This window comes from Fulvia fulva, chromosome 8 (genome assembly GCF_020509005.1).
Source record: "Fulvia fulva chromosome 8, complete sequence".
NCBI classification, from domain to species: Eukaryota; Fungi; Ascomycota; class Dothideomycetes; order Mycosphaerellales; family Mycosphaerellaceae; genus Fulvia; species Fulvia fulva.
In genome coordinates, this window is record NC_063019.1 from 4,007,517 (window position 1) to 4,133,130 (window position 125,614).

General features: G+C 49.6%; 28 protein-coding genes across 28 annotated transcripts; 11 read left to right on the plus strand and 17 right to left on the minus strand.

Moving 5' to 3' along the window:
* Nucleotides 1-10,334: 10,334 nt before the first annotated feature.
* Nucleotides 10,335-11,661, minus strand: CLAFUR5_11620 (Cell wall transcription factor ACE2; the record flags this gene model as incomplete). Its single annotated transcript, XM_047910768.1, has 3 exons — nucleotides 10,335-10,407; nucleotides 10,458-10,531; nucleotides 10,588-11,661. 3 exons carry the CDS (start codon nucleotides 11,659-11,661, stop codon nucleotides 10,335-10,337), a joined length of 1,221 nt encoding a protein of 406 aa, XP_047765116.1.
* A 797-nt stretch (nucleotides 11,662-12,458) lies between these two features.
* CLAFUR5_11621 (Calcium channel) lies at nucleotides 12,459-15,399 on the minus strand (the record flags this gene model as incomplete). The annotated part of the gene is made up of 11 exons (XM_047910769.1): nucleotides 12,459-12,878; nucleotides 13,190-13,253; nucleotides 13,314-13,348; nucleotides 13,429-13,533; nucleotides 13,655-13,758; nucleotides 13,811-13,971; nucleotides 14,024-14,216; nucleotides 14,264-14,865; nucleotides 14,962-15,051; nucleotides 15,109-15,243; nucleotides 15,317-15,399. The coding sequence occupies 11 exons, from the start codon at nucleotides 15,397-15,399 to the stop codon at nucleotides 12,459-12,461; spliced, it is 1,992 nt and encodes a 663-aa protein (XP_047765117.1).
* Nucleotides 15,400-16,100: 701 nt separating this feature from the next.
* On the minus strand, nucleotides 16,101-18,644 carry CLAFUR5_11622 (uncharacterized protein; the record flags this gene model as incomplete). The annotated part of the gene is made up of 5 exons (XM_047910770.1): nucleotides 16,101-17,107; nucleotides 17,155-17,426; nucleotides 17,480-18,283; nucleotides 18,348-18,489; nucleotides 18,542-18,644. 5 exons carry the CDS (start codon nucleotides 18,642-18,644, stop codon nucleotides 16,101-16,103), a joined length of 2,328 nt encoding a protein of 775 aa, XP_047765118.1.
* A 1,038-nt stretch (nucleotides 18,645-19,682) lies between these two features.
* Nucleotides 19,683-20,291, minus strand: CLAFUR5_11623 (uncharacterized protein; the record flags this gene model as incomplete). The annotated part of the gene is made up of 1 exon (XM_047910771.1): nucleotides 19,683-20,291. One exon carries the CDS (start codon nucleotides 20,289-20,291, stop codon nucleotides 19,683-19,685), a length of 609 nt encoding a protein of 202 aa, XP_047765119.1.
* Nucleotides 20,292-20,639: 348 nt separating this feature from the next.
* CLAFUR5_11624 (uncharacterized protein) lies at nucleotides 20,640-21,284 on the minus strand (the record flags this gene model as incomplete). Its single annotated transcript, XM_047910772.1, has 3 exons — nucleotides 20,640-20,671; nucleotides 20,719-20,909; nucleotides 20,959-21,284. The coding sequence occupies 3 exons, from the start codon at nucleotides 21,282-21,284 to the stop codon at nucleotides 20,640-20,642; spliced, it is 549 nt and encodes a 182-aa protein (XP_047765120.1).
* A 456-nt stretch (nucleotides 21,285-21,740) lies between these two features.
* On the minus strand, nucleotides 21,741-24,149 carry CLAFUR5_11625 (Transport protein particle subunit trs85-2; the record flags this gene model as incomplete). Its single annotated transcript, XM_047910773.1, has 1 exon — nucleotides 21,741-24,149. The coding sequence occupies one exon, from the start codon at nucleotides 24,147-24,149 to the stop codon at nucleotides 21,741-21,743; it is 2,409 nt and encodes an 802-aa protein (XP_047765121.1).
* A 414-nt stretch (nucleotides 24,150-24,563) lies between these two features.
* Nucleotides 24,564-27,547, plus strand: CLAFUR5_11626 (Nucleotidyltransferase lcsQ; the record flags this gene model as incomplete). The annotated part of the gene is made up of 2 exons (XM_047910774.1): nucleotides 24,564-26,217; nucleotides 26,265-27,547. The coding sequence occupies 2 exons, from the start codon at nucleotides 24,564-24,566 to the stop codon at nucleotides 27,545-27,547; spliced, it is 2,937 nt and encodes a 978-aa protein (XP_047765122.1).
* Nucleotides 27,548-27,621: 74 nt separating this feature from the next.
* CLAFUR5_11627 (uncharacterized protein) lies at nucleotides 27,622-28,736 on the minus strand (the record flags this gene model as incomplete). Its single annotated transcript, XM_047910775.1, has 2 exons — nucleotides 27,622-28,653; nucleotides 28,719-28,736. The coding sequence occupies 2 exons, from the start codon at nucleotides 28,734-28,736 to the stop codon at nucleotides 27,622-27,624; spliced, it is 1,050 nt and encodes a 349-aa protein (XP_047765123.1).
* A 648-nt stretch (nucleotides 28,737-29,384) lies between these two features.
* On the minus strand, nucleotides 29,385-32,374 carry CLAFUR5_11628 (Nitrogen assimilation transcription factor nit-4; the record flags this gene model as incomplete). The annotated part of the gene is made up of 3 exons (XM_047910776.1): nucleotides 29,385-30,495; nucleotides 30,545-31,966; nucleotides 32,136-32,374. 3 exons carry the CDS (start codon nucleotides 32,372-32,374, stop codon nucleotides 29,385-29,387), a joined length of 2,772 nt encoding a protein of 923 aa, XP_047765124.1.
* Nucleotides 32,375-33,462: 1,088 nt separating this feature from the next.
* Nucleotides 33,463-34,461, plus strand: CLAFUR5_11629 (Hydroxylase/desaturase CTB9; the record flags this gene model as incomplete). The annotated part of the gene is made up of 3 exons (XM_047910777.1): nucleotides 33,463-33,761; nucleotides 33,814-33,950; nucleotides 34,007-34,461. The coding sequence occupies 3 exons, from the start codon at nucleotides 33,463-33,465 to the stop codon at nucleotides 34,459-34,461; spliced, it is 891 nt and encodes a 296-aa protein (XP_047765125.1).
* A 45-nt stretch (nucleotides 34,462-34,506) lies between these two features.
* CLAFUR5_11630 (Delta(3,5)-Delta(2,4)-dienoyl-CoA isomerase, mitochondrial) lies at nucleotides 34,507-35,494 on the minus strand (the record flags this gene model as incomplete). The annotated part of the gene is made up of 5 exons (XM_047910778.1): nucleotides 34,507-34,889; nucleotides 34,924-35,004; nucleotides 35,043-35,187; nucleotides 35,246-35,339; nucleotides 35,382-35,494. The coding sequence occupies 5 exons, from the start codon at nucleotides 35,492-35,494 to the stop codon at nucleotides 34,507-34,509; spliced, it is 816 nt and encodes a 271-aa protein (XP_047765533.1).
* A 609-nt stretch (nucleotides 35,495-36,103) lies between these two features.
* CLAFUR5_20337 (uncharacterized protein) lies at nucleotides 36,104-36,298 on the plus strand (the record flags this gene model as incomplete). Its single annotated transcript, XM_059463173.1, has 2 exons — nucleotides 36,104-36,162; nucleotides 36,211-36,298. The coding sequence occupies 2 exons, from the start codon at nucleotides 36,104-36,106 to the stop codon at nucleotides 36,296-36,298; spliced, it is 147 nt and encodes a 48-aa protein (XP_059319095.1).
* Nucleotides 36,299-37,008: 710 nt separating this feature from the next.
* On the minus strand, nucleotides 37,009-38,985 carry CLAFUR5_11631 (Citrate exporter 1; the record flags this gene model as incomplete). The annotated part of the gene is made up of 7 exons (XM_047910779.1): nucleotides 37,009-37,622; nucleotides 37,672-37,839; nucleotides 37,886-38,085; nucleotides 38,132-38,307; nucleotides 38,355-38,604; nucleotides 38,663-38,796; nucleotides 38,848-38,985. 7 exons carry the CDS (start codon nucleotides 38,983-38,985, stop codon nucleotides 37,009-37,011), a joined length of 1,680 nt encoding a protein of 559 aa, XP_047765532.1.
* Nucleotides 38,986-39,958: 973 nt separating this feature from the next.
* CLAFUR5_11632 (Cysteine synthase B) lies at nucleotides 39,959-41,637 on the plus strand (the record flags this gene model as incomplete). Its single annotated transcript, XM_047910780.1, has 3 exons — nucleotides 39,959-40,220; nucleotides 40,271-40,739; nucleotides 40,794-41,637. The coding sequence occupies 3 exons, from the start codon at nucleotides 39,959-39,961 to the stop codon at nucleotides 41,635-41,637; spliced, it is 1,575 nt and encodes a 524-aa protein (XP_047765531.1).
* Nucleotides 41,638-41,857: 220 nt separating this feature from the next.
* Nucleotides 41,858-42,970, minus strand: CLAFUR5_11633 (uncharacterized protein; the record flags this gene model as incomplete). The annotated part of the gene is made up of 1 exon (XM_047910781.1): nucleotides 41,858-42,970. One exon carries the CDS (start codon nucleotides 42,968-42,970, stop codon nucleotides 41,858-41,860), a length of 1,113 nt encoding a protein of 370 aa, XP_047765530.1.
* Nucleotides 42,971-44,280: 1,310 nt separating this feature from the next.
* CLAFUR5_11634 (uncharacterized protein) lies at nucleotides 44,281-44,982 on the minus strand (the record flags this gene model as incomplete). Its single annotated transcript, XM_047910782.1, has 2 exons — nucleotides 44,281-44,766; nucleotides 44,812-44,982. The coding sequence occupies 2 exons, from the start codon at nucleotides 44,980-44,982 to the stop codon at nucleotides 44,281-44,283; spliced, it is 657 nt and encodes a 218-aa protein (XP_047765529.1).
* A 29,917-nt stretch (nucleotides 44,983-74,899) lies between these two features.
* CLAFUR5_11635 (Uridine kinase) lies at nucleotides 74,900-76,670 on the minus strand (the record flags this gene model as incomplete). Its single annotated transcript, XM_047910783.1, has 4 exons — nucleotides 74,900-75,666; nucleotides 75,858-75,971; nucleotides 76,024-76,211; nucleotides 76,264-76,670. The coding sequence occupies 4 exons, from the start codon at nucleotides 76,668-76,670 to the stop codon at nucleotides 74,900-74,902; spliced, it is 1,476 nt and encodes a 491-aa protein (XP_047765528.1).
* Nucleotides 76,671-77,238: 568 nt separating this feature from the next.
* On the plus strand, nucleotides 77,239-78,493 carry CLAFUR5_11636 (uncharacterized protein; the record flags this gene model as incomplete). Its single annotated transcript, XM_047910784.1, has 4 exons — nucleotides 77,239-77,241; nucleotides 77,380-77,459; nucleotides 77,646-77,841; nucleotides 78,035-78,493. 4 exons carry the CDS (start codon nucleotides 77,239-77,241, stop codon nucleotides 78,491-78,493), a joined length of 738 nt encoding a protein of 245 aa, XP_047765527.1.
* Nucleotides 78,494-78,668: 175 nt separating this feature from the next.
* CLAFUR5_11637 (uncharacterized protein) lies at nucleotides 78,669-79,391 on the minus strand (the record flags this gene model as incomplete). The annotated part of the gene is made up of 1 exon (XM_047910785.1): nucleotides 78,669-79,391. One exon carries the CDS (start codon nucleotides 79,389-79,391, stop codon nucleotides 78,669-78,671), a length of 723 nt encoding a protein of 240 aa, XP_047765526.1.
* An 890-nt stretch (nucleotides 79,392-80,281) lies between these two features.
* CLAFUR5_11638 (uncharacterized protein) lies at nucleotides 80,282-81,159 on the plus strand (the record flags this gene model as incomplete). Its single annotated transcript, XM_047910786.1, has 2 exons — nucleotides 80,282-80,690; nucleotides 80,741-81,159. 2 exons carry the CDS (start codon nucleotides 80,282-80,284, stop codon nucleotides 81,157-81,159), a joined length of 828 nt encoding a protein of 275 aa, XP_047765535.1.
* A 602-nt stretch (nucleotides 81,160-81,761) lies between these two features.
* Nucleotides 81,762-82,715, plus strand: CLAFUR5_11639 (uncharacterized protein; the record flags this gene model as incomplete). The annotated part of the gene is made up of 3 exons (XM_047910787.1): nucleotides 81,762-81,863; nucleotides 81,920-82,209; nucleotides 82,280-82,715. 3 exons carry the CDS (start codon nucleotides 81,762-81,764, stop codon nucleotides 82,713-82,715), a joined length of 828 nt encoding a protein of 275 aa, XP_047765534.1.
* Nucleotides 82,716-83,094: 379 nt separating this feature from the next.
* Nucleotides 83,095-83,472, minus strand: CLAFUR5_11640 (uncharacterized protein; the record flags this gene model as incomplete). Its single annotated transcript, XM_047910788.1, has 1 exon — nucleotides 83,095-83,472. The coding sequence occupies one exon, from the start codon at nucleotides 83,470-83,472 to the stop codon at nucleotides 83,095-83,097; it is 378 nt and encodes a 125-aa protein (XP_047765709.1).
* A 2,471-nt stretch (nucleotides 83,473-85,943) lies between these two features.
* On the plus strand, nucleotides 85,944-86,863 carry CLAFUR5_11641 (Mevalonyl-coenzyme A hydratase sidH; the record flags this gene model as incomplete). The annotated part of the gene is made up of 2 exons (XM_047910789.1): nucleotides 85,944-86,368; nucleotides 86,422-86,863. The coding sequence occupies 2 exons, from the start codon at nucleotides 85,944-85,946 to the stop codon at nucleotides 86,861-86,863; spliced, it is 867 nt and encodes a 288-aa protein (XP_047765715.1).
* A 1,459-nt stretch (nucleotides 86,864-88,322) lies between these two features.
* Nucleotides 88,323-89,123, plus strand: CLAFUR5_11642 (uncharacterized protein; the record flags this gene model as incomplete). The annotated part of the gene is made up of 1 exon (XM_047910790.1): nucleotides 88,323-89,123. One exon carries the CDS (start codon nucleotides 88,323-88,325, stop codon nucleotides 89,121-89,123), a length of 801 nt encoding a protein of 266 aa, XP_047765713.1.
* Nucleotides 89,124-90,978: 1,855 nt separating this feature from the next.
* On the plus strand, nucleotides 90,979-91,353 carry CLAFUR5_11643 (uncharacterized protein; the record flags this gene model as incomplete). Its single annotated transcript, XM_047910791.1, has 1 exon — nucleotides 90,979-91,353. One exon carries the CDS (start codon nucleotides 90,979-90,981, stop codon nucleotides 91,351-91,353), a length of 375 nt encoding a protein of 124 aa, XP_047765714.1.
* Nucleotides 91,354-91,565: 212 nt separating this feature from the next.
* CLAFUR5_11644 (uncharacterized protein) lies at nucleotides 91,566-92,633 on the minus strand (the record flags this gene model as incomplete). The annotated part of the gene is made up of 1 exon (XM_047910792.1): nucleotides 91,566-92,633. The coding sequence occupies one exon, from the start codon at nucleotides 92,631-92,633 to the stop codon at nucleotides 91,566-91,568; it is 1,068 nt and encodes a 355-aa protein (XP_047765173.1).
* A 799-nt stretch (nucleotides 92,634-93,432) lies between these two features.
* On the plus strand, nucleotides 93,433-95,391 carry CLAFUR5_11645 (4-methyl-5-nitrocatechol 5-monooxygenase; the record flags this gene model as incomplete). The annotated part of the gene is made up of 1 exon (XM_047910793.1): nucleotides 93,433-95,391. The coding sequence occupies one exon, from the start codon at nucleotides 93,433-93,435 to the stop codon at nucleotides 95,389-95,391; it is 1,959 nt and encodes a 652-aa protein (XP_047765712.1).
* Nucleotides 95,392-95,529: 138 nt separating this feature from the next.
* Nucleotides 95,530-95,955, minus strand: CLAFUR5_11646 (uncharacterized protein; the record flags this gene model as incomplete). The annotated part of the gene is made up of 1 exon (XM_047910794.1): nucleotides 95,530-95,955. The coding sequence occupies one exon, from the start codon at nucleotides 95,953-95,955 to the stop codon at nucleotides 95,530-95,532; it is 426 nt and encodes a 141-aa protein (XP_047765710.1).
* Nucleotides 95,956-125,614: the final 29,659 nt, after the last annotated feature.

Genomic DNA, 125,614 nt, shown 5'->3' on the forward strand with positions numbered 1-125,614 from the left:
AGTTAAATAGTCAGTCTAGAGTTATTAAGGAGATCGTAAGTTGACTCTATAAGGGCTAAGGAGGCTAAGTTAAAGTCTAGTCTTTATAGTAAGCCTACTCTCAAATCAAGGATATAGCCTAGAAATCGGTCAAGTACGCTAGAAACTAGGTACTAGAATTAGAAGCTAGTTAAACTAAGGTTAGAAACTAAAACTACTAAGTGAACTCCTTACGCCTAAGAAAAAGAAATAATAGAGTCCTATCCCTCCTTTGGCCTAAATCCTAGTGAATTTAGCTATCTCCTCTATAGTAAGGTTATAAGGCCGTACCTATAGTCTCGTCGGCTTAGATTCTAGTTCCGGAAGTATAGCAGCCCTATTAATACCTATTAGAAGTATATTGTCATCCTCTTCGCCGTTAGATCCGGACGTAGTAGGTCTGTTCTTGTTTAGAAGATCGCCCTTTTCGACATTCTCGATATCAACCCTATCCTCTAGCGCTATAATGTCTTTAGCGTTAGGAAGATTAAGCTCCGGGTCCGGTCTTAACTATAGGATTAGCTTTAGGTTCTCTCGGGCTTATACACCCTTTAACCTCGTACTATTAAGCTCTTCGAGGACGTATATACTAGTCCCTAAGTACACCTTAGCTACACGATACGGCCTAAGCTAGCGGTACCTAATCTTTCTAGATAGGTCATCCTTATACGGCTTGTCGAACTTGACTATAAGATCTCCGACCTAGAACCCCTAGAAGTTAACACTACGTTTAGTATCGAAGTATTCCTTACTTAGGGTACGAAGCCTTACTCTTCGTAACTATAACTCCTAAAGACTTATATCCCGTACCTATAACTAACGCGCCCGAATAGCTAATAGCTCCTCTGTTAATCTAATAGATCCCTATTTATAGTTCGCCTATATTAGGTATTCTACCTCGATCGGGAGAATAGTACGATAGCTATATAGAACCTCCGCCGGCGTTATACCCGTAATTCTAGATACCGTAGTTCTATTAGCCTAAAGCACCGTAGCAATCTATCGTTCCTAGGACTTATAGGTGTTCTTAGTAAGCTTAGCTAATATAGCTAGAACAGGTCGATATCCTACTTCTATAGTTATATTTAACTACGGATAGTAGGGTAAGATCCGGATATACTTAATGCCTATACTAATAAGCATCCTCTCTACCTCCCCTTCGTTAATACTAGCGTTATTAAGCACAATCTTATAGTAGTATCTATATCGGCTAAACACTATCTCGTATAGGAACTTAGTAATCGCCCGCAAATTTAGAGGCTTCCGTACGACCTTCGCCCTAATCTACCTACTAAGAGCTTCTCGGGCGATAAGTAAGTACCCGTTTCTATATACGTAGACGGGATCGTAGTACTACCTCTCTCCTATAACCTGCTAAGTCGATAAGTACATTTCTCCTACTCTCTAGTTACCTTCGCGAAAGTTGTAAGGAGTATAAGTCCTTACCTAATTCGATACGTCGGAGAAGTAGCCCTCCTAGTAATACCGGCTAGTAATAAGATTATATACTAGTTCTATACTCCGGTGACTATACTTTTCGTAATAGTACATTACGATCTCTTTCTAAGCATTATTATCGTCTACTACTAGCTATATCGGTATACCCCTTCGCCGCTAATAAAACAAGAGCTTGTCTCTTAAGTAGTACCAAGGACTCTTCTTAACGAGGTTTCGATACTTAGCCCGGGTGACCCCTTCCGGTCGTGTTCGATATACTAGAATATAAGCTATAAGCTCAGAATTGTTACTATACTAGGGTTCGAGGAGTCGTTTACGCTCTAGAATGACGGGGGAAGTATTAAGTAGCTCGGCGTAACGGAAGAATTTGTCGTCAATTATCTTATTCATATTATCGTTAGGTTCCGTAAGCTCTTTAGCTATAGGTAGTTTACGAGACAGTACGTCCGGTCCGGAGTGCTTCTTCCTATCGACATGCCTTACTTTAAAGGTAAATAGCCGGATCTAAGTAACCTACCTTACTATTATAGAGTTTAGAATATCGGATACTAGCCGATTTAACTACTATACTAGCGTTTTAGTATCAACTTTAAGGATAAAGTCTACTCCTACGAGGTAGCGCTACACCTTCTTAAGGCCCTTTAGTACTCCGAGGTACTCCCGCTTTCCTATATTATACTTAGCCTCGTTTACGTTCTAGGTGCCGCTCTTATACCTTACCGGGTGTCTTAGTCGAGTGTTATCTAGTGATTCCTACGATATTATATAATCCTACCTAATACTACTCGTATCAATAGAAACGAAGATCCTACTAGCTCCTAGGGCGTAGGAGATAGTTACTAACGCTAGTACTGTTACTAAGAATCTTGCTAGGTTCTCCTTCGAGAACTACTTATTCTTAGTCTAGACAAACTCGACGTCCTTCCTTAAAAGCTTATATATTGGCCGAGCGACGATCACGAACTAGGGGACCTAAATCCGGAAGTAAATATAGATCCTAATATAAACTCGAACGTCCTTTACGTACTTTAGGGTTAGCTAGTTTAAGATCTTAGCCACTACCTTAGGATCTAGATAGCGGCCGCTCGGGCTAGTAATATCGCCTACAATCTTTAGGGTCTTATAAAGCCACTACGACTTCTCCCCTACGACTACCGCTCCGGCCCTCTCTAGGTCCGTAAGAACAAGATTAAGGGACATAATATGTTCTACGACCTATTGTTGAAGGCTAGGCTCTACCTTAGCGTCACTTTAGTCCTTAGTAGGACCTTTTACGCCGATATCGTTAAGAAATAGTTTTGCTCGGTAAGAAATGTAGTCTATTAACACCTTAGTTACTGCCCGTACGAACTAAGTAACTGAGTTCGTCGTACCCTATAGTAACGTTATATACTATATAAGCCTAAGAGGCGTTATAAAGGCCGTTAAGTCTCGGCTGCTTTCGTTAAGCGTGATCTAGTCGTACCCTAAAAACAAGTCTACTAAAGAGGCTACTCTATACCTAGTAAAGTCTTCCGAGAACCCGTCCGTATCTAGGGGAATATTCGTATCCCTTATCGTTACCTCGTTTAAGAGTATAGCGGAGTTAATCAACCTATATAGTATAGCTTTACTATTTAGCTCGACCTTCTTTACTACTAAGAACTAAGTATTTGTATAAGTACCTTAACTATACTTAAGAATTCTGTTCTTAATTCGAGCGCGGATCATCTATTCTATAATCGCTCGTAAGCTTAGGTATAACCGAATGTTCCGCGCCTACTACGGTTTGTACGTAATCGTTATAATCTTCTAAGGAGGCACAACATTATGTCTAATCTACCGTATATAGCTAAAATTCTACGCTAGGACACCTTCTCGGTTAAAGAGCATTTCTTTAAACATTTATCTTTCCTTAGCCGAGAGAGCGATACTAACCTTAATACTAGCGAGCCTTTTAGGTATAATCCTCGAGCCGCGCTCGATACTAGAGAACTTTTTGATAAGATACCTCCTATTAAACGGGCCTTGCCCTACTAGTATTAGAGATTCCTAGTAAAGGGCCTTCCGCTTCTAATCTATATTACTATCTACTTTCGACTAAGGCCTCTCGTAAACGCTCGCGTTAATAGGTATTTTTTTGTTAGCTTTACGCTTATATATAGTAAATATATACGGTATCCTAATACCGGGTCTATATAACCCTACGTCTCGTTTCTAAGCCTACCTATTAATCTAGCCCTGTTTCAGGATCTCCGTACACTAGTCGCCCTATACGGAGTATATATTTGTAATGACCTACTCTTCTAGAGCGTTAGTAGTCATCTTAGCGCTTAAGTATTAGCGGTTCCCTAGTAGTCCTAGTAATTTCTTCGAATACGGGCTAAGGTCGAGGACATTTTCTCTTTATTATAATACGGGGCTGCGGTAATTCTTAAAGTAGTCGAAGACAGTCGTGTCTATAGGCTTAGGTCTTAGCTTCGTTATGCCTTCTTATCGATGTCGACGCGCCGTATTATTAGAACACTCCGCCCCTAATATATTTGCTAAGGTCTCCCCGACTAGACTCAAAAAGCGGACTTGTTTTAAAACCGGACTTCTAATGCTTATAGCGGGTCAACTACCGTAAATCAACCCGCGTTCGTATTTTTCGAGCACTATAGAAGTTCTTAAAGAGTTTTGTACTTGTTAGTACCTATAATAGCCGTGAACATTATACTTTCACCTTTCCTACTAGCGATTGTTCCCTCCTATAATCTATCGTCGTAGTTACGGCCTATTAGTCGTACCTTCCTATACTAAGGGCGGCTAAGGATCGTAGGCGAATCTAGATTAGCGGAGACAAACATATCGATCTAGTAGTACATACTAAATACCTAAGTATTAAGCTTTGAAATTACCCCCTTAAACTTCGCTCTTCTGCCTGCTCCTCGAAAGGACAAGTAGGCGCTAGGTATAATAGGTAAGCTAAACTTATATGCTATCCTCGGGCTAATAATGTTGACTTTAGATCCCTTGTTAAGTAGGGCTCGAGTCTAACCTTTACTAGTCCTAAGCTCGGTAACTACCTAAGGGCTAGGTACTATTACAAAATCGTCTAGTATACTAGAGAGACCGATTTTTCAATGCTTTCGTACAACTCGGCGGTAGGGACAGCATCCTTACTACATAACATCGTTAAGAACACACCTATAAAGCGAGCTTAATAATTATCTCGAAAGACTTCTTTATTAGCGCCTTCTTTATCGTCTTTATAGGTAGCGATATGACTCGTACGGACTTTAGTCCCTTCTTAGCTAGCTAACTTACGGACGGTAGTAAGCTTAGACTACAGATCAGGGGTATTTACTACTCTCCTAAATAAGGTAGTTTTAAACTAGCGACTATACCGAAACTAGTCCCGGGTATTAACGTTTAGAAACGTAGTCTAAAGGATTTGATCAATCTAATAGGTCACTCCCTCCTCCTTAGTGACGGGCCTATCCTATATACCGTACTATCGGACGTAGTTATCAATCCTTATCGTCTTTATATTCTATAACCGTTTGCGCTATACGAATAGGGTATTAATAGGCCCTACCGGCTATTCCGAGGGCGTAGGCCTTAACTTAGCTCGAGGCTTAGGTGTCCTTCTAAGAGTCTCTCCTAACGCTACCGTTAACTAGCTTCTACTAGCCCTAGAACCGGCGTCTCTAATCATCTCTACCTCCTACTAACCGAGTTCTTCCTACCGGATCTCTTCTTCGAGTTCTTGTCGTATAGCTTTAGCGGCCTCGGCTCGTACCCTTAATACCTATATACTAGACCTAGTTCGAGGGTTCGGGTTCTTTATAATTTCTACTAGAGCTTTGCCTCGAGATTTGTTACTCTAGATTAGGTAGGCCTTAACCTTAAACTCGTCGTAGTTTATGATCCTATACCCTTATAGAGCCGGTTGTTCTTCTTCCTTAAACTGGATCTAGTAACTACTAGCGGCCGTTAGTTACTACCTAGATCTAATATCTTAAGGGCCGTATTCTATAAGGTGTCGGTTGTTAGGTAGAGGTTTAGAGTAGTTAGGAAGCTTTACGCTTAAGACACTAGTATAATCTCGACCTATCTATTGTTTCTGAAGCGTAGGGATTTTTATGTCCTTATTAAATAGAATCGGGCTATAGTGTTCCTTAAGCTACGGAAGTATATAAAGAAGCTTAGGTTTGCTATAGTCCCGTCGGAAGTTAAACTTAGGGGGATTTAGATCGGTCTTCTTTCCTAGGTACTACTAGTTGTTCGTCGCTAAAAAGACATACCCTTATAAGATAAGGAATAGTATCGCGGGGCACCTATTAGCCTAATGTTCCGTACTACTATAGTTATAATAGCACCTATTAAGCGCTTTAGACTACTCGCGGTTCTATAACTACGGGCGCTATATTAAGTAAACCTATAGTTTAGGCACGCGGTCGGGGTTTTCTAGTTATATAGACCTTTGATTTTCACTAGGGTTAAAGGATCTAACCTCCGCCGCGCGACCTCGTTAGTAAGCCCGAATACTTATTTCTACTATTTTCTAAATAAGGTCATCGTCAATAGTAGCGGAAATAGCTAGTTTGTTAAGTATATTAATCTTAGGGATTAAGCGCGGTATCTGCTTTATAACTGACCGATAAAGCTGCGGTAAAGCAAGTAGAAAGTCCGTATATACGGCCTTCTTTCCTTCTTTACTATTAGTGATAATTGTCGCCTCGTCTAGTATCTTTTAAAAGCGCCGAAACTTCTTAGGCTACTTCGGATAGAGCCTACATTTCTTATAAACTGCCTTAGTAACTAACTCTAGGAGCCCCTAAAGTAGAAGACGGCTACGGGAGCTGTTATCGAGGTCTTCGGGATTAATTAGGTCACTAGAGGCTACGAAGAGACGGATAAACTCCTTTATATCCTATTCCTTAGGGCTTTTCCCTTACTCGGCCCGGACTATCTCTTCTAGATATTCTCGACTTCCTAATATTGAATAGGCATCGAATCTCGAAAATTTAGCTAAGAAGGACCTCCTAAAGGTGCTCCGCCTCACTTACTACCCCTCTAACCTTATTACTAAACGTCGGATAGTAGTCTCGTAGTTGCGCTCAAAACGACCCTAGAAGTTGTCTTTCTTAATTAATAGCCTTAGTAGATACTAGTCTATAAGATCATTGAACCTCTCCTAGAATTTAGTAGCGTTCCTACTATTAAAGAGGGGGTTTTCCGGACTCCCTAGAGTAGGGAAGCGAGGTCCTACATTTTCTATAGTAACAGTAAGACGGCTAAATAATGCTGCTATCGCATCCGGACTATAGGGCATTCCTAACGTTATAGTGCCCTTATTTAAGTCATCCTCTTCTTAGTCATTTCGTCGTACTCTTTCCTTACCCTTATTAGAGCCTAAAGCCTCCGGGGTGTTATCTTCGTTACTATCTAAGTCTTCTATCCCTTCTAGGATTATAGCCTCCCTATAAGGCCTATAGGCCTTCGTTAGACTTTCTAGTAACTCTTAGCTAGCTCTAATACTAGCAAACGACTCGAACCTCGATAAAGACATAACTAAAACTTATGACCTTATTCGTAACCGTAACCTTGCTTATAACGTTATACTTGCTTTACTTATTACTAAGAGCCTTGACCTTAGGTGCCTTAATACCTTGAGATTTCGACTTCGAGTCGACCTTGACCTTGATTTTGCTAAGATATACTAATAATGCCACCAGGTATATACTTAAAATCCCCCCTTATTAACTACTAAAATATAGACGACTAACCACCCTAGTAAGTAAGGGCGCGCCTAGTGACCTTGGAATAGCTTGCGCGTAGGTGTATATATTTGCCGGTCCGCGGGCCGTGAAATATATACTAAGATCCTAAAAGATAATAAATCTGAAATTCTTAGATTCCCGTGTTTTCACCTTATAGAGATATTTTCGTAAATCCTAGCTTCCTACTAAGGTCGTCTCCTAACTATATATATCTTAGTAGTACCCCTATACACCCCTACTACGTAATTAACCGTTAAAGGTTAACGAGATTCGACGCGCAAATTTCAGGGTCTAAAGGGGCCCTTAGCTCGTTAATACTACTTAGTAGGCTAAGTTACTAGTACTTAGTAAAGGTTCCTAGCGGACGCTCGGTATCGCCCTTAGAACGGTAGCTTTATACGTCTCGCGTAGATCTAGAGCGGCCGCTATAGTAGCTAAAGACAATCGCCGCTAGCCTAGTTTATACGGTATACGGTCTAAAAGCGATAGGCTGCCTTAGAATACCGCCCTTAGGGACCTCTTCGAAGACATCAAAGTCGGAGTCTAACGCGGCTACTAGCTTTAGAACGCCGCTAAACTAGAAGCGGCTATAGCGCGAAGGGAGTATATAAATTATCTTAAAGAATCTAGATCCTCCGTCGATCCTTAGATACTAGCGCGTAATACGGGCTAACTATAGCGCGATCTAATTGTCTAGCTTAATAACGTCGTAAGAGAACTAGACTTTAAACTAGAAGGCGTAGAGCCGAGTCTACTAACCGGCTAACTATCCGGTAGGTATATCCGGAAGGCGCGTCTTAGTACGAACGGGGAGCCGCGGGAAGTTATTAGATACGGCCGAGGTATAGGTAACGGTAAGGGCGTCTATCTAAGCTATTAACTCCTCGCCTTAAGGAGAGCGCGGGATAGGAGCTATAGTAAGCTATAAGGAAGAAAGGAGTCTAAAATACGTTAGTATTACTACGTTAACGCTAATACCGCGGCGCGGCTTATATACCTTAATCTAATTAAGAATAAGTTAGCTAAGGCTAAAGAAGGTTAAGGAAGAAGCTACCGAAGGGCAAAGAGGTTATTAAAGACTTAGTAAGCTTAAAGGTTGATGTTCGTAGTCAGATTGATTTAGAATAAGAGCGTACTTTTATACTTACGTTCTATACGAGCTACCTAATACTACGAGCTTCTAACAATATAGGAAGGCGCGAATACGCGTAAGAAGCTCGCGGCGAGGTTATCTAACGGGGTTAGTAAGCTCGTAGTAAGCTTAGGTAGTAGAGTTAAGCCGTGTAAGGCAGTTATATATACGGAGTGAAGTAAGCTAAAGGGTCGTAGGCTAGGAAGCTACGACGAAGGAAGCTAAAGCTTTAGGATCTCTTTTGTTATCGATTTAAGTATATAGGCGATTAGGCTAGCCGCCTCAGGCTGACACAGGTGTGTCAGGGTCTAGTAGGGGAGGATATGACGTTCTCATCCGAACACACCGCCGGCTTGGCGCTCAGCTTTCTATTTAGAGTTTTCTCAGGTAGCTTTTCTGTATCTCAGATTCACACTCGCCAAGGTTCTCACAGAAGAACGGATGCCGCAACACATGTTTGGAGTGGGAGCTAGAGAGCCTAGCGCCCGTCGTGACATGTCGAGTATGTCTCGGAAGGGACGCGGCAGCGGCAGTGGCAGTAGTGACACCCTCACCGGTCTGCTGTGGTATATGATATCAGACAACATGCGATATGGCGATGATGTGGAGTTGCCATCACAGGATGTTGGCCGCAACCGATGACCTTCCTCGTCGAGGTCTGGCCTTTGCTTGCGTTGGTTCTTTGCAGTGCGACTCTAGCAAGCATCACACCAGTCCGCGTGTACACCAGATCGACGCCAACCACAGCCAACAATCTACTGAACCTCTCTGTCGGTATCTACTCATTCGCACCCGCCGCGTACAGCTCTACAGCACAGTCACTGGTTGACGTAGAGTAGCTGCATACACGATGCCAATCCTGCGAATCCTGCCCGTCGAGCCTTACAGTACCATACGCACGCGGGTGCGGTGCAGTGCATCATGTGCAATTGTTCCCATGGATCACGCGTTGGCGCCGGAACAGAGGAAGTCTTAAACATGTTGTGCATACGGGCTACTTTGGCCGTGTACCTACATCCAGTAGTATACAGGGTCCATCCAGCTCTTGACCGGTCTGGAAGAGTGGATCCGCATCGAAGCTTTTGGGCAGAGCTCCGGTGGTGGACTAGGACTAGGCGCGGGAGAGGAAGGGATTCGCTTCCGCCCGCGCCCAGCGAGCAGCAATGCATCCCAGAACGAGCATGGCTTGCGAAGACAAGACCGCAGGAAAACAAGAAATGCAGCCAATAGCAAAATCACCTGTGGCAGTTTGAAGGATCCAGCTACTAAATAGTTCCATCTCCACGTTGACTGGCCAGCTCCGCGCCCATACACAGCACAACACGACACGGGACACTTCAGACGCTCGAGCACGCCAGACGTTCAGACTTTCTTCGGCGGCGGCTCTCGCAACCTTGTTCTGAGTTCTTCATCGACACACTACCACAACTTCTGCCTACAAGGCCTCGCAGCATCCGAACAGTATCCCGACACAGTGGTAAATGAGACCTCAGTAGCAGAATTGCCATCGTATAACCCCTCGGTAAGCCGCGACGCGGTGGCTTCTCATACTTCGAAGCTGCATCACACCTTCGGTCAAGTCGGAACAAATGGCAACCGCCTCCGATTTCGTGAACCTTTCGCTGCGTAAATGCAAGCCATGCAAGTTCCTCCCCCCAAAGGAAACGCCCGTGTATGCCTGACAGCAAACAGGAGGCTCTTAGTTGCCTCCTCGCAGTATGATGGTATCGTATGCCCGTAGGCGCCATATTCATGATCATCGCATGCCGCCAACTCCTCGCGAATGCTGGACCCAATCTAGTTCTTTCGACGGTCTCGTTAGTCGAAATTCGTGCCTTCCCTCCCGGTGCCGAAGCTCCCTGTTCAGTTTACTGTCGCCAAGCCGGTCCCCCACTGTCGAGACAGGGCATCGTTGACGCTGATGCTCTGATAAGGAAGGTGATTCGGGCTGCTGCTGTAACCATGCGATCGAATGACTGTCATGCCGCGTTGCGCATTTCCTCCAGACGCCTTCGCATCTCTGGTCGCCTGGGACATCCATCATCGATATGTCTGTCTGCACGTCAGTCGCGATCATGAACAGTCGGCGTAGGAACACGTACCGTCTCAGTGTATCTTTACGTGCAAAGCACCCATAGCACAACGGGCACCGATGCTTGCGCTCCTTGAGATGTACCTACCCACGGGTCAGCGCGCGACAACGAAAGGGGGAGAACAAGGCTTGACACATACACTCTGCTCATGTCTAACCAGATCAGTGCGTCGCACGAACCTCCTGGTGCACTCAGGATATTGGCAAACGTGAGGCTGGTCACGATGTGGATCATGCGTGTCCATGTGCGCCTTCAGATTGTAGCTTCGCTGGAAGAGCTTGCCGCACTGGTCGCAGCAACAGGTGGAGTTATCGGGGGTGGTATAGCCTCGCTTTTCTCGCTGCTCGATGGCGGATGCAGAGGCTTCTTCGCATACTGCTCGCCGCGGCCGACTGCGTCGGGCTCGTGGTGACGAGGGCTGTGGGTGAAGGACGGGCTTGAAGTCTTGCTCTTCGTCGACCTTGACGGGCGCGTCCAAGGCTGGCCACTCTGGCTGGGTACGCGCTGTCAAGGGCGGGCTGCCGTAGATGTCCCCAGGGTCGACGTGTGCTGTCTGCCCATGTGGTGAAGCGCCGGGAAGCGAGTGGAGACGAGGCCGCGAAGCCTCGCCAGTGTCCTCAAGCTTGATGTAAGGTGAGCCCTTTGAAGGGTAAAAGCCATCGGAGTGGGTATATGGAGAGGAGTCGACCAGACTTTGCCTGGAGCTGGTCGTATAATCTGACCTGCACGGTGAATCATATTGTAGGTTTGCAAAAGAGGTTGCAGCGGGTTGTACTGTCTCCCAAGGCGCGATTGTGGCTCCAGCGGTGGCCATCGAGTAGCTGGGCAAGCCTGATCCGGGATGTGTGTACTCAGGATATGAGGAATAGGCAAGAGAGGGATCCATATCCACTGGCCATGAACCATGAACACCAAGTGTCATGGGTCTGGTATCATCAAGATGAAAGGTCGACTGGGTGGGAGTAGGTAGTGGGTCAAAGGCCAGGCTCTGCGAAAGTTGCGATGGCCATGCCATGCGCTGCGAGACTGCATATATGTCTTGCGATGAGGCTCCAGCTAACGTCCAAGGGCTGTCGTCATCGATGTTGGGCTTGTTGTCCTCTGTGCTTGGTGCAGGTAAGTGCATGGCTTGTTCCTGGTTCTGGTAGTAGTGATAGTTCTGCTCCATCGCGATGCGCAACTTCTCAGGATCTGGTATCGGGAAGAGGCTCATGTCGGAAGGATGGACCGGCAGCAGCCACAGATGTATAATACCAGTTGACTCAGATGTTGGTAGTTGAATAGCGTACGACCAGCGTCATGAGGCACTGCATTCTCCTCCACAAATGTTGTTGCCAAAATTGACTAGGAGGCAGTGTTGCTACATGGTAGCGGTTATGCAGGACTGATATGAAGATGAAGAGACAGCGCGATCCAAGCACATCAGGACATATGGAGAGGTGGCGCTGCGGGACCGAGTCTAACATACCCGGTGGAGATGGGACCCTGCACGCAACTGGAGAGACTGAAAGGATTAGTAAAGTTCGCATGCATCATTTAAGCTCCGCCATAGCACAACGAGCGACGAAGGTGGACGCAACTGCATCGATAGCGTCCTCAGCCCAGGCAGGAAAAGGCTATGCAAAGTCGCTACTAGGGTCCGCGCAAGGGAGGGCTCGCGGCATGCTCTGCGATCGTGTCGCTTGGCATCGTCCCGACGCGACGGCTCGAAAACGCTGCGGACCGAATCACACACAGCCATCGCAAGAGCCGTCCTCTGGCCCCGTTGTAGCAAGCGTGCAGGAATCGTGCAGATGACCCTGGTAAACTCCGAAAGACCGCGCTTAATAGCGTTCTACTTGCGCGGCCTGCGGGGCTGGCGTCGGCCGGAGATCTTTCTCGCTTTGCTGCCAATCGCCGCACTCCACAGAGCGTGGAGGTCGCATGTCTGTGGCCGCGTGCGTGAGTTGGCTTTGACTTCATCATCTAGTGGCGCTTCCGTGCGTCTTGCGATCGTCTTCACGCAACGTCTTAGGCAGCTTTCTCCTGCGAAAGCATCTTGGTGAGCACTTCGACTTGTGCGCTGAGATTAGCAACGGCAGCTCCAAGGCCTTCAATGGTTTCAGGTGCCGCTGTAGGAGCCGTGGCAGGCACTTCTGCGGATGATCTGCCTGAACGCGGTTGATCGTCCAATAGAGACGGCCTGCCAGACAAGGTCCTGCGTGTCAGTGGTCTTCGCAGGGTGGCTGCAGAGTTATGCCTGAGCCTGTTGGAACTGCTTGACGAGCCGGCTCTGCGGCGATCTGCCTGCCATAAGCGCCCGCGCTCGTAGGCCAGAATCAGCAACACGAAAGGCCAGTGGGTCGCTTTGAGCAAGATGATGCGAGCACTTCGCAGCTGTTCAGGCGGGAGGACCAACCGCAAGGGGCGAAGTGCCAGAGGCAGCAGATTCTGCAGGAGAAAATCAGTACTCTCTCGCTCGATGCCTCAGTGTCCATGCCACTAGCACTTCTGCTCTGGCGGCACTGGCGTGGAGAACCAACAACTCAACGAGAAGTGGCAGCTATGATTCGTTGCGGGAGCTCTTCTCTGGGTGGCACAATCTGCAAGAATTGGCTTCCCGGCCGCAATCATTCAAAGGCCTTACTGGATGATTGCATGCATCACAAGACCGGCAGTGCATGTGCAGGTCTAGTGCGATAATGAGGTCGCAAACGATGGCGAGATATTGCGTCGTCTGTAATTAGAGAGGGAGAACGTACCAGTGGAGGGAGGAAGAATGTGAGCCTATTGCTCGTGCTGGCTTCGAGGACGAAAACGCTGTAGCTAACACTGCCATCAGTTTGAACTCCACAATGTACTGCCACAACGAGGCTCAGCACTTACACGAACAAGTACTCGTCGCGAGCATGGAGCATGACCTGTGTTGAGGCGTTGTGAGTCGTGGGCCAATCGTTGTGTAACCAGGCGCTTAGCCGCCCAGTTGGTGCAACCCACGTACCTTGTCAAGCTTGTTGCTCAACAACGAGATGAGAGACGTTATCAGTAGGATGTTCGTCATGCATACGAACACAAACATGATCAAGGTTCCAAGTACTGGAGAAATCTGAAGATTGTCAGTTGGTGGCGTTCTTGAAGTGCCGTTTTGGGTCATACTTCTTCTGCAACATCCTGTACCAACATTAGTATGCGGCGCAGAGGCAATAGTTCAGCAGCATAGTACTCACGAATCCCAAATAGCTTGATCCAAAGAAGACTTTGATCAGGATCCAGTTCATTTTCGCGAATGTGTAGTTGCCCCGTGCCAAGAAAGAGAAGCATGTGCTGAAGCCTGGCCAAAGTCAGTCAGCTTCGCGGCGTAGTTGCACACAGAGACATCCTACCAAGGTACAAGATGCCGACAAGGCCGAGGAACTTAACGAAGTCCTTTGTCTGCGCTGTGGTCAGCTTCGTCAGGTCAGGCAGTCGATCCCAACCTACCATCTCTTTCAAAACGGGTATCAGCATGCCAAAGTACGGGTGCAGGCTAAGTAATGAGCAGATCCTGTCGACAGTATCAGTAAAGTTCCTTCAGTTAGGTGAAGAAGTTGACCCACCTTGGCACCAGAAACAGAGCTTCGACAGATAGTATGTCGAATGCAACGTCGGTAACAACATGGTCTTGGCGCACCAGTCCAGCAATGCGGGTGCCGAAGAAAGCAACTCCCACGAAGATGATTCCAAGGTCCCACAGTGACCAGAAGTCTGTCGCATAGAACGTCGTACCAGCGTCCCAGAACTCCACAAGCTCTGTAAGCCGTTAGCGATTGCATCAACGGGCAGCCAACGGTACGCACCGTTGTAAGAGAAAGCAGCCAGCCACACATAAAGAAGGATCTCGGGCACTGTTATTGCGCTCGTGTGTTTCTCCACCAGCACGATGTAATAGAAGGCCAGGAATGCCGCGAAGAAGAACACCTCAAAGGCCTTCAAGTACAAGGGCACTCTCAATCTACAGAAAGGGTCGGACTGACTCTTTCTGTAGACTTTCGCTCGCTTGACAGAACGTTTACTGAGTGTCTCCCAAAAGACGATGTCACCGGTCCAGATCCGCATAATGATTTGCTGCATCGACTTCTGACTCAGGAAAGCCTTTGCGTTAGCGACTGCTGCGATCTCCAGAGCATTCAGGTTGGCGAAGATGGAAGCGAAGTCGGACTCCTCCGCACAGATGCTGTCTCGTTGGACATGCTCATCATAAAAGGACTCATCGAGTCCGAACGCGGGAGTGTCCATAAGAGGCGCGCGCTCGTGGGACGCATCTTCCAGAACTCCGTCGTAGTCGGCATTTTCCAGATCTTCGTTGCCCTGGGCCGGATCTTGTGCTTTTCGAGGAGGCGCCAGATCATAGCAAAGGAAGTCGATAGTTTCTCGCTCTGACAAGTGAGTCACGAAGCGCCTGCAGCCGGTCAGTATGGTAGCCACTGGCACAAAATGCCAACCCGAACGTTGCTAATACGATGCGCTGTGAGATACTGTCAGATCACGGACTCACCAGGCCACCAGCTCGCACGCCAGACCACGCGTCTCATTTATGCCGCGATCATCTCCAGCCTCAAGAGCAGAGAAATGCCACTTCAGCGCCCTACACAAAGTCAGCAACCCACTGCGTATGAGGACTTGTCGAGACGGCGGCGCTTACAGCAAAGCACTAACAACCGCCTCATGCTGCACATCATCCACCAAATACCGCACCAGCGGCCTCAACACCTGCCCATAGACATCTCTCCTGAGCTCATCCCACTCATGCGGTGCCTCAATCGCCTGCACAAAGTACCTGCCGTCCCACACACGTCAGCAATGCAACCCCAGCCACCTCGCATGCTCGCCTCCGCCGCGGCAGGACCTACACGCTCAGCTTCCTCGCAAGCGCGTCGAAGTCCTCGCAGCCATCGACCTTGGGCAGATCCGGTGGTGTGCGGCCACCACGCATAACGAAGCTGATGTGGAATGAGATGATGACGAGATGACAGTCCGTTTTGGCTCGCTCGGCAAGTTTCTCCTCGAGCGGTTGCCACTACTAGGTAGCTTTGCAAAACTGCCGCCGGTGGCGCTTGCCCGCGCGATAGGCTCCCGGTCGCGGCTGTCGCGGCTATTGGTGCGTCCCAGCACCAGGAAACAGGTATGTTTAAGCGTAGCGACCGAGCGCTAGCCACACCGGAGTACGAGCTTGCGAGTACGTAGGTGAGGCGTCAGCGAGGGAGTGAAGCTCTATACCAGCCCTCAACTAGCCTTGGCGCCCGCTCTGATTGGTCAACTTTCAAGTTTTAGGGTCACGTGACCTACCGCACTGTGCCTGTTGGCGAACTCGCAAACATATACTCGTCGCTAACGCCTATGTCGTCGTGTAATAAGCACTGTACGTCGGGTAGCGGTAGCGTGGATCGCACGCTACTTTGCAGTCTAGAAGGGTTGGTAGAGAGCTCCACTCCGCTACGCTTACCTTTGGAGGTTCACAACCGCCAACAGCACATTTTACGGTATTGCACCCGGTCCGAGGTGCTTCTCTCAGTCAGTAAACACACCCATCAATGACACGACAACCCGCTAAGATGGGGCGACAAGATGAAGCCCAAGGTATACAGGCCCAACGTGAGTAAATCGACATGATTCCATGGCTACACAACCCTCCATCTAGAACTCATACTCACTCAAACTCGGCGGCAAATCCTCCGTCCGTCTCCCCCACATACTCTCCTTCCTGCCCAAATACAACACCAACTCCATCCCATGCAGGAAGAAACTGTGATCAATCCAATTCCTCGTCCACGGCACCCCATTCAACGTAGCCCGCTGGATGTAAATCGCCTCATAACTCGGATCGAAGCCTTCATTCCTAATCGTTGCAACCTTACCGCTCACGGGACTTGTGATGTTGACGCTCTCGAAGAAAGGCGGCGTGATTAGGTATACGTCTTGGCCCGGGACTGGGTTCAAACCCATCATGGTGAATGCGAGGAAGGCGCCCATTGTGCCGGAGTCGTCGTTTCCGGGGAGGCCGCCGTTTGTTGGGGAGAAGTAGGCGGGGACGTAGAAGTGAGCGCGCTTTGCGGAGAGGGCGGGGCGGGCGGCATAGTGGTATTGGAAGACGGTGAGGAAGGCGGGCTCGTTGCCGATGTAGGTGATGTTGCGGTCGTGCAGGTAGTCGAGACGACGGACGAAAGTTTCGGGACCGCCGAGGGTGCTGATCAGGAGAGCTTGATCGTGCGGGACGTAGTAGGAGTACTCCCAGATCGAGCTCTCGAAAGTCTCGCCGGCGGTGTTCTGGAGAGAGCATGATCCTCCACTGTCAAGGTTGGAGCAGTAGAGTGGATCCTGGAAGCCCCAGGTCTGGTTGAGGTATTTGGGTTGGAAGAAGCCGACGAAGCCAGTATCTTGCGTGGTGTTGATTAAGTTGGAAGTCTGATCGGCTTTGAAGAGGTTCTGCCAGTTTTCGCTGGACTTTTCATACTTCTCCGCATCACCCAGGTTGCCGCGACCTCGGGCGATCTCTGATATACAGAAGTCGTTGTAGCTGTACTCCAGAGTTCTCGAGACGGATCGTGTCATGGTTCCGAAGCCCTTGTAGTCGAAGTCCTGCACCGGGATGTAGCCAAGACGCTTCCAGCTGTCAAGGCCTCCTCGACCTTGGCAACACCAGTCTGGAAAGACGTTAGCCAAGTACGACGATCGAGCGACTGCCACATACCATAAGGCTCTTCCTCAGCATCCTTGACCACTGCCTCATACACCAAGTCCCAGTCGATCTCGGCGGTCTTGTTCAGCTTGACGTATGCATCTGCCATCACAACGTCGGCGTTGCTGCCACCTTGGGTGTAGCCTTTGTTCAACGACATGTGGCAATCTGGAAGCCAGCCTTGCACCTGGTACAGTGTCAAAAGACCTTGAATCATCTCGACCAGGGCTGGTGTGTCGAAGATCGTGAGGAAGGGCATCTGCGAGCGGAACAGATCCCATATGCTGTCACGGTTTTAGCTTGCTGTCAATCTCTTCGAATGCAACCCGCCACTCACCAATAGTAGCTATCGAAGTAGATCGTATCCGCCGAGACGACCGGATTGACTCCAGTATAGTTCTGTGGGTTTACCATCGTTCTGTAGATGCCGGAGTAAAAGTTCGTAAGAACGCTGTTATCGATGCCATTGGTGGACACATCGATCGGGCTCATCTTACGTCTCCAGATATCTGTCGCGGTAGTCCTTGTTTTCTTAAAGTCGAAGTCTGGGATCTCATCCTCTGCAAGCTGGCATGCTTGCTCGCTGCTGATATAGCTCAAGCCAACTCTTACCAGCACCGGGCTAGAGTCCGTGAAGCGCACGAAACCGCCACCTGGTAGTGGGTACCCATTGATACTCCTTGAGATCTTCAAGTCCTTCACGTCCGCGCTTCCTCGACTGTTCACGTAGATGCCACTTTCCTTGATCGAGCCTTGAAAGTCCGCGCAAAAATATGCCACGTAGTTCCCTTGAGCGAAGGATGGCTGGAATTTTGCGCCGCCAGTCATGCGTCCATTGTCGTCGACAGAGATGCTAGCATTGTCTTGTCTCGAATCCGACAGGTCTGATAGATCCAAGATGATCGCGGGACTGCCGCCCTCAGGGAATGTGAAGCGAAAGAGGGAAGTATGCTGAGCTGCTGTCATCTCGCCTTGAATACCACCTTCAAGCTGCAGGCTGAAGTATCCGGGAGCGGCCTGGACTGAGTCGTTGACAAAGGGTGTAGCGCGAGCGATCTTTGGCAACTTGCAGCCATTGATATTGTCGTTCGCGCAAGATGCGTAGGGGAAGAGAGGGAACAGACCAAGCGAAGGGTTGCCTCTGCGTGCGATTAGCATTCTGCCTGGTCGGCTCTCTCTCTTGGAGCGCCGTATATCCAACGTACCCAGTGCCAGAATCATGCATGCTCGAGAAACCCGTTATGCTCGCTCCATCCGTCGTGAACCCACCCTGATTCGACCCGCTGTTCGTATCAGCAACCGCCTTGGCCAGTCCATATGGCAAAGTCGCGCCTGCGAAGACATTGCCTGACCACTGAATCAGCCCCTACATCGTCCTGCCGCTTCGTCTGCAACATACCTCCATTGGTGGTCCCAATTAGCTGATTAACATATTTCAGCGGATCACCTACCTGCGCGACAGCAGTCCGCGCCAACAGCACAAGAGTAAGAAAGCGACCCATCTTCAAAGATAAGCGACGACAACGAGAGACAAGGCAAGGAAGGGAGGAAGCTGGATTAATACCCACGTAGAGTTACATTAAAGTGCGCGTCTCCATGGATGAGGGTCCGGGATCCATGTCACGCGGGGATGCGTGAACTCTCTGCCTGCGATCTGCCACCAATGAAGACAGATGTAGAAGGTGTGTCCGCATTTTGTGTTTGGAGATCCATGAGGTGGTGTCTTGCTGCGCGCGGCCGCCATGTAGATATGGTCACGACGTTTGGTGCCTCGTTGTACAGTTGTCAAATGCCCTCAGTGCGGCTTTGGAGCTTCAGGTACCCGTACGAGCCGAGCGTACCAGCGCTGCGTCTGAAGCAGATCCGGCGAGTCGAACTATCAAAGCCATGGCCAGTAGGGAGCCTCGAGACCCAGATATAACGGGCGTGCCTCAGCTGACATGACACTTGACACGCGCATCATGTTTCAGACGCGGTGGGTGACCGCAGCTCGAAAAGAGCGGTCATGCTGGCTGCTGTACCATCATGAGAGGCTGTTGAGTTTGATCAATGCTGCAATGAGCCGGTATCACTGTCGTGCGGAGATCAGTGCTGAAGTCATGAGGTTGATGAAGATACACAATCGTGTTGTGGCAGTTGTTTTTGACAGCGTGTCGGATTAAGGTTCATGCGACGGCCGGGATCGGGCCACATGCCGAGGCGGTCGCCTTGGCAGAGTATGAGTACTAGGTCAATCAAGTAAAATACATTGTATAGAGGTTTGAGAATGGTTTATGCTCCTAAAAGAAGCCAGTGCGACTTTCCACCATCTCAGGAGCTGTGTATATATGCCAGCTTCCGGGCCAAGCACCCACCATTGTACTCTGCCGCTTCTCTCATATCAGGACGTCGTCTCTGTGGACGTCCATCGCTCACGATTTGCTTTGGCATCAATGTTCTCGGTCGTACTCTGCCCCGGGAGATGTGTTGGACGATTCTTCGTTGGACCTGTCCCGCGTCAGTGCCGTAAATCACTATTGCTGATGTCGCGATACATGCCTCTAGTCCCTCTTCGCACGCCTGGCCAAGAAGTCCTTCCCAATCTTCTCTGGCTCACTGGTCCAGAATGTCTCGGAGCCCCCGTGATCGTCAGGAAGGGAGAGTCCAGCCTTGATCACGCCTTCCTTGAGCACAACCTGCTTGGCCCTACAGTCCTTGTACGCCTGGTCGAGGTGAATGCTCTGCGTGATGTAGATACCGGTGAGCACGAAACCTTCCACGTTCCAAAGCGCAAGAGACCACATAGGGCTCGAAGTAGCATAACCCACTCGGATGCTCTGGATGAGAGCCCTCTTCTCCTGACCTATGTACTCCAAGAACTTGGGCAAGCGGTTCGTGTAGCCTTTTCCGTGAAGATTGAGTATTTCGAAGGTCACTGTGGAGTAGTAGATGCTGACGGCTTCCGCGTATGCTTGCTTGCATGAGACGAGGAGACCTGGCGCTTCCAGACGGCCCTTAGTGTTTGGCTTGCGACGAGCCGGAATGTCGACCAAGCTGTCCTCGAAGGTGTAGTGGTAGATGCGATTGCGTAGCTCAGCTGGCAAGCCCATCAACGGTGACTTGCGCTGGTCTGCTGGATTTGCGAGTGGTGAGGGCTTGCGGCGAGGCATGATGTTGAGTGTCAATGTGGTGGTTGTGGGTGTGGGTGTGGTTGTGGATGATGCTGATAATGTTGATGGTGTGGTCGGTGTTGGTACTGTTAGTGGAGTCTCGTGTTAATGTGTTGTGTAAAGGGGAAGTTGTCAGTGACTCAGTAGAAGTATCTGCATTATCAAAAGTGGGCTCCTGTGAGCTTCAGCCACCGCACAGCATGTGACTGTGCGGTTGCCCAAAGTGAAGTGAGAATATGAACTCAAACCTTGCCCGCTGCCACCACATGCCTCCCGGAGTGACCTTCAATGTCTTAGACCACGTCAGGCCAACAGATTATGGCCCTTTTGGCTTTCACAAGCCCTGAATCAGCTGGCCGATCCAGCCACCTTCTCCAAACCTATCATAAGTCAGAGATGCCACATCGAATCACAACTGAGAGCATACCTCGCTTAGCCTTCGCCTTCGTTCTCACCTTCCCGTTCCCCTTCCTCTCCCTCGCTCTCAGCTCCCTCATCCTCTCCAACATCTTCTGCCTTCTGCCTTCTCTCTCCCTCTGCCTCTCCTCCTTCTCCTTCTTAGGTCTCGCCAAGTACTCACGATAAGTCTTGACCGGCTCACCAGTATACACTGGCTCCCTAGGTAAGCTGAGCCGAACTTTCATCACACCCTGCCTCAGCGACAAACCCTTCTCCGATACCTCCATCTTCGCCTCCCTCAATATGGTGAGACAACGATCCACGCCCCACGCAGACCGGCCACAGGGACCATGCTCCAAGTGCTGTGATGAGATCCCTCTTCGCCTTACCAATACCGTGCAGGAACTCAGGCAAGCGAGTGGTAGTATTGCCGGACCTACGTGCGAGGCGAGTGGAGGAGTACCAGACTTCGAATGTGCTCATGGAGTAGTAGATGCCAGTCGCCTCGCTGTAGATCTGCTTGCAAGTGAGGAGGAGACCGGGGGCATCAACGCACCGTATGAAGGTGTTCTTGCGGCGGTCGCGGAGCTTCATGATGTTGTCTTCGAAGACATAGTGGTAGATGCGGTTTCAAAGCTCGGCTGGCAGACCGAGGAGCCGAGAGGGTGGTTGATCAGGCGAAACCTCTGGCGTTGGGCGCTTGCGACGAGGTTTGGTCTTCTGGCGGCGTGGCTTGATGCCACTGCGGCCTAGCAGTCTCTTGGATGATGACAGAAGCATTGTGGTGCCGTTGATGTTGATTTGCTTTTCGTCGGCTTTGGTGGTGTTTTGGGGTCTGTTGAAGCAGGTTGTCATTCAGCAACACAATGTGATATATGTGCGATCAGGCGCACCCCTGTCGCCGGTAAAGAAGGTGCTCTACCATCGACTGTGCTGCCGAAGGGAAGTAAGAATGAAGTTGCTCCATATTCGTTGCGCATACATATCATGCAATGCCCCCAAACGCCACACGCCATCGCTAAATACAAACCAAACCAGATCCCCTCCACCTCACTCAAACCCATCATCGCGTCTATCCTTCCGTTCCAGAACAGAACTAAAGCCCGGCGCATCAGCAGCATGCGGACTCGCCGGAACTGCATCACCACTTTCATACGCTGTAGGGAGCGCACCGAGCGGATCGAAAGACTGTACAGGCGGCGGCGCTGATGTACTCAAGCTCTTCCGATGCGCATGGCCGAATCCCGGTGGCAGTTTGGCCAGCTGTTCACTTTCCTCTTGCATTGGCTCGACAATCTCGTCGCCTAGCAGATCGTCACCATCGATATGATGTACACCCCCACGATTTGCCGACACAGCCTCTTGAAGCGTCAACAGAAAGTTGGCCATGCCATAGAATTGCACTTTGTTGTCATGCTCGTTGAAGCCATAAAGCCGAGTGGCTTCCGATAGGCACTTCTCAGCTTGAGAGGCCTTCTCAAGCCGGAGCCACGCATCAGCCGCCAGCATATTCCAGAACGCCGCTTTGCGATGTCGGTCTTCGCCTTCTAGGCCACCGATCTTCCTGCGCTCGTCGAAGCAGCTGCCTATGCGCTCCATCAGTAGCACATGTCCCACAGGGCCGACTAGCTTGTCATCGATGATTCTGCTTGACCATTGCGCTGCTGCTTCTAATGCATTGCCGCCACGCATCCTAAGCAGTTCCACTCCAAGCAGGAGGGTCCGCAGAGCATTGTATGGTGCACCGACTCTTGTCACATAAGAATAGTAGGCAGTTTCCAGATATTGATCGATGCCTTCAATGCGAATCTTGTTGTTCGCTCCCGTAGCCAGAAGGAGAGTGACAGCTGCCATCTCATTCGCGTCCGCGTAGTGGCGCCAAGCTTTATCGTTCTTGAAGTCTTGACAAAGAATCTCGAAGGTACCATGTGCAAGCTTGAAGTCGCGCAGCATGATGGCGTAATCTGCCAGCTTTCGCATTACTGCTTCAGGAGCGTCTGGTCGATAGAAACCCTGCAAGCTATCGTAATTGCTTCCCGGAGCGCCCAGTGACGGTACTGACGAGGTACGGGCGCCAAATCCGGTGGTGAAGCGTTTTGACAGCGACATGAACCTGCCACTCAAGCCACGCCGCCGTGAGGCCACTTGATCGTTCCAGGTAGCAGAAGCGCGCTCCATGGAAGGAATGATCGACTGCGTGACCATTTCTCGCACGAAAGCTCGCACTGCTGTCGCATCCGACTCGAAAATGTAGGGTGTGGGGTCTTCTTCATCGTCGTTCGTCTCGCGGCGCACTATCTCCGACAGCTCCTCGGCAGCAGCAGTCCACTCGCAGTGCTGCAGCTTGACACTATCGTCGTCCGAGGGTACACATTGGGTACTGCGTAATCGCAAAAGATGACAATGTAAGCCAAAATGCCGCTTCATCTGATCGTATAACGCCATTGACTTCGTGATGTCGTCGTAATCCTCATCATGTATCAGAACGTAGTAGCGTAGGTATTCGTTATGCACCCACAGCGGCAGCCGGTGCTCGCCAGTGTTTGAAGAATCGTACAAATTGCGCAGCTCTTCTATCGGCGATGCTGAGCGGGAAGAGATGGCGATGACGGCGGCCACGGGATGTGCAAAAGTCTCAGAAGGCACCATGGGCAGGCCAGACAGCAGTCGTCGCATGTAGAGGTTGTAGAACGGTGAGATGGCATTGGGATCCGCAAGGTCGCCATCTTTGGCTGAGATGTAGTCTGCCACAGGTCCTGAGTGTTCTTCGGCGAATGTAAGATGTCTCTCCACCAGCTCTTCCACTTGTGGCACGTCTCCTCCAGTCCGTAGTCTCGCTGGTTTAAACTCCAGCAGAGATGGCCGCTGCCTGTTCCCCGTCGAGTCTATGCTCCTTCGATCTGCCACTCTAGGACTTTCCAGCCCATCTTTCACACCCGTAAATCGTACCGCAAAGTCCTCATATGACCGACTGACTCCAGTGCTATCGCGGATTGTAACCTTGCCCGATACTCGCTCACCAAAAGGCCGCAGCAAGTCTAGCAAGCCTCCGTTGATTCCTTTGTGCCTGACCAACTCATCCGTATCTTGCGATGCGAGTACCGACACATGTGGGGAGAATGCGCGCAGGATGACATCTCGTGTGTGGTTGTTGGCAAGCGAGCCGGATGGTGCTGGCGATGGCGATCTTACAGCCGCCGTGCCGCCAGGCGAGAAGACGGAGCCATTCCTCGTCACCGCCGTGGGTGTTGTAGTGCCCGATGCGCCTGGTGACCCCGGGCCTGTAGGCAAGGCCGTCGTCGAGGAGAACAAGTTCGAGAGGGAGGCATTGGAGCGACGGTACGGCAGCTGCGATATCGAGGACAGCGGCAACTTGCCAAATCGCCTCTTTTGCACAGATATGGCTGGCTCGGAATCAGACTCGTGCGGCGACTGGGGAGGCTCATCCAGCGGTGGCATTAGCGGAGGAGCCTGCTATTCGGCGGAAGGGCGTCGTCGGTGCTGCTATCGGGGTCATGAGCGGAGTGTGGGCGTGACGCGGTTGTGCGGGCGGAGGACTACTGGTAATGGTTCATGCAATGCACGGCAAAGGAGACGCTGGTGCTGCTGCAGTGCTGCTGTCCTTCGGCGTCGAGTCCGCTGACATGGATGGATAGAAGTAACATCGTGGCAGGCTGGCAGCTCCACCAAAAAGTGCCGAGACTTGTGTCCGGGACATACAAACACTTCCAGCAACGTAACCACAAACACAGCAATAAACAGCGTTCATCGGCACAAGACACATCCTCCTCGCCAGTAATTGATTCATGTGATCGGGACGTCAGTGCTGGACTGAGCAGCCAATTCATGACCAACCACCACATTGCTCAGTGAATGCTACCAACTCATCAAAAGTTGACTCACTTGGCCGGAAGATCCATCAAAAGCGCTTCACTTCTGTGCTTACGACCTCGAGTGGCTGCCACAACACTTCGATGCAGCAACAAATCTTGCATGTCTCCGGCTCGACCAGTCACGACATCACCTGAAGGCACCAAGCGACGCAGACCCAATAGCCCAACGCCGCCAAGAAAGCGAGCATTCTCCAACATGGCGCCTATGCTGATCCAAGAAGTTGAGGACGACACACCTCGCAAGAAGATCGAAATGACTCCCGCAGAGGCCACATTCAGAAGACTGCTTCTCGACACTGCACAGCACATCCAGGAAAATCCTTCGTCGAGCAACGCCGAAAGCCAAGTACCACTTCCGCCTGAGTTGGAGAAGGAGCCACTGGTACTGCGCTTTACTGGAGGATGGGTCCGCGATAAGCTACTGGGTGTGCAGAGTCATGACATCGATGTCGCGATCAATAAGATGACTGGCTTCCAATTCGCCCTGAGGATGAAGGAGTATCTGGAGCTGCCTGGCAATCTTGAAAAGTATGGTCTCGAGTCGATTGCTGCCAACGAAAAGCAGAGCGCAAAGGCTGGTATCACCGACAAGTCCAAGACTGTCGGTGGCCTGCACAAGATCGAGGCCAACCCGGAGAAGTCGAAGCATTTGGAGACTACGACTGTGAAGATTCTTGGCATGGACATCGACTTCGTCAACTTGCGCAAGGAGACCTACTCAGATGATAGTCGGAATCCGCAGATGGAGTTTGGTACGCCCCAAGAAGATGCTTTGCGCCGGGATGCTACTGTGAACGCCATGTTCTACAACATCAACACCGAAGAGATCGAAGATTTCACGGGTCAAGGACACGATGACATGCGGGACAAGATCATCAGAACGCCACTTGAGCCATATCAGACCTTCAAGGACGATCCACTTCGTGTGTTGAGACTCATTCGATTCGCGAGCAGACTTGGGTACACTATCGATGCGAATGCGCTAGGAGCCATGAGAAATGCCGATATCAAGGACGCACTGCGAAGGAAGATCAGCAGAGAGCGTGTCGGTGTCGAGATGGAGAAGTCGTTACAGGGTCCAGATCCGCATGAAGCACTTAGACTGGTATTCGAGCTGGATCTCTACGACACAATCTTCTCCGATCCCGCCGTCGCAAACAACGAGCACTACTCACCAGACACGGATGGATGGAAAGTACTGATCGACACGGTTGAGGACTTCACTTCTGGCGGCGTCATACAGGACAACCTGATGCGCGACAAGGACGAGCAGTATCTTGCTTGGGTACTTGCTGCTCTGGTACCTTACCGAGATGCACCTGAACCACAATCACCAGAGCCTAATCGCAAAGCGCCGCCACCAATCCCGGCCAACGTCGCTCGTGAAGGCATCAAGGCACCCAACAAGATCTGTGACGTGGTTGGCGCTGCTGTCCGGAATCAGAACGAGATCTCAACTCTAGTCGACAGACTGCATGAGAAGAAGCGAAGACCAGACAAGAAGATCGAGGGCGAGGACCCAGCTGCTCGAGATGTGCTTGGTATGGCCATCCGACGATGGGGCGCGAGTTGGCGCAGTCAGCTGGTATATGCACTACTGGCGGACGTCGCGAACAGCCGCGAGCAGGTCGAAGGTATGTCGCATACCTATCAGAGTGCGAACGTTACTGACATTTCCCAGTTATCGAGCGCATATACGCTGCTTTCATTGAGCACATCCGCAGCCTCGAAATCCTTGAAGTCTGCACCTTGAAGCCTCTACTCGATGGCAAGCAGCTCGCAAAAGCCATTGGCACACCACCAGGTCCCTGGATGAAGGATGCTCTCGATGTAGTGATGGCATGGCAACTCCGAAACCCTGGCGTCAGCGACCCGGCGCAAGCCATAGAGGAGGTCAAGACCCACCAAGCGAATGGTGAGCTTACCACCGACCTTATACGGCACTTCCTGAAGCTGACGATCCGTCCTCTGTTCATCAAGGCCAGCCCATCTAGTGTCACCCAACAAGGCCGGAAGGTAGCTGCACCCGCCTTACCGAAGAAGATGACCATGGAGTCGATGGACGATGCCGCAACGAAGCCATGGAAGAGCTCGAGGGATGCTTACGCATTAGATATCCTCGACTGGGCCGTGCGCAGTCTCGACAAGCGAAGTATTGAGGAAATGTGGCCCCTCGTCGTGCCACCAATCCTGACCCTCCTCGACGACTGGGAGACCAAGTATAAGACCATCGGCACGGACCTCCTTCACCGCCTCCTCCATACCACGCCGCCCTCACTTCTCAGCCGCACCGGTCTCGGCGAGGTCTTTGAAGAAGCCCTCATGCCGTGTTTGACATACCTCCCCGACCTCACTCCAGAACCCGAAGCGATCCCCATCCTTGCAGCGACATATCCATGCCTCCTCACCTTAGCCGAAGATCGCTTCCCTCTCGATCCTACGCAGCCTCTAGGAACTAATCACCACAACCGTGTCAAGTTCCTTGATACCGTCATCCGCAGGGGTATCATATACGGATACACCCACTGTTCCAACCATCCCAAGATTGTAACGCTGCTGTTTGAGCATCTCGCAGATTACCTAGATGCGCTCGGAATCGATTGCGTCAAACATATCAAGTACATCCTACCAATGATGACAGAAACACTGGGCCATCGGCTTGGTAGTGTGGATATGAAGATGTTGGGAAGTGCGGTGGGAGCGGTGCAGGCGTTGATTCGAAATGCGTGGCCGAGGATGTTGGTGCATCGCGGTGAAGTGTTGAAGGGGTTGTGTTTCTGCTGGATCTACCTCTCCGATCAGAGTGGAGAGGGAGTGGAAGCCCTGAGAGAGGAGATGAAGAAGACTGTCGAACTCCTAGTCGCTGCGGTCGAGAAAGAGCACGATCTGAAACCTGATCTCGAAACTCTAGTCAACGCCGACGTCAAGCTAAAAGGTCTCTTCGCAGTCTTGTCAACGCAGTAGCTACCTTCATCCCAACAGCAACATGACTTCATCCCCACATGTCCAACAATACATGTACACAACAGAACTACATGTCAGCTTCCCCCCGGCAGCCCCATAGCAAAAACTCTCCCCCCATCACTCCACCGATCCAAAACATCAAACGCCTGCAAATTACTCACATCACAATCCCCCCCATCACCCCTACACCCCAGCTCAGCTTCGAGTACATCCCCCACGTCCGGCCGCATCATGCGGATTGTGTCGGCGACTTCGTGGCAGGATTTGGAATTGCTGGGTGCCGGGATGCAGGAGGAGTGGTTGCGGACGCCGCCGCATGAGCCCGTGCCAATCTGTATGTAGGTGGGGTCTTCGGGGAGTGCGTAGATTGGCCTGGTCTGGGGCTGGATGTTCATAGTGAAGTTCGTGTTCATGTGCGTGTTCAGAGGCTGCTGCTGTTCTCCGAGGAGTTGGGCCATGCCCATGGCGTGGATTCTGCTGCCGTCGGACCAGCGGTTGAGTTCTTCGAAGGCGGGGGGGTCTAGTTGTTCTTCTTGCTGCTGCTGCGGTGGTGTAGGTTTTAGTGATGGCCTTGGTTGGAGAAGCGGTTGTTGGTGGTGTTGTTGTTGCTGGCGTACGATCTGGTTGAGACCAGTGGCGTGGGCGTGGACTCTGCTGCTGCCGTCTGCCCATCGGCTTGAGGCCTCGAAATCCGGTGAGTCTAAGCTGCGCTGTGGCGTGACATCGCTGGATGCCGTCGACCTAGCTTGGATAGCGACATTCGGTGATAACCTCGCCCCCTCAGTACTCGTGCTCGACACAGTCGATGCCGCCCCACCACCACAAGCCCTCCTCGAACTCAACATGCCCTCCAACGTCCTCGCCGCACCAGGATTCTGACTATTCCGATCAACATCCGCATCACTCACCCCCAGCGCCTTCAACATAGCCCGCAATCTCTTATTATCAGCCAGAACCAACTTTGCCGCGGCTTGAATTTCCGCATTGGCCTCGACGCCGACACGCTCGCAGTTTTGGTACTTCGTCTCCAGCTCGCTGAGGTATTCCTTCCGCCGGGCGCGAGAGCGGCGTTGGTTGTCGCGTACGCGGGCGAGGTTGGCATTTTTCTGGGAGGGTGGGGGGGTTAGATTGGGTGTAGTTTGTTGTTTGTGAGATGGGAGGGGGGACGTACTGATGATGTGTCGGACATTGTGGCGAATGAATGCTTCAGTGCGATCTCCTTGCAATCTTCAAAGACGGTGTACAGTATTATCTGCCCAGCCGCGCCCAGAACTGAAGCAACTTCCTTTCAACAAGGATAATGATACAAGACTTCTACGCCAAGCAGACTGTTGGCAAAGCCGCCCGCGAGCGAGGTGAAGTGAAGTCGCGAAGACCCTCGGCGGGATTCTCGGTTCAAAGGCTCCTGCTCCTGCCTCTCGCCACCACGCCAGGTCAGGACCGAGGCGCAGCAAAAGTCTCTCGATTTCGACTTCACTTGCTGTCTTGCACGTATTCATGATTCTCTGCACCGAATCATCCTTGGTCAGTGGCGCTGCGAGAGCCCCCGGATCTACACTGCACGCTGACATCTCCGACGCCCTCGTGGTCGCCCTCTTCGTGGCGTCATGCAGCCGGTAGCTAGCTTTGCGAGCAGTAGAAGCCAATCATGATCATCTCATCAATGATGAGGTCTGTCCACGCAGGTTCATGGTATGAGACTCTGGACATAATTCACATTCGTATGTTCTCGCGCGAGAGATCAGGGTATCTACATCTGCACATTTCCATTTCGTGTCCGCATAATATCCCACCCAGCGCCCAAGATAATTCGTTTCTCGCATCCCTCAGTAAATGATCATCTGTACCATTCATCCTCATTATATGCAGTCGCCGACATGTTATATGCATTCATACTATTCAGCCAATTCGCCATGCCCGTCCCATCGGGAGCAGGGGCGTTGGTGTTCGAAGTGTAGACGCCATTGCTAGTTGGTGGCATGGTCATTGCTCTATTGTGCATCGGCTGTGATATGTTGATACCTGCCACCGGACCTGCAGTGACGGGCATGTGCATCGCAGAACTGCTGGCCACTGGGCTCGTCCATGTGTTGGGGTCCATGTTGATAGAGTCCCAATTCTCGAAGCCAGTGGCGAGTTGTGCTTGATCTCGATAAGCCCAGTCTGAGCTGTCGCGGATGAGCTGCTCCACTCCGCCGAACATGTCGCTTGGACTGCCACCCGCTCGTGTGTGCGAGCTGTCTGCGCTTTGCCAGCGTAGAGAGGCTGCAGGCTTGTTTGTAGCAGACGGGCACTGCTGTGGTTGCATCCCGCTGGCATTTTGCGGCGGAGGTTTGTAGTTCGCGCCGTGGCTGGCTGCTGCAGCACTCGCGTGGTTGGCCGGCAGTGTTGGCTTTGGTATTGTCGCTGTCCCAAAGTAGTGTCCTGCATGCTGGCCACTAGGATATGTTTGCCATGGCTGCGGCTGCATTGATGACGGGCTCATTGGATACGACGGACGCCTCTGAGCTGCTGGAGAGGATACTTCACCAATATATGACCCAAACTTGACATCCGTCCTAGCCAGCACTGAAGAAGCCTCTTCTGGTAGCTCGACTTTCCATTTGTTGGCCAGTACGCTCAGTATCGCGAGAGTCCTACGGGCACACAGCCACCCCTCGGCAATCTCCTCAAGGTGCTTGATACCGTGGACAATGTCACGCTTCGCATTCTTCTCCGGCAGATTCAGCAGGTGTATCGTACATGCTGAGTGAGTGATATAGACAGCAATGTTAGGTATTTGTCGTAGACCGTGAGATCGTTTGTACAGTCGCATTAGCTTCGAGATCATCGCAGCAGCCTGAGTGCAAAGCTTCCTTGGACTGACGTTCGGCGGTAGTGGTGAGGTCGTTTGCGTGTATTTCAAGAACGGCCTGAACAGGTGTATGAAAAGCAACTGAAAGAACATGCTGCTTGCACGTTAGCTCTGAAGCTGTATTTGGGATGTGGACCACATACTGCATGACAAGGACTGCTGCGAGGCCGCCTTCTTTAGGCTCGAACTCCTTCGGCAGGTCACGTCGCCAAGCTTCCAGTCGGGTGTGGATGGCAGAGAGCTTTTTGAGTTCCGCGGCTTTGCCCTTTGTCTTCTCCATATCGGATGGGTTGTAGAAGTACTTCATCAGATCGTTGCTGATCTCGCAAAGTTTCGCAATCTGTAACGCCACAGCGCGAGTCCTTGCTGGCTGCGCGTGCGCAGTCGTGAATCCCGAATCTGTATAGGGCGCCCATTGCGCAGAGTCCTCGTCGGGATAGACGTCGTACTTTGTCGCAGTGACCAGCGAAGAAGGTAGCTGTGGCAGTCGTCCCATGTAATTGGACCAGCACTTGTCAAATAGATAGCAACCCCAGAATGTGATTTTCCTCACGTCATCTTCGTTCTCGTCCCCGCTGACATACTTGTTGGATGTGAGCTGGCTGGAGTCCAAGTTCAGGCCCATGTCGCAAGCCATGCGGAAGGACATGCCGCTATAGACCCAGCCTTTCGCTTCTCTGCCGCAACCTGCTTCGCGCACTGACATCAGTGCCATCGCTTGAACAGTTGTCAGATGGGGTCTCTCGTGCTCATCATTCTCCATGATCAGACGCTTGGCTTCGCGGAAAAAGTGGTCGCCGGCCGTGCTAGAATCGTCAGGGTTGTCCCGTGCGCCAGTGTGGGATGTGAAGTGGCAGCCAAGCGCCAGCATAGCGTTGACTAAAAGAGGAGTGCAGTAGTGAGTCTTCCTTCGAGTATGAGGCGGCGGCCTGCCAAGACTGAAGTCCCGATAGAAGAGGTCTTTCGAAAGTGTGGTAAAGAAGCTGTAGTGCCAGGTGAAGTACATATTGAGAAGATGGAGAACCAGCTCCGGGTCGTTGGTAACGTGGGTCCATGAGGTGATAGGACTTTCTTGTTGAAGATAATCATCTGCGTTCGAGTAGTCGACCTCTTCCTGCTGAGCCAAGTGGATTAGGTTAGAGGTGCCTCCGATGTAACGCACGGAGCCATCGTCCAGGCGCAAGTCTCCCATCTTGCCGTACAGGTTCTTCTCGAACATTGGCATAGGTGCCTCTGGCTCTTCGTATATGGGTGATGGCTCTTCGTCATCGTTGTCTTGGTCTTCCCCATTCTCTTTCGCCATGATCCTATCTGCCACGGCATCAAGGCTTTCACACGTTCTGATCTCCCTGATGAGAGCTGGAACTTCATTCTCTGCGTAGTTCAGGATGGCGTGGATCAAAGTCTGGAGGGTCGAACTGCGCGTCTTGAGACTGTCGAGGGCGTTCTTGTAGACGCCTTTCCGCCGGTGGTCGGAGTTCGGGTCGTAGATGCAGTCGGTACCATAGACTTGGCTGCACGCCGCACAGGCTGGCGTGTTGCCATCGCACTTGCTCTTGCGCTTCCTACGTGCCAAGACATGTTAGCCATTGCGTCGGTAGGAAGTACGTAACACGAAGGCACCCCGGTAGCAGCACGATGCAGTACATGTACAGTGTGCGGGCAATGCGCACGTCGATCGAGATGTGCGTGTGGTGCCAACGGCAGAGGCAGGCGCATTGTGGTGTTGCTTACCGACATGCTACGCACGCAGTGCTCACACACCGCCGCTTGGCATTGTCCTCCTCTTCAGTCAGGTTCTTGCGCCTGCTGCGCTGTTTCGGCTTTCGGGCGGCAGTGGTGGCAGTGGCAGTGGCAGCGTCTGCGGTGGTGCGCGTGGGCGTATGGGAGGAGATGCCGTTAGAGGAGGCCTTCGCAAAATCAAGCTGTTTGACGTCTGCAGGCACTGCGTCCCCGGCCGTGGCAGATTTCATGGCCAAGCGAACGACGCATCAACAAATCCGATTTAGCCCTGCTGCAGTGATCAGGCAATTCTCATAGCATTCTCCCGCCTCTCCTCGGAGATGCTCAATCCTGAGGCTGCCCGCGGCTCAGACCGAATGTGTCCTACGCTCTACAGCTCCAATTCGACGGATCCGCTGTCCCGACAGCTACACCATGCCGCCGATCGCATGCAGGAGACAGAATGAAGTGAATGTGCTGTTGAGAGGGCATATCGTCCATGCCGACCACAAGCAAGTCATGTTCCCAGCTGGAACGGCTGCCCTCTTCAGCCAAGATGCGACAGCGCCCGCAGTGAAAAGGCGAGAGGAGATTGGGTGGAGTTGGCTCCGCCGTACCCATCGATACGCCTGTGATAAGCAAGACGCATCTGATGGGCTCTGTACACATCCACTATCGACAATACTATCGACCATCACTCGGCGACGGGAGATAAGAAGCATCGAAATCAGGGTGGCGACGCCAGCCTGCAAACTTCATCCTCCGACTCATCACCATGCTCAATCTTTGGCCGCAAGGACTTGATGATCGACGGCTTGACTATCCATCCATTGATGCTGACCGAAGAGCTTCATCATCCATGCACTTGCGCTACAAACAACAGGGAGTACCATGGTTGTCTCACAGTCGGCAACACACGTTCCCGAAGCAGATGCAGCGGCCAGCTTATGATTGACCTGCAACGTCCGAGTAAGAGCGTTGACCAGATATGGTACAATGAGCGGGTCTTTGCTCGTATGGGGTCGTCCATCATGCACCACATGTCATGACCAAACATCCTGGGGCCAAAGGTCAGCAAGTGGGAGGTAGGGCAGATCTGGTCCTGATCCGACGGGAGGTCATCCTGGAAGTATGACCAGGAACGACCCGTCCGGCCAAAGGTAAATGATACCGGTACAATGCCACTGCTCCATCGGCTCTTCCTCTGCCAGCGAAGCGTCGCACGTCGTTCGTCGCACAGCGCCCAGAAGGAAGTGCTACAAAAGCTGGCGGATCGTTTCTGACATGTTTACGTTTCTCTCCACACAACTCACAACGAAGCTAAGATCGAACAGACACCATGCCACACTCCACAGATCCTCCCCCCGGCGTCATCAAGGCTGAGGTCAACTATTTCTTGGAACCTCCAGCTGGCGAGCCATATCCGATCATCTATCCAGGACTTGTCGGCAGCAGACGTCGGAAGTGGGATGTTCGTTCTGTAGAGGTCAATGACTTACGTGGGCGTGAAAATGAGTTCGAAGTCGACACGAACGGATTTCAGGTCGTGGCGTTTGCCACTAAGGAGAAGGAGTACGATGATGATGATAGAATCAAGCAGGAAGTCTACCCAGAGGCTGAGGAGCTGATCAAAAAGACGTGAGCTCACCCCGTGAGCCGGCCATGCAACCACAACTGACCTGTTGCACAGAACTGGAGCCACCAGGGTTCACATCGTCAACCACATCTGTCGCCGTTATTCGACCCAAACAGCAATGGACACTATCAAAGACCTCCCAGATGACGCCGAAATCACCCTGCAACATCCCGCAATGGCTGCTCACGTCGGTAAGAACAGCGTCCAAACTCCCAGCTATCGCATCGCTGACCATTGTACCTTCCAGACCAGTCCTACACAGGCGCCCAATGGCTCCTCGACTTTCAGACCGAACAGGGCAACATTACGCACAAGCCCAATACCCGCTGGGGAATAATCAACATCTGGCACCCACTCAAGCCTGTGAAGCGCGAACCACTCGCCGTATGCGATGCACGCAGTGTGGCTGATTCCGACTTGAAACCTGTCAAGATCCGGATGAAGAGACCTAAAGACGGAGTCATGTCAGAGTATGACACGGAGCTGTGGTACCCAGTCTACAAACCCGAGCACAAGTGGTACTGGCCGAAAGGCTTGACGCAGGACGAAGCTTTACTGATCAAATGCTTCGACTCGAAGCAGGATGGACGTGCGAGACGAGCTCCTCATACTGCGATTCAGACGCCAGAGGATGAAGGACCAGCCAGGGAGAGTATCGAGATTCGATGCATGGTCTTTTGGGAGGATGAGGAGGAGAAGTGAGTAAGTAGGCAGCGTGGCTAACTTAGGTTGATGATCGTGCATTGCTCACAGCTTCGCAAACTTCGACTTCGTCTTCTTCGCCCCACTCATCATCGCCCTCGTAAGATCCTCACTCTGCAACATCGCCGCATTCCACACAGCCGTAAACATCAACCCATCCTGCACCGTCCGATCCCTCGAGAAATCAAACAGTGCCTTGCTACTCACCGCAACGGGGCACTTATCAGCAATGAAGCTCGCCAGCTCCAGCCCCTCTGCTACCAACTTCTCCTTACTCTCCGCGACTTTACTCACAAATCCTACCCTCTCCGCCTCCTCCGCCCCAAAGACTCGAGCGGTATACACCCCCTCCTTCGCCCACGAGTAACTCACCCCGATCTTTAGGAGGCGGGTCAATGTTGCGACATCTGCGGCAAGGCCTGCGTCGACTTCTTTGATGCTGAAGCGGGCCGTTGTTGGCGCAGTGCCGGATGTCGGCGGCGAGGGCGAGGGCGAGGTCGATGGCGGCGCCGTAGACTACGCCGTGGCAGAGGATAATTACAGCTGGAGCGAATCAGTGGAGATGTGCTGGAGAAAGATGCAGGATGGCGACTCACGCTTCTCGCACCGCTCGACTGCGTTTATGCCGTTCTGGTAGCTGTGGACGTGGCGGCGGACTTTCCAGGTTTCGTCTGGCTGTGTCGTCGGTTGGGGAGGGATTGGAGAGCGGTCTGGAGGAGGACTCCGCTGTTACCTGAGTCAGTCGTCAGCATGATGATAATACAGTCCTTGTGTCTCGCCATACGTCAAGCCCTGCTGAGAAATGCTCCCCCACACCAGACAGTAGGATACATCTGACATTCTCGTCTGTAGATAGTTGGTCGAAGACTTTTACGAGACTCTGGAAGACGCCGCATTCTTGTCAAAGGAGGGGTGCGTACTCGTCATTGAAGGAGTTGTATTTCCTCGGGCGATTTAGCTCTACATGTGCTACGAAGGGTGCTGGGAATGTGGTTCGAAGACCGAGAAAGTCATATTGTGTCGCATCTGCCATGTTTTGCAAGACTTCTGAAATGTTGCAAGTGTGACAGGTGAGAGACTGAGCTGATCCTGGAGACGGAACATTGTTGAGTGGTAATGGATGTAACTACTAGACACGATGTCGTTGTCGGCTTGAAGTTGTCTTTCATGGACCTCGCATGCCGCTGGTCTGATGGATATGGTATGCCGTAGGTTGGCATCAACACTCTCTTGGTATGCCGTACGGTTCTCATCCCCAGTGTCTACGGGCAGTGCCCTCGGACAGTGCCATCGGCTATCTCTCTCTGCGCCGGATCTTTCTAAGTCTAGAATCTGGACCGTGACCGGAAGTTGAATTTCAACTTTGATTAACAGCTTCAACAATCTAGAAGCACTCTAGATTGCGTACAACACCTCGCGAGGTTAGGGGATAAGGGTTAGGGTTAGGAGGGTAAGGGTTAGGAAGGGTTAGGGTCAAGCAGTCTCTCCTAAAAACGTCGAACCTCCTCGCGTTGATTAAAATTGATAGGCAATTGGTTCGAGTAGCCGAGGGCACTGTCCGATGGCACTACCCCTAGACACTGGGGTTCTCATCTCCAGAGTCCAGAAACGCGTCGCTCATCGACTTCCTTGCCTACCCATCATGTCATCTTCAACGACGAAGCGTCGCCGAGAGGGATGTCCCGGTCTGCGCCACGGAATGTAGTCGCATATAACCCTAATACCCCTAAGCCCTAACCCTAACCCCAGCCGTAAGCACGTGGCACGCCGTCGCGGCCGATGGCCGAGCATTACACAGCATCCCACGCCCTCCCACGCTTCGCAAGGCCTGGTATGAGCTCGCTTGCAGTGGAGAGCACAGTCGGTAAGTAAGATCTGCAAGGGTCACTTCGGATTCTAGTCACTTCGGAAGCGCCGCCAAGCGCGAGCGTACTGTTCCTCACGACACTAGGATGAAATTGCTGGAATAGCGGCGTACAGGTCGACATGCTACCGAGGTGACCAGGATCCGGAGTGACCCTTGCAGATGGCACGAGATATGCGCCATGAGCGCGAAAGAGACAGGGAAAAATGTGCTGTTGGCGGTTGTGAACCTCCAAGGGTAAGCGTAGCGGAGTGGAGCTCTATAGCACCCCTTTCCGGCTTCGTTGAAGGAAGCGCCACGCTACCCGTAATCGTGATCGATTTGTTGCGACAATAGATGTATAAACAACACGAGCATATGTTTCTTGTAAGTTCGCTAATAGGCACAGCACGAACACGTAATACCAAGCTTGATTCACGTGACCTAGCATCTTGATTGTTGACCAATCAGAAGAGCGCCAAGGAATTCTTAGGGCTAGTAATAGAGCTCCACTCTCTCGCTAACGTGTTCGCAAGCTCACACGTCGCTACAGTGTGGCTGCTCGGTCGCTTCCCTTTCAGTCGCTCCTACGCAAACACGTGCCTTCGGCTTTCGGAGAAACCCTTAAGCGAAGCTTGCTGCCGACTTCAACACCAACACACCGAGCGATAGCAGCGGTCTGAAATGGAGACAGCCTTGGTGGACTACTTTTTGGCTTCATCCCGCCACTTTATGCCCTCTTCCTTCAGCTTCTGGTCGTCTGGCCTGTCAAGCTCAACCTGAGGCATGAGGAACCACGCAAGCACGAACGCCAGCGCTGCCAATGCCGCGCCGATGAGGAAGATTATTCGAAAGCCTTTCCTGTAGGCTGGCAAGATTACAGCACGAATCTCGTCAGCCTCTGACGAAGTACGATCTGACAGGTATGCCTGTGGCGACTTCAAGATGTCATCGGCATCATCGCCACTGATGTCGAGTGACTGAACCGCCGACCTGACCAGATTGTTCAGCACTGTTCCGGCCACTGCGAGTCCGATGGTCCCGCCGAAGTTCCTGGCGAAGTTTCGGAAAGATGTGACTACAGCCATATCACGCCGATGCACTCCAGCTTGCACAGCGATCAAGGCTGGTTGCAGCGTGCAGCCGCATCCAACACCAGTCAGGATGGCATAACCCACTTGCTTGCCGAGATCAGAATGCTCATCAAGCGTTGAATATAGCCCCAGCCCGATGGCCCAGCAAGCCCAGCCCAGCAGAATGGCTTCCCGGTAGCGACCAGTCCAATGTACTACCAGGCCAGATAATGTGCTGAAGGCGGCTGGTAAAGTCAGATCCGAGCACTCACGACAAAGACACGAGTGACTTACTCTGTACCAATGTGATCGGCAAAAGCAACGAAGCAGACTTGACCGCCGAGTAATTGTATGCCATCTGGTAAAAAGACAGAATATAGTAGGTCTGGACCAGGAAATTCCACCCATTGATGGCCATGGTAAGACACGCGCCATTGACGATCTTTCTCTTGAAGATGTGCACTAAGTTCATATCAGCATGAGTTCTAGTCGCAATGTGAGAACTTACGAGGCACAAGCGGGTGCTTCGGCCCTTTCCATTGCCACAGCACGAACGCGACTGATACACAGAACCCTACGGCCAAAGAAGCAATCACGGCCGCTGACTTCCATGGATATTGCGCGCCTCCCCATGTCAAACCCATGACGAGCACTATTGTACCGCCGAGAGCGAGCAGGGCACCAAAGAAGTCGACTGCTTCAAGTTTCCTAGCAATGCTTAGCATCATCTTCGGTTCACGATGGGATTACTTACATTTTCCAGTCACCCTCAACTTTCTTCAGCGGCATCATCCAGATTGCGCAACACGTTGTAAGAACGGTCAGCGGGAGATTGAGCCTGAAGATCCACCTCCAGCCATTTGGTGATGAGGATGCTAATGCGCCGCCAATGATTGGGCCTATACCATTGGCGAGAGCAACCACAGAACCCTGCAAAGCTTAGTACACAGTCTGCTCCTTATGGATATCGGACTTACTAGTATGCCCTGATACTTCCCCCGCTCTCTCAGCGGTACAACATCACTGACAATCATCTGAGCTATCGTCATCAGGCCACCACCAGCAACACCGGTCAACGCACGGAAGATGATGAGCTGCATCGAGGTCTGGGCCAGCGACGAGGCAAGAGATCCGAAGAAGAACCATGCCAGACCGATGAGCAGGATTACCTTCCTGGACCAGATGTCCGACAGACGACCGTAGAGCAACTGGCAGCACGTTGAAGTTCTGGAGCACAGCGTCAGCGAAACCTTCCCGTGCTCTCACTCCGAGGAACTCTGCATACACAAAGTATCCGCTCGCTATCCAGGCTTGCTCGTCGCCAGCGTGAAGCGAGTTACTGACAATGGTCAAACTGGCAGCCAAAGTCGTCTGGTCCATCAGGGCAAGCAAATCGACACTCGCACAAGCCAAGAATATCTGACGAGTTCGATTAGCTCGCAAGTTGCGGTCCGTTCTTAGCAAACTTACTGTGATGATTGTGGACTTGGGCACATAATGCGTCTGTTCATTGAACTCATGCTTCGTGGGGCTCGCATCTTCGCTGCTGACTTCCGATGTCTGCGCACTTTTGATCTCCCCTTCTTCGAGTCTGTCGATGTTCGCCATGGCGAAAGCACGACTGATATTGATTATGGGCACTTGCTCGTGGAGGTGAGGCGTCAAGCAGGAAGCATAGCAGGCGGGCTTATGTTACACGAGAAAACATGGTCAAGGCGGCCAAATCCACTCAATGTACGACCCAAAGCTCCGATGGTATGCCAATACGGTGAAGTGCACAGTCTGCGGCTCGTCTCGACAGCTCCCAATGTGGCCACATGCTAGGACAAAGCATATTTGCTCAAGATCGTCGCATCCTTACCACATGTTGTCCTCCAGCCCTACCACAAAATTCTCCGACCGGACGAGGGCCACAACCATAATGCTCCGAACTTCATCAGTCGACAGCTGAGACCCACGCTACAACTGGCTACATGACGCCGTTCCTGCATCTCGTTGAGAAGTTGCATGCGCTATGTAGATCTTTGACGCGATTAGAGAAAAGTTCTTAAACTTGCTCATCAAGGTCAACCAGCCAAGAAAATATGCGAAGCCTTGATGGCCAGCAGTTGGATACACAGTGCATGGCCGCCATGGCGTGCATACAGATGCCGACGCCATGTACGTAAATATTCAATAATACGCAACACTTCACAGACGCATAAGCGGTACCATATCCTCATGTGGCAAGCCAAACACTGATCCCTGTTTGCAGGTACCACTTCACAGCGCATTCAAGGTGCTGAACGAAACCTTGATGACTGTTCGGACTTTGCACAAGGTCCCCTCTGTCGCATGACTGCATGGGCTACTGTCTTACAACAGGAAAGGTCGCCAACCGCCTTGTCCACCACGGTCCGTGGGTAGTGCGTGGGTGCTGTGAGTGGCAGGATGCCGACCAAGGAGCGCCAACCAGATTCTCCCACTCTTCATCCCCCGGGAGGCAACGTCGAAGGTCTTAGCATAGTATAAGACTGTGGTATCGAGGGTTACTGCCGGCCTTGTCACTTTTACTACGTCGAGCTGATCTTACAACTTCGTTATGCCCCACTTCACCACAGCGCCTGAACCCTTGACGCCACCGGCAGTTGATCAGAAGCAGCAACCAGATATGGTCAACAACAACGAAAAGAATGTCTATACCGGACTGGACTCGCTCAAGAAATACTTCGACCCCGATTGTGCTCCGCCTCTGCCACTGATTGAGCTTCCGCTACATTTGAACCCCTACTATGAAGATGGCGTTCGGATATACGCTAAAATGATGTCCTGTCATCCGACGAACAATGTCAAGTGCATGCCCGGTACTTCACCTCTGCCACGCCATATGAACAAGATACTGACCCGTGAATAGCGATGAATTTGCTAGCCAAAGAGGTCAAGCCCGACACAACCGAGACCATCGTTGAGTACAGCTCAGGGTCAACGGTGATATCAATGTCCCTGGCGGCCAGAGTATACCATAATATCGACGACACAAGAGCATACCTCAGCAACAAAACCAGTCAAGCCAAGCTACGGCTGATGCAATTCTTTGGACTCAGATTGACACTCTTCGGCGGTCCTTCACAACCAGAGCCGCTCGACGCTCGAGGCGGCATCCAGAGTGCCAGATCTCAAGCTGAGCAGTCAGAAGCCATCATCAACCCTAACCAATATGAGAATGATGCAAATTGGCAGTCGCACATCAAATGGACAGGACCTCAGATACTGAAGCAGCTACCTGAGATCAATGTCATATGTGCCGGAATGGGAACGTCAGGAACGATGACTGGGCTGGGATTATACTTCAAAGAGGCCAAGCCTTCTGTGTTTCGTCTTGGGTGAGCTTCGCCCAACCACCGTGCAGGCAACTCGTACTGATCTTGATCATATAGTGTCTGCACAGCACCCGGCGACCGTGTACCAGGTCCCCGATCATACGCCCTACTTGCACCAGTCGAGTTCCCATGGCGGGAGGCTGTCGACCACATCGAGCATGTAGGCTCACACGATTCTTTCTCGCTATCGCTGCAACTATGCCGGAACGGACTGCTGTGTGGGCCATCATCTGGCTTCAACCTCAAAGGTTTGCTCAACCTCCTCGACCAGAGGAAGAAGAACAACACGCTATCAGAACTGACGGGAACCGACGGTCTCGCTCACTGTGTTTTTCTCTGCTGCGATCTGCCATACCAATACATGCAAGAATACTTCGACAAGCTCGGCCCAGAAGCCTTCCCGGCCATCACCAACGAGCACCTGACTCAAGTCGATCCATACCGCTACGACGAGGCATGGGAACTGACACCAACACAAGCCCTCGACCGCATCGAGCCAGAGACTCTCGTCATCGACTTCCGTCGCCAGGCTGATTACAGAGAATGGCACTTCCCCGGCGCCTTGAACATTCCTCTAGCCAGCCTGACGGCCGACTCACCGAGTCCATTCTTCACACCAGAACTATTGAGTCAGCAATGGCGTGAGCTGGAGAACCTGTTCGAGCAGTCATTCCTGCAGTCACAGTTCGCTGGCCGGAAGCTGTTGGGCTTGTGCTACGATGGCGACACATCTCGCATCGCCAACAGTGTGTTGAGGGCGAAGGGGTTCGAGAGTGATAGCGCCAAGGGCGGTAGTCGTGCTCTCGTTGCTCTTCAGCCGGATCTGCCAAAGCTTTATGCAGTGCGCTCGAGTTCGCCGGGCTCGAAGGCGGACTCGGTGGTGGACGAGAAGGCTGAGTAAGCTGCGGAGAGTGATACGAAGAGTGCCGAGTCATCTAATGCTAAGGTATAGCGGGCCTGAGTGGAGAACCAAGCGGTCCTGAAGAGAATGATAGAGAAATAACTAAAGAGGGAAAGGGTTGTTTTCATGATCTTTGGGCATTACATGGCGCTTCATAGCATAGCTGAATAGATACCCAGCTTCTATTCAATTTCATCGTCGTTCACTAGGATGGTATTTCTTAGATTGACTTCCGCCTGCTGCGGTGCATGTAATCACTGTCATGTCTCTTCCATGGCGACCAAGGAAGCACGCGCCTGTCCCGGTAGGCTGTAATCTCGAAGCATACCGCGTCGTCATCTCTGCACTGCACATGTGGCGTTCCAACAAGCCAAGGATACAATTGCCTAGCCTCGCGAACACATGGCACACTGGCCTGGTTTTCAATGACGCGCATTACTGTTGAACCCAGGACGTCCGAATCCAAATGAGCCCACAGTGTGCGGACAGGCTCGGGTCCAAGCTGCCCTGCGAAGAAGAGTTGGCTGAAGGTATCAGTGATTTCTGATAAATCAGGCAGTGCTTCGATGACGGACTCGCCGAAGCCAGTATCGCGGAACCTTTTGTTCCACTGTTCCCAACGGCCCCACCCTCTTTGGTGTCCTTGTGGGCTTTCGATGAGATTGACGATGGGTTTGCCGAGGTTCGCGGTGTCCCTGAGGTCCGTGATGCATGATGGGTCGTCACCGCTTGACTGGCCATAGCGGCTTGGGGCACAGTCGGGACAGTCGCAGTAGCCTCGAAGCATTGCCATCTTTTCTTCACGTGTCAATTTCGACGAAAGCGAATCTGACTCCTGCGCTGGTGATTTGGAATCGGAAGTCCCCAGTGACCTTAGTTGGTTGAATGCGGCTCTGGATGATACTTTGCACCAGTGGAATTCTTGATGTGTATCGAGATCAGAGGTGTCCTTCCTGCCTGGCTCTGCGTCCTTATTCGCTAGCTTCGCTTTTATTGGGCTATGGTGTTGGTCCGCTATTCTCTTCTCCTTGCCTGTGGATGGTTGGACACATTTCGTACCACATGAGTTGAGTGCTCCATCCTTTGGGCCTACGAGAGCGGCATCGATGGCTGCGAATATCGCCTCGCGTCTGGCAGTGGCCTTGATGTCGACATTTGAATTTGTGGCCTGTCCAGCGGAAAAGATGCTGCTAGCGATGACGCCCATGTTGGAGATCGCGGTCTTGATATCGTAGATGTGTGGGTCTAGAACTGGACGTGCGGTAGAGGCGTTGTTGGCAGTGAACCCGATGCTCCACGATGTGAAACCAGTCTGTCTCGAGGTATGTGACATCTGAGAGAATGTGCGAAGGAAGAGATAGATATGTCAAGGTTGTTGGGGGATGTCCTCAGATGTTCCCAGAGCATATTTGCGAATCACGCATGGTCTATGGGTGTTTTGTTTCTTCCGTCCTCATGTGTCAGCTTCAACACGCGTATTGAGATTCTATGTTGGTTTCGCACCATGCCACTTTTTGTCCTTCGGTATGAGCACGTCCGTAATGGTCTGCATTCTAAATCTTGGGCACCGGCATTCTTCGATCTTGATATGTCAGCTTTGAACAGTTTCTGCCTCATGTGCACATATTCGCCATCGGTGTACTCCCTCCCGGAGCAGATGTAACCTGATCGTTCGCGGATCTTGTTCATCGCAGCGGGAACATGCCCAATGTCGGCACAACTTGCTGGCGGTGGACTGGTTTGTGGCTGGACGGCATATGTGACTGTCCGCTGTATAAGATTGATCGCCGTTGATTCCTGTTCCTCATCTCGATCTCGTTCTTGTGTACAGTCGCCAATGAAGTCTTGCCGATGTAGATGTGCCGAAGGAGCGCCAGGTGATGGTATATGCGATGTTGCTCGATGGGAGGAATTCGTTATCGAGTTGCCGAGGTCGTCATGCCTCGACTTCGCAGGGTGGTATGGTAGTGGCTCAAAACATCAAGGCATCGGATGATACACTGTAGCCTGGGTATCGGTATGGGTGTCGGCGGTGGCTGTTGCTTTCGTGTACCTGTGGACGATGTTTACACCGGCAGAAGTCGTGAAGATTCAAGCAGCCGAGGTCAAATGCGTGTCCACATGCCTCGCACTGTCAGCGAAGAGGGTGTCATAGCGACACTGCCACAACGCTGGCGCGACTTTTATGCAGACCTCCAGGACATTGCCAGATATGACAGCTGGTGTTGTGGTCCAGAACGCAGTGCCGACTTGCTGCTGATCGGTCGAAGCCGTTCCAGCCGGAGGCCGTGATGAGAAGGGTTGTACCTTGGAAGGCAAGGAGAGTCTGCAACTGACAAAAAGGATAGCAACCTGCCACCAGTGCTCGATCACGGGCAGATGTGATCACCTCATATCATATCATTCCAAGACCAACGACTATGATGGCGCATATATTGACGCGAGTATCAACGTGATCTTACTTGACGGTCTCTGCACGCGGGAACGTGACATGGTGTTGCTCGCCTTCGGGAAGTGCACACGAGCAATGCAATATCCTGAGGATCGTGGCCGTTCGATTCGATTCTTCGTGGTCTCGTCACAGAAGAGCGCTGTCGAATTTACCGGCATGTGTGGTGCCGTTCTGTTGTGGGTATCATTGCATCAATCACGACTCAAGTCCTCCTCTTTGACCTTCGTCTTCACCTCAGCATCGCCCCCAACTTCCTCCTTCCTCACACCTGTCTTCTTGCCATTACTCGACTTTGCATAGTCCTTCTTCTCCTTCTGCCACTGTTCTTTTAGCTGGAGGTACTTTGCATCGCTCGTACAGTTTTTCCACACTTCTTTGAAGACTTCGCTAGCTGCCAGCTTCTCTTTCATGCCTTCATGCCCTGTACTCTTTGGCAGTTCCTTTCTGCTGCCGCCGTCTCGCTCTATCTCTCGTTCGGTACGATCGTACTTGCGGCCGCCTTTGTGGTTTGCATATCTTTTGGCTCTGGTCATGCCCATTTGGATGAACTTGCGAGCCATGTCCGCGCCGACAAAGTCCTCGGCTTTGACATAACAGTCGAAGGCAGATTTGAGTGTTACGGAGGAGTGCTGGGCTATGGGGACGGTCTTGAAGCGCCAGTGTGGGAGGAGGATACCCTTTTGGTATCAACACGAGTACATCCTAGCTTGTGGATGGTCTACCTTATAGGGCTCGAACGTTAGAACGCCCTGCTCTCCACGGGCGATCGCGTAGGACAGGCGTAGTCTAGTATCGGTAAGGGCCGGAGTAGGCCATTGAGTCGGTCCAGGCATATCATGATTCTCTTCAGCCTTGATTCCGGGCTTACGAGGAGGCATGACATCTGTGATCATTCAGAGCATGATACAGTGTTGCGAGAGACGTAAGAAGACAATCATCAAGGTTCCTACAAGCGGTGAGGCCGTGATCGTCTGCGTCATGCCAAGACTTGGGCTGAATATATTTAGAAATTTTCAGATGCCACATCTTAAGCACCAATGGCTCAACCAAAGCCTTCCGGTTTTATGATGTAGTGGTTAGCATTGTAAGTGCGACACGACAGTCATAGCACGATAGACATCGTACTGATCCAGGTGTAGCCGGATTTTGAGTCTTGCCTGCCATAGCAGCGTACAAACATTCCGGCAACGTAAGCACAACCTCCAGCATCTATAGTACACAACGCGTACTAACGCCTGTACAAGCCCGGTTCGAATCCGGGTAAGACCTGAGTTCAAATAGTTGTCGTGCAAGCATAGCTTGTGACATATCTTTTTTTGCTCTCACTCCGGACCTGCACTTGCAGGTGTTGTCGAGATTCTCACGATACTTTTTGCCCAGCAGCATCCTGATATCGGGCTCTCTTCCCAAGTGTAACGTTGCGAGGAGATACCGTATTATCAAACAAATGTACTCATGACTAGCTTCAAGCTCCAAAGCTACCACTGAAATTCAAGTTGACCGTCCTGTACCTACGCTCCGTATCTCTTGAACATTTGCAGGCCGACTTTCGGTCTTCATCATGCCTTCAGACATGTCTTCTTTGCTGTCATCGCTCAGGGCATGCTAAGTACTCAAGGGACGTGAGGACATGCAAAGTCTTGGCACGCTAAGGTTTGAACGTGACGTGAGTGAAACTTTCTTGGAGTACCTGCGCAACACTAATGCAACATCGAATACACAGCATGGTACTTCTGCACCGGTGGAACAATGGCAGATGCCACGAAACCTCGACATTACGTCGTCTCCGATGCTATGGCTTGACATTGTATCTGCCTGGTTGACACACACAGAAGGTCTTTCCCGATAAGCTCAGGTACTCAGCCTGCGTGGTCTCAGCTTCTACGCTATACCGCAAGCGGGCGCGAAGCTGCACGCAGGCTAAGAGCGTAAGTCGCTTTTTAGTAGATAGCCTCGTAGAAAGGGCATAACTTCATAACTAGAGCACTTATAAAAATATTTTTATATATAAGCTAACTTACAACTAGATTAAAAATAATAACGTACTTCACTACCGAGCGGGCTATACTACCGAGCGGGCTACTTTTACTAAGAACTATACCACTTCTATAGATATAGCTATATAACTACTATTATAGCGTATATTGTCTTCAAACGAGGCCAAACTGACCTTAGCTATCTAGGCTACGAAACGCGACGCGACAATTACGAATCGACTTGCTATAAAGGTATACGACGCGTCTCGAACTACACTAGGGTATCGATTGAATAGACGACCTCCTTAGGGTGACTACGAGCCTAATTCGGAGAAGCTTATAGAGCTAGAAGAGAGGGTAATACTTAAGTATATACTCGAGCTAGATCTTAGAGGTTTCCCGCTATTAAAGGCTAGTATACGAGCAATAGCCGATTCATTACTATAAGAGAAGGGTCTCAAGCCCGCTAGTCTCAATTGGACAGACAGGTTTATTAGGCGGTATCGTGAGCTAAAGGTTCGTATAACACGTAGATACGATCGTTAGCGAGCCCTAATAGAAGATCTAGACGTTATCGAGAGGTGGTTTTTACTTATACGTAATATAAAGGAGAAGTATAATATCCTTAACTAGGATACCTATAACTTCGACGAGACAGAGTTTATAATAGGTATTATTACGTCTTAGAGCGTCGTTACGGGTTTAGAAAGGCGTAGTAGAAAGAGGAAGGTTGTTTAATAAGGTAATAGAGAATAGGCAATAGTGATAAAGACTATCTATATAGACGGAATAGCGCTCCTACTCTACGTTATCCTTATAGGCAAACAGTATATTAGTACCTAGTACTAAGACGGTAACTTAGGTCTAGACTAGACAATCGGGCTAATAGAGAACGGCTAGACTAATAATAAGTTCGGTATACGGTAGCTAGAGCATTTCTAGAAGTATACTATAGCTCGTACGACTAGGGTATAGAGACTACTTATTATCGATAGCCACGAGAGCTATAACTCGAAGGCATTCTAGAATCTATATAAGGAATACAAGATCTTAGCCCTATATATACTATTGTACGCCTCGTACTTACTCTAGCTATTAGATATAGGTTACTATTCGCCTTTAAAGAAGGTATATAGTACTTAGCTCTCGGGCTTAGTACGCTAGCGTATTACTTATATCGACAAAGTAGAGTTCCTACGCGCCTTCCGGGCAGCCTATAACGCTATATTTAGACAGGAGAACATCCTATCGAGCTTTAGAGGCGCTAGTTTAGTTCTATTTAATCTATAGGTAGTGATAGACAAGCTTAATATTAAGCTACGTACGCCAACCCCTCTAGCTCCGGACTCTACCCCTTAGGAGTCGAAGACACTACAAACTACAAAAGAATTCGACTCTTAATCGACACTAGTAACGAACAAAATATGTGCCCGGGCAGGTTTATCGCTAAACTCGTTATAGGAAGGGGTGTATTAGCTTATAAAAGGGAGTAGAGAGATAGCGTATTAGATAGCTCTTATACGAAGCGAGATTAGTAAGCTACGCAAGTCTAACGAGGCCCTTATATAGCGAAAAGCACGAAAGCGCAAGTATATTCAGTCTAGGGGGTCTCTAACCTTCAATAAGGCGTCGTAATTAATACCTCTAGAGGATACTAGGAGGTAGGAAGTGAGTAGAGAGTCGCTAGATAGTGTTCGGCTAGTACTAAGGCTACGACGCTATAAGCGATATAGCGAGTCGGGGTATAACGTACGCACCTGTTAAGTAGACTTACTAGATAGCGAAGAATCTAAAGAGGAATTGTCCTCCTAGTAACGATTCTATAGGATGTCGTCGTATTAAGATATCGTCGTAATTAAAGTTTAACGTACTTTACGGTATATAGTAGAATAGTATTTAGTACTAAAGGTGTCTCTACTATTGGTATAGAGACTACGTCTCTTATACCTATATAGAGGGATACTACTCTAGTCCTAGTTCTATTTTACTACGCCTTATCGGTTTTACCTATATCTTATCCTACGATAGTAGTTCCTCTAATAGTCTCGTACTAACTAGCTAAGTAACTTTAGGTCCTCTAAGTCGCTCCTACTATTCGTACGGTGTCTCGGTAGTATTACCGTACTATTGTCTCGACTAGCTTAGTATATACTAAGTTAGTCTTAGTACTGTACGACATACCTACTAACCTATATTCGTAACACCGTAGCTACTTTATAATTTAGTACTACGTTCTTATTTTATATAAGCGATAGGTAGTTAAGTAGTAAGTCGCTCCGGAGAGCTATAAAGGCTTTAGTGTCTCCGTCTACAAACTTCTCGACGGCTAATATCATTACGGCTAGCTTCTAGTCCCTTCCGCGGCTAAGATAGAGTCGCTAGTCGGCTATAATAGCCTACTAGAAGTAGACGCGGATATTCGTATTAGTCGCTCGGAAGTTACGATTGTCTAGTTTAGCTAGTATATCGGGCTTTAGGCCGGCTAGAAACTTGCGTAGGTAAGTAAAGTCATCTAGTAGGGGAGTTATATAGCTCCTAGTTAGCCTAAGCGACCTAATAAAGGTCCTAATACTCCTAGTTTAACGGGTAGTCTCCTACTTACGCTAGATCTGCTCCTAATAGTCTAGGTCGACTATAAAGTTAGAGATCTACGTGATTATGTCGTCGAATTCGCCGTGCCTAAGATAAGGGGGCTTTAGGCGCGTTTCTTCGATAGCTTTAAACTATAACTAGTTAAAGTCGCTACCGACGAAGCTACTAACGAGCTCTAGTTTCTCTAGGTCGGAAAGGCGTCGTTTGACAATCCATTTCTTATTTAGGCTAATCTAGGCTCTAATAGACGATATCTAGTTAAGGCACTTGTCGTTCTAAGCGTTAGATTTTAGAATAGGGGGATCCCCTATCCTAGGCGCCTTATCTCTACTAGCTAGCTCGTTATATAGGCCGAAGTTATCTTCGTCTAGGTAGTCCGCCCTATCTATCTCCGCGTCGCTAACGCGGTTAGGGCGGCGGTACGACCGAGTAGCTAGGGGTATAGCCTAAGTAGCCCTAAAGGTATCGTTTAGGCTAGTAGGCTAAGCCGCGTAGTTATTACCTAGGGCGCGACTATAGGCTAGGCCCTCTCCGACTAGATAAGTAGCGAAACCTTACTAATCCGGTAGGTAATAACCGCCTTGATTAGGGTGTTAGTTAGTGTCGTCTATACTAAAGGTTTAAGTAGCCCGCCCTGTTCGTAGGAGCTAAGATAAGGTTAGTAAGGCTACCTCGCTTAGCTTTAGTACTAAGGTCCGACTAAGGCGTAAGTTAGAGACTTATAGCTTAGGAGATTCACTTATAGGCTAATTTAACCTAATAGAAAGGATGAAAGGAAGGGAAGCTACTAGATATAAGAACCTTAGCGAGTATAAATCTAAGATATAGAAAAGCTACCTAAGAAAACTCTAAATATAAAGCTAAGCGCTAAGCCGGCGGTGTGTTCGGATAGGAACGTTATATCGCTAGAGACAATGTCTAATAATAATGAGTATAATAAAGTAGCTTACTTAACTATAGAAGTCTAAGGCAAGTTCCCCTCGTTAGAGTAGTTACTTAACTCCTATACTTTATCCTATATAACTGACTAAAGCTGCCTCTTTAGATCTATAACTCCCTTAATAAGGAAGAAATAGATTAAAGTAGGAGGTGGGTTTTTATTAGCCACTTATATTAGGAATGTAGAGATGAGTAGGAGAGCTAGTAGAAAAGTTGTTTTAGAAGATGTCCTACTTATACCTAAGCTAGGAGTAAACCTAGTTTTATAGAACTAGTTTAGTAAGTAGTTTAGTGTTCAACCTCTATTATTTTCTCTTGTTTTCCCCTCTAGTAAGACTATTGTCTCGACAAAGCTCCTTAGGGGGGTTCTATTTATTAATAAGATTTCTCCTCTCCTATAAGAACGGGCACATTACTCCTTATATACACCACTAATAGAGAATGCCTTTGTGACTACTTAATTAGAGACCGACCTAAAGTAGTAGGAGCTTTAGTATAGAAGATTTGTACACTTTAGGAAGAATTTGCTCTAGAATCTTTATAAGGTAATAGACTTAAAAGAATATATTCCTATCCCTAAGGATAGCTTTCACTAGTATAGAGTACGTTCAATAGTAAAGATAAAGAAGTATAAAGGCAAAGTTATAGAGAGAAGACCTAAAAGACTTGCCCTTATATCTATTGACATATATAGATAGATAGATTTGTCATTCCCCTGTTCTAGGACCCTATCCGGCCTATGTAGGTATATATCTATTGTTATGTACAAAGGGAAACCCGAATAGGTGAAAACCCTTCCCGCCCCCGACTACTCCTTATCTAGTTTAGCTTTCCCTCTGAACGTACGTAGTCTATGTCACTACCCCGTTAGCCCCCGCTCCTAGCCGGTCTCGTCGCGCTACGTCGTGTCCTCTCTTCCTATACTATTCCTACTAGGCGGTACTGTTCTAGCTAGCCCTTCTCTAGTATCTAGTTCGTAATGCGCCGTAGGTCCTTAGCGTTGTTAAGAAGTGCCCTAATCGTCCGGTTCCTCGCCTTTACTATCTACTCCCCCCTTCCTAGCGACCACCTCGGACAGACGAGGAGTACGTACCGTACGTTCTAGGAGCGATAGCCGTAGGGGCAGCTAGTATTCGTGTATCCTAGAACCTTCCTCTATAATAGGTACCCCTAGAGGCCGATATGTTCGCTTCGTAGTTAGGTTGCTATACTACTCTATGCCCTCGTAAGGCGGTAGTAGATAAGCTTCGGGGGGTGCTTGACCGCGGATTTTGTAGCTAACTATTCCTTAGGTTGTCCCGCTAGCTAAGGGCGTCCACTATGCCCTACAACCTAGTTGTTCCACCTCTCTTTCTATAGTTACTCTACAAACGATTTCTTACCTTCCTATTATGTTACTAGCTATTCGTCCCTTGCCCGGTAGTTCGGCTCGTTTCCGGGTCGAATGCCCCTATACGCTAGTACTAATTCGCGGGCCCTTACGACTATACTAGCGATGACCTTCTATACTAGGTACTATGCCGACTTGCCTAAGTAGGAGGTCCGTAGTCCCTAGATATATAGGTCGATCGGCGGTATAGCGGTCTCGTACTTAAGCATCCTCGTTAGTGTCGACTTATATACCCCGGTGACCTTCCTTAGGTATTGGTTTTAGATCTTCGCTAGCGGCGCGACGAGTCCCTTCGATAGGTAGGCCCTCTCGCCTAAGGACTATACTTAGCTACTATAGGTAAGGACTGGCCGTATAATAGCCGTATATAGAAGTCGTAACTACCGGAAGTCCGCCCCCTATATAGACGTAGTGAGCCTCTGGTATAATGCTATATTCTGTTTAGCTTTCCGTAATATTGCCTATACGTGCTTCCTCTACCGTAGCGCCGGGTCTACCTATAGTCCGAGGATCCTAAGCTAATTTGCCGGGTTAGTCGTATGCCCCTATATCTAGATAGAAGCTTGCATATTGTAGAACCGTGGCCGGCGCGTAAAGTGTATCAGATTGTACTTTTCTAGGGCAAACCGAGCCCCGTGCCTCCTAGCCTAGTCCTCGTAGATCTTGTGCTTCTCTTCTAGTAGCCTACAGTTCTCCTTAGTCGAGGAAGACTACGCTAGGATGTTTATGTCGTCTACGAAGCCGCTCGTAGCGGTGTTCTAGGATTCTAGGGCTAGGAGTAGCGTCGCTATAAAGAAGAGGAATAGAATAGGTACTAGCGTTAAGCCTTACGGGATTCTAGTATAGACTACTTGAAATAGGCTTCTATACTAGCCGACTAGGATCGACGTACTACGGTTTTGGAGGTAGGACCGTACGAAGTTAACAAGCCACTTAGGGAGTCCTTTCGACCTTAGGATGTAGAGTAGCCGCGGGTATAATACGTAGTCGAAGGCTCCCGATATGTCTAGGCTAAGTAAGGAAGCCACCTTGTCCCTATTCTTATACTAGATAGCCTTTACCTAAGAGGTGATAAGTTCTATCGCGGATAGCGTCGATCGCTATAGGCGCGTACCTATCTAGGTGTCCGGGAGTAGGGAGTGTTCCTCTACCGCCTCGGAGAGTCTCGTTATAACTAGCTTCTTAAGCGCCTTCCTAAGAGTGTTAAGGAGCGTAATTAGGCGGTACGACTTCACCTACGTATAGTCTTCCTTCTACGGCTTACGTAGGACCACTATCGTCGATTGTTTAAAAGCTATCGGGTAGTATCCGGTCTATAGGTAGGCGTTAAAGATCGCTATAACTGCTAGGGCTAGTTGATCTCTACACTTCCTTAGTAGCTCGTTTAGGATCCTATCCGGCCCCGGGGCTTTCTTCGCCGGCAACTTCCTTAGTATAGCGGTAACTTCTCCCTCGGACACCTCCTATTAGACCGCGATACTAGGGGCTAGGGGAGTAGAGCTATTTATATCGCTTAGATTAGCCTCGACTAGGGGTAGGAAGAACTTACTAGCTAGTAGACGCGCCTTAGCCTCGGGGTCGCTAACCGGGCCACTAGGCGATTGTAGCGCTAGGATAGAGAAGGAGGGGCCCTATATAGGGTCCTGTCGGGCCCATTTCGCTAGCTTCCACATCCTCTCTAGCTTGCCGGCGATTTCTTCTACTATAGCCCTCTAGCCGACTACTTTCTCCCTCCGTATTATAGCTTTCTTCTATTAGTATGCCTCCCTATATACGTTCTAGGCCTCCTCGCTATAGCTGCTCGTCTATACCCGGCGGGCTCTCCTTGCTTCTCTTACTACCGTAGTACAATCCGGCGTCTAGTATAGTTTAGACTATATCGTTAGTTAGGTAAGCGGAACGTGAAGTAAGGTCGCTTTTCTTATTTCGTCTGTCAACCCCTAGACTGCTTCGTCTATCTCGTCTTTACTATTGTATTGCTACTACGCGATCTAGACTAGCCTCTTAGAGTCATCGAGGTACGCCTAGATATTGGCCTAGTAGGCCTTTCCCTAGTTTAGCTTAGGGGTTCCCGCTAGTATACGTTATATCTATATCGTAATAGAGGTCCTAACTAGTATATAGTCTAACGACGCCTCGAGTTCATATTCGATCCTATAGTAGGTTACCGTATAGTAGTAGCTATCTAAGATCTAGGAGAGGTCGATCGTGCCTTAGAGTCCCCCTCTCTTCTAGGTGCCTAGGTCCTTCGGGGTATTAAGAGCAATTACGTTACTCGCTATTAAGTCGAGTACTTCGTCGGCTATAGGGTGCGGCTATATAAGGCTTTCCTAGGAAGGGTGGTATATGTTAAAGTCTCCTACTACGATATGGCACCCTTGTCTCTTAAGCGTACTGTCTAGGTGTCTATAGACCCCTAGGTCGCGGCTAGACCTCGAGGCTAGCGGTTGTATATATAGGTTGTATATCTAGGTACTACCTACGTAGAGGGAGGTAATATCGCCCCCGCCTTCTTCGTCTACGTAGTATACTACCTCCTAGTCGGATTCTAGTATGTCCTTACTAACATAGAAGCACGTACGGGGTCTGCCGTCGCCTCGTAGGTATGTCGTATAGCCTAGTAACTTATAGGTCGTTAGTCTCTTATAGTACGGGTTAATCTATAGCTCCTAGATTGTAAGGACGTAGTAGACGCGCGGGTCCGCCTCGTATAGGAAATGGTTCTAGACTATATCCTTACTATAGTTAACGTTATACTAGATGATACTAAGCGTATCGAGGCTAGTTATCGGTATCGACAATCATTTCCTCTATATCGTCCTATGTCCTACTACCCTATACGTCCTAGTCTACGCCTATCGGCTATATACTAAAGAGGAGCCGGGCCTAGTTAGATTCCCTCGCCGTAGCTAGTAGAGCACGTGGCCTCCCGTACGCCCTAGGTTACGTATCCTTTATATCGTTCTCGGCCCTAGGGCGCTTATGCCCGACCGCCGCTAGTTAGTTCCGGTATAGGCTAGCCTTACGGTCGCCGTAGAATCTTAGGGCGACGGTTCTACTTATAATTGCCTTGTTTTTCGCTAGTTTCCGCTATAGGCATTCCGCACTATACGATAGGTAGTACCCCGGACAGTTCGCGTACCGTCTCGTAGCCGATATATAGTCCCTAGATATATAGTCTCCTATATAGTTCGAGTAGGCCTGCTTGTTTATATACGTGTAGGTTTGGTGTCTATACTGTTAGCATTTGAAGCATTAGAGGACACGAAAGGATAAGGAGTGCTTTTCTACTATCTTAAGGCTATATTACTAGACTAGGCCTTGTTCTATCGCTAGATCCGCCGCTTTCGCGTCTTATAGCTATACTATTAGCGCCGAGGCCTTCTTGCCTTCTAGCCATTTCCTATAGAGCCAAGTCGCCTTCTAGATTAGAGAGTTAAGAGTGACCGGGTTGTCCTCTTAGAGAGCGCGTAGGTGACCCTAGTTAGTTAGGTCAAACTCCTTAGGTATGTCGTAGACTAGGATCGTGAATTGTTTCGTTAAGACCTTCGCTAATGCCGCAACCTTAGATGCCTACTATAGCTATGCCTCTAGGTGCCTCCTAGTAGTAGTAGAGCTAGTATAGATCTATAGAGTGCCGTTAGACTGTTAGTTCACTACGACCACCCCTAGTTAGTTAATTCGTTAGGCGAGCTCCTTGTTCGATAGCTTCGCAACTTCGGCCTAGTCTTCCTTTACTACAATACGGATCGTAACTATATCGTGCGTTAGGAGGGGGCCTAGTATCGATACCGCGACCGATGCCTAGCTATAGGGGTGTTGATTCCGGGTGGCCTTGCTAATCGCCTAGGACGTCGTCCTTATTTCTTATTACCCTCGGTAATACGACAGTATAAGCGCCGTACGTAGCTAAGTGATCATTACCTATAGAGACCGGTAAGGGAGCTAATCGTTAGTTTCTATACTTTTTGCGTCCTCTATAAGTTGCTACTAGTTGTCTTAGGGGGGCTTCGCCTATAGGGCCGTAGGCGCCGTTAGTACCGTAGCCTAGGCTACTATTGCCTAGGAGTTGCCTAATGTAGCTAGGCACCTCCGCGGCGTTTAGAGCTGAAGAAATAGGGTGAAGAGAGCTTCAAGCTATCCAGATTGAATAAGGTAGAACTCCCTTAGTCCTAGGGGCAGTGGCCTGCTTTATATATCGTTAGAATGGCCTTAATAAGAGCTTTCGAATGTGTCTTGTTTTGGCGTAGAGATCGATGAGCCGACGCGTCGAGTCTAGCGAGGATCTATTGACATATATAGCCTACTACTAATCTTAAGACTAGGTTTAAATACTAGCTTAAGATTGTTAACAACTTCTCTAGGAAGAAGCGGACCTTTCCTCTTAGGAAAAGAGAAGATGCTCTAGTTGCTCTCTAGAACTAGAAGATTAAAGTAGAGAGGAAATCATTAGCGTAGCTAAAAGTAGTAAGGCTTAATAATACAAAAGAACTTATTATATTAGTAAAGCAGTAGGAGAAGGATTTAGGGATTAGGCTCGAGCCGACTAAGGCATATAACTCTCTATAGAATAGACTAGTTAAGAGGTCAATATAAACCTTAGAGGACTCTATAAGGGCAATGCTTAAAGAGGCTAAGATACTAGTTGAATTTTGGCCTAAAGTACTAGAGGCCTAAACTTATATAAGGAACAAACTACTAAATAGCCTAGATTACAATAGGTTCAAGGTTTTACTAGATAAGGCTTTTGATAGTATCAAACCGACTATTAACTATTTGAAAGTTTAGGGATATGCAGCTCTTATCTATATAGATATAAGATCCTAACCTTAATAGGCAAGAAGTGACAAGCTAATAAATAGGGGTAAAGAAGCAGTGTTTATTAGGTATATTAAAAACATAGCTAAAGCCTAGCTCTTTTAGGAACTAGACATAAGAGCTATTAAACAAGACATATATATAGACTTCTTTAAGGACTAGCCTAGAGGTGATATAGGTCTTAATATTCTAACATTGAATCTACTAAGTAGTATACTAGCTAGGAAGCCCTTAGGAAGGCCGAGGAAGAACGTATCCTTAGGACAATCTACCTACTGTTTAGGCGTATATTAAAGCACCCCCGAAATAGATCAGCTAATTAAGAGCTCTAAAGTCGCTTAGCCGAGAAAGCTGTTTATATAACACCCTAACCTCTAGAGATCGTAGGGGAATTTCAGAAAATCGATTAGCTAATTAAGAGAAGCTCCCTAGATCCCTAGGAAATAGATGTTACTATTTTATAAGTAACGGTCCCTAAATCATCCCTTAGAAAGAGAAAGGCTGACTATAATGTTAAGGGCTATGACATGAAATAGAAAGCCCTAAAATCTATAGTCCCTAAGCCCGAACTAACTACTAAAGTAGGAGAAGTAATAGACCTCTTAGAGAACCTTACTACTTTTTACTAAGCTTTCTTTACAGCTATATAATCAGTGGACAGTTCAATACTATAGGATAGCAAATTCCTAGAAGAAGTTAAGGAAGTGGCCTTTATAGTAACTATAGAAGCTATTATATATAAGCAAGAGGTCCTAATTCCAAAATCCTATAAGGATGCTATAAATGACAAGAAATAGGGACATCTTTAGAAGGAAGCAATCCAAAAGGAACTAGATGCTCTATAGAGTAATAATACCTAGGAAAATTCTGTTCTACTAAAAGGAGCAAATCTAGTTATATTAAGATAGGTCTTTGATATTAAGAGAAGTATTAGTAGAGCTATTGAAAAGTTCAAGGCTAGACTAGTTATAAGGGGCTTCTTATAGAAGTTTAGTGTTGACTTTATAGAGACATTTATACCTATAGTAAGACAGGACACCCTTAGGTTGTTTATAGCTATTGTATATAAGAAGGATCTTTATCTTTACTAAGTAGATATAAACAATGCATTTATAGAAAGCACGCTCTATAAAGACATCTTTATATTACTACTACTAGGAGTTGAGCTTCTACTAAACATAGTGTTCAAAATCCTTAAAAGCTTATATAGACTTAAGTAAGTAGCTAGAGATTAGAATCAACTCTATATATTAAAGCTTGGAGAGATTGGATTTATATAGTTAGAAGTGGATCTATACCTACTTATCTATAAGAAGAGGGAGATTATAATCCTTATATATAGATAGATAGATTTGTCATTCCCCTGTTCTAGGACCCTATCCGGCCTATGCAGGTATATATCTATTGTTATGTACAAAGGGAAACCCGAATAGGTGAAAACCCTTCCCGCCCCCGACTACTCCTTGTCTAGATTAGCTTTCCCTCTGAACGTACGTAGTCCATGTCACTACCCCGTTAGCCCCCGCTCCTAGCCGGTCTCGTCGCGCTGCGTCGTGTCCTCTCTTCCTGCACTGCTCCTACTAGGCGGTACTGTTCTAGCCAGCCCTTCTCTAGTATCCAGTTCGTAATGCGCCGTAGGTCTTCAGCGTTGTTAAGAAGTGCCCCAATCGTCCGGTTCCTCGCCTTTGCCATCCACTCCCCCCTTCCTAGCGACCACCTCGGACAGACGAGGAGTGCGTGCCGTACGTTCTGGGAGCGATAGCCGCAGGGGCAGCTAGTATTCGTGTATCCTGGGACCTTCCTCCATGATAGGTACCCCTGGAGGCCGATGTGTTCGCTTCGCAGTTGGGTTGCTATGCTACTCTGTGCCCTCGTAAGGCGGTAGTGGATGAGCTTCGGGGGGTGCTTGACCGCGGATTTTGTAGCTGACCATTCCTTAGGTTGTCCCGCTGGCTGAGGGCGTCCACTATGCCCTACAACCTGGTTGTTCCACCTCTCTTTCCATAGTTGCTCTACAAACGATTTCTCACCTTCCCATTGTGTTGCTAGCTGTTCGTCCCTTGCCCGGTAGTTCGGCTCGTTTCCGGGTCGAATGCCCTTGTGCGCTGGTACTGATTCGCGGGCCCTTGCGACTGCACTGGCGATGACCTTCTGTACTGGGTACTGTGCCGACTTGCCTAAGTAGGAGGTCCGTAGTCCCTGGATGTATAGGTCGATCGGCGGTATAGCGGTCTCGTGCTCAAGCATCCTCGTTGGTGTCGACTTATATGCCCCGGTGACCTTCCTTAGGCATTGGTTTTGGATCTTCGCTAGCGGCGCGACGAGTCCCTTCGATGGGCAGGCCCTCTCGCCTAAGGACCACACTTGGCTGCCATAGGTAAGGACTGGCCGTACAATAGCCGTATATAGAAGTCGTGACTGCCGGAAGTCCGCCCCCCATGTGGACGCAGTGAGCCTCTGGCATGATGCCATATTCTGTTCAGCTTTCCGTAATATTGCCTGTACGTGCTTCCTCCACCGTAGCGCCGGGTCCACCCATAGTCCGAGGATCCTGAGCTGATTTGCCGGGTTAGTCGTGTGCCCCTGTATCTGGATAGAAGCTTGCATATTGTGGAACCGTGGCCGGCGCGTAAAGTGTATCAGATTGTACTTTTCTGGGGCAAACCGAGCCCCGTGCCTCCTAGCCCAGTCCTCGCAGATCTTGTGCTTCTCTTCTAGTAGCCTACAGTTCTCCTCAGTCGAGGAAGACCACGCTAGGATGTTTGTGTCGTCTACGAAGCCGCTCGCAGCGGTGTTCTGGGATTCTAGGGCTGGGAGCAGCGTCGCCATAAAGAAGAGGAACAGAATAGGTGCTAGCGTTGAGCCTTGCGGGATTCCAGTGTGGACTGCTTGAAATGGGCTTCTGTACTGGCCGACCAGGATCGACGTACTGCGGTTTTGGAGGTAGGACCGTACGAAGTTGACAAGCCACTCAGGGAGTCCTTTCGACCTTAGGATGTAGAGAAGCCGCGGGTGTGACACGTAGTCGAAGGCTCCCGATATGTCTAGGCTAAGTAAGGAAGCCACCTTGTCCCTATTCTTATACCAGATGGCCTTTACCTGAGAGGTGATAAGTTCCATCGCGGATAGCGTCGATCGCTGTGGGCGCGCACCCATCTGGGTGTCCGGGAGTAGGGAGTGTTCCTCTGCCGCCTCGGAGAGTCTCGTTGCAACCAGCTTCTCAAGCGCCTTCCCAAGAGTGTTAAGGAGCGCAATTGGGCGGTACGACTTCACCTGCGTATAGTCTTCCTTCTGCGGCTTGCGTAGGACCACTGTCGTCGATTGTTTAAAAGCTATCGGGTGGTATCCGGTCTGTAGGCAGGCGTTGAAGATCGCTGCAACTGCTGGGGCTAGTTGATCTCTACACTTCTTTAGTAGCTCGTTTGGGATCCCATCCGGCCCCGGGGCTTTCTTCGCCGGCAACTTCCTCAGCACAGCGGTAACTTCTCCCTCGGACACCTCCTGTTGGACCGCGATGCTAGGGGCTAGGGGAGTAGAGCTGTTTATGTCGCTTAGATCAGCCTCGACTGGGGGTGGGAAGAACTTGCTAGCCAGTAGACGCGCCTTGGCCTCGGGGTCGCTAACCGGGCCACTAGGCGATTGTAGCGCTGGGATAGAGAAGGAGGGGCCCTGTGTAGGGTCCTGTCGGGCCCATTTCGCTAGCTTCCACATCCTCTCTGGCTTGCCGGCGATTTCTTCCACTGTGGCCCTCCAGCCGACTGCTTTCTCCCTCCGTATTATGGCTTTCTTCTGTTGGCATGCCTCCCTGTATACGTTCCAGGCCTCCTCGCTATGGCTGCTCGTCCACACCCGGCGGGCTCTCCTTGCTTCTCTTACTACCGCAGTGCACTCCGGCGTCCAGTATGGTTTGGACCATGTCGTTGGTTGGGCAAGCGGAACGTGAAGTGAGGTCGCTTTTCTTATTTCGTCTGTCAACCCCTGGACTGCTTCGTCTATCTCGTCTTTACTGTTGTATTGCTGCTGCGCGATCTGGACTAGCCTCTTGGAGTCATCGAGGTACGCCTGGATGTTGGCCCAGTGGGCCTTTCCCCAGTTTGGCTTAGGGGTTCTCGCTGGTGTGCGTTGTATCTGTGTCGCAATAGAGGTCCTGACTGGCATGTGGTCTGACGACGCCTCGAGTTCATGTTCGATCCCACAGTAGGTTACCGTGTGGTAGTGGCTATCTGAGATCCAGGAGAGGTCGATCGTGCCTTGGAGTCCCCCTCTCTTCCAGGTGCCCAGGTCCTTCGGGGTATTGAGGGCAATTGCGTTGCTCGCCATCAAGTCGAGTACTTCGTCGGCTATAGGGTGCGGCTGCATAAGGCTTTCCCAGGAAGGGTGGTGTATGTTGAAGTCTCCTACTACGATGTGGCACCCTTGTCTCTTGAGCGCACTGTCTAGGTGTCTGCAGACCCCTAGGTCGCGGCTAGACCTCGAGGCTGGCGGTTGCATGTATAGGTTGTGTATCCAGGTGCTACCCACGTGGAGGGAGGTAATATCGCCCCCGCCTTCTTCGTCTGCGTAGTACACTACCTCCCAGTCGGCAAGGAAGGAATCGTATTTAGCAAGCTAGCTACGAGATAAGGTGACAAGTCTTAACCGCGCTTTCCCACTCATCTAGCACCACCGTGTAGCCTCGTTTCGAGAGGTTAGCCCGGAGCAAAAGCTTCCCTCTACGCCCTCCCTCCCTGTTTGCTCCTTAAGCCAATATCCACCTCCATAGGCCTAAGCCCTTCAGTGCTCTCTATTGACCGACATGCGCATCCGTCCTCTCGGGCTGTACAGACAGTGTCAGCCGTCGCTGCCAGTGTACACCACGCCCCAGGTTTTGACGCCCTTCGCGTTACCGCAGCCTATCTCTAGAAAGCGGCCGTCCATGCCTCGCAGGTTTGCTCGGGGCACACACCACGCCGGGCAGCGTACTCCTTGCGTTTCCACCTACTAACCAATATGAAGTTCCTTATCACCCTGCCCTCGATCCTCCCCGATCACAGAACTAATCCACTTGCATTGTACGTCTTTTCCCCGTCCTAACAGCCGTCTTTTCCTTGCTTAGGCTATCGTCTTTTCCTCGTCGCAATCTACCATGTCAGACTAGGTGCGTTGTGTAGCGGGACAGGCAGTGCCTCAGGCAAAACCCTCGTTCCCATACCGGGTGTTCAACAGGCCCTTACAGGCTTCGTCGCGTGTCCACCTACCCACCGCATTGCCCGCTGGCAAACACCAGATTGTTTCGTAGTCCGCTCGACGCCGTTGCATAGTCCGCTCAGTTGTTGTTCTGTAGTCCGCTCGTCCAATGTTCGTCGCTTAGCCCGCTCGGTTTGCGGTCTCCGGAGGTGAAAATTCTGCACTCATACCAGAGGTGTCCTGTCGAGCGTATAGGCCACGGTTCCGCGCCCTTCTTACACGTAGAAAGAAGAGGGACTCGCTCCCGACACGAGTACACGCTCGTCGGATGGTTTTCATACCCGTTTTGCTGGTAGTCCTCTGTTCGCCGCGGCTTCGCCTACGCTACGCGCCCGTCGCGCCCACGACGCTCCAGCGTGAGAATACTTGGCTCTCTCGTAGCTAGACGAGAGGTTCGTAGCCGACACCACGTACAGGTGATTCTCGTCGTCGACCAATCCTTATATATATAGATAACATTCTAATTACTATAACGTACTTTACTACCGAGCGGGCTATACTACCGAGCGGGCTACTTTTACTAAGAACTATACTACTTCTACTTTAATTACGACGGTATCTTAATACGACGACATCCTATAGAATCGTTACTAGGAAGACAATTCCTCTTTAGATTCTTCGCTATCTAGTAAGTCTACTTAACAGGTGCGTACGTTATACCCCGACTCGCTATATCGCTTATAGCGTCGTAGCCTTAGTACTAGCCGAACACTATCTAGCGACTCTCTACTCACTTCCTACCTCCTAGTATCCTCTAGAGGTATTAATTACGACGCCTTATTGAAGGTTAGAGACCCCCTAGACTGAATATACTTGCGCTTTCGTGCTTTTCGCTATATAAGGGCCTCGTTAGACTTGCGTAGCTTACTAATCTCGCTTCGTATAAGAGCTATCTAATACGCTATCTCTCTACTCCCTTTTATAAGCTAATACACCCCTTCCTATAACGAGTTTAGCGATAAACCTGCCCGGGCACATATTTTGTTCGTTACTAGTGTCGATTAAGAGTCGAATTCTTTTGTAGTTTGTAGTGTCTTCGACTCCTAAGGGGTAGAGTCCGGAGCTAGAGGGGTTGGCGTACGTAGCTTAATATTAAGCTTGTCTATCACTACCTATAGATTAAATAGAACTAAACTAGCGCCTCTAAAGCTCGATAGGATGTTCTCCTGTCTAAATATAGCGTTATAGGCTGCCCGGAAGGCGCGTAGGAACTCTACTTTGTCGATATAAGTAATACGCTAGCGTACTAAGCCCGAGAGCTAAGTACTATATACCTTCTTTAAAGGCGAATAGTAACCTATATCTAATAGCTAGAGTAAGTACGAGGCGTACAATAGTATATATAGGGCTAAGATCTTGTATTCCTTATATAGATTCTAGAATGCCTTCGAGTTATAGCTCTCGTGGCTATCGATAATAAGTAGTCTCTATACCCTAGTCGTACGAGCTATAGTATACTTCTAGAAATGCTCTAGCTACCGTATACCGAACTTATTGTTAGTCTAGCCGTTCTCTATTAGCCCGATTGTCTAGTCTAGACCTAAGTTACCGTCTTAGTACTAGGTACTAATATACTGTTTGCCTATAAGGATAACGTAGAGTAGGAGCGCTATTCCGTCTATATAGATAGTCTTTATCACTATTGCCTATTCTCTATTACCTTATTAAACAACCTTCCTCTTTCTACTACGCCTTTCTAAACCCGTAACGACGCTCTAAGACGTAATAATACCTATTATAAACTCTGTCTCGTCGAAGTTATAGGTATCCTAGTTAAGGATATTATACTTCTCATTTATATTACGTATAAGTAAAAACCACCTCTCGATAACGTCTAGATCTTCTATTAGGGCTCGCTAACGATCGTATCTACGTGTTATACGAACCTTTAGCTCACGATACCGCCTAATAAACCTGTCTGTCTAATTAAGACTAGCGGGCTTGAGACCCTTCTCTTATAGTAATGAATCGGCTATTGCTCGTATACTAGCCTTTAATAGCGGGAAATCTCTAAGATCTAGCTCGAGTATATACTTAAGTATCACCCTCTCTTCTAGCTCTATAAGCTTCTTCGAATTAGGCTCGTAGTCACCCCGAGGAGGTCGTCTATTCAATCGATACCCTAGTATAGTTCGAGACGCGTTATATACCTTTATAGCAAGTCGATTCGTGATTATCGCGTCGCGTTTCGTGGCCTAGACAGCTAAGGTCAGTTTAGCCCCGTTTAAAGACAATATACGCTATAATAGTAGTTATATAGCTATATCTATAGAAGTGGTATAGTTCTTAGTAAAAGTAGCCCGCTCGGTAGTATAGCCCGCTCGGTAGTAAAGCACGTTACTAAAGTTAATAGATGTTCTCTAGTTCAAAAGAGAACTTGGTAAGATCTTCAAGATTAAAGATCTAGGTGAACCTAAAAAGATCCTTAGTATAAGAGTTATAAGGGATAGGAAGAGAGGAATCCTAGAACTTAACTAAGGACACTTTATTAGGGACAGCCTAGCTAAGATAGGAATGAACTATAAGAAGGTAGCACCTGCACACTTACCTATAGATAGCTATAAGGCCCTTAAACCTTTAAGCTATATAGATAAGAGGTATAACAAGGTAGATTACTAGAGTATTAGTAGTACTTAGATATAGCTAGTAACAATTATAAGGCTAGACATTACTTTTGCTCTAGGAAGGATGAGCTCATTTGTAAGTGACCTATTTACCTACTATATAAAGGCTTTAAAGAAGATCACTAGGTACCTAAGTTTATACCCTAATCTAGGACTTTAGTTCTTAAAGTCTAGAAAAGGACACCTTATTAGATACTATAATTCTGATTATATAATAGACAAAGTAGACAGAGTCTTAATCCTTAGGTATGTCTTCTTCCTCTATAGGGCACCAGTTTCTTAGATAAGTAAGAAGCAAAAGTCTATAGTAACATCTATAATAGAGGCTAAATATATAGCTATAAATATATATACGAAGCAAACGTTAAATAGGAATCATCGATCTCTGCGCCAAAACACGACACATTCGAAAGCTCTTATCAAGGCCATTCTAACGATATAAAAAGTAGGCCACTGCCCCTAGGACTAAGGGAGTTCTACCTTATTCAATCTGGACAGCTTGAAGCTCTCTTTACCCTGTTTCTTTAGCTCCAAACGCCGCGGAGGTACCTAGCTATATTAGGCAACTCCTAGGCAATAGTAGCCTAGGCTACGGTACTAACGGCGCCTACGGCCCTATAGGCGAAGCCCCCCTAAGATAACTGGCAGCAACTTATAGAGGACGCAAAAAGTATAGAAACTAACGATTAGCTCCCTTACCGGTCTCTATAGGTAATGATCACTTAGCTACGTACGGCGCTTATACTGTCGTATTACCGAGGGTAATAAGAAATAAGGACGACGTCCTAGGCGATTAGCAAGGCCACCCGGAATCAACACCCCTATAGCTAGGCATCGGTCGCGGTATCGATACTAGGCCCCCTCCTAACGCACGATATAGTTACGATCCGTATTGTAGTAAAGGAAGACTAGGCCGAAGTTGCGAAGCTATCGAACAAGGAGCTCGCCTAACGAATTAACTAACTAGGGGTGGTCGTAGTGAACTAACAGTCTAACGGCACTCTATAGATCTATACTAGCTCTACTACTACTAGGAGGCACCTAGAGGCATAGCTATAGTAGGCATCTAAGGTTGCGGCATTAGCGAAGGTCTTAACGAAACAATTCACGATCCTAGTCTACGACATACCTAAGGAGTTTGACCTAACTAACTAGGGTCACCTACGCGCTCTCTAAGAGGACAACCCGGTCACTCTTAACTCTCTAATCTAGAAGGCGACTTGGCTCTATAGGAAATGGCTAGAAGGCAAGAAGGCCTCGGCGCTAATAGTATAGCTATAAGACGCGAAAGCGGCGGATCTAGCGATAGAACAAGGCCTAGTCTAGCAATATAGCCTCAAGACAGTAGAAAAGCACTCCTTATCCTTTCGTGTCCTCTAATGCTTTAAATGCTAACAGTATAGACACCAAACCTACACGTACACAAACAAGCAGGCCTACTCGAACTATATAGGAGACTATATATCTAGGGACTATACATCGACTACGAGACGGTACGCGAACTGTCTAGGGTACTACCTATCGTATAGTACGGAATGCCTATAGCGGAAACTAGCGAAAAACAAGGCAATTACAAACAGAACCGTCGCCCTAAGATTCTACGGCGACCGTAAGGCTAGCCTATACCGGAACTAACTAGCGGCGGTCGGGCATAAGCGCCCTAGGGCCGAGAACGATATAAAGGATACGTAGCCTAGGGCGTACGGGAGGCCACGTACTCTACTAGCTACGGCGAGGGAATCTAACTAGGACCGGCTCCCCTTTAGTATATAGCCGATAGGCGTAGACTAGGACGTATAGGGTAGTAGGACATAGGACGATATAGAGGAAATGATTGTCGATGCCGATAACTAGCCTCGACACGCTTAGTATTATCTAGTATAACGTCAACTATAGCAAGGATATAGTCTAGAACCATTTCCTACACGAGGCGGACCCGCACGTCTACTATATCCTTATAATCTAGGAGCTATAGATTAACCCGTACTATAAGAGACTAACGACCTATAAGTCACTAGGCTACACGATATGCCTATAAGGCGACGGTAGACCCCGTACGTACTTCTATATTAGCAAGGACATACTAGAATCCGACTAGGAGGTAGTATACTACGTAGACGAAGAAGGCGGGGGCGATATTACCTCCCTCTACGTAGGTAGTACCTAGATATACAACCTATATATACAACCGCTAGCCTCGAGGTCTAGCCGCGACCTAGGGGTCTATAGACACCTAGACAGTACGCTTAAGAGACAAGGGTGCCATATCGTAGTAGGAGACTTTAACATATACCACCCTTCCTAGGAAAGCCTTATATAGCCGCACCCTATAGCCGACGAAGTACTCGACTTAATAGCGAGTAACGTAATTGCTCTTAATACCCCGAAGGACCTAGGCACCTAGAAGAGAGGGGGACTCTAAGGCACGATCGACCTCTCCTAGATCTTAGATAGCTACTACTATACGGTAACCTACTATAGGATCGAATATGAACTCGAGGCGTCGTTAGACTATATACTAGTTAGGACCTCTATTACGATATAGATATAACGTATACTAGCGAGAACCCCTAAGCTAAACTAGGGAAAGGCCTACTAGGCTAACATCTAGGCGTACCTCGATAACTCTAAGAGGCTAGTCTAGATCGCGTAGTAGTAATACAACAGTAAAGACGAGATAGACGAAGTAGTCTAGGGGTTAATAGACGAAATAAGAAAAGCGACCTTACTTCACGTTCCGCTTGCCTAACTAACGACATAGTCTAAACTATACTAGACGCCGGAGTGTACTACGGTAGTAAGAGAAGCAAGGAGAGCCCGCCGGGTGTGGACGAGCAGCTATAGCGAGGAGGCCTAGAACGTATACAGGGAGGCATACTAATAGAAGAAAGCTATAATACGGAGGGAGAAAGTAGTCGGCTAGAGGGCTATAGTAGAAGAAATCGCCGGCAAGCTAGAGAGGATGTAGAAGCTAGCGAAATGGGCCCGACAGGACCCTACATAGGGCCCCTCCTTCTCTATCCTAGCGCTACAATCGCCTAGTGGCCCGGTTAGCGACCCCGAGGCTAAGGCGCGTCTACTAGCTAGTAAGTTCTTCCTACCCCTAGTCGAGGCTAATCTAAGCGATATAAATAGCTCTACTCCCCTAGCCCCTAGTATCGCGGTCTAATAGGAGGTGTCCGAGGGAGAAGTTACCGCTATACTAAGGAAGTTGCCGGCGAAGAAAGCCCCGGGGCCGGATAGGATCCCAAACGAGCTACTAAGGAAGTGTAGAGATCAACTAGCCCTAGCAGTTATAGCGATCTTTAACGCCTACCTATAGACCGGATACCACCCGATAGCTTTTAAACAATCGACGATAGTGGTCCTACGTAAGCCGTAGAAGGAAGACTATACGTAGGTGAAGTCGTACCGCCTAATTACGCTCCTTAACACTCTTAGGAAGGCGCTTAAGAAGCTAGTTATAACGAGACTCTCCGAGGCGGTAGAGGAACACTCCCTACTCCCGGACACCTAGATAGGTACGCGCCTATAGCGATCGACGCTATCCGCGATAGAACTTATCACCTCTTAGGTAAAGGCTATCTAGTATAAGAATAGGGACAAGGTGGCTTCCTTACTTAGCCTAGACATATCGGGAGCCTTCGACTACGTGTTATACCCGCGGCTTCTCTATATCCTAAGGTCGAAAGGACTCCCTAAGTAGCTTGTCAACTTCGTACGGTCCTACCTCCAAAACCGTAGTACGTCGATCCTAGTCGGCTAGTATAGAAGCCTATTTCAAGTAGTCTATACTAGAATCCCGTAAGGCTTAACGCTAGTACCTATTCTGTTCCTCTTCTTTATAGCGACGCTACTCCCAGCCCTAGAATCCTAGAACACCGCTACGAGCGGCTTCGTAGACGACATAAACATCCTAGCGTAGTCTTCCTCGACTAAGGAGAACTATAGGCTACTAGAAGAGAAGCACAAGATCTACGAGGACTAGGCTAGGAGGTACGGCGCTCGGTTTGCCCTAGGAAAGTACAATCTAATACACTTTACGCGCCGGCCACGGTTCCACAATATACAAGCTTCTATCTAGATATAGGGGCACACGACTAACCCGGTAAATTAGCTTAGGATCCTCGGACTATAGGTAGACCCGGCGCTACGGTAGAGGAAGTACGTATAGGCAATATTACGGAAAGCTAAACAGAATATAGCATCATGCTAGAGGCTCACTACGTCTATATAGGGGGCGGACTTCCGGTAGTTACGACTTCTATATACGGCTATTATACGGCTAGTCCTTACCTATAGTAGCTAAGTGTGGTCCTTAGGTAAGAGGGCCTACCTATCGAAGGGACTCGTCGCGCCGCTAGCGAAGATCTAAAACCAATGCCTAAGGAAGGTTACCGGGGTATATAAGTCGATACTAACGAGGATGCTTAAGTACGAGACCGCTATACCGCCGATCGACCTATACATCTAGGGACTACGGACCTCCTACTTAGGCAAGTCGGCATAGTACCTAGTATAGAAGGTTATCGCTAGTATAGTCGTAAGGGCCCGCGAATCAGTACTAGCGTATAAGGGTATTCGACCCGGAAACGAGCCGAACTACCGGGTAAGGGACGAATAGCTAGTAATATAATAGGAAGGTAAGAAATCGTTTATAGAGCAACTATAGAAAGAGAGGTAGAACAACTAGGTTATAGGGCATAGTAGACGCCCTTAGCTAGCGGGACAACCTAAGGAATAGTTAGCTACAAAATCCGCGGTCAAGCACCCCCCGAAGCTTATCTACTACCGCCTTACGAGGGCATAGAGTAGTATAGCAACCTAACTACGAAGCGAACATATCGGCCTCTAGGGGTACCTATTATAGAGGAAGGTTCTAGGATACACAAATACTAGCTGCCCCTACGGCTATCGCTCCTAGAACGTACGGTACGTACTCCTTGTCTGTCCGAGGTGGTCGCTAGGAAGGGGGGAGTAGATAGTAAAGGCGAGGAACCGGACGATTAGGGCACTTCTTAACAACGCTAAGGACCTACGGCGCATTACGAACTAGATACTAGAGAAGGGCTAGCTAGAATAGTACCGCCTAGTAGGAATAGTGTAGGAAGAGAGGACACGACGTAGCGCGACGAGACCGGCTAGGAGCGGGGGCTAACGGGGTAGTGACATAGACTACGTACGTTTAGAGGGAAAGCTAATCTAGATAAGGAGTAGTCGGGGGCGGGAAGGGTTTTCACCTATTCGGGTTTCCCTTTGTATATAACAATAGATATATACCTATATAGGCCGGATAGGGTCCTAGAACAGGGGAATGACAAATCTATCTATCTATATACGAAGCAGTCATAATTTCTAGCTTTACTACTAAGAGAAATAGATTGTCTAGAGTTGGTAGGAGACTGTTCCTATCAACTAAGAATTACTAGAAACTAGGAGACTGTATCAAATTTAAGACTAGTCTAATTAAGAGGTAATAATTAAGCTACCCTTACCCTAGTAAAAGATGTACATGTTTATAATAAGTCGAAGCACATTGACATTGCCTATAACGCTATTAGGAAACTTTAGTAGAGGAGGCTTATTACTATTAAGTACACCCTAACCTCTAAGATAGTTATAGACGGGTTTATAAAAGTAAAGACTAGTCTATACTTCTAGAGATTTATAATCTAGCTTAACCTATTATAAAAAGGTCTAAGTACTATTAATAGGAAGTGAGCAGACTATAATCTCCTATACGAGATAAGTAGGAGTGTTAAGATGTAGTATCTTAAAGGGAGTTAACAATTAGGAAGTGATCTAGTAGCCTAAGGCATCTACGATAACTTAGCTTATAGGGAGATACCTTCTCTCCCCTTTAGCTTAGATAGACATCTAATATAATCAACATATTAGTTCCTAATATATTGCTATATACTCGTACTATTAGTTAGTTAAAGATTGATCTCTTACTCTACTCCGCTACTATCTACCCGTACCTATTTAATATTAGCTATAGTTCTCTATTCTAACTCCGTAGGTCTACTACTATATTATCGTCCTCGTCGCCCCCGCCCTCGCCCTCGCTATCCTATTACGGGGCCGGCGTCGCTAGCGTAGCTACCGGTAAGGGCGCGCTATCTCCGTAAGGGCGGAATATCGTCGTATTAAGGCGCGTCTATCCGACGCCCTAAGCCCGAGGGTCGGTAAGCGCTAGTCGGCCCGCTCCGTATATTAAGCGTCTATCGCTATTTGGCCGCCTCTTCTTACTTCTATATATAACCGGTTAGAAGCCGTCGGCGTCGACTCTTAGACGGTATAGTACTATCGCTATTCCTCCTCTTTCCTAGCGTATACCTAGGCGCGCTCCTACCGCCTATTCCGCTACCTACCTCTTTACTCTATATCCGCCTATCTACGCCTTATAGTCCCCGCCGTAGTTAGCGTACTTACTTATCTTAGGTTAGGGGTATTTACGGGTATTATATACCTTCGCGTAGTAGCCGTAGTAGGTCTCCTACCGACAATACTTTATAGTGTACCCGAATCCCTAGTACCGGAAGTACTAGGTTACTATATAGGTATAGTTATACTTTTTAACGTAGTAGTACGAGTAGGCTAGGACTAGTCCCTTCTCTATAGCCTAGATCCTCTAACTATTATACTTAAACGCGAGTACGAGCGACGAGTATTTCCGCTCTATTCGTTCCGGCTTCTTTAGCTAGTACGCCCGGGTAATAACGAGGCCTAGGATAGTAGCCTAGTTATCCTTTACGATAGCCTCTCCTATCGCTACCGGGCTAGTATTAGCTAGGAAGGTATTAACTCGGATACCGTATATAAGAGCCTAGTATACTAGTACGACCGGCGCTACGCTCTTCGCGTTTAGTACCTCGACCGCCTAGGCTACGCTCTATAGTAGCGTCGGTCTCCCCGCTATAGTTACGAGCGTATAGCGTACGTCTCTACTCTTTAGCTTCTAGGCTATAATAATGTCTTATTTACTAGCCTAGCGTACCTACTCTACGAGGCGTTAGTACGATAGTACCGCTACCCGTTCTCTTTCTTTAGGGTTGTCTATATATATCGTGACCTCGCGCTAAACTAGCCTAACGCGGTACGTTAGTTACTCTACGGCTACTATAGCCGCTTAGGTATATATCGCCGGCCTAGCTCTTCCTAGCGCCTAGATCTCCCGTAGGAGGTCCGCGTTCGTCACTTCCTTTACTAGCGCTAGCGCCTTCGTCGCCCGTAGTAGCTCCTAGATCGCTTTAGCTAAGCTCTCGAGGAGGCTACGGATCGCGCGTTCGTAGGGTAGATTAGCGCTCGCGAGAGTAGCTATAATTTCGTATATAATCGCGGTATATTCTACCGTGTCTATACCGTGTTTTATATACTAGTTCTTCTAATTAGTAGCTTGTAGTTATTATAGTCGTTATATTAGATAGTCCCCGTATTCCGTTTCTCCCGGGCGCGTCGTCGCTCCGCGCGTCCCCCTTCGTTCGCCGCCCTTCGAGGGCGCTCTTTACTTTAGCGACGCTATCGCCCCTTCGTTTATTATCGTGTTTTCCTCCTAAAGCCTTAAGTATAGATATAGAGCACGGCAATAGTGCTGAATCCTGCCTTATATATAGCGCTAGTAAATATATTACTAGCCTTTATAGCTAACTAGAATACCTCGGTAGTAACTATAATTTCTTTAGAGTATCGGACGCGTCCTACGGTATAAATAACAATAGGACTAGCTTAAATAGCTAGGTCTTTATACTGTTCGGTAGACTAGTAGATTATAAGGCATCTAAACAAATTACTATTACTAAGTCCTTAATAGAGGCTAAGCTACTCGGGCTTTCGTAAGCCGCCTTAGAGCTTATATAGTAGGAACGAGTCTTTACTAAGATATACCTTTAGTTTAATTAGCGTACCTACTTATACTACGACAATACGTAGACTATCCGCCTTGTTAACTAATAAGGGTAAAAGCTTAATACGAAGCTACGCGACGTTAATATCTACTACTACTAGCTCCGATAGCGAGACTAGCGCGGAGACATTAAGATCAAGTATCTTAGTACTAACGACATGCCTATAGACGGGCTAACTAAGCTACTTCTACTATAGAAGCACAAGCACTTCGTTAAGCTACTTAATATAGCTAAGGAAGGCGTAGACCTACGTATCTTAGTACCCTCTATAGCCGTATTAGGAGGTAACGGGCTAATAGACGCCTAAGAAGCCCGTAGTAGCGGCCTTACCTTATCTCGAAACGAACACCGAACGGCTTTATCTTTATAGACACCTCTCTAGAAGCGCTACTAGGCGTAAAACACGGCTACTAGTAGCTACTAATACTATAGACGGTAACGAAGCTAGGGCAAAGTATCTACTATTCACCGGTACGGCCCTAGTACTATTATTAATAGGTGTTTCTTGAACTCCTATTAGCTAATAGCGTAAGGGCAAGAAACACCCCTATTACTAGTAGTAGCGTACGCGCGCGCGATAAAAGTAGCGCGTTTAATTAGAACGCGAGAAACGCCTCTAACCTACTACTAGTAATAATACTACTACCTTATTACTATATTATCCGCTACTTTCGTACCTTATATATAGTATACACTTGCCTAAAACAAAAAGGTATTACTACCCTATAGTACTGACCTTTAAAATTATAGAAAGTAAGGCACCCTAAAGGTATCTTTTTAACTTTCTAATACCGTTGCTCCGGTATTACCTATTAGAGCCCTATTACACCTTATATAGTATAAGCTCTATTGTAGATAGCCTAGTACATTACGCTACTAACTAGTATCTTATACTCCCTAGGGTAGAGCGAGCTCTCTTACTATTCGCCGGAGCGAAATAACTTAGTATAGAGCAATTATTAGACAAATAAATAAGTTAAGCGGACGACAATATATATTCAAGTATACGATAGGACTAATGCTACCCCTAGATTAAACTTAGGACCTCTAATATTTGCCGGTAGGTAAGATAATTATATACTTAAGTGAAAGTCCGTATAACGGGACTATTACCTAAGCTATCTTACCGGTAATAATTATATAATCTATACTTTATTATATAAGTAATAATAGTAGTAGTAAAGTAAGGAATAAGGGAAGGGGTATAAAGCTTACCTTACTTACCTTAGCTTACTTTACTTAAAATAGCTAACTTACCCTTACTATAGTAGTAGTAATACCGAGGGCCTAACGTTACTACTATAGATAGGGGGGTAGTTATAATAGGGTATACGCGATTATATAGAAATTAGCTTATTTACTCTAGCGCACGAGCTAAGGGGGTGTGTCGTAATCTGAGTGTATATATAGACGACATCCTATTATTAAAACTTAAGGCTAGGTACGCTAAGAATTAGGTAACTAATTAGTTACCTATAGCCTCTTTAAGACCAACACTTGTCTATTCTAGATAGACATATATAATATATAACCTACTTTTAAAACACCCTATATAAGCCCGTATAATAACTTCCTACACTTCTAACGTAATATGAAGCACTAGTCGTAGAGACGTTAGTCTTATAGATGCCCTTCTCTTTTCTACTAGCGCTATAGTATAGCTTATAGAGCTAGTATTCGAGCCTATCTTTGTCCTTAATAGGCCAGCCGTAGTTCTAAGTGAATAATAAGTAGTTGCGGTCTTATGAGGTACGGTAATAGGCCTTTAGTCGCGTCTAATCTAGCTAGTTAAGCAAGTCGTGCTTTCTCTTGCCTAGTACCTTAGATATATCGGCTTTATTACTTACGGCGTCGATCTCGATAGTCGGCGCGAACAGATCTTTAGTATCTAGTGGGGTTGAAAGCAAACTGCTAGTTTCAACTTGCTCCGAGTCTATGTTGTGGTGTAGTGAGGTCGTGAAGTTGATGCTTAGAGGTTGAGATAGACGCGTCGGAATTGAGAAGTCGGGAAAACTGAAGCGAGAAAGCACGTGACCGTCGGTACGTGATCCGAGTGGCTTAGAGATAGGTCCGTACTTCCTAGAATTCCACCTTCTTAGATCGACATGACCTTGAATATCATTAACAACACCTTGTAAAACGACACAGACATGCTCACAAGACTTGCAAACGAAGGAGAAAACACCGCTTGATTGTTTGAAAATACTGACTAAGCTATAGGCTTCCAACTTGCTTGCTTGTGACAAGGCTTGATTGCAAACCTTGGAGAATGACTTGCTTGTTGATCAGATTGCCCATCTCCCCATGACTGACTCGCCAGACACACCCAGCAGAACTCATGCCGGCACTTAGAGTACAGCGAATCCCATCGCAGCCCCTGGACTATTGTCGGCAACCTTCCCTCTCCATCGACACATTGCACAGGCAGTCAAGCAGAGGAATCGCTAGGGATGTACACACCCATCACCCTCCTTCTCAACCCTCCTCTCGCAGCCCGTACACAGCTTCGCTGCTGGAACCCCCTCATGGCCTTCTCTGTAGCCTGCTCCGCGCGAATATGGGCACCGTCTTCACACGTCTTGCCCCCACCCCCGTGCTCGGGCCCCTTGCACGCCTCGCAGTGACGTCGGTGTGCGATCGTCCAGGATAAATTGCAGATGGTGCAATGGCGAAGCTTGCAACCATTGCACTCGAAACCGTCGCTGCCGTGGTGCAGCTGCCCGGAGCTGCATTGGGGGGTTGAGGCACTAGTGGAAATCCGGCTCGGTGCCTAGCGCATTCTTCGCTGCGAGGTCCAGATACTTTGCGTAGAGCTGTGCGCTCGCGAACGTTTTGACGTCTTGCTCGGTGAGTGTACCGTCGCAGGATATGCAGCGGATGCGGTCTGGGGAGCTGGACTTCCAGCCAGCCTATACAGAGAATAAAGTTAGCCAGACTCGAGGAGCATGTGCTGCAATGCCAGTGAATTGTGCACGGTGCTGCAGGAAGGGTTTCACTGCAGCGCAATAACATTGTCTAAGCGAGGGCTGACATGCCCATCCAGCAGTCCTTGCACGTCACATTTGGGTGTTCGCAGGTGCTGCGTGCTGAAGTTTTTGGCCATCGGTGAGGGGGTGTCTCTCGATCGCAGCTTTCGCAATAGCGCGGGTGTTCTGGATCGGCCATGTTGCGATGATCCGTCGTAGTGGCGTTGTGTGGAGTGATTGTGCTTGTGCAATGTAGGCAGACAGAAGAGGTGAAGTCTTGATGGTCGACACAAACTTTGTAGTGAGTGCGGACAGGCGAATCGATGGAGCTGTCGTTTCAAAAATGCTGTCATGTGCAAACGCCGTCCTGTTTCAGCAGCCCAGATACCTCTGCTCTACCCACCTCACCTCGATATCACCTTCCACAATCCGGCACACCACCGCCCGAATCCCCGGGAAGACACTCATCAACCTCTGCAACCCATTCCTGCCCGCCGAGTACGTCACAAAGACAATGCTGCTCTCCTCCACTCCATGATCCAACAGCACCCTGACCGCCATCAACGCCGCACCACCACTACTCATCTGCGGGTCCAGCACCAGCACCCGCTTGTGACTCGCCACATCTGGCGCCATCTTGTAGTAATGTAGCTCTGGCTCCGTCGTGCGAGGGTTCGATTGGATGAGCATGCGTCCAATGCGGCAGTCTGGGATGACCCTCTTCAGTCCCGTCTCAAGACATGACCCACCACGAAGCACAACCACTGCACTGACTTCACCATCAAAGGCCAGGCCTTCGTATTTCCTCCCTGGCACAGGTGTCTCTACCTCCCTCTCTTTGTAGCAAAGTCCTGATGTAAAGGCCTGCTCCACGAGCATTACGACTAAGCGATCGAAGTAGAAGATGAACTCCTCGCGGATCAAGGACGGATCCATCAGCATGGTGTTGATACCTCGAACTTGATTGGTTTGCTCCATCTCAACGACGTTGTGGGACAGTGGTGCATCTTCGGCGACTTTGCCTAGGCGTTTCAGCTCGATGCGGTGCATTTGGGACTTGTGGTCGAGGGTCTTGTGGACGCGATCGCAGACCATTGAGATAGCGACTTTGTTCTCGATGCCGCGAGGGACGATGATGTCTAGTCATGACACTGTCAGTACATGAACTCGATCGAAGTTGATGAGTGTTTGGGGTATGATTATGCTATTGTGTCAGACAAGATTGAAAGATGGTACTTGTTTGTCGTCAATGGAGTTCAGGTGAACTATGCTTAAAGGTTTGATCATCACGATAGAGGAGGGTTGAAGATGAAGAGAACTGTGCACGTACCTGCAACGTTCCGCTGTGGCTCGACGAATTTGTGGAAGTTTGGCTTCACGAATGAGAACCACTGCTTTATGCAGCCTTCGATGTCTCGGCCACGTTCGCGCACATCACGAAGCACTGGATGAGAATATTAGTGAAGCGCCTTCATTCTGGATGGAGATGTACTTACGTCTTCTCGACAAGCAAAGGTCGGCATCGGCTTCAGTGAAGATCTTGAGATCTAGCAAGTCCATCACCCTCTCATCATGCAGCGCGAAGATGCCTTCCAGCACCAACACATGTGGCGAGTAGATGGTGTTGGTCTTGTCGAGGCGAGCATGCTTCTCGAATGAGTAAATCGGGATATCTGCCTTCTTCCTGAGGTTCGAGTCAGTATTCGATCGAGTCAATGCTGTGCTTCGCCACATACCCAGTCTTGATGTCCCTCAACTTTTCCACCAGAAAGTCAAAGTCAATCGCTTCTGGTGCATCAAAGTCGTACTCATTCCTGAACGCTTGGCCGCTTTGCTCGGGAGTGAGCGGCTTGTAGAAGCTGTCCATGCTCAGAATGACAACCCATGGCAGACTCAATTCTCGAATAATAGCCAAAGAAAGCGAAGTCTTGCCAGATCCCGAACTTCCAGCAATACCAATGATACTGGTGTTCGCCCAAGGCGGCGAGTAGTGGGCTTTGGGCGCTACACTGCTGCCACGGCTGGAGTCGCTGTCAGGTGCATCTCTGCTGTCACTGACGCGCTCGCTGAAGCCGGCACTTCGCCCTCCGACGTGTAGTTGGTCGTAAGAGCTTGTGGGGAGCTCGAGTTTGGGAAGGCTCATCGTAGTCGCACGGAGAGGACGGAGGCCGTGACTTCGATCGTCCACATGATGGGTGGGCGAGGGAAGACGCGTCGTGATGGAGGTGAGGAAGCGAAGTGAGGTCTGGTGAATGCGACAGAAAATGAGAAGCGGCTCGAGCTCCGGTGGTGAGAGGAGGAGGCGAAAGGTGTGGTACTGCACGGGTGAATCATGGTTTGTTGGGGCAACATTGGAGGTGATCGTTCTGCAGGCAGTTCAAGGGACACATTCGCAAAGAGATGTGCCATGAGGCTCTCTAGATGCTTTGTATCATGTAGTGCATACTGTGGCGTCCATGGATCTCTGGTCGCGTGATCTTGACCTCCATCGTCGGGGCTTTTTTCGATGTACGCATGCTTGGCACGAGTAGCTCCACCGCAGAGCTTCTCTTGCATTTGCAGCTTCTTCTGCAGGAACATCTCACCACATCTCACTTCTTCCCCCCACACACACCCCCCCTTCCCGCAGGCTCCCAGCACCTGCCTAATAACACCAGACTCGAGCTTGTGCTCGCTATGTCTGGCCACTCGCCTGTTGGCTGGAATCAGAAATGGTACGTCCTCCTCGCTATCAGCATGCTATGCCGCCCATGTCCCAGGACGATGCGCAGCGCCCGCCGTCACTCAGACGCCGCAATGCGATTGTCCCGCCGGCCAAGTCCCGCTCACCAGAACTGACGTCGATGATCCAGAGCGCCGCCTTCCCACCATCCACGATGCGGCCAGCACACAACTTCGACCGAAAGGTGGAAGACATGAAGCCCAGCAAGAGGTAAGACAACCCATCGTCTCTCCACGACACGGCCCACGCCTCACATGATGCTTTTTTACACGAGTTGGGAATCTCTCCTAGATCTAATGCGGAGAACAACATAACTTGATTTCTGATATCAGCGTGGGCTGTTTCGTCGTGTTCAAATGTGCTGTCGGTGCCCCTTTACTGACACCGCATTCACAGTGATATCAACTGGGTCATCATGGACTACCTCGTCTCCGAAGGCTACCCTGGCGCCGCTGAAAAGTTCGCCCAGGAGACCAACATCTGCTCGCCCGAGGACGTCGACAGCATCAGAGAGCGCGTCACCATCCGCAACTCGATCCATGCTGGCAGGCTGGACGATGCCATACAGATGATCAACGACGTTGATACAGAGGCAAGTCATCCCTACACCTTACACCGTCCGCCTTTTATGATGATTTGAGTTTCATGCACCACTCTTAGCCACCCTTCGGGGTGTTGCTGATAAACAACCATACTTCAGTCCTCAGTCTGATCCTGATCGAAGCAACTCACTCTATCTCCTCATACACATCTTTGGCGTAAAGCGACTGACAACGTTGCTGCAGATCCTCGACCACAATCGAGCTCTCCACTGGAACTTGCTGCAGCTTCAGCTCATCGAGATCATTCGACCCATCCTGAAGACATACGGCGGCACGAACCCTCCCTCCAGCGAGTGGGTACCCGTACTCCAGTTCGCAACCGAACAACTCGCACCCCAAGCACCAACCCACCAAGACTACCAAACAGCGCTCAACAACACCATGGCCCTGACCATCTTCTCGGAAGACAAGATGCCCGCCGAGACGAAACAGCTGCTGGACCTCAAGCTGAGGGAAACTGTCGCCAACAGGGTCAACAAAGCTATACTAGAAAGCAGAGGACAGCGATCAGAGGCAAAGATCAGACAGCTTGTCCGTGCAAGAGCATGGGCAGAAGCACAAGCACGAGAGGCAAAGGTCGACCTGCCGGCCTTCCCTATACCCATTGGCCTGGAGCCTGCCGGCGAGGCCATGGTCTCGTGAGACACGATGTGATGATAATTGTATGCTGGAATTTTAGCGACGGCGCTGGGGTTGTCCTTTTACATGCAATGCAGTCACGACCGGAACGTTCTAAATGAAATATGTCGTTATGACCTTGATCTTGATCTCCCCATCCTCTCCCAATCTCTCTTCGAACCATGCTGTCTTCTACTTCCTAGGTCGCCGCCGAGCCGAACTGCGCTTCCCATGCCGCTAGCATCTCTGCGCTTGGGTTCTCCACCTGCCGCTTCTTCTGCTCGAGGCCCTTACGTTTCTCGCGGCGAATGGCTTGCTTCTCCCTCTTTGCCTTGGTCTCCGGGGACATTGGCTGGGGACCTGTCGCTTCGCCTGCTGCTTTCTTGCCGCGCTTGCGAGGCAGTTTGCTTGGCTTGGGAATTGAAGTTGCACCACTCTGTGCAGGAGCGCTTTGCTTGGGATCAGCTACATCTCCGACCTTTTGCTGCGGATCAACTTGGTCCTCGTCCTCGGCTTCGCTGTCGACGACTTTCGCCTTGGAGATGGTGGCCTTACGCTTCTTGGCAGAAGACGGAGACGCGTCGCCCTCGCGGACGCTGCTGGCTTTGCGTTTTGTGCTGGAACGTGGACTGCCATCCTCCTCCTCTCCTCGGCGATTCCCCTTCTTCTCCTGCCCAACCCTCTCATCCTCCGTCCCCCTCTGTGAGTGCGCACAGACGTGTTTGGTCCAGCAGAATTTGCAGGTTGTGTTGCAGGGTTTGGTCGGGCAGGTGGTGAATTTGGTGAATTGGTTGGGGAGTTTGTGGTCGAGACAGATGGGGCATTGTTGCTTGCCGGTGTTGTCGTTGTCGGTGTCGTCGCTGGTGGGGTGTGGGTTGTCGTCGGGGGGTGTTGAAGGTGAGGTTGAGGTTGGTGGAGACATGGTGTGGAGTTGGTCTATGGTTGGTGGTGTTGGAGCTGAAGAGGTGAGGTTGTCGGTTTGTGGTGGCGGTCGCAACGTTGCGTGTTGCTGATACATCGTAGAAGAGAGATGACTGAAGAAGTCTATAAAGCTGCGAGGGCCTGGAAGGCATGTGCAGATGTGTCGTTGAGGCCACAAAGTGAACGCCGCGAGTGCCCTTCCGGCTCGTGAATGCTTCGCAGCTCACTCACTGTACCGTCTGTTTGAACCTCACTCGTGGTCGGCACATGCAAATCCCCCTCCGCGACTTCTTGTCGCGCAGCCCCTATCTCCACCTCAACTCAGATCATCACCTACTTCAAAAGCCGAACATCAAGCTTCCAGACCACGCTCAAGCACCACCATTTGTAAGAAAGGCAGCCAAAGAAACAACAGCAGAGGCTGAAGCTCAATACCCAGCTCAAAGGAGCATTGAACTGCCCTATTACTGACGGGGGCATATCTTTCGACGTACTTGTGATTCGACATCAACCCCTGGGCCGTGTCTCGTCTCCATCAACCACTTCTCCAGCACTGAAACGCACCATCTGATCTCTGACAACGCCAAACCTCATCACTTCCGAGAAAGTGCGACGGTCACTAACAACGACGGTCCTTCACTAAAGGTTTCCATTCAGGTAGACAATCACCAGGCGCCAGGTCTCACAGTAGTATACCGGAGGTGAGTCGTATCGTGTCACAGACGGCCAAGGACGCGAGAATCAAGGTGACCAGACCACAAGCCCGCAAGCATACTTGCGTCTCTAGCACGAAACGGAACTCGCCTGAAGATCCCAGCTCAGGCACATTTCGTACCTGTATTACGTGGACCAGACATTGACGAAACATCAACCCTCCAAGCACATTCCCAAATGGAGCATCCGCGACCCAATCTCGGCAGCTCGATCTTCAGCCATGGCTCTATGAACCAGACTTCGGCCACCGTGAACAACGACAGGGACACTGGCGCGCTCTTCGTTACTCCGGCGCCAGAGATCAAGGCCGAAAGTGATGAGAGTGAGGGCAACATGAGCTCGAGGCGTCGTGGAAAGAGACCTGTATTGGTGGACGCCCAAGGTCCAGCGTCGAAAAGGCAACGCCCTGGCGATCCTCCCGGCAGAGGAGCTCGCCACCCAGGACACACTAACCAAGGTCCGAGAGAGATTGTCAACCTCCTGGACGACGACGATGGTGATGATATCCAGCTCGCTACTCCAGCACCAAAAGAGCAGCCGGCAGCTGCAGCTGCAGTCCAGCCCATCGATCTAGAGAACGAGAAAGGTATGGGTGTTGACCTTTACCTGTAGGTTTGTGCCGCTAACAAGTGACAGAACGATATGAGCTCAAAAGCTTCAGCAAATGGGTCGACAAAGACCGAGTCTACGCCATACTCCAAAGACCGTACGCCAAGATCTTCAGAGTCGAGGCGAAAATAGCCTTGCCAGGAAGCGGCTTGATGCAACGCATGGAGGAGATTGCGGAAGCCACGATGAACAACAAGATCGAGTACCTGATCGACAGAGACGAGTCCACCTGGTCGAAGATCCTCAAGAAGCATGAGACCGCGTTGTCTGGCGAGCTCGAGCAGGTGCGGGAGATGCGGGACCAGATCAAGAGAAAGGAGACCCAGACCACCATGAACAAGACGGTCATTAAGGAGGTGAAGCAGCGCTATGCGACCAACCAGGAGCATCTGGAGAAGAGGGAGAAGATTGTTAAGGAGCTGAAGATCTTTGTGAAGATTGATTGAGCCAGGCGGAGGAGGACGAGAGTACTGAACCAGACTGATACCATAAGGGGATTCCATTTCCAGTATTTCGGGCAGAAGGATTTCATATGCTCTGCGGGCATGTTAGCAGATCAAGAGGAGTGTTTTCGGGCAGTATAGCAATAGTGCTGATCAAAAGTTCTGAGTTACCATGATCCTCAAAGTCCGCGTCTTCATAGTGATCGGTATGCTGCCATCTTTCTGTCAAGCACTACGAGGCCAATATGCGAGGACTGCTGTCGAGGTTCGTTGCCGCGGACAGTGCTTCGTCTCTCCGAACACGAGAGCCACAGTTCGGAGCTGACTGGGCGTCGCTGCAATGTCAGGTGCACGAGGGCATGCTTGAAGGCAGCGGGCGGCGATGCTGAGAGTCGACAAGATGAACTTTGCCCACAGTGCTTGATGTTTGTAAGGTGTTACACCTGTTCGCGAAGTGGCACCGGACTTCACGCTAGCCCAATGAAGCAGCACAAGCGAGCCTCATGACACGCATGTGGCAACCACGCCACAGCAACTCTCCTTCTCTCTCACAAACTTCCTACCATCCCTAGCCCTCCATCACCTTCCCACGCAAACCTCCAACCATGGCAGACATGGAGAAACAACCCCTCCTCGAGCAGGACACTGCTACTGCTCACCCCGAACCCTCCCTCGCCGAACTCCAGCAAAACATCCGCACAGCCCAAGTCAGTAGTGGCAAACTCTATTCCCTTCACCAACACCATACTAACACTCCATACAGCAAGCATACTGGCGCAAGTGGTCCTCAACAACATCCGGAAAGTGGCACCGACGCATCATGCTCAGCGTAACAGGTCTCCTCACGGCATTTATTCTCTTCGCCATGACGATTATTGCCCAGGACGACTTCAGCGATAACGATGGCGCGTGGTCAAGAGATGGGAGAGTCCCGCTGGAGGCACACATTATGAGCAAGTGTCCGGACGCGAAGGACTGTCTCCACGATCTGGTCCTTCCGGCGATGCAGCAGGTCGGGCATCAGGTAGATTTCAAGCTATCATACATCGGATCGTAAGCCCATCCACCCCATACCAATACCATGCTCGCTTCACCAACACACGCTGACACATCCCCAACACAGCTCCACCGACCACGACGACGGCGTAAAATGCCTACACGGCCCCTCAGAATGTCTCGGCAACGTCATCGAGCTCTGCGCCGCAAAACTCTACCCAGACCCCAAGATCTACCTAGGCTTCACCATGTGCCTGACGCGCGAATACCAGAAGATCCCCGAGCAAGATCTCATCGATGACTGCGCTCTGGAACACGGGATTGAGACCAACAGACTCAAGAAGTGCACGACCGACGACGACGGGTACCTTGCAGTTGACAATTTGCGTGCCTCCTTCAACCGCACCGCCGCCGCGGGCGTTACGAAGAGCTGTACGATCCGCCTCAATAATGAGGTTCGCTGCATTCGTGATGGGGGGAAGTGGACGGACTGTGAGGGTGGGCATCAGGTGAAGGATTTGGTGCAGGATATCCGGGATCTTTACGATGCAACTTACTATTGATTGAGCACAGAGTAGTACGCTACGCCTGATGAATTCTAGGAGTCCCAGACTGTAAAAATTCATGCTCATGACCCATGTCTCTCGTTCCATTCCATTCATTCATATTCATTCCATGCTATCGCGGATCATGGACTTGCTCTACTCCTTCGGTAGGGCAAAGGTCCCATCGCGCGTTGTGCTCCAAATTTCCCTGCTTTCTCTCTCTCAAACAATGCAAAAGATAAGTCCTTCTCGGACATGCCGCCGAACGCTCAGAGCAATGAAAGAAACCGTTTCCGAAAATGAGTACCCGCCGCGCCATACCTCGCCAAGATGCGCCATCCGTTTCTGTCGCAGTCGCAAGGTACCGTGTCATTTTTGGCAAATGTGACCACATCGCTCACCACGGTCCCCACGTACCTCTGGCCCCTCCACTAGAAGCCAGCACCTCCCAGCGTCCCATACTCGCTGCCGTGCAGAATGGATGCCGTAGAGCGACTCCCAGCACGTACTCGATCCAATCGTGGTTCATGGGAATTTTGCCTTGGGCCAGCTCGGGGTACACGTGGAGCATATTCCTCTCCGTGCTGATGATTCGTGCCAGGAGAGGAACGTCGTATTTCGCTTGAGCCGCGCGAGCGTCGACGGCGTCCCAGATTCTGACGAGGTGGCGTTGATGTGCTTCGTCGTTCCAATTTGAGGGTGCAGGGGGTGCGTCTCGGTAATCTGACAGGACTTGAGTGACGCGAGACAAGACAGTAGTCCGCCCGGGGGCCATGGTGGTGCGGTCGTTGCGCACTGGGACCGCGGTCGTGACGATGGCAGTGGCAGCGCGGAGTAGGTGTGGTTTTGCCAATGGTGTACAGGTAGGTCTATCCTCGCCGGAGACTGGTTGCGCTGGTGGAGTAGCAGTGTCGAGAAAGGTTGATCCTGTGGACACTTCTGTACAGAGCACGCCGGCTACCGTCACACCGCGCCGGATGCTGGGTCGGGCTGCCGGTGATGACAGCGGCCTGTTCTCAAGTCTGTCAGATGCTGGTTGTAATAGGTCTGTGAAGGTATCAGAAGAAGAGGTGTTTGGAAGCAGAAGTCGGGCTCGCTCGCCTTCCGCCGGCGGCGAAGGGCTCTGAGAAGGAGCGTTTGAAGATGCTCCATCTTGGCGAGGAAGGAAGACGTTCGAGATCTGCCTGAGCAGTGGCATTGGGCGTAGCTGCAAGGGCATCCGTGTTCGTGCAGATAGTGTCTGATCTAGGCAAGGATGTCCGTGGAGAAGGTGTGGAGGGGGCAGTCGATAATGGAGTGTTAGGAGGTAGGTCCGATCGAGTCCTGACAAACGTTTGTTGTTGCTGAAAGATGGCGTTGAATGATGGCAGTTGTTGCACAAAGGTCGCGTGATATATGAACAGGCGTGACTTACGAGAAGGACTTATTCACCCATGTCTTCGCGGTCGTGGAATGGAAGCGTGCTCGTGGTTTGGTGTTGTGAGCGGGTGTGTTTCGGAGAGATGCGTGAACGAAGGAAAAGGTGAAGTGGTCGGCTCTGTTTAGCGACAGCTCGGAGCCCTGGAGTGGAGCATGAGGTGTGCGTGCATACAGTCGGCAGCACCCCACTTCCCTTCACACCTATCGCAATTCCACGGGTTTGTGGCTGGTGCGCAATACCCCGATGAGGCTGAAAACGAGACAATGGGAAGATGCGGATGCGTGAAGAGGCGTGAGGTCCTGCTGCAACTTTTATTGGGGACCACTGTTGCAAACAACGCAGAGCTGCATGGATATGAGGGGCAGCGTTGAGTTGGTCTCGACTCGCCAAGCTGCGGCATTTGCAACACCCGTGTCAAGGCGAGATAGCAGGCTTATTCCCTGCGGTTGGCGGGAGGATAGGCAATTGCAACGTACGCATTCAGTGCGAACGGCTGAAAGATATATAATCAGGTCGACATAGCAGCCCAAGCTGATGAAGCCACTGCAAGCTTTGGGTTAGATGCGCCATCATTCGGATAACCGTATGTTACATTGACGATCAACCCGTAGATCAGCGACAAGGATCATGCAGTGCCCGCCCAACGAGCCATGTCTGAGCCAGTAACCAGCGCCGAAATGCTCCTTCCGGACATGGCAGACGCGCAGTCTACTGGGCAGCGGGATACCTAACTCTATAATGAGGAGGGATGTCCAACTACTTCTTCAGCACAGAAGCAGGACAGTAAATGTCCAAGGTCAGTATCGAATGCGACCAGGAACCAGCCAAGACAATAGCCTATATCTTCGAGCACGACGAACGTGACGGCCCACAAGGACGAAATGTTCAATCGTCGCTCTTCCACACCGCCAAGTCACGCTGCTCTTTTATGGTAGCAGCGGCCGATGTCTCACTGTCGCAGAAGCATCGGCGCTCGTCAAGGCTGGCGAAAGAAAGCCCCACGCTTCCAGTGCGATTCTTGCGATTGGGCATGCTCGATCAATCGTGCTCGAGAGGTGGCTACGCAGCTGCCGTGTCCGCACTGTCTCTTGGCTCTCATCGTTCAGCCTCGTGGTGCGGTCGCGTCGGTCTATGAGACTGGTTCGGGATGTGAATGTCGTGTTACCGCGTGGCTGCTGTATGCTAGCGAGAAGCTGTTCGGAGACGACGCATTCGTGCATTGCATGGCACGGGCATCGTTGATGGCGTTACACCACAGTCGAAGCGCCGGTCGTTGCGCTCATGGTGGGCATAATGATGACGAGTGGCGGGATCCCAATGCAACTTTTTGCGATGATGTGAAGAAGATGGTTGGAAGTTGCAGCAGAAATCTGGAGGATCGATGGATCGTCCACAATTACCGATGACTTCCACGTGCGGAGACCGGCCCGCCGCGACGTTCGGGAAGTCGCCTTGACGGCCATCGACACCGAGTACATGTACATGTATCTTTCAGCTACTCCAGTTGTCCCTGAATCAAGCCTGGTGTACACTGCTGACTATTGACAAGCGATGCACGAGTACGGCGTACCATAGCGAATGTCCACGTGCATGATCCGTGCTCTGCTCTCTCCGCTCTTGTCGGGCAAGGATGAACCGAAAACGCCTCCAACCGCGACATACTGAGTCGCATCGCTCGCATCGTAGAATCACACGGCGGCATTCCAAACACTATATCTCCTTCGACGTCTCTTCCAAGCAGGATTCCATCGTCCAATCCTCAGTCCAGACGACTGCCACTGCTTTGACTATTCACACTGCGTCCTCTAGGCCTAAAGCAACACAACATGGCTTCACAACTCGCGACTCAGCCTCCACGGACGCCAACCTTCCTTCTTTCCTACCCCAAGCCACTTGTCCTGCTCATCACCATCAACCGCCCGAAGGCCATGAACAGCTTGGGGTTTGCCTCACACTGGGAGGCGGACAATCTCATCCAATGGTTTGACAGCGAGCCGTCGCTCAATGTGGCTGTCATTACAGGCAGCGGGAATGCTTTCTGCACTGGGCAGGATCTGATTGAGCAGCGTGATCTAGCCAATGCAAGAGAAGCTGCAGCAAGAGGCGAGAAGGTAGATGTACCAGACCAAAGATTACTCCGACATCCAGTCAGCGGATTTTGCGGCATAAGCAGGAGAGATGGCAAGAAGCCTGTCATAGCGGCCGTAAACGGCTGGGCTATGGGTGGTGGCTTTGAGATATGTTTAGGCTCGTGAGTACTCGAGGATCATGAGGAATGTGACCAGCGTACTGACTCGATCGCAGTGACATGATCGTGGCTTCTCCAAACGCGATCTTTGGCCTTCCAGAAGCCATGCGCGGGCTGTATGCCGGCGCTGGTGGACTCTCCCGCCTTGTCCGACTAGCAGGCATCACTGTTGCCAGCGAGATCGCCATGTCTGGTCGCTTCCTATCAGCTGCAGAAGCCGTACAGTACAACATTGCGAACCGCGTTTCCAAGACACACGAGAGTGTGGTGGAGGAAGCAGTCGACTTGGCGGCCAAGGTCGCAAGCCTCAGCCCGGACGCCATCATCGTCACAAGACATGGTCTACGTGCTAGCTGGGAGCATGCCAGCGTTGAAAGAGCGAGCCAAGATACTGAGTTGCGGTATGGCAAGGGCTTGCGCGAAGGAGAGAACCTGGGCATTGGTCTTCGGGCTTTTGCCGAGAAGAAACAACCGAAATGGGTACCGAGCAAATTGTAGGCTTGGATTGAAGGGTGTGGTGGACACGAGACATAATCAACGTCTGTCGGCGTCTGTCGGACTCCTCGTACCAGCGGAGTTCCTGCTTCTCCACCCTGGGCCTTGCAAAGAGTTGCAAGGTACAGATGCTGACAAAGTAAGCTCAACTACACTTCCTCCATATACCGATCGTAGGGAACTCTACTCCGAGGACAATTGTCGTGAGGCATTCTCCGCGAAAGTTTCCTGAAACCAGGCGAGACACTGCCCTACACTGCCCTATTGCGTCCATCACTCTGCACTGAATTGTCAGGATTCACCATCGACAGTAGTCAGACGACGCTGAAAACTTCTCCAATGATATGTGTAGGTTTGTCCAGGCAAGCTTGCTATATTGCGGCGTAATCAATCGAGCTCGATGAACCAGGTAATGGGGGCGGCCGCGTACCATGGGATCACCCCTGGTGAGATGGCTCTAACAGATTGCTTGTATATTGATTCTCTGTTGGATCATGTCATCGCGAACGCCGACCGCGGGCGTGAGTTGCCGATCGACCAGTACATTCGTCTTGTACATACAGTCCATGCCAACATTTGATCCTCCGCGCCAGGTTTGCGGTTGGTAGGAAAAGTCGGGGGCTCGGACGCGGGACGACATGATTCGATCATTTGTGCTATCACTCACTTCTGGGACATCAATGATACGAGGTACGAGGCCCGTGCAAATCTCGTCGGCAATCCAGCGCCGAGGTCTCATGTGGTGGTTTATTAGCAGCGACAACTAACGGCTTTATCCATCGTTTACAGCAGGCTACATCATAGGGTAGTGGTCATAGATTCGCAACAAGATACTTACCACTATCGACGCGGGAGGGTGCACTTCCTTCTCGGCAACAGAGTTCACGCGGCGTTCGGTGCAAGACCTCCTTGGGGAAGTGCTATAGCCACATCTTCCTTGCGACAACATCTCTCTGCTCTCGTCAAAACTGTGCCGCAGCTCTACCGACTCATCATGCAGCGCACCAGAAGGGGCCAGTGCTATGTCCTAATGCGCGCCTTGAATAGATTCAGTAAGTCGAGCGCTGACCACCCGCGCTTCCCCTTGCAAGACCCCAGCGGCCGTGATGTCAAACGTGACAGGGTCGTGTACGACAGGGCTTGCCTATTCGAGGCGCTGCAACGATTTGTACTTCCTACATATGAGCTAGCTCCGAGCCATCCACTATATTCCTTGCCCGTCCTTTATCCCAATCGAGGCATAGCGGGCCAGAAGTCCACAGGGCATGCGACCCGGACGGTACATGCACGCTGTCGCCATCCGCCTTGTTTACATCTCGGCACTTTGGACGCACGTATGTAATGATATGTAATGGGCCTCCCGCGTTCAGCCCGGTCACCCTCCCCTTCCCAATCTCTCCAATACTGTCTCTGCTGTGCCTGCTGACACTTACACTCGTGTAACGACGGATGGGATGCAGCTATGGATAGCATCTTATTCTACGGTGATCGGGACGAGGCTACTCGAAGACAAGTCCGCAGTGCAGCAGCGAGCCATTCACATCGCATAGGTCCACGCAAAGCGAAAGCCAGCAAGAAGCCCAAGGCCGAAGAGCACACTCAGTCGGGAAGGAGGAGGAAGTTGGAGTCATGTTCAGTGACGACGAGCACGTTTGCGATCGACAAGACTGTTCGTAATGCCACTGCTTCTCCGCCGAAAGTGCACAAGGCAACCGATCACAAGATTTCGCGCCATGAGATCCTACCAGGTCGACAGGAACCATCGCCAGCCTCGACAGCTTCAAGTCTGGATAGCGAGGCCCATGGGGGGAGACTTGCTCCAGTCATGTTAGACTTCACGCAGCAATCAACCATTCGTGGACAACCGCTCTCTATCAAGTCTGATCACTCATCGCCAAGCCTGATCACACCGTCGCCGTCCATGGACCAACTCCCACCGAGGAGCAACCCTGACCAACGACACTTCCGCCACGACTCAGCAGCCGATCCTCTAGTGATCACTCGAATTCCTACTCGACTCGATGCGCCTCGCTACGAGCGCTCTTTCGATGGGCGCCTACACCTAGTGGCCTCTTCGACCAACTCCCTGCCCCAGAAGCATATCAGCCCGCCCGCGCTGCGAGTATTGCCTGATCCGAGTTCCTTCGCACGACCAACGAGTAGGTCTTCGGATGTCCTTTCTGGCCAGGGTATGGGAGCACCCCGAAGCAGCTCGGAAGATGTGGTCGAAGACGATAGACTTCGCATGTCATTCGCCGGCTGAACGAGGGTCGCCCGGAGTCCTGGACTCACAATTGTTTATCGACCATGGGACATGCTCAATCTCCATATGCGTACGCTCGGCGCGTTATGCCGTAGTCTCGTAAATTCACGCCGGACTAGGAAGCATCCATGCTCAGTCGATCTGGCCAGCGAAACCCTCGCATTTGATCGATGGCTTGGCGATCCTCCTCTGTCTCAATTGGAAGCCAGCCGTGTCTTATACACCGCTGCAAACATTCGGCTTCGGTCAGCGTATTGGAAGGCTCTCGTCGACGCTCTCGCAGCGGCGCAAGCATCGCTCTGCAGCATCGTCGCATGCGCTTGATGACTTTTTCTACAATCGACAAATCAGGCCAAGTCGGCGACTTCGGGCGTAGACAGGGTTGCCCTAGCTCCAAGGAATCCCTGGCATAAATCCCAGAAGAGGAATACCCGCGCGTCGAGCTAATGCCTTCGCTTCCGAAACGAGCACTACTCCGCCAAGATTGGCCGTCGGTCGGTATAAAACCACTTTCCTTATAAAGTGCATGGGGTGCGCGGACGCGGGTATTGCGCGGATCGCGAGCACGAGGAATATTGCTCTGTGCGAGAGTTTCCGTGGATGAAGTGCTCATTTCTGTGATGGAAGGTCGCATCGCAGGGAGCGGGTCCGATAATCTTCCAGGTCGTGCCATGGCGCTGGCGAAGTCTGGCTGGCGATCAGAGCGGCTGCGCGAAGGATCACGTGGCAGCGATAGGCTATAGCCTTATGTGAGAGTTGCAGGCAGTGCGCTGGTGTGTGACTCCACGGGACCGACTCGACCGACTTTACGAAAGCGACTCGACCTGTCAAATGGTAACTGGCAGGGATGCGCGAATTTGCCGAGATAGATCGACACGGATGTGGTAGCAATGTACCAAAGGTGTAAAAAATGTAACGAACATTTATCCCCGCCGCGAACGAGTCCCATGCTGTCCTCAAGTGCCGGAGTCTAGCGTCGATTTCTGAGTTTTGGGGACGAGGCCCCAGGGCATTCACATTGTGAGGACGAAGCTTGAGAGCTACCAGGGGAAGGGAACATCCACAAGCTACCACGATGCGGTAACCATGTGCTTTATCGGTGAAGGTCTGATACAGCTGACCATCGTTCTGGTAGACTCGGCACAGCTCGCCACTATCCGATCGACGAGACAGTTATTACTGCGTGCTGCCATAGCCAGTAATCAGAATGAATCGAGACCACAGCGTTTCTGGCGTGCAATCCGCCACAGTGCAAGCCACATGACAACTGCCAATTGCACTGCGTCTGGGTGGTTGTTGTTTGTAGTTTGCGATGCATGGCATTACATGAAGACGCCTTACTGGCTGGACATAAGCACCAATGTGGAGGTAAATCAACGACTGCCAAGGCTCCCGAAGTCTTCTTGAGGTGTATTCAGGTAACGTTCGGGATTCATCCACAATGGGAGAGTGCTATGGTGTGTTGACTGCGGCAGGTCCGAACCGCATTGAAGCCGTGGACTCTGCAGCTTGGTCGGGTCAATGGCAGTCAAAGCGATCCTTGGTGTGGACATCTTTTGACCATGGATAGTGGCTTGTTATGGTGACCGTATAGCAATGATGGTCCGGTAGCAGAAGATCAAATCATGCGAATGTCCAACTTTGAAGAAGACTTCCAGGTACGCCGATTCATGTGTGGGTACTGGCCGTGGGACTATTCATATGGCTGCTTGTCTCTGCTTGCGAGTCACATACATGCATTGATCTCCTCTCCATCGCAAACGAACTGTATCCCCTGTTCGCTGGGATAGTATGTCTGAGTACATTACCAACCCAGCACATCTCCCATTAACTGGCAACCATTGGTATAGCGACAATGCTGGGCCTACGCACAATCGCAATCAGCCTCGCTGCCGTCTCATCAGCACTCGCTGTGCCACTGGAAAATGTTCAGCAGCAACACAAATCCGACGCAGTCATACAGCCCACAGACGAGTCAGGCGACTTGTACCGTCGTCAATTTCCCGGACTCAGCGGCGCCGACGTAGAGATCATGAAGGACGCGAGCAAGGCTGGCATTTGGTTCGCAGAGCATTGCGCCCCGGCGATCATTAAGGCAAATTTCACGGGCGGCAAGCCCCAGTATGATGGATGGAAAGAGAAGTTCATGTGCCCCGTGATTGCGAAGACGTTCCGGCATCTATTGCCGTTCGATCTGCCTGGTGACCTGATGGTTCCGGCACCTTTTTAGGCGGGACTCGAGGTTGCAGCTTAGTTGGGGGCTGGATGAGAGAGAGGCTTTTCGTTGAAATGTCAATAGAGTGCGCGCGGGACCAATCATCGGTAGCAGACCGGGACGGTATGCGGATACACTTTGAGTGGAAGCAAGAGAGATTTGCGGGTAGCTGTTTCATTGTAAGACCAATATGTATTTGGTGATAAGCTGTCGACGTATCGATTATCTTATACTCCGACGGCTGGATACTTCGCCACGATCGCATCGTACTGAGCTTGATTGACTGCGTACACTTGGCCATGTTTGATACTGTCTGGGAATCCTTCCAAACTCTGAGCCTGCCAAGCCTGCATGTCGTTCAATGTCCTTGCCGTGGACGGGATGTAAGTCTGCAGAGTGTTCTCATCAATCCAGAGATGATATAGACCCAGGTCAACGTTGTCTCTGAAGATGAGTGGGCCTTCGTTGTTGTTGTATTGCTGAGCGAAAGTGATGCGCTCCGACTCTGGCGCGCCACCGACTCTGCTCCAGTCACCAAGGATGCCATTTTCTGAGCGCTCCTGGTATATTAGGTAGTCGACTTCGCTCTTGACCCAGCGATACCATACATTCTCGCCCTCCTCTGGCATAGGCAAGAATGTTGCGTCGATGACAGGGTAGCCAGGGTAGAAGTACTCTTTTGCTTCCGAGAAGTTCACGAAGTCTGTCGTGGTGACATACATGAGCTTGTTAGGTGGCTGTGGACCTCTTCGATCAACATCGGCAGGATCCCAAAACCTCGAGGCGAATATCATAACGTACGCATTCAAAAGAGGTTCCCACTCGGCCTCTGGTGCCCACACGTTGCCTGCAGTCTCATCGACGATGGATTCCGTCAGACGAGCTGGGCTCCAATTTGCCAGGGTGCTGTCAGATTCCCATACCACAATCGAGCGACTGCCGAAACGAGTTGCCTCATTGAAGTCCTCCTTGAAACTGTTGACGTTGAGGTCGGTGGCGATCAGCCAGAACTTGCTGCCATCTTGAGACGGGATAAGGTGCGAATCTCGTACTCCAGTGGTCCCTACGTCGCTTCGGAGGATCGCACCCCCGGTGGTAGTGCCATTGGTAGAGCGTTGTGTCCAGGAATGCGCATCGTTGCCATTGGACAGGTACATGTATATCGCCTCATCCTCGAGAGGGAACGTTGTCAAGAAATAGCCGACCTTGGTGTCGTCTGATTGCCGTGCAGCCAGCGGCTTTGACCATGCTGTTGCAAGGAGTGCTGCTGAGCAGAGTAAGGTGCGGGTCAGCATGCTTGTCAAGTCGTGGGTAGTGTCTCTACCTTCGTGTGTTGAGGCCCGATTCGGCGTTCATCTTATACATAGCAGGGCTCAGTGTGACTTTCCAGCACGGCCTTGGTATGTCTCATGTCGAGCGATTCGTGCTTGCATTCACTCGGAGCGGAAGATTTGAGACTGCGTTGGCCGGCTTGACCTTGACACCTGCCATATGAGGCGAGGACATGACGTCGCTGCAGTCAAATGAGCAGTCGTGAATCTCATGCCAGCCAAGAGCCAAGAGGTGTTTAGCCTTTGGTGTGGTCATGATCTTCCGTGACCTGCCATACGAAGTAAGAAGTCATGCTTAGGTCGCGATGCACGAACACGCATTGGTGCGAAAATCCGTACACTCATCGATCTCGTACGCCGTAGCAAGTGCATCCGTGCATTTCCCTCACCGAATTCTCCGTGTCTTTTGACATTTGCTCCATGACACAAACCATTGAGACGGGTCTCATGCTTGACATTCTTCAAGTCCTCATTCACTCACACGACGACATGCTCATGATCAGCATGCAGCTCGGTATGCCTGGAGAGGCTCAATATGATCCTCGGCATCCGGTCCGCCGCGTACTGCGTCAACGATGAGCGGAGCAGTCCAATGCTTCCTCCACTAGCCTTGATAGGACATCATGATACTTTATGAGGCTCTGGTTTCTTGGTCCACATGATGGGACACTTCATGACTTCACAACCAAGACAGTAGGTTATGAATAACCTTTTAGTCGGCTTTGCTTGATCTTGTACTACTGATATCCAGAAAACCGCCGTTATGGCCCACATGGCTGGCATACCGATCGTCGAGATGCCAGTCCTGGTCGTCGGGTCTTCCATGGTTGGGATGACCTTGAGCGCACTACTTGCGAAGCATGGTGTACGGGACTGCATCACGATCGAACGACATTCGAGCACCGCGATCCATCCACGAGCGGCTCTCTTCCATCCTCGGACCATGCAGATATACCGAGAGCTAGGAATGTACGATCAGATGTACAACGAGTCCTTGAAGCACTACGACGAACATGCTGGTCTCCACGCTGTCGAGTCGTTGGCTGGGAAGGAGCTTGGAACGTGGATGGCAGATATCAATCAATGGATTGAGAATATCAGTCCTACGAGTAGGCTGTTCTTGACCCAGCAGATGTTTGAGCCGCTGCTGAGGCAGCACGCCATTGACAACGGAGCACTCTTGCGGCTCAGTACAGAACTGCTTGGTTTCCAGCAGGATGAGGAAGGTGTCACCGCTCTGATTCGAGATCTCGATACTGGAAGGAAGGAGTTGGTGAGGGCGAAGTTCATGGTGGCCTGTGATGGCAGCAAAAGTCCGATCAGGGAGAAACTTGGCATCAAGATGAAAGGGCACGGGCTGCTGAGCCACTCCCTGACCATTTACTTCAAGGCGGATCTGGGCGAATACGTGCAGGGAAAATACAATGGCGTGATATACGTCAACAACGACGATACACGAGGTTTCTTCAGACTGGACAAGACTGGCCGTGAAGGCTTTCTTGTGGTGAACACGGCAGGTAAGAAAGGCACCGAGGAGAGCAAGCATCCGTCGATTGGCATCACAAACGAGAAGGCTGGCGAGATGCTGAGGTCCGCCATTGGCGCCGATGTGGACTTCGAGATCACCCTTCTCTCGCCATGGAATGGACTGTGTGATGTGGCAGAACATTTCAACAACGGTCGCGTCATCCTAGCTGGCGATTCAGCGCACGTGGTGACTCCGAATGGTGGGTTTGGCGGCAACACTGGCATTCACGACGCACATAATCTGGCCTGGAAGTTGGCACTTGTTCTTCAGGATAAGGCTGGCGAAGAGCTTGTTACGAGAACGTACCACGATGAGCGCTACCCTATTGCCAAGAAGACCGTGGACCAGGTCTTTGAGCGATATGTAGTACGTACAGCGCCGGATCTGCGAATGGATGACATGGAGCTGGAGGAAGAAGTCCCTGAGCCACATCTTGAACTGGGCTACCGCTACCACTCCCGAGCCTTGACGACGACGAAGCTGAGTTCAGTAACCAGTGATCCGGCGACTGCTAAAGCGACTCCGGGCAGTCTTGCACATCATGTGCTACTCAAAACGAGCGACCAAAAAGCAGCATTCCCGATTGCCGACTTGCTTGGCTCTTGCTATGTTCTGATCGTCGGCCATGAGGGATCAGGTTGGGCTGATGCTACCGATGCGCTGCTGAAGTCAGACCGAAGCATGCCGCGGATTGTAACATATCTGCTCTCGTCAGACAATAAGGCGTTCTACCACAAGTACGAAATCAAGCCCGGAGGCTGCGTCCTCATCAGACCAGATGGAGTTGTGGCATGGTCTGATGCTAATGCACCATCGAAAGGCTTGGCTGCGATGGGACTCCCTGATGCTGAACCAACGATCAGGTGTGTTATGAAGCAGATCTTATGCCTCACGCCGGAACGAAACGAGGTACGGACGGCGAGTATACCTAGTGTGGACAGCGCAGTAGCACTCTCGCAGGACAGTGAGCAGGGCGATCTTTCCGTGGCACTACACGCTCGTGAAACAGCGCTGAAGCAGGAAAAGGAGGAACTTGAGAAGAGGCTGGCTGAGGTTGAGCAAAGCCTACAGGACGTACGGAAGCTTGGTCAACTGCAGAACGACATGGCACTGTTGGCTGTACGACTTGGACTCCCTCCAGTAACTCAGCGCGATCAAAACCTGCCCAGCGACAACAAGTATCCAGCTCTTTGATGAAAATCCATTCTTTGCCCTGGACGTAAAGTTTGTGGTCCCGGCTCAAGCCTGTCGTCCGTTTGCAGTCATTCTGGTTTTGAATCGCCGCTGGTGGTAGAGCGCTGGTCGTGCGCACCGCTATATCTGGGAATCGGTTCAGACATCTGCAACGCATCCTCCATCGAGGTTCCAGGCGAGCAAATTGACAGCCAGACCGATGCAGAGCCAAATAAGGAGCCCGATTCCGAGAACGCTCGGGACACTTTCAATCATCCTGACAAATGTCTTCGCGCCACCGTTGCCATTTCTGCGCCTCTTGGCGGCCCGCCTCCTCTCTTTGCGGACCTGGCATGCCCAATCCCAGCGTGCTTTGCCGGCCGCGACCCGATATGTCAGCGATGCAGATTCTGTGGTGAGCAGCGACATGATCGCAGCATCCCAAGTCGAGGGCTGTAGGACAATCCTATCGCTTCCCACAATCATCTCTAGGCTGTCGAACTGCACACGATCCTCGTCCTCGACGTATATTCGTCGACCTTCCATTGCTACCACTAGCTTGTCAATCGCTTGGTAGTGTGACATTGTTGGCTTGAGCAAGAGAAGACTGTGTTCCTCTGCCAAGACTTTGCCATATTCGATGCAACCAATTCTTTGCGGATCTGCCTTGCCGACCGCATGGTGGATAAGTGTGACTTTCACCGGTCGAGCCTTGAGACCTGTCGTGGCAGGGGCGTGTGCGACTTGCTGGTCAGCCTGATGTCCAGCTCTTCACCACACTCAACATACCTTCATCCTCGTCAGAATCTGATGCAATGCTCGAAGACGACCGACTGGCCGTTGAATTTGACCGGACTCTTCGGTAGCCGCAGAAGGTGTTGCGGGATGGCGGTGGAGTCCTGGAAGGTATTCTCCGATATGCACAGGACCCGCCGTCGGACTCGCAGTCCGCAACCCAGTGAGCTTATTGGTATGGTTGCTAATGGTTAGTGGTGCTAACCGGTGGTTATTGGTTGGTTGTGGTGACCTCGCTGTCGCTGTTGGTGATCTAGTGGTGAGGTACCTCACTGCCCTTGGTAACCAGATCTATATATAGCCTGGAGCCCGTATCTAAGCCGCTCCAGTAGGATGCTGATCCGCAGTTGGTACACGCTAAATTAGCATGATCTTGGAGTCGCGTACCTACGCTTTTTGCGTGTATATTCACCTCTCTTTCTTTCACCTTACTGTCGCTACAATGCCTTTCGCATAGCTATTATTTACCAACAATCGAGCCCTAGCATCTGATATTATAACCCTCTCTTTGAAGAACCTAGACTTCTATCCGGATAAGCACAAGGACTGCTTCAAGCTCTATAGTAAAGAGTATACGCGTAAGAAGGCGATATAGTCGAAAGGGACGCGTAAACGGACCTCTCCGGTATAGTAACATAGCGAGTCGTTAATACGGCACGATAATAGTAGGGAGGTATATTCTTACTAGACCTATAAGCTAGAGGGTAAGCCTTAAGAACTGCCTATAGTTAACGGTAATTAAGGGCCACTTTCTTACCTTACTATCTATAGATTAAATGAGTAGGGTTAGTCTATTACCGTTGTTAAAGAGCCTATTATTAATCCGGCGTAGACGACTTTAATCTAGGCGTTAGTCTCAAGTTTAACAAATTGAAGCAACTACTTATCCGATAGATTATATACTACTATATCGCCTTCCGTATAGTCGAGAACGCCTACTTTCGAGAGCTTATTTATTACCTATCGTAGAATATTAGATAGTATCTACTACGCGCCGGCGCGACTATTCTAAAGTATATACTCTATAAGTACAAGAACTAGAAGGCGAAGTTAATCTAGGAGATATTAAAGGTACTAAGCGATATTTATATCTTATTCGACGTCTAGACCTCTCCTAATTATCGCGCTATTGTCTCGGTTTATACCTATTATATCTCTACTCGAGGCAAGCGTTATACTAAGCTCTTAGCGTTTGAGCGACTACGTAGTAACTATACTAGCGCGAATATTATAGACACTATGAAACAGGTATAGTATATATACGTATAGAAGTTAGGATAGGTAATAGGGAACGAGGAAGGACTAATATAGTATTCGACGGTATATAGTAGAATAGCTTTTAGTTATAAAGGTATCTCTTCCCTAGGATTAGAGATATAGTCTCTTATACCTATATAGGGGGAATCTAGATCTCTAGCCCCTACTCCTTTCCCGCCGCCTAAGCGGTTTTACCTACGCTTTACTATACGACGACGATCTCTATAGTAGTCTCGTACTAACGCTATACTAGTGTCTCGACTAATACGATATACCTACCGACCTATATTCGTAATACTCCTACTTAGGTCGTAAGGTAGAGAACAATTGTTCCTACTATACTAGCTATAGCTATTATATAAAGGTCTAGAACTAGAGACCGGCTAGTAGTTTAGTTAAACTATCTATAACTATCTCCTTAGTATAGTAGTACTCTACTTTAATCTTTCTCTACTACTAGAGGTGCCTAATATAGTTATAGATAACATTAATATACTTAGATCTTTCGTAGATATAGGCGTCCTTAACTAAGGTTAGAGCCGCCTAATTGTTCCCTATAAGACGTACTAGCTATAGTTCGTCGACGGTACTCTTATTAGCTAAGACTATTAGTTAGAAAGAGTAGTCTCCTACTAAGCCTAGGCATTTTATTTCTCGGAGAACGGCCGCTAGGAATTAGGACTACTTTATAGTAGCGTTTATTACTATAAACTCTACCTCTATAGTCGAGGTTACTATAGACTTCTACTTCTTACTTATCTAAGATATAAGGGTACTATATACTAGCTAGAATCGACGGAGCTTTTTTTATCGATCTCTACGCCAAAACAAGACACATTCGAAAGCTCTTATAAAGGCTATTCTAACGATATATAAAGCAGGCCACTGCCCCTAGGACTAAGGGAGTTCTACCTTATTCAATCTAGACAGCTTGAAGCTCTCCTCACCCTGTTTCTTTAGCTCTAAACGCCGCGGAGGTGCCTAGCTATATTAGGCAACTCCTAGGTAATAGTAGCCTAGGCTACGGTACTAACGGCGCCTACGGCCCTATAGGCGAAGCCCCCCTAAGACAACTAGTAGCAACTTATAGAGGACGCAAAAAGTATAGAAACTAACGATCAGCTCCCTTACCGGTCTCTATAGGTAATAATCACTTAGCTACGTACGGCGCTTGTACTATCGTATTACCGAGGGCAATAAGAAATGAGGACGACGTCCTAGGCGATTAGTAAGGCCACCCGGAATCAACACCCCTATAGCTAGGCATCGGTCGCGGTATCGATACTAGGCCCCCGCCTAACGTACGATGTAGTTACGATCCGCATTATAGCAAAGGAAGACTAGGCCGAAGTTACGAAGCTATCGAACAAGGAGCTCGCCTAACGAATTAACTAACTAGGGGTGGTCGTAGTGAACTAACAGTCTAACGGCACTCTACAGATCTATACTAGCTCTACTACTACTAGGAGGCACCTAGAGGTATAGCTATAGTAGGCATCTAAGGTTACGGTATTAGCGAAGGTCTTAACGAAACAATTTACGATCCTAGTCTACGACATGCCTAAGGAGTTTGACCTAACTAACTAGGGTCACCTACGCGCTCTCTAAGAGGACAACCCGGTCACTCTTAACTCTCTAATCTAGAAGGCGACTTGGCTCTATAGGAAATAGCTAGAAGGCAAGAAGGCCTCGGCGCTAATAGTATAGCTATAAGACGCGAAAGCGGCGGATCTAGCGATAGAACAAGGCCTAGTCTAGTAATATAGCCTCAAGATAGTAGAAAAGCACTCCTTATCCTTTCGTGTCCTCTAATGCTTCAAATGCTAACAGTATAGACACCAAACCTACACGTATATAAACAAGTAGGCCTACTCGAACTATATAGGAGACTATATGTCTAGGGACTATATATCGACTACGAGACGGTACGCGAACTGTCCGGGGTACTACCTATCGTATAGTACGGAATGCCTATAGCGGAAACTAGCGAAAAACAAGGCAATTACAAACAGAACCGTCGCCCTAAGATTCTACGGCGACCGTAAGGCTAGCCTATACCGGAACTAACTAGCGGCGGTCGGGCATAAGCGCCCTAGGGCCGAGAACGATATAAAGGATACGTAACCTAGGGCGTACGGGAGGCTACGTGCTCTACTAGCTACGGCGAGGGAATCTAACTAGGCCCGGCTCCCCTTTAGTATATAGCCGATAGGCGTAGACTAGGACGTATAGGGTAGTAGGACATAGGACGATATAGAGGAAATGATTGTCGATGCCGATAACTAGCCTCGACACGCTTAGTATTATCTAGTATAACGTTAACTATAGCAAGGATATAGTCTAGAACTATTTCCTACACGAGGCGGACCCGCGCGTCCACTACGTCCTTATAATCTAGGAGCTATAGATGAACCCGTACTATAAGAGACTAACGACCTATAAGTTACTAGGCTATACGACATGCCTACGAGGCGACGGTAGACCCCGTACGTGCTTCTATATTAGTAAGGACTGTCATGGTCTCCCCACAGAGTGTACAGAAGGTGGGGACAGAAGAGCCTCAGAGTGCTCAGAAGTCGTCAAGAAGTGACAGTCCAGCTTGGTGTGTGAGCGCCAAGAATCACATGCCCCGCAACATTCGCTACGGGACCCAGCCCTCCAAATTCACCCCTCTACCAAACCTTGACAGATTCACTTCGGCTCGTGACTGTGTGACTCACGGCACTCCCGCGAGCACCCGCGACTGCGCTGGACCCTGGAAGAAGCACGTGGAAGACTCGGAACGTAGGGCAGGTTGGAATAAGGTTTTGAGCAAAGCTGCTGAGCGCGGCTTCGCACGGGTTAGCCCTGTTGATGCGGGGACACGCACTCGCGAGGGTCGCGTATAAATATCTGGCCTTCCCCAGGCCTCTCTTGCTTTCTTCGTCTTTTGTTTTGTGTAGCAATCATACCATACCCTTTTGCATCTGCACTTCGCACCTGCATTCTCGCTTTCACCCTTGCATCTTACAGGCCAGGCTCTCGCCCTGACATCACAAAAGACCAACAAACCGTCAACCACTCGAGTCATCCTCATGGGTGACCACGCCACCGATAGAGGTGTCAACCTCGACAACCAAGACACTCCATTCCACTTCAGTGAGTGGACTGACATCCCCTTCTCGAACGCCGCTGCCTTCGGTGCCTGGGCAAACGCCAACCCCGACACCGCCTACGCTCTCATCAACCGCACCGTCTCCTCTTTCCGCGAGACCGCCCAGCAGGTCGAGCAAGCAAACAACCAAGCAACATACCTTCAAGGTATTGTGAACACCTTCCAGAACCTCGCCCCGCACGCCGACGACAACCGCCGCCAGCACTTCTCCAAGAAGGTCAACGACCCAGACGAGTTCGACGGCAACAAGAGCAAGTTTGAGGCATTTGAGACACAGCTCACCATCAAGCTGTTGGCTAATGCCGACCACTTTCCGCAAGAGAAGGACAAAGTCACGTACGTCTTCTCCCTCCTTCGGGGAGACGCCGCGGCTCAGGTACAACACTACATCGACAACGCCACGCAGACTATCGGCTGCCCGGACGTCCTCACCTTGATGCAGGACCTCCGTGCTGCCTTTGGTGATCCAGACCGTAGAGCCACCGCCCAGAACGCCATCCACAACCTCCTCCAGAAGAACAAGAGCTTCGCCGAGTACCTCGCGGCCTTCAACCGCGACATCGGGTTCACCGGCTACAACGAAGAGACCAAGAAGAGCACTCTCCGCCGTGGTTTGTCAGCAGAGCTTCTTCGAGCCCTCGAGGACAAGGACGTCGGTGCTATGAGCTTCCGTGAGCTCGTCGAGACCTGCCAGCGCCTCGACTCCAACATGAAACACACCGCCTCTCTCCTCGCTTCCCGTTCTCAAGGTCGTCAGCCTCGTGGTCCCGGAAGCCACTTCGCTGCTCCACTAGGCGCCGCCGCTCCTACGGCTCTCCCTCCCGTCTCTGTAGGTGACGCTATGGATCTCAGCGCTGGTGCCGCCGTCCCTCGAGTCCAGGGCCTCGTCAACGGTAAGCTCACTCCCGAAGAGAAGCTTCGCCGTCGCCAGGCCGGACTCTGCACCTACTGCGGCGGTCCAGGCCACATCGCAGCCAACTGTCCGCAGCTCGCTGCCCGTAACGCCCGCAACCCGGTTCGCGGCGCTGTCGGCGCTATCGAGCCTGCTCCTGCTGCTCCCGCTGAGCAGGAAAAAGCCTAGGTCTTCCTCATCGACGCGATGAAGACCAAGAACAACGTTTACCGAAAGTGAAGAGAGGAAAGAAGTTGAGGATCAATACAGCACAGCTAGACCTGTACGACGAGACGGGCAAGGACCACGCTTGCAAACCGTTCGTCACGAATGTAAATATCGGCTCAAAGAAACTCTCTTCTTCCAATCTCACTCTCATGGACACTGGCGCACTAGGCGAGTCTTTTATGGACTATAAACTCGCGACCTCTCTCAACCTCGAACCCCAGGAACTGAAGTACCCTCGCACCCTTGAACTCTTTGACGGCACGGAGACTACCACTGGTAAGATTACTCATGTTGTACACACGTCAATCACCCTCGGAGGCAAGCGTATGTCGATCACCAGCTTCCTTACGTCCCTACCGCATCAGAAGTTTATCCTCGGCCTCCCCTGGTTCAGACGACACCGACCTATCATCGACTGGACTTCCCTTACTGTCAGCTTCCCTCCAGAAGTTCCTCCGGCACCTCCGCCTTCTCCGCCGCCTCAGCGCGGTCCTGAGTATACCAAGATCTTCCAGGTGAACGCCGCTGCCTTCACCACTGCTGCTAAGCAGCCCAAAGCTCAAGTCTTCGCCGCCTCTCTCCGCGATATCGACATCGCCCTCGAGAAGCTCGACAAGAAGCGTACACCTACCGACCCTGCTACGAAGGTCCCTCCTTGGGCACACCACATCCTCCACGTATTCGATGCTAAAGCCGCAGACGAGCTGCCTCCTCATCGCCCTCACGACCACAAGATTGAGCTAGAAGAAGGTGCAGAGACACCGTTCGGACCGTTATATTCCATGTCCCGAGAAGAGCTTATCGTCCTCAAGAGATACCTCGAAGAGAACCTAAAGAAGGGGTTCATTCGAGCGAGCCGTTCCAGCGCTGGCAGTCCCGTCATGTTCGTCAAGAAGCCCGGCGGTGGTCTACGCTTCTGCGTAGACTACCGAGGCTTGAACGCTGTTACAAAGAAGAACCGCTACCCAATACCGTTGATTCAGGAGACGCTCGAGCGCCTCTCTAAGGCCAAGTACTTCACCAAGCTCGATGTCATCGCTGCGTTCAACAAGTTACGAATGGCAGAAGGACACGAGTATCTCACAGCCTTCCGTACTCGCTACGGGCTGTTCGAGTCGCTCGTTATGCCCTTCGGCGTTTGTAACGGGCCTAGTACCTTCCAGAACTTCATTAACGACATCCTTCAGGAGTTCCTCGATCAGTTCTGCACTGCCTACATCGACGACATCCTAGTCTATAGCGAGACCAAGGAGGAGCACCGCGAGCACGTCTGTAAGGTCCTTCAGAAGCTCGCAGACGCCGGCTTGCAGCTCGACATCGACAAGTGCGAGTTTGAGAAGACCGAAGTCAAGTTCCTTGGTTTGATCATTACCGCAGACGGCATCAAGATGGACCAAGAGAAGATCGACGCTATCGTCGAATGGGATGCTCCTACGAACGTCAAAGAGGTCCAGGGTTTCCTAGGCTTTGCCAACTTCTACCGCCGCTTCATCCACGCATTTTCGGGCGTGGTACGCCCTTTGACGAAGCTCACGCGCAAGGGTGAGAAGTTCGCCTGGACCGACGAATGCCAGGAGGCTTTTGACTTGCTCAAAGCGAAGTTTGTTAAGAACCCGCTTCTACGGCACTTCGATTTCGAACTGGAGACCCGTGTAGAGACCGACGCATCCGACGGCGTGGTGGGCGGTGTCCTGCTACAACGCCGCTCGCCTGAATCCCCCTGGTTACCTGTCGCCTTCCTCTCCAAGAAGATGACCGCCACGGAGTGTAACTACGAGATCTACGACAAGGAGCTTCTCGCCATCGTCAAAGCTTTCGAAGAGTGGCGCCCCGAGCTCGAAGGCTCTGCTATGCCCGTCCAAGTAAGCTCCGACCATAAGAACCTCGTCTACTTTATGAAGAGCAAGCTGCTCAATCGTCGCCAGGCCCGCTGGAGCGAGTTCCTCTCCCGGTTCAACTTCGTGATCTCGTACACGCCCGGCAAGGCCAACTCGATGGCCGACGCCCTTACCCGCCGCCCTGGTGACTCTCCAGTTGATCGAAGAGGGGGCCGGCAAATCGCAGGGCAACAAGTCATCAAAGAGCACAACCTCTCTTCCGAGCTTCGAGAGTACCTATCGAATGGCCAGCCTACGCTCGCCGCTTCCTTTGCTACTCTCGTGCTCGCTCCTGCCTACCTTGACGAGAGTGACGATGAATCCGAGCCTGAAGAATACGCCTCGGACGCTGAGGACTTGAACGACGATGAAGAGGGCTCAGTAACGACCGACGGCTCATCCGAATCAGACTTTGAGGGGTTTGATAATGAGGAGCAGCCCGAAGGCATCATGGCACGAGTACGAACAGCGTACGATGCCGACATAGACGCCCAAGAGTTAGTTCAGGCCCTTGAATCTGGCGCGAGGACATTCCCGGGCTTCTCGCTGTCCGAGTGCGAGCTCCAGGAAGGTGTCGTCTACTTCCGTAAGAAGCTTTACGTACCGCAGCCCGAAGGCTCTAATATCCGAGCTGAGATTCTTCAAATCATCCACGACTCCGCCTCTGGGGGTCACCCAGGCGTAGCCAAGACCCACAAGCTCCTCGCTAGGTATTACTGGTGGCCGCATTCCTGGAAGGACGTCCGCCGCTACGTGCTGAACTGCGCTGCTTGCCGAAGAGCCAAAGCTAACCGCCACCGTCCCCACGGTCTCTTGCACCCTCTCCCGGCTCCTGATCGTCCGTGGAAGCACATCACTATGGACTTTATCACCGATCTTCCTCACGGCAAGACCTTCAGCGGCGTGAAAGCAAAGGCCCTTCTAGTGATCGTGGACCGTCACTCCAAGGACCGGTACATGATCCCGTGCTGGAGCATGACCGCAAAGGAGACTGCTCGCTTGTTCTACGAATTCGTCTGGCGCTTTCAAGGCCTCCCGGATAGCATCACCTCTGACAGAGGCACCCAGTTCATCTCGCACTTCTGGAAGCGTCTGTGTGCTATCCTGGGCATCAAGCATAACCTCTCGACCAGTTTTCAGCCACAGACCGACGGCCAGACCGAAATTACGAACGCTATCCTCGAGCAGGTCCTTCGTTGCTTCGTCGACTACCACCAGAAGGATTGGCCTCAGCATATCCCTGCGGTGGAGTTCGCTACTCGTAACTGGGACTCGGAGACTACTGGCTACTCTCCCTTCTATACTGCGAGAGGTTACCACCCTCGTACAGGCATGGAACCAGAAGAACCTCTCCCGCCTACCGAAGACGCAAACGAGCAAGCAGCAGACGAGTTCGCTACTATGCTCTCACAGATCCATGAAGAAGTTCACGACGAGATGGTGTACGCACAAGCAATCTACGAGGATCAAGCCAATCGTCGTCGCCAGCCAGCTCCCGACTACCAAGTAGGCGATATGGTCTACCTCAACTCCAAGAACATCAAGACAGACCGCCCCTCCAAGAAGCTGAACTGGAAGAACCTAGGTCCTTTTGAGATCACCGAGCGTATCAGTTCACACGCCTACCGTCTAGCTCTTCCTGCGAACATAAAGATCCACGACGTCTTCCATCCCGTACGCCTTCGGCCGTCGGCTGAGGACCCATTCCCGAACCAAAACCAAGACATGCCAGGTCCTCCCGATGAAGTAGAAGTCGACGAGCCTGTTAACCTACCTTCTGACGACTATGCCGTCCGCAAGATCCGGGGAATCCGCGTAGAGCCCAACGACGTTGAAGGACTACCGCCGATCAAGTATGAAGTCGAATGGCAAGGTTGCCCTGAGTGGGATACCTCATGGGAACCTATCCAACATATCATCTTCAATCGTCAAGCAATCGAAGAATACCACGCCCGCGCAGACGGCCCAGAAGTCAACATCGGCAGGCTCTTCGAATCTGAGCTTTTCGACGGGGCTTACCAATGGTGTATCGACCATGACATCAGGCCTAGGCCTAGTACTGAAGCTGAACATCCTCGATATGTGGAACTACTACGGCTTCGTAGGAACTCAGCTTTGTTCGGGGGGGGCTACTGTCATGGTCTCCCCACAGAGTGTACAGAAGGTGGGGACAGAAGAGCCTCAGAGTGCTCAGAAGTCGTCAAGAAGTGACAGTCCAGCTTGGTGTGTGAGCGCCAAGAATCACATGCCCCGCAACATTCGCTACGGGACCCAGCCCTCCAAATTCACCCCTCTACCAAACCTTGACAGATTCACTTCGGCTCGTGACTGTGTGACTCACGGCACTCCCGCGAGCACCCGCGACTGCGCTGGACCCTGGAAGAAGCACGTGGAAGACTCGGAACGTAGGGCAGGTTGGAATAAGGTTTTGAGCAAAGCTGCTGAGCGCGGCTTCGCACGGGTTAGCCCTGTTGATGCGGGGACACGCACTCGCGAGGGTCGCGTATAAATATCTGGCCTTCCCCAGGCCTCTCTTGCTTTCTTCGTCTTTTGTTTTGTGTAGCAATCATACCATACCCTTTTGCATCTGCACTTCGCACCTGCATTCTCGCTTTCACCCTTGCATCTCACAGGCCAGGCTCTCGCCCTGACAAGGACATACTAGAATCCGACTGGGAGGTAGTGTACTACGTAGACGAAGAAGGCGGGGGCGATATTACCTCCCTCTACGTAGGTAGCACCTAGATACACAACCTATATATACAACCGCTAGCCTCGAGGTCTAGCCGCGACCTAGGGGTCTATAGACACCTAGACAGTGCGCTTAAGAGACAAGGGTGCCACATCGTAGTAGGAGACTTCAATATATACTACCCTTCCTAGGAAAGCCTTATATAGCCGCACCCTATAGCCGACGAAGTACTCGACTTGATAGCGAGCAACGTAATTGCCCTTAATACCCCGAAGGACCTAGGCACCTAGAAGAGAGGGGGACTCTAAGGCACGATCGACCTCTCCTAGATCTTAGATAGCTACTACTATACGGTAACCTACTATAGGATCGAACATAAACTCGAGGCGTCGTTAGACTATATACTAGTTAGGACCTCTATTACGATATAGATATAACGTACACTAGCGAGAACCCCTAAGCTAAACTAGGGAAAGGCCTACTAGGCCAATATCTAGGCGTACCTCGATAACTCTAAGAGGCTAGTCTAGATCGCGTAGTAGTAATATAACAGTAAAGACGAGATAGACGAAGTAGTCTAGGGGTTAATAGACGAAATAAGAAAAGCGACCTTACTTCACGTTCCGCTTACCTAACTAACGACATAGTCTAAACTATACTAGACGCCGGAGTGCACTACGGTAGTAAGAGAAGCAAGGAGAGCCCGCCGGGTGTAGACGAGCAGCTATAGCGAGGAGGCCTAGAACGTATATAGGGAGGCATACTAACAGAAGAAAGCTATAATACGAAGGGAGAAAGTAGTCGGCTAGAGGGCTATAATAGAAGAAATCGCCGGCAAGCTAGAGAGGATGTAGAAGCTAGCGAAATAGGCCCGACAGGACCCTATATAGGGCCCCTCCTTCTCTATCCTAGCGCTACAATCGCCTAGTGGCCCGGTTAGCGACCCCGAGGCTAAGGCGCGTCTACTAGCTAGCAAGTTCTTCCCGCCCCTAGTCGAGGCTAATCTAAGCGATATAAACAGCTCTACTCCCCTAGCCCCTAGTATCGCGGTCTAATAGGAGGTGTCCGAGGGAGAAGTTGCCGCTATACTAAGGAAGTTGCCGGCGAAGAAAGCCCCGGGGCCGGATAGGATCCTAAACGAGCTACTAAAGAAGTGTAGAGATCAACTAGCCCTAGTAGTTGTAGCGATCTTTAACGCCTACCTATAGACCGGATACTACCCGATAGCTTTTAAACAATCGACGATAGTGGTCCTACGTAAGCCGTAGAAGGAAGACTATACGTAGGTGAAGTCGTACCGCCTAATTGCGCTCCTCAACTCTCTTAGGAAGGCGCTTAAGAAGCTGGTTATAACGAGACTCTCCGAGGCGGTAGAGGAACACTCCCTACTCCCGGACACCTAGATAGGTGCGCGCCTATAGCGATCGACGCTATCCGTAATAGAACTTATCACCTCTTAGGTAAAGGCTATCTAGTATAAGAATAGGGACAAGGTAGCTTCCTTACTTAGCCTAGACATATCGGGAGCCTTCGACTACGTGTTATACCCGCGGCTACTCTATATCCTAAGGTCGAAAGGACTCCCTAAGTAGCTTGTCAACTTCGTACGGTCCTACCTCTAAAACCGTAGTACGTCGATCCTAGTCGGCTAGTATAGAAGCCTATTTCAAGTAGTCTATACTAGAATCCCGTAAGGCTTAACGCTAGTACCTATTCTATTCCTCTTCTTTATAGCGACGCTACTCCCAGCCCTAGAATCCTAGAACACCGCTACGAGCGGCTTCGTAGACGACATAAACATCCTAGCGTAGTCTTCCTCGACTAAGGAGAACTGTAGGCTACTAGAAGAGAAGCATAAGATCTACGAGGACTAGGCTAGAGGTACGGGGCTCGGTTTGCCCTAGAAAAGTACAATCTAATATACTTTACGCGCCGGCCACGGTTCTATAATATATAAGCTTCTATCTAGATATAGGGGCATACGACTAACCCGGCAAATCAGCTTAGGATCCTCGGACTATAGGTAGACCCGGCGCTACGGTAGAGGAAGTACGTATAGGCAATATTACGGAAAGCTAAACAGAATATAGTATTATACTAGAGGCTTACTACGTCTATATAGGGGACGGACTTCCGGTAGTCACGACTTCTATATACGGCTATTATACGGCCGGTCCTTACCTATAGTAGCTAAGTATAGTCCTTAGGCGAGAGGGCCTACCTATCGAAGGGACTCGTCGCGCCGCTAGCGAAGATCTAAAACTAATACCTAAGGAAGGTCACCGGGGTATATAAGTCGACACTAACGAGGATGCTTAAGTATAAGACCGCTATACCGCCGATCGACCTATATATCTAGGGACTACGGACCTCCTACTTAGGCAAGTCGGTATAGTACCTAGTATAGAAGGTCATCGCTAGTATAGTCGTAAGGGCCCGCGAATCAGTACTAGCGTATAGGGGCATTTAACCCGGAAACGAGCCGAACTACCGGGCAAGGGACGAATAGCTAGTAATATAATAGGAAGGTAAGAAATCGTTTATAGAGCAACTATAGAAAGAGAGGTAGAACAACTAGGTTATAGGGTATAGTAGACGCCCTTAGCTAGCGGGACAACCTAAGGAATAGTTAGCTACAAAATCCGGGGTCAAGCACCCCCCGAAGCTTATCTACTACCGCCTTACGAGGGTATAGAGTAGTATAGTAACCTAACTACGAAGCGAATATATCGGCCTCTAGGGGTACCTATTATAGAGGAAGGTTCTAGGATATACGAATACTAGCTACCCCTACGGCTATCGCTCCTAGAACGTACGGCACGTACTCCTCGTCTATCCGAGGTAGTTGCTAGGAAGGGGGGAGTAGATAGTAAAGGCGAGGAACCGGACGATTAGGGCACTTCTTAATAACGCTAAGGACCCACGGCGTATTACGAACTAGATACTAGAGAAGGGCTAGCTAGAACAGTACCGCCTAGTAGGAGTAGTATAGGAAGAGAGGACACGACGTAGCGCGACGAGACCGGCTAGGAGCGGGGGCTAACGGGGTAGTGATATAGACTACGTACGTTTAGAGGGAAAGCTAATCTAGATAAGGAGAAGTTAGGGGCGGGAAGGGTTTTCACCTATTCGGGTTTCCCTTTGTATATAATAATAGATATATAGATAGATAGATAGATTATTCATTCGCCTGTTTTAGTGCCCTATGGCCTATGCAGGTCTCTCGCTATTTAGGTCTATTTGTGTAGGTAGGAAACCCGATTAACGGATGAAAACCTCCTCGTCTTTGCCCTCCTCGTTCTTTCCTGTCTTGTCCTTTCGTTCTCCTTCCTTCAGGGTACGCTAGTGTCATGGTTGTTACCCTATGACTACCTTGCCCGTAACCCTGGTGATGTCCTCCTCTCGATTCCCTTTCTCCCTTCTGTTTCCCCGGCTCTTCTCTCTCTCTCCCTCCTCTCTATCCACCTTTCCGTTTCTACTGCTAGGGAGAATTGCTCTAGGTAGTCCTCGTTAAGGATCCATCTTGTCACTCTCCTTATATCTTGTCTGTCCTGGATGATGGCCTGGTATTGCCTGTCTCTTGCCTTCGCCCTCCACTGGCTTCTCCCTTTTACCCACTTAGTACAGTTCAGCACCATGTGCTCCGGGTTTTGGGATAGGTAGCCACAGGGGCAACGTTTGGAATCGTATCCTGGGACTCTTCTTTGGTGCAAGTATGCTCTTAGCCCAATGTGCTCAGAGCGAATCTGGATAGCTATGCTTGCTTCCGCCCTCTTCAGGTCTTTATAGATAAGGTAGTTATACCTCCCGAAGGTCCTGGCCGCTGGTGGGGCTCCTGGCCTTACCGGTTTTTGGTTCCAACGCGTTTCCCATAGGTGACCTGCGATCCTTTCTGCTTGGCTTTGCTTCTTTTTCCCTTTGTCCCCTGTGTTAGCTTGCTCCCTCAGAGCTTCTCTCTGTTCAAGGGCTGCTAGGATTTCCTGTGATGTTTTTAGGTCTGCTTCCTTCTGTGGGATCATGTGTGGCCGGTTGGGTCTTCTCCTCCTCTCCCACTGGGTTCTTATCCTTTGAGTAGCTGCTTGGATGGTTCCCTGGGCTGGGTATGCTGATGTCTTCTCTGCGTATTGACACCTCATGCCCTGGAGGTACTCCCTGATGGGGGCTGTACCTGATTCCATTTCCATTGTCCTGTGAGGGGTTGACTTGTATGCCCCTAGTACTCTCTTTAGGCAGGCTGCCTGCGCTCTGTTGAGGGGGTCCTCAATTCTCTTCGGGATGTGTTTTTCCGCTGCCCAAATTGCTGCTCCATATAGCATTGCGGGCTTGACAATGGCCTTGTACATGGTCTGGGCCTTTGTGAAGGTCGCCCCCCAGGTTGACGCAGTGAGTCTCTCGATTGATTGTCTGTTGGTGTCCGCTCTCGCTTGCGCCTTCTTCACTTGTGGTCCCCAGCTGAGTTTCGGGTCTAGCCATATCCCAAGGACTCTGAGTTCCCTTGTAGGATGGGTCTCGAACCCCTGGATTTTTACTGGTGCTGCCAAGTTGTGTTTTGTCTTTGCCTTGCTAAAATGGATAAGTTGGTACTTGTCCGGTGCGAATTTTGCCCCATGCTCTCTTGCCCACTTTTCGCATTGTCTATGTCTCTCCTCTAGGAGTGCGCAGTTTTCCTCTGTGGACCCCGACCACGCTAGGATATTTGTGTCATCCACGAACCCCGATGCTGAGGTGTTTGCTGTTTCTAGGAGTGGGGTCAGGTCGGCCATAAAGAGGAGGAACAGAATTGGGGAGAGTGTAGAGCCCTGTGGGATGCCCGTGTTCGCAATTGGGGTCTGCGGGGCTTTGAAGGACCCTAGGAGGATCTGGGTTGTTCTGTCCTTAAGGAATGACTGCACAAAGTGTACTATCCAGGCTGGGATGCTTTTCATTCTGAGGATGTGTAGGAGCCTTGCGTGGGACACATTGTCGAAAGCCCCTGATATGTCTAGTGAAAGCAGTGAGGCTACCTTGTTGTTGCCATAGTGCCAGATGTGTCTGATTTGCTCTGTGATCAGTTCGACTGCTGTGAGGGTAGATCTCTTTTGTCTCCCCCCCATTTGCGTTGCCGGGAGGAGGTTGTGTTCTTCTACTATTCCGGTGAGCCTTATAGCCACGACCTTCTCTAGGAGCTTCCCTAGTGTGTTCAGCAACGCAATTGGTCTGTATGACTTCAACTTGGTATAGTCTTCCTTTTGGGGTTTCCTTAGGACGCAAGTCAGTGATTGCCTAAAGGCCTTTGGGCAATACCCCTGCTTCATGCACTGGGTAAAGATTGGCGCAAGCACTGGAGTGATAAGGCTGCTGCTAGCTTTTAGGTAACAGTTAGGGATCTTGTCTGGGCCTGGGGCTTTGTTGCCCTTCAGTTTCTTGATAATGTTTCCGATCTCTATAGCAGACACTTGCCAGTTAGCCTCCCTTGGCGGAGGAATGTGTGTTCCTGGGATGTTGCTTAGGTCTGCCTCTACCTGAGTCCCGAAGAAGTGGTCTGCGAATGCTTTCGCTTTCCCTATCGGAGTGGTTTGCGTTTCCCCGTCTTGGTCCTGTATTGAGGGAAACTGGGGCGGGGAGTTTCGTTCCTCGTCTGGTTTCCTGGCCCATTCTGCTAGTCTCCAGATTTGTTCCGGGTGTTCTGTGATCATCCCTACAGTTGACCTCCACTCCTGCGTCTTGTCTCTTCTGATCTGCGCCTTCTTTGCTTTGCACGCGTTGTTATAGGCTTCCCAGTTTGCTTGGGTGCGTCGTTGCTCCCATCTCCTTCTTGCTCTCCTTGCCTCCTTGACTTTGGCTGTGCACTCTGGTGTCCAGTATGGCTTCTGGTATAGCGACCATCTCTTCTCAGGTATATGGGCCTGGGCTGCCCTTTGCATAGCTTCTATCAGCTGCTCCACTGCTTGGTCAATCCCCTCCGTTGTGTGTATGTTGTCAATGTTCACCTGTTCTAGTTCGCCTTCTAGCCGCTGCTGTACTAGTGTCCACTCGGCCTGCTTCCAGCAGAGCCTCCTCTCAGGTTCCCTCTCCTCCTCAACTGTGAGTTGGATGTCGGTTTGGATTGGATAGTGGTCTGATGAGGACTCTAGTTGGTCATTGACTGTGCAGCTTTCTACCCGTCGTGTTAAGGCGTGGGACATGAAGCATAGGTCTAGCGTGCTAGAACTGTTGTTTCTAGCCCAAGTTTCTGTTCCCTTTGGCGTGATCAAGTCCATTTGGGCTGTTTCCATCTGACCAATGAGCCTCCCTGCTAAGAAGTGGTGTGCTGGGGTGAAGTCCGATCCCCACTTTGGGTGGTGGAGGTTGAAATCTCCTATCACGATGTTGTGGTTTTGTTGGTCCATTGCTTCCGGGAGCCTTCCTAGCGTGTGTAGTTGTGTGCTGCTTCTGGACTCTGGAGGTGGGTTGTATACGCTATGGATCAGGACTTGGCCTTGAGTTGTTTTGAGCTGCACTGTGGTGATATCCCTGTCGGTTCTCGGCCAGGCCTGCCAGTCCTCTGCTAGTACCTTCTTACTGACATAGATACAAGTTCGTGGGACTCCCTCGGTTCTGTTTATTACTACGTGGTATCTCGGGTCTCGCACAGTTGATGGAATCCTAGAGTGTGGGTTGATCCATGGTTCCTGTATTGCTATAATGTGGTGTTCCTCCGGGTCTAAGGCTTGTAGAAAGCTCCTTTGGACCTTGTCTTTGCTTCTGTTCACATTATACTGAATGATTGATAGTCTGTTAGTGTGAGGCATCAGGACATGTTTGTGTCTGGGTCCGTTTGGTCTTGCTGTTGGTCTTGCTGTTGGTTTTCCCGTCCCTCCTCCTGTTCTTCCCTTTGGGGTTGGCTCCCTATCATTTGGTTGATTCTCATTTGTCCATTGCTCTGCGCTGCCTTGTACAAGAACGTTGGTCTCCCTATTGCTGGCACTATTTGTGGCTCCTCTTGTGGCCGGGGTCTCTTATTCGGGTGGGTGGTTCTCTCTGGTTGTTTCTGTTCACCTACTAGGAACCTGGTTGGTGTTGTTACCCTTGCTTCCCGCGCTCTCCACTGGGCTGATAGTCTAACTGGCAAGGAAGGAATCGTATTTAGCAAGCTAGCTACGAGATAAGGTGACAAGTCTTAACCGCGCTTTCCCACTCATCTAGCACCACCGTGTAGCCTCGTTTCGAGAGGTTAGCCCGGAGCAAAAGCTTCCCTCTACGCCCTCCCTCCCTGTTTGCTCCTTAAGCCAATATCCACCTCCATAGGCCTAAGCCCTTTAGTGCTCTCTATTGACCGACATGCGCATCCGTCCTCTCGGGCTGTACAGACAGTGTCAGCCGTCGCTGCCAGTGTACACCACGCCCCAGGTTTTGACGCCCTTCGCGTTACCGCAGCCTATCTCTAGAAAGCGGCCGTCCATGCCTCGCAGGTTTGCTCGGGGCACACACCACGCCGGGCAGCGTACTCCTTGCGTTTCCACCTACTAACCAATATGAAGTTCCTTATCACCCTGCCCTCGATCCTCCCCGATCACAGAACTAATCCACTTACATTGTACGTCTTTTCCCCGTCCTAACAGCCGTCTTTTCCTTGCTTAGGCTATCGTCTTTTCCTCGTCGCAATCTACCATGTCAGACTAGGTGCGTTGTGTAGCGGGACAGGCAGTGCCTCAGGCAAAACCCTCGTTCCCATACCGGGTGTTCAACAGGCCCTTACAGGCTTCGTCGCGTGTCCACCTACCCACCGCATTGCCCGCTGGCAAACACCAGATTGTTTCGTAGTCCGCTCGACGCCGTTGCATAGTCCGCTCAGTTGTTGTTCTGTAGTCCGCTCGTCCAATGTTCGTCGCTTAGCCCGCTCGGTTTGCGGTCTCCGGAGGTGAAAATTCTGCACTCATACCAGAGGTGTCCTGTCGAGCGTATAGGCCACGGTTCCGCGCCCTTCTTACACGTAGAAAGAAGAGGGACTCGCTCCCGACACGAGTACACGCTCGTCGGATGGTTTTCATACCCGTTTTGCTGGTAGTCCTCTGTTCGCCGCGGCTTCGCCTACGCTACGCGCCCGTCGCGCCCACGACGCTCCAGCGTGAGAATACTTGGCTCTCTCGTAGCTAGACGAGAGGTTCGTAGCCGACACCACGTACAGGTGATTCTCGTCGTCGACCAATAATAGATATATACCTATATAGGCCGGATAGGGTCCTAGAACAGGGGAATAACAAATCTATCTATCTATCTATCTATCTATATACTAGCTAGAGTGACGCTATATCTAAGTAGATTGACGAGGACTATTCAATCGACAGCCCTTATTAAGACGAGCAATCTACTTAAGTAGTAGCGACCCGCCTACGCTAGCGGCGGCGCAATCGTAGTACAAAAAACCCTAAAACCGAGGTCCCTTTCCCCTAAAGGCAGACCCTAGAATTGCGGAGTTACGGAGGACAACTACCTAATTAGGAAGCGCGACCCCGAACAGTAGCGAAGGATAGTAACTAACGAGAGCTATAGCCTTACGAACATTCTATACTAAGAGTTAAACCGGGGAACAAACTAAGAAAAAACCTAGGACATAAGCCAAGGCCTACTATATAGAAAGTAGAGGCTAACGACAAACAATATAGCGTAGACGACCCTATATACGGAGGCGGAAAACTTACTAGGGGATAACGAACACCTAGCCCGGGTATATAAGAACACTATAGCACAGCTACTAGGAGCGCTAAAAGCGCTATTATACCAAATCCCGAAGACAATCTAATAAGCAATATAGAAGGCAGCCTAGAAACTAACTATATAGGTAATAGTAGTAGTAGGTAAGAATTAACCCCCTCCGAAGGTAAGTAAGGCGGTACGCCTATACATTACTAATCCGGCGGAGAAACAAGAAATCGTAGCCCTAATAAGCAAGGAGATTGTCGATAGAATCGGCTAAAAGGAGGTAGTTAGGGCGAGGGTAGAGGCAATAGGCATAGTAAGACTCTTTACCGTATAAGAGTCTAATAGACGAAAGCTAGAGACCTATAAGGAGTGGACTACTAAAGTCGCGAAGTCGGTACGAGTCTCCTACTAATAGTATACCGTCATCGCCTACGGGGTCCCTAGGACATTTAAGGTCGAAGACCTTCCCTACCTCTAAGTATAGAACTAGAACACCTCCCTAGGAGTACGACTAACGAAGGCGGTATAGCTATATAAGACAGTAGACCGAGAAAAGACGCATTTATCGCTTATTATTTAGGTAGAGACAGCGGAACAAGCTAACTAGATACTAGATAATAGGCTATTCTAGAACTACGAGAGAATAGACACGGAGATCTATTAGAGTAGCTATAGGGTACTATAATGCTTCCAATGCTAACAGTACGGTTATATAGCCCTAAAATGCGGGGAGAAGACCCTAAGGTGTCCTTACTACATAGGCCTATACTAGGGAAGGGAATGCCTAAAAAAGGAGAGTAGGTACGTATACTACGGTAGAAGGCACCTAGCGTATTTAAGCTAATACCTAGCTAGAATAGTAGTATAAGAACGAGCGAGACAAGTAAGGATCTCTATACTAGCTAGGTACCCCTAACGATAGTAGGAGGGACCTACCGTATATAAGGGCTTCGAGCCGAGCAAAAGGAAGAGGGTAGAAGAGACGAATAAGGGAACCTAACCGTAAACGTATCTACCTCCCGGTAGGCCTCGACACAACCGGGCTACTAACGAACTAGGCCAAATACGAATCTTTAGGGCGCCCTAGCGGCCCTAGGGCTAGCCGGACAGCGAGATATAGGCTTAGGAGACATAGTAGGTCAGCACGGAAATAGACCTTACGGATAACGAATAATACTATACGACGACATCACTACGTATAGTATAACGTAAACAAAAGTAGGGACAAGGTCTAGCGCCACTTTCTATAAGAGCTAGACCCGCTACGGTACTACGTTATTACGGTATAGGAACTATAGATCAACCCCTACGTAGGACTCCTAGCTACTTATAATGACCGGAGATACTACACTATAATCGTAGGCTAACGAGGCGTTATCCCGAGGATATATATATACGCAAGTAAGACTATAGACCTTGAGTCGTAGAAGGTTATACTACCGTAGTAGGGCAACCTAGGAGACATAACATTAATCTAGATCGATACGACATAAGGCCCTATCTAGATCTATAACGTTTATAACCCGCTACCGCGGGGTCGGACGAGTAGGGAACTAGGAACCCTCGCCTACCTAGAGCGGACCCTAAGCTAAGACATAAAGTAAGTACTCCTCGGCGACTTTAACCTCTACTACCTATAGTAGGGACTCGAATTCACTCCCCCGTACGCGTTTCTAGGGGGAAAGCTACTAGATATAACCGTACGCTACGGAATGGCCTTAGTAACACTAAAGGGAATAGAGACGTAGAAGGCCCGTACTAGTATAAGCACGATCGACCTATACTTTCTATTACGAGAACTTAAAGAGAGACTAGTCTAATGCCGACCGAACTACGCGCTAGAAGCCTCCTTAGACTATATCCCTATCTAAACAACGCTAGGGGTAAAGGCGATAGAGGAGCTAGTAAACGAACTACGCCGTAACTAGAAGAAGGCACGCTAGGACAATATAAGAGGCTTCCTAATAGCGAACCTACTATAGTATAGAGAACTCGAGACGATAGCTTAGCTAGATTAAGTAGCGAAACAGATTACCTCGGTTATATAGTAAGTAGCGGAATAATACACGCCGTTACTCCGGCCCTTAACGTAGTAGAAGGCCTTCTAGACCCCTAAATGCTCTACGAAGGTAAAGGAGGCTAGAAGGGCAAGGCGATAGTAGACGAAGGAGTATACCTAAGAGACGTAGGAGCAATACTGTCACGCGACATAAGAGAAGAAGGTATAGATAAGACGCGATAAGCTATAGGACTAGAGAGCGACGATCGGGCTCGTTATAGAAAACCCGGAACAGATGTGGAGACTTGCTAAATAGGCACGACTACCTAAAGAGTAACAAGCCCCTCACTTCCCCCTAATCGTAGACCGCGAAGGGATTGCCTAGGCTACGCCCCGGGGCAAGGCAAAAGTATTAGCCGACTATTTCTTTTCGACGTAAGTAGAGGTAGACCTTACGGACATCGACCCGAGTATATACCCGGAACCCCTAGATATAGATTAGGCGGTTAGCTCTAATATAGTAATAGGATTTATAAGTAAGCTAAAAGGACGAAAAGCCCTAGGCCTAGATAGGATACTAAACGTACTACTAAAAGAGTATAGAGAAGAGATCGCGCCGAGCCTTATAAACCTATTTACCGCGTACCTACGGCTAGGGTATTACCCGAAGCCGTATAGAGAGTCTATAACAGTAGTGCTACGTAAGCTATAGAAGGAAGACTATACTTAGCCTAAGTCGTATAGACTAATAGCACTTCTAAATACGATAGGGAAGGTCCTAGAAAAGATAGTAGCCTAGAGACTTACGTAGCTTACCGAGGACAACTACGTACTCCTAGTAACATAGATAGGGGGAAGAAGCTAGCGATCGACACTAATAGTAATAGAGCTAATTACGGAGCAAATTCAGACTCTCTAGCACTACGGTAGGAACCGAGCGGCGTCCTTACTATCCCTCGATATCGTAGGGGCCTTCGATAACGTCTTATACTAAAGGCTAATACATATTCTATAGCAGAAAGGTATCCCCTAGTAGGTAACGACGTTCGTCTACTCCTTTCTCTAGGAACGGACGACATACCTAGTCCTAGGAAGGTATACGTCCGACCCGGTGAAGGTAGAGACTAGAATACCTTAGGGATCTACTCTCTCCCCTATCCTGTTTCTAATATTTATGTCGGATCTAATCCCCCTACTTACCTCTCCGTAAACCTTAGTATCGGGGTTCGTAGACGATATAAACATCCTAGCCTAGTTAGACTCGATAGAAGAGAACTGTCGCCTCCTTAAAGATAAGTGTAAGAAATACGAGGAGTAGGCAAAGAAGTATAGTGCCCGGTTCGCCCCTAAAAAGTACTAATTTATACACTTTAGTAAAGCGAGAATATACTATAATATAAAGGCGGCGGTAAGAATCTAAGGCTACGAGACTAAGCTATTAGCGGAGCTACGAGTACTAGGGATCTAGCTCGACCCGAAGCTAAGCTAGAATATATAGATTAAGAAAGCCTAGAGTCGAGCGCAAGTTAATAAAGCCTCGATAAAGAGGCTTACGGCATTTATATAGGGAGTAACATTCGATAAGGTAAGAGTAATGTATAAGGCGATCGTTAGACTAGCTATGTTATACGGGGCACAGATTTAGGGAATAGGAGGCGTAGGCAAGCCGATCCCGAAACGGATAGAGCAACCCCTAAATAGGACATAGGTAGGTAACCTACGTAGGGTACTAGGCGTATATAAGACAACGTTAATAAGTACGGTAGAAATAGAGACAGGAATACTACTAATCGGCTAGTACATCCGGGGAATAAGAATTCAATACGCGGTAAAGACGATAGGTTACCTAGTATAAACTACGATCTAGGAGGTAAAGAATAAGATAGAAAGCCGCTACCGGAGAGGGGCAGGACATAGGACAAGCTAAAAAGAGGATGACCTTACTACCTTTACGGCCGTATAGATAAGCACCGAATGGCTAGCACGAAAAGAGGAGGAGCGTAGGACTCGCTAGGCCGGCGGGAGCAAGGCTAAGACCTAAAGCCTAGCGGAATAGATAGCGAGCTACCTATAGGAGTAGGACTAGAAAAGGAAGCCCCCTAAGACAATAGGCCCGATAGCGCTCCGAGCCTTCTAGAGACATAATTACTAGCTATTTAGGGACCTAATAAGGGCCGAAACAAGTATAGCGATCTAAATTAGGTCCGAATATATTAGATTAAGGGCCTATATGTTCAGGAGACGCGTACTAGACATCTATAGCCTAGCCTACTAGTGTAGCTACCTATCGTAAAACCTAGAATATATACTACTACGATGCCCGTAGTAGGCGAGAGGTAGGGGAAATTAGAGGTACTAAGCGGGAAGGAGAGACTATAAGTCAATTATTAGGGATAAAGGTAACATTCGCCAAATCTCTCGGTAGATACTATAGTAGGGATACCTCTAGTAGTTTAGCCTCGCTAGCGAGACGGAGGAGTAGATAGATAAGAGGTGGAAGCGAGGGGGGTTATAGATAGGGTAGTTATTAGGGCAGGCCTATAACACTAGCGTACCCCTAATAAGGGAAATTTAAGACGACAACTAGGAGTAAAAGACAGGCGGGAAGGAGGAGGGGTTTTCACTAATACGGTTTCCCCTCTATATATACAAAAACAAGATAGTATAGCTATATAGGCCAAAGGGCACTATAACAACTTAATAAAATATCTATCTATCTATATAATATAATAAAGTAGATAAGGGCTTTAATATAGAGGTTAGACGAGTTTAGAGAGGTAGTAGGAGGTAAAGGGTTAGAGGAATTTAATAACCTTAAGGTAAGTAAGGGATACCTAGGATAGCGTACGTAATAGCGCTAGTACTTATCTAAGCCTATCTACTAGCTCGGGAGCTTCCCGTTAATATACTAAATAAAAGCCGTTATTGTTATCCTCCTACTATTACGGCCGCTCCGTAAGTAAAGGATTAGCAAAGCGGCACGTGACCTTAGATTACGTAACGCTCGGCCCGAAGCCGACCCGTAACACCTCGGCCCTTAAGTATAAGCCTCGACCTTAGAACCTACTTCTCTCTTTAGCTATCGATTTTGTTAATACTACACCCCTATACTCTCGTACTATAGCCTCGTAACACTTCGATAGCTTATTAATAAGGACGCTACTATATTTAGCGCCGCTTAGCTTAAAAATTACGATAACGCGACTCCTCGAGATCCCCGACTCGTACTAGCGTAGAAGGTAGCGTAGTGCTCTCTCTCTCCCTCCTATTAAAGACGCTAGAAGGGCGTACTATACTTATAGTATAGCGAGACCGTAGGGTACCGGCCCTAGCGGCGGCGCGAATACTTAACGTATCGTACGCTATACGCGACTAACTCGAAACTTAGAACTCTTTACGCGAGCTGATTAGTACACCTAGTCCGATAACTCCGCCCTACTAGATCCCTATACTAAGTACGCTAATACGGAGCGCGCGATTCTCGACTAGCTTCTAGAAGAGGAGGAAGGTAACGAGATATAGCTCGAAATCCCTAATACTCTAACCTTACTACGTTATTATACGAGGGCGATATTATTAAGTATAAGAACAACGATAGGTCCTACGATAATACTCGAAAAGACTTCGCCGTTAACTTTATAGACGCCTAGGATCGCGGTAGTACCTAGCGTATTCTACTCGAGTAGCTACCTGTACTCGACTCGACCTAGCTTTACGATTACGTTAAGAATTAACTAGAAGCTATCTTATACGTACTTCGTAAGCTCGAAGCCGATTATCGCTAAGCTATCCTAGATAGGGCGGCGTTATATAAGGCTAACGAGCTAAATAAGAAGAAGTTTAAGGATAAATATACCGAGTTATAAAACACTACGAAGTATAAGTAGGAATATAAGTAAGACCTTAAATAAGTAAATAAGGACTTAAGTAAGGCGAAGTAGGACGTGACTAAGTATAGGAAGTAGGCTAACGAATAGTATAATCATACTAAGTCTACCAAGAAGGAAGTTAGTATACTTAAGGCTAAGGTAGCCGAACTCGATAGCCTCGTACCTAATAAGACCGTACCTACTACTATAGACGTAGTAGGGCTATAATAGAAGATTTAGACGCTCTAGTAGGAACTCGAGGAGGCTAAGCGTAGCCGTACTACCGAGAGACTAAAGGAACGTAGTACTCGTTCCCTCTCCGAGTCACGACGCCGCCGCGGTAATAAGCTAGCCGATAAGCCTACTAATACGCCCGCCGACAAGCCTACCGATAAGCCTGTTAATAAGGGGACTAAGAAGTAGCCTACCGCCCGTAAGTACTATAAGTAGCGCGTCTACGACTTATCTAATCTAGATTTATCCGACTTATCCTCCGACTCCGATTCCGACGTCGATCTACCTCCGCGTAAGAGTAAGGACAAGAAGAAGGATAAGAAGAAGAGTAAGGAACTAGTTATTATTAAGGAGGACTACGAGATAGTAGATACTAGCGTCGACGTGGTCCGCTATAATCCTACTATATCTAAGGACTTTAAGACTAGTAGCCGCGTCGACATCCCGAAGCCTAAGTTCTCTAGTAAGAACTATAGTAAGGACTCCCTAAGCCTCGACGAGTAGACTATATAACTTAGTAATAAGTTCGCCGTCTCGACTTTTAAGGACGTATTATCCGCCCTCCGCTTCGTTTAAGAATATACTACCGGATTAGTATAGTAGATACTTCGAAACTATATTCTATAGAAGATCCTTATCGGAAAGTATATAGTTAGTAAGCCCTTTAAGTCCGTATAGAAAGCCCTTAAGTTCCTTAACCGTAACTTCGGCGACTATAACCCCGAAGGTACGGTACGTAATAATATAGACGCTCTAAAGATAGAAGAATTAGACAAGTTCTCTCTATTCTACGCTAAGTACTAGAAGGAACGCGCTCGCCTACCGCTAGCTTTAAGCCGTAGGTAGGAAGCTCTTAAGCTAAAGAAGAAGCTTAGCTTTAAGTACCGTACCCGTCTTATAGAACTTACGGAATTCAAGACAGTCGAGGGCCTAGCTTCGTAATACTATCGCCTAGAGAGCGAGATAGCTTAGCTCGATATCGACCTACCTTAAAAGGTCAACGATAACAAGGACAATAAGAAGCTATCTAGCGGCAAGCCTCCGGGCGCGACGCTAGGTATAACTACGCCTACTAGCGGCTAGGTGATACCGCTAGCGATTCCTACTAATACTAGTATACCGCTTAGTCGCTTACCGTATACTAACTAGGCCTTACTTCTATAGAAGGACTGGCCTAAGTAATATAAGAACCTCGTACTACTTACCTAAGATTAGCGTACCTAGATTATTATAAGCGGTAGCTACCTACGGTACCGCGGTACCGGACATACCTTAGGAGTAGCTAGCTATCTACTCGACCCCTACGAGCGCCCTAAGCGAAAGACCGCTAATAATAGTCTAACCGCTATAGTAGTAGTACTACCGGCGGAAAACGCCTAGACTATTATCTAAGCGTAATAGATAATGGTCTAATATAAGAAGTATTATATTAGTATAAGCACTATTACTTACCTTACGAACACGAACATACACATAAACATTACGGTATAAGAATAGTATAGGCATTTTCCTTATAAGCCCGTCCGAACACGCCCTCTATAGAAGTAGATAAAGGACCCGAAGTCTCGTGTTACTTTATAGTAGAGGGTAGGGCAAATAGACATTATATATATACCTTTCTTAATAACGGTACTAACTCTAAACTCGTAAACACTTCCTACGCGCAAAAACATAACTTCTATTTATATGATATTAAACCTTTTACTCTCGGACTAGGGGACGGCCCGTAAGCCCCTACTATTATCTCAAAAGTAATAAATATCGAGCTTAACCTATAGGGCTATACCGAAATCGTGAAGTGTCTAGTTACCGACACTTACTACGACATCGTGTTAGGCTTAGGTTAGTACGTAAAACATAGCCCTTATAAGGACTAGAAGCGATATAGAATTACATTTAATAATACTAGCTACCGTAGCTACTCCCTTTACTAGGATATTTTACTACCTATAGTCTTACCTCCTACTAAAACACTAGCAACCCCTCTACTAGACTATAATAGCCTTGAACGACTAGACATCTCCGCTATACCGGTCTCTTAACCTATCGAAGGAGTTAGCGTAGAGCGTGTTAGGTACGGTACGAGTAAAGGCGATATTAAGCAAATTAGCCTCTACGAACTCCGTAAGCTATCTCGTATAAAGGGGGCTAAAGTCTATACGATATAGATCAACCCGCGCGAGACTTACGCTAGTAAGAGCGTAGCTAACCCCGTAACTACATAAGTATTAGGCCTATATACTATAATAGTACGAAAAGTTATAGGTAGTAAAGCTACCTTCGCCTACGCTATATACGTCGAAGATTCCTATTACCGTATACTACGACACCGCTAAGAGCACTAGGCGGAAGTACGCTATAAGCGTAGCAGATTACGATGTCTTTATAGAGAAGTTATATAGGAAGGAGAAGGAAGCCGATATAGCGAAGTTACTAGCCTACTACTAGTATAGAAAGGACCTCTTCTTAAAAGCAGAATTAAGTAAGCTACCTCCGTATCGGCTAGGCTTAGATTACGAGATCAAGCTAAAGTAGGATGCTAGACCACCTTTCAAACGCCTATATCTAATATCTAACAAAGAGTCTGAGGTAGTAAAAGCTTAGGTCGACGACTAGCTCGAGAAAGGTAATATCTAGCGTAGTAATTTACTAGCCGCTTCGCTAGTTATTATTATACGCAAACCGGGCGGCGGTCTACGAGTATATATTAACTACCGAGCTTTAAATGCTATTATAGTCAAGTCTAGGTACCCTATTCCGCTTATCTAAGACACCCTAAACCGGATTAGTAGGAAGAAGTACTTTACTAAGCTCGACGTTATCGCCGTATTTAATCGCCTACGTATTATAGAAGGCGATGAATAGAAGACTGCCTTTATAACACGGTATAGGCAGTTCGAATGCTTAGTTATGCCCTTTAGATTATACAATACCCCTAGTACGTTCTAGTTATATATTAACGATGCCCTACGAGAGTACCTCGATAACTTTACCTCCGCGTACCTTAATAACGCTCTAATCTTTAGCGACACTCTCGAGGAGCATATCGAGTATATAGACAAGGTAATAGCTAAGCTTTAGGAGGCCGGCCTCTAGCTTAATATCGACAAGTACGAGTTCTACGTCTAGGAGACTAAGTACCTAGGCCTTATTATTAGTACTAATAGGATCAAGATAGATAAGGAAAAGATCGCTACGATTTAGGAATAGGAGACCCTACGTAACCTAATAGACATCTTGTCATTCCTAGGATTCTATAACTTCTATCGTAGGTTTATTCGTAACTACTTAGGTATCGCGTATCCTATAATATAACTCACTAAGAAGGACGTACCTTAGCTATAGGATAACACCTATTAGTAAGCCTTTAACCGTATAAAGTAAGCCTTTATAGAAGATAACATCGTACTCGCGCATTTCGTAGCTAGTAGAGAAACTAAACTTGAAACGGACGTATCGGATTTCGTTACGGCTATTATTATGTCGTAAAAGGGTAATAATAGCATTTAGCGCCCGGTTACATTTATGTCAAAGAAGATGTTACTATAGGAATGTAACTATAATATCTATAATAAGGAGTTACTCGCTATTGTTAAGGCGTTCGAGGAGTAGAAACCGGAGCTTATGTCTAGGGATATCGACGGCGATAAGACCGACTTCGAGCACCGTACCGACGAGAGCGGCAAGCCTATCCTCGTATACTCTAATTATAAGAACCTAGAATAGTTTATAAGCACGAAGGTACTTAACCGCCGGTAGGTACGCTAGTCTAAATTCTTATTATAGTTCTACTTTAAGATTGTATACATCCCTAGTAAAAGTAATATTAAGCCCGATACGCTTACTCGTCGTCCGTAAGACATTCTAGCTAGTAATAACAACCTACGGCAATAGTACTAAGAACAAACGCTACTACCTAAACATCGCTTCCTTAATATCTTACCTATAGAAATTCGCCCCGGGCGATAAGACAATAACCTAATAATAGAAGTACGTATAGCCTACGGTAAACTAGAGATATAGTAAGCGTTACGATAGCTAGATACGGGAGAACTATATTAGCTCCTAAGGCGACACCGTAGAGACAATACTAATGCCGTAGCTATAGGCGGATTGATATATATTAAGAATAGATACGGTGGCTATAACGTTTTTGTTCCGGATATACCTAATCTACGCTTTAAGGTATTCTAGGCTTACTATAGTATACCTTCCGCTAGCTACCCTAGACGAGCGAAGACCTACGAGCTTATTACTAGAGACTTCGTCTAGCCTAGTCTATCGTAATACGTCTGTAATAAGATCTTTAAGTACTATAAATACCGCTTATCGAAACCCTCGTAGACGTAATACCCTAGGCTACTAAAACTACTACTAATTCCCTTTAAGCTCTAGGATAAGATCGTAATAGACTTCGTAGTTAGCTTACTAGAAAGTACGGGTAGCTACGACGGTATAATATATACGGATGTTTTGACTATTACTAACCGTACGGGTAAGGGCTCTTATATAATCCTAGTAAAGGAGATGACCGTAGAATATATTACGTATATCTTCGTACGGGACTACTACCGTCTCTACGGCCT